At 36.9% G+C, this 116,911-nt stretch overlaps 7 protein-coding genes and 1 pseudogene across 7 annotated transcripts; 1 reads left to right on the plus strand and 7 right to left on the minus strand.

Annotated features, from left to right (window-relative positions):
* Positions 1-7,722: 7,722 nt before the first annotated feature.
* Positions 7,723-8,658, minus strand: LOC114685057 (olfactory receptor 8K3-like). The gene has a single exon (XM_028859655.1). The coding sequence runs from the start codon at positions 8,656-8,658 to the stop codon at positions 7,723-7,725; it is 936 nt and encodes a 311-aa protein (XP_028715488.1).
* A 12,850-nt stretch (positions 8,659-21,508) lies between these two features.
* LOC114685063 (olfactory receptor 1086) lies at positions 21,509-22,443 on the minus strand. Its single transcript, XM_028859660.1, has one exon. It carries the CDS (start codon positions 22,439-22,441, stop codon positions 21,509-21,511), a length of 933 nt encoding a protein of 310 aa, XP_028715493.1. The 5' UTR covers positions 22,442-22,443.
* Positions 22,444-37,799: 15,356 nt separating this feature from the next.
* On the minus strand, positions 37,800-38,118 carry LOC114685062 (non-histone chromosomal protein HMG-17-like). Its single transcript, XM_037204387.1, has one exon. The coding sequence runs from the start codon at positions 38,070-38,072 to the stop codon at positions 37,800-37,802; it is 273 nt and encodes a 90-aa protein (XP_037060282.1). The 5' UTR covers positions 38,073-38,118.
* A 10,868-nt stretch (positions 38,119-48,986) lies between these two features.
* LOC114685058 (olfactory receptor 8K3-like) lies at positions 48,987-49,928 on the minus strand. The gene has a single exon (XM_028859657.1). The coding sequence runs from the start codon at positions 49,926-49,928 to the stop codon at positions 48,987-48,989; it is 942 nt and encodes a 313-aa protein (XP_028715490.1).
* Positions 49,929-58,315: 8,387 nt separating this feature from the next.
* On the minus strand, positions 58,316-59,257 carry LOC114685055 (olfactory receptor 8K3-like). The gene has a single exon (XM_028859653.1). The coding sequence runs from the start codon at positions 59,255-59,257 to the stop codon at positions 58,316-58,318; it is 942 nt and encodes a 313-aa protein (XP_028715486.1).
* Positions 59,258-71,936: 12,679 nt separating this feature from the next.
* On the minus strand, positions 71,937-74,976 carry LOC114685052 (annotated as a pseudogene).
* An 8,780-nt stretch (positions 74,977-83,756) lies between these two features.
* On the plus strand, positions 83,757-88,303 carry LOC114685059 (olfactory receptor 5T3-like). The gene is made up of 2 exons (XM_028859658.1): positions 83,757-83,790; positions 87,104-88,303. Exon 2 carries the CDS (start codon positions 87,227-87,229, stop codon positions 88,220-88,222), a length of 996 nt encoding a protein of 331 aa, XP_028715491.1. The 5' UTR covers positions 83,757-83,790; positions 87,104-87,226; the 3' UTR covers positions 88,223-88,303.
* Positions 88,304-113,889: 25,586 nt separating this feature from the next.
* Positions 113,890-114,825, minus strand: LOC114685060 (olfactory receptor 141). The gene has a single exon (XM_028859659.1). It carries the CDS (start codon positions 114,823-114,825, stop codon positions 113,890-113,892), a length of 936 nt encoding a protein of 311 aa, XP_028715492.1.
* Positions 114,826-116,911: the final 2,086 nt, after the last annotated feature.

The raw sequence follows: 116,911 nt of genomic DNA on the forward strand, positions 1-116,911 counted from the left end.
TTATAAATATTTCTAGGTTTTGTTTTTAAAATGTTGGAATTGGATGGGCACGATCAATCATGATATAAATCCACTTGCCAGAGAAGCTTGAAGACATGAGTTCAATAGCAAGAAGCCATGATGGAAAGAGAAAATGTACTTTTTTTTCCCCCAGTGATAAATGCTATATTTATTGTGGTGATGGTATCACAGTTGTATACATGTATCCAAGCTCATCAAATTCCAGCCTTACATATATGTAATCATTTGCATATAGATTATATACATCTAAATAAAGCTACAAAAATCTTTTTTTTATTTTATTATATTTTATTTTTTATTTTTTTCTTTTATTTTACAATACTATTCAGTTCTACATAACAGCCATAGATTCCCTTGTTCTCCCCCTTCCTGCTCCCCTCCCCTTCCCCCCAGCCCACCCTCCATTCCCACCACCTCCAGATCAAGGCCACCCCCGAGGACTGAGATCGACCTGATAGACTCAGTCCAGGCAGGTCCAGTCCCCTCCTCCCAGACTGAGCCAAGCGTCCCTGCATAAGTTCCAGGTTTCATGCAGCGAGCCCAGGACCTGGTACCACTGCCTAGATGCCTCCCAAACAGATCAGGCCAATCAACTGTCTCACCTATTCAGAGGGCCTGATCCAGTTGGGGGCCCCTCAGCCTTTGGTTCATAGTTCATGTGTTTCCATTCGTTTGGCTATTTGTCCCTGTGCTTATCCAACCTTGGCTTCAACAATTCTCGCTCATTATAAACCCTCCTCTTTCTCGCTAATTAGACTCCCAGCGCTCCACCCGGGGCCTAGCTGTGGATGTCTGCATCCAGATTCCTCAGTCCTTGGATGGGGTTTCTGGCCCAATGATTAGAGTGTTTGGCCATCCCATCACCAGAGTAGGTCAGTCCCGGGTGTCTCTCGGCCATTGCCAGGAGTCTTTTGTGGGGGTGTCTTTGTGGATTTCTGTGGGCCTCTTTAGCACTTTGTTTCTTCCTTTTCTCATGTGGTCTTCATTTACCATGGTCTCCTATTCCTTGTTCTCCCTCTCTGTTCTTGATCCAGGTGGGAGCTCCAGCTCTCTTTCCCTCGACCCTCGCTGTTCATTGCTCCCAATCATGTCCAGGCTGTTCATGTAGATCTCATCCATTTCTCCGTCATTGGGTGATCCCCGTGTCTTTCTTGGGGTCCTGTTTTCCAGGTAGCCTCACTTGTGATGTGAGTAGCAGTCCAGTCATCCTTATTCCACATCTAGTATCCTCCTATGAGTGAGTACATACCATATTTGTCTTTCTGAGTCTGGGTTACCTCACTCAGGATGATTTTTTCTAGATCCATCCATTTGCCTGCAAACCTCAAGATGTCCTTGTTTTTCTCTGCTGAGTAGTATTCCATTGTGTATATGTGCCACAATTTATTTATCCATTCTTCAGTTGAAGGGCATCTAGTTTGTTTCCAGGTTTTGGCTATTACAAACAATGCTGATATAAACATAGCTGAGCAAGTGCTCTTGTGGTATGAATGAGCATTTCTTGGGTATATGCCCAAGAGTGGTATAGCTGGCTCTTGGGGGGAGATTGATTGCCAATTTTCTAAGAAAGCGCCATATTGATTTCCAAAGTGGTTGTACAAGCTTGCATTCCCACCAGCAGTGGAGGAGAGTTCCCCGAGTTCCACATCCTCTCCAGCATAAAGTGTCCTCAGTGTTTTTGATCTTAGCCATTCTGACAGGCATAAGGTGGTATCTCAGAGTTGTTTTGATTTGCATTTCCCTGATGATTAGGGATGTTGAACAATTCCTTAAATGTCTTTCAGCCATTTGAGTTTCCTCTGTTGAGAATTCTCTGTTTAGTTCTATAGCCCATTTCTTAATTGGACTGTTGGTCTTTTTGATGTCTAATTTCTTGAGTTCCTTATATATTCTGGATATCAGTCCTCTGTCAGATGTGGGGTTGGTGAAAATGTACTTTTGTAAATTCTCCTTTGATCTACACACACATACACACACACACACATTAATGATAAATAACACTTTAAAACTTCAAGCAATGCTATTATTATCTAAAGGATCTGTTAGGAGAAGCGACATTCACTTTGTATTTGGAAACTGAAATGAGACTATGAAGGATTATAAGGAAAACTGAAGTTTGACAAAAGCATTTTTAATTATAATATGGACAGAAGCCTCTGGGAGCCTAATAGACAGAGGGGTGTACAAAAAAAAGCAACTTCTCCCACTTATGCTGGTAACAGTTTCTGTGTAGAGTTTTCCTTTTCCTATGTCTTATTGCTCTGTACCTCAAATGATCTTTAATTTTCACAGCTTCAAACAGCCTCTAGAATCTTCTTGACCTCTCAATTCCTTAATACAGAGTTTTTCCTGGAACAAATTACCTGACCTGAGTGGCTCTCCCTAACTTCAGAGGGATATTCATAACTGTAAATCCAGAACCTGACTGATGATGCTACCAAGTTTAGTTTCCCATTTGGGATGCTGCCGTGAATCACATTTTTTTTTCACAGCTTTCTTTTATTGTTTCTTTCTTTGAAAAGAAAATTCCTTGAGCCTTTTCCTTTCAGAATTTGGAAGCTTTTCTGCATGAGACCTTGTCCTGAGAATACCTGACTCCCTCTACTGCAATGCTGACCAGGTCTTACCTTGATCTGTTTACCTCTTTCAGCACAAACCTTGGCTATGGTACTCTTATTCTCTTCAAATTGTACATTTTGTGTTTCTTTCTGCCCCACTTGCTCTTTTTTATTGTAGACTCACAAAGAGTGATTACTAATAACCACAAGACAGAGTCAACATAGGCTGTCTAGGAATCACCTTCAGAATACATTAGTCCATTACTTTTCAATTTTGCCTCATGCACATTCTTAGAACAAGGGCAGAGAAGGCAGCCACATTATCTGCCAAACTATTGCAACCATGATCTCTAACATACTTGTTCATATTTTTCTTTCTGAATCTTCTTGAGCTAGGGTTTCATAGTCTACATAGCTTTCAACACTACATTTCTCCAAACTCCTATTAGGATGCCCATTGAACTCTGCTTACACTGTTCAATTTATTTTCCAGTCCAAATTCCCAAAGTCTTTCAAATTTTTCCAAAAAAAAAAAAAAACACAATAACAACAACAGAAAAACAAGATAGTCAAAAGTTATTTGCAGCAATCATCCACTCCTTGACACCAGCTTCTGACCCAGTTAGTTTCTATTGCTATAATAATATTTTATGATTAGGGCAACTTATAATGGAAAGAAGGATTTATTTGGGGCTTACAGTTGCATAGGGATAGGAGTTCAACCTCATGATGAGGACCATGGTAGCAGGCAGGCAGGTATGGTATGGTGCTGGAGCAGCAGCCTAAAGCTTATATTCTTATCCACAAGCAGTAATTATAGACAGAGCACTTGAAATGATTCACATTTTTTGAAATTTCAAAACTCACTCCTAGTGACACACCTCCTCCAAGAAATCCACACTTGCTAATTCTTTCCAAAAAGCCATGAACTAAGGGCCATGTTCAAATATATGAGCCAATATGGGCTCTTTTTATTCAAAACATCACACATTCTCGATTATCTTTTTATTTACTTTGGTGTGTTTGTGGTTTTCGGAAGCAATTTTAATATTTTTTGTGTGTAAAATTACAAGTATAGTGGATTAGAATTCAGATAATTAATCAAAATTTTCTTTTATAAAAATTATTGAAGTCTCTGAGCCCACATGCATACAGGTAACATTATACAGAAAGGACAGGTTATATTTATACTTAGGAATGTGTGTGTGTGTGTGTGTGTGTGTGTGTGTGGGTGGGTGGGTATAACAACAATTAAAGAAAAAGACATCATGAATTTGAAGAGAGAGAGAGCTTGGGAAGGGTTGGAAGAGGAAATAATGCAATTATATCATGATAAAAATATAATCATTTAAAAATGAAATAATATATATGCAATAGTACTCAGAAGTATATTATATCAAAACCTGTTCAATAATGGGAAACATGTCTGAGGAAGCATAGGTACTCTTGAATTCTCATATTTTATTGAGCATCTAAAACCAGTAATATTTTGTCTTTTTATTTTTAATTATTCTTTATCCATGTTCTCTGTATCTGATTCATCCCTGGATTTTATTCCATTTTCTCTGTGCTGTTTTCCATATATAAAATGTTGTTCTGGGTGTCCATTGTTAGTATCTATGCAGCCTGGAAACACTTCCCTCCTTGTCATAGGCAGAAACTTCTCATTCTCAGATATGAGACTATAGCCAGCTCTATTTTTCCCTCAATGCTGTGGTTAGTATTATGCATTTCCAATGCAAATAAAACACAAAATCCTGTCATAATACTAATTTGTGTAATATAGCTTTTAAATATTCCTAGATTTATGAACTAATAGTTTTCCATGAAAGTTCACATATATAATACCTTCATTAACTTGTAATATCAAATAAATATTCTTCAAAGTGTTGAAACATAGGGGCTGAGGAGATGGATCAGAAATGGTTTGGAGCACTGATTGCTCTTGCAGAGGACCCACATGGCAGCTCACAAACAACCTGTAACTCTAGCTCCATAGGATCTGGTGCCCTTGTGTGGTCTCTGTGGACTCTTCCATTCATGTAGTACACACAAATTTATGCAAGGAAGCATACATACACATAAAACAATAAATTATAAATCTTCAGTGAAATTTTTGATAATAACTGTTTTGTACTGGGATTTTTTTTTGTAGAGCAAAAAGTGTCTAGAGGTTGTTAACTCTATGTCATTGGTCATTGGTGATTTATTTCAGTTGTAAAAGCAGGGCATTATTTTAGTAGAATTTCCACTTGGGAATTCACCTCATCCATAATTATTTTAGTTTGTCAGTTTCCTTTAAAAAGCACTTTATTAATGTGTTTCTCACTAATATAGATAATATGATTTGCCAGTAATGGGAAAATCCCTATTTTAGAGAAGAAAAGGTGCCAAAAATCAGGTGAGACTCTAAATTCTGAGAGCCAGAGCCACTGTATTTCATGTCCTCTAAGCTACAAATTATATGGAATACAAAGCTGTCACAAACACAACATCCAGTAGCTCCTGATGTATCGAACATGGCCACTCCTCCTGTCAAGGTTGTGTTCACACATACACACTCCCTTAGCTCCTCTGCATGAGCCTTCCATTGGAGCTAAATTGATTAAGGTTAAACACATAATTCTACCATTCCTGGGGCAAGATTATGAATTATTAAGCAGAGCAAAATAAGAACATATTAACTGAATCAATCATTTTGGTTGTTGTTGTTGTTGTTCAGAAGACTTCTGGTTTTCCATATTCTAAGACCAGTTTTCATTTATGAGAGAAATGTTTGAATAGTTTCCTTGATTGTACCTTTGCAGCTGGACCATTTCCTTAAAGAAGGGGTACATTCCTGGCCAACTACCAGATGACCACAAGGAATGAATACAATAGAAACCTCATTGTCTGTATACATGATACACACTTATTTTTCTTGCAGTCTCAACTCTTCTTTCAACAACAAATCCAAAATGCATTCTGTTGTAATATACTTTATATTCTTTTCCACAACAGCTTTTCATATAATTTGTTCAATTTTCTTCTGACCGTCCGAAGATACTGGCTGCAGCATTTCTTTAAAACGATGTCAGTAAGTTCTCTTACTGGAGTCTGTGTTTTCTGTTTGGTAATGTCATTCCTGGTTAGCAATACACTGGCCTTTAGAAGATTATTCAGGATTAGGACGAACATCGGATGCTGAAAGAAGGCCATTTGTTCTCCTGATCACCATTTCTTCAGTTTGCCCTTTCTTCTTCTCTTTCACCTTCAGCATTCAGCTAATGACACCATATCATTAATTGTTCTGTACTTGTCTATAGTGGTCAGGATACCTTTCTTTTGTTATCAAAATTACTTAACAATTCTGTTTTTGAATTTCTATTACATGAACACACCATATTTTCTTGCCCTTCTTTTTGAAAAAAAATCTTTATTTTTAAATTGAAATGACTCATTCCCCAAAATGCACTCTTCAGAATTCAAACTGCATCTTTTTTTTTTTTTTTTTTTTTTGGTTTTTTTGAGACAGAGTTTTTCTGTGTAGTTTTGCACCTTTCCTGGAACTCACTTTGTAGACCAGGCTGGCCTCACACTTATAGAGATCCGACTGGCTCTGCCTCCTGAGTGCTGGGATTAAAGGCATGTGCCACCACCACCCGGATAAACTATATCTTTTTTTTTTCTTTCTGATTATAGGGATGATTTTTATCAGCACACTTGTGGGAAACCATATAAAGCTTTATGTTCAAATATATTTGGTATATCATAAATTGATAAATCTGCTTTTTTAATTTAATTTAATTTTACAATACCATTCAGTTACATAACAGCCACAGATTCCCTTGTTCTCCCCCTTCCTGCCCCCCTCCCCTTCCCCCTAAACTGCATCTTTTATAAAGCTTTAGTATTTCCTTGGTGGGATGAAGACTCCTGGGTGCTGTAAGTCAGAGAGGCTGGAGCTACATGCATGCTTCTTACATTCAGAATGTTTTAATTGCAGATTTCTTTGTCTCTGTCAAAAGGAAAAACTAAAATGTCCCTTTGTTTTCTATACTTTTCCTGTTTCTTGACAAAGTATCTTGACAAATGCAAATTGAGAGAGAAATAGTTTATTTCAGCTTATAGTTCCAGTTGCAGAGGATACAGTACATTATCGTGTGAGAGAATTGTGCCAGCAGGAGTTGAGAGTCCTGGTAATGGACTACCCACAATAAAGTATCAGACAGTGAATAATGTCAGTGCTTAGCTCTCATTCTCAATTTTCTTGAGTCCATGACCCCTTCCATGAATACTGCTTCCATATTTAAGATCGTTCTTTCTTCTTAAATTAACTTAATAAAAAACAAAACAAAACAAGCCCCCCCCCCAAAAAAAAACAGCTCACAGAAAAGCAAGGATGGTTTTTCTTTTTCTAGTTGACTCTAGACTAAGTCAAGTTAGCCATCAATATAATGCATCAACATACTCTGATCAGAATATCAACAGACTGTCTTTTATAAACATACTAGTATCCCAGAAATTTTCAACTTTCTCATTCTAAAGTTTATTAAAATTCATAGCATTTTGAAGTTTGGCCAGCACCAAGAAAGTGAACCCTGAAACTATTAGAAGGCAGACTAATCCCAGGCTTTCTCAGATGCCCTGATGAATAGAGAAAGAAAATGGTAGTTCTGTGTCCTTGACCAAGGGCAGAATTGGCAAAATCTGCTCTGGGTGTAGGGGTTTGAAGGACAGGATTTAGTTACTGGGAACATGACTTTCTCTGCTCTATAGCTGTGGTTATAAGTCTTAGATAGCTCTGTCTGAGGTATTCTGTGTTCTCTTTGCTAGCATTATTTGAATTAGCTTAGTGATAACCTGGGCCCATTTTCTACTTATAAACAGCGGACAAACTTCTTACGTTACTTCTTAATAAGCTTACTTAGCATAAGAAGTAGATTCATGGGCTCCTGACCATAACTTTTCTATCTTTTTTATCTTCCTATTTGCTCCCCACTTCTGTCTTGAGACCCTGTTACTGGAGAATGATCTGCTGGTGCAGGTCATAAAATGTATATTCAGCCTCTGTGTGTTTGTTAAACAATCTGAAAAAAAAACCCACAATAGATCTAATTCTAACCCTGATTCATATGGCTCATGTCATATGCAACCTTGAAGGTCAAACCTTGCATATCTTCTTCCATATCCTCTGTCCAGCATCTTTTACATCTTTGTTCCTCAAGCTGTAGATCAAGGGATTCAACATGGGGATGATCAGGGTATAAAAGATGGATGCCAACTTGTCAGTGTCAAAGGAGTGACTATAATTAGGCTGCAAATACATAGATATCAAAGTTCCATAGAAAATAATGACCACTGTCAGGTGTGATCCACATGTTGCAATAGCCTTGTGTCTGCCCTCAGCAGAGTTCATTCTGAGAATGGCTATGAGGATTAGCAGGTAAGTCACAAGAACAACCAGAAGAGAAGAAATCAAATCAAAAACAGCAAAGATTAGAACTATCAGCTCAATGTCATGAGTGTTTGAACAGAGTAAAGGTATCAAAGCGATACAGTCACAGAAAAAATGATTGATTACATTGTTGTCACAGAATGATAAAGTGAACATTTTTAAAGTTATTAGAAGAGACAGAAATAAACCATACAAATATGGGATTATCACTAGTATCCAGCAAGCCCTCTGTGACATGATGGCAGTATAGAGTAATGGGTTACAAATGGCCACATAGCGGTCATAGGACATGACAGAAAGAATGAAAAGTTCACAAGTAATGAACAGAAGAAAGCAAGCAAGCTGTGTAGCACAAAGATAATAGGATATTGTATTTTGGTTCACAACAAAATTTTCTAACATTTTAGGTCCCACAGCTGTAGAATAACCAAGATCTGTGATAGCCAAGTGTTTGAGAAAGAAGTACATGGGAGTTTGCAGCTGGGAATCCACCATGGTGAGGATGATCATGCCCAAGTTGCCCATCAGTGAGATCAGATAGATGATGAGGAACAGTCCAAACAATGGAGCCTGAAGCTCAGAGCGGTGAGTGATGCCCAGCAGGATGAATTCATTCATGACTGTGAGGTTCTGTTTCTCCATGCAGTCATATTACTGAATCTATTCAGGATAGTAATAATTGCATACTCAATATATTTTTAATGTCATCATAAGGTGATCATTTATTATGCAACATTGTTATACATGAGATATCTTGAAATTTCTGATAGTTATTTCAAAATAAAGACATTTTACATAATAAAGATATACACTTGTACATGGAAATAGTAGGCTATGATTCTTATGGAAGGTGATTTCACCAACACAAAGCATAATTCAGACATAATTTATCTCAGCTTGGAAATGAACTGCTATAGACAATAATTTACTAAGACACTTAAGCTTGTGTATGACCTGCTCTATTAAACTTCCAGCTCCAAATGATGATTATATCAATAATTTTCCCTTACCTGGTAAATACTGTGATATAGAAACATAATAGAGGTAAATTACTGATAGCCATATGATAGAAAAACTAAAGAGAGTTCTAAAGATCTAGATGTACTCCTATCTTCTATAAGGACAATAAATGCTCTTAACTGCTGAGTCATCTCTACAGCCTTATAAGTCATCACTTTAAGAAGATGTTTAGGATGAGATGCAGCTCAGTAATATTCACCAATATCTGGGTTAGTGTCATACCTTTTCCTAAAATGTATAGTACATTCCTGTAATTCTACTATTCTGGAAGTAGCAGCAGGGAGAATCCCAAGCTCAATGGCATCTTCAGCTATTAAACAAATCCTAGGCCAGTCTGGGATATAGGAGACCTTGTGTCAAAACTAAGAAAAATAGAACAAAATAAATAAAGTTATCTAAAATCATTATATCTATTGGTGGTGCAGCTTAAAATGTCAATATTTTTGATAAGTATTGTCATATGTATGGACAAAACAATTACAACTGATCACTCAGGAAGTTGTCTATCCCTAAATAAATCAACATCCATACATGTTGTACAACATGTTCGGATGTTGATTTATTTAGGCCGAACATGTTGTACAACATGTATGATATCTAATATGTTACTTAATGTATGCAAAGGATGTATTTGACAAATAGTAATCTAAAACCCTGTACTCTAATTTAAAACAATGATATCTTTAGAAGTATTGTTTGGAAAGATGAAAGATTCTTGAATGATTTGTTGTTTCCTAGGTATGTAAAAGAGTTCCTAAGGGGAGAAAGAGAGAGAATGAGAGCTGCTGTGAACAGCACTTAGGGTTTTGTCCATGATGTCAAGAGTTCTACTACTGCATTGCAGCACTAGACCTTGGAAAATTTTTGTATAGAATCTTCCTGTACAGGTCAAAATGATCCAGAAGTAATAGATTTTCTTTCTTTCATTTGTAGACTTTTAAATTTTTTATTGTTTAATCATCACAGTACTTACATAAAATAAGTTTGTTTTGCCAGATTATATGCAGATGAATTTCTAAATGGTCTTATTAAAAAAAAAAGTGGAGCCAAATATAGGGATGAAAGCCTTAGAGATCAGGAAAATAGGAATAGCCATCAGCTAACCTTATCTCACCAGCTCTGCAGTTTCCAAATGTGAGCTACCTCCTATCTTACCCATAAATTTATTGCCTTGCTGTTCTGCCCTCTCATGGGCTATCTTAGTTACCTCAATTTCTTGTCACTGCCTATCTGTACAGACCTCCAGGTCTCTATGGTTGGTACTGGGATTAAGGGCATGTGTCACCACGTTTGGCTCTATTCCCTAGTATGGCCTTGAAGACACAGAGACCCTGTCTTCTAAGTGATCAGATTAAGGGTGTGGTCTTCCATTGCCTGACTTCTATGTTTATTTAAAATGGCTTGCTATTTCCTCTGATCTCCAGGCAAACTTTATCAAAGCACAAATAAAATATCACCACATTTCAGCACAAATGAAATATCACTGCAAATATATGTTCTTTGAAAGTAATACAGTGATAGTTAAATGAAGAATGGATTCAATAGGTCATATCACATACAAATTCTTTCCATCTGTAGCTCATTCTACTGACATGCCTTGACTAAAACTAAACAAGACAATTTATTGTCTAAATGAATCACATAATTTTAAGCATACACACATATATAAGTATATATATTATATATACACATATATACACATGCACACTTCATATAGATACAAAGCTTGTCATGTGCAAATTACACTTACTTCAGGTCAATGTTGCATGATTATAGTGATTACCCAGGTGCTGTCCCAATGAGACATACTTCTAGTAGTGAATGAAAAATGCATGAGGTTAATACATTAGATTACATATTTAGTAATTGCAATCACAAATAGTTGTTTTCCCATATTTTTCAGTTCAATGTGACAAAGCATATTGCTTTGTCATCCTGAAGTACCATCAACGAAGATTTGTTATGTTTAATACTTGCTATAGACTATTTCCCTCAGTTTTCACTATGAAATAGCAATTTTAATATAACCAAAAATGTGGTCATTAATGTCATTTCATACAACACACACACACACACACACACACACACACACACAAATGCAGTAAATCAATAAGATGTAAAAACTCACATTTGCCTTAATAAAAGGTTAAGAAAAAAGAATCTCACTCACATTATAACATACTAAGTTAGAGCATCACAAAAGAGGTGAGAAACTCCAAACACCTAAATATTTGGGAGCACATGAAATGATTCATTTATACTTTCATTTATGAATTAAAAATTGTGGACTCCCTTTACTTATGTTTCATTTCGCTTCTTATTTTAGAATGTCTTAACTATACAACTTAATGTCCATAAAATATATTTTCTAGGCAAATTTTTCTAATTGATTTAGTGTTGCAAATATACATATGAACATATAATCTTTAACCTAGGTAGAAAATATTCCAGGGGAAATATGAGGGAAGGAGAGAGCCTATTGCTTTTGTCATTCAGACATGATGGTATAGAAGTCATAGAAAATAGACCAGAAATGGTCTCTTCTATTAGATGACAAAATCAGAGAGGAGTGTGCCGGTTCCTGTGGATTCTGATGACAGGGAACAACTTGCATAGCCTTCTACCTTCCTTACCTGTAATAAAGCATTGCCTTTCATTCTCGTGTGTGCTTCTTAGCATTTTATTTCCTACGATGATTTATGAGTTATGTTTTAATTTCAGAAATTGTCCCTGTGGAGTTGTAAGTTATTTGTTCACTCTCCCTAAAGCACTGGGATGCATACTGATTTGCTTTGAGGCTGTTCACTAATTATCAGGGAGAATATGCATATATCTTTAAATTATGTATTAAGTATAGGGATTAGTGAAATTACTTCTAGGTTGGAATTTAAAATATTATTGTAATCCTGTCAAAGACATATTAGACCACTCTGATCTTCCCTGTAGCAGGACTCTAAATAGCTGAAAGTGGAAACAAAAAATTTTTGGCATATGAGTGGACACATAGCATGCATTATGTGCAGTGTATGCAATGGCACCATGAAACTGAAAAGCATGGTGCTAAGTTACATGAATCAGCCACAGGACAAATACTACACAAGTACAAATATGTTTGAAATACTTAGACTTATACCATCAATTATTGGAATGGCCTTTGCCAAAAGTGGGGGCAAGAAAATAAGAAGTGGCTAATTAAAAGACAATACCTCATTCAGGTAAAAGAAAAATAATGACAAAGTTCTGCTGAAAATCTGTGTACTTGCACTCATGTTTTTAATAGTGAATATGAAGTGATAATATTAAATATAATAAAATAAATTTACTAAAATATTAATCGTATTTTATTCCAGGAGGGAGGGGAGATAATGTTCAAGAGAGAAATGAAGGTAGATCTGTCCTTTGGGTATATGGTCTAGTACAATTCTAAAGTAGAGTTTTAGGGTCCCAGAAAGAAAAGGGATCTAACTTTAATGCTTAACTAAAACTCTAACTTAAACGTTTGTGAGTTAGGGGCAGTTCCCACACCTGCCTTCCTTAATAAGTGACCAGTGCTACATGACAAGTTAGGGAAGTAGTACTGTAGGCTGTGAAACAAGAATCACATATACTCTGGATAGGGAATGGACACTTGGTAATGTGTTAGTGCAGTCAAACTCCGTGGGTGTCTGTTGATTCAGGGCTGGGTGCTGTTCTCACTCAGACTTAGGGCTGGGTACTGTTCCTGTCTTGTTTGCAGTACCCTCTGCTTAGCATTTGAAGGGGAAAGGGTATTCTAAGATTTCCATCCTAAATCCAGTGTATGAAGCTTATTGTGCCCAAAGAATATATTCATTACTCTCTCTGTTTATTTTGATTTTTAAAACCAGGAATATGGATTTGTAAAACAAACAAATAAACAAGAATGGCTATCTGTGTACATATATTTTCAGAGAAAATCATTTTTTCAGTGACCCTTAGTTGGGAACCATTTTTTTTTTAAATTAAGGATTAATGGAGAAATCACAGATGATCTTATAAACGTTTAACAGATTATTTTTGGAAATAAACGATGAATAAGAGAATAATTACATTGAAAATGAAATGAGGAAGTAGCCTATGAAATCAGCAGTTACTAAGCTCAATCTGGCTTCTTTTTGCCTAATCAGGGAATCGCTGGTTGGGACCTTCTGCCTCAACACAATCTCAATGTAAGTAGTCAAGCAGTGTCCTCAGGGGCTGCTATCTGTCTTTATACAGCTGAAGAAGATTATTTCCCCAAGTCTGGATAAATCATTATCAACAGAGAGTTTAGAGAGTGTCAATTAATATAGATTTGAAGTAGTTTTAGGAGGCTGACAGCAGGCTTGAACTAGAGGGCCAGGATGAACTTTAAAATCATTTGTCTCATTATTCTGATAGTCAATTTCTGATATATATATATATATATATATATATATATATATATATATATATATAATTACTTTAAAATTATAATTATATATTATCTGTCCTTCCATCTCCTCCCTCTCATGTACCCTACCTTGTTCTCTCATTAAAGTCAGGACCTGTTTTCTTTCAATTTATATAAAGAAATATAAAGAATTCAGTCAGCTCAGTTCATAAATTATTATTTGTATACATATGATTTCAGGACCAGCCATTTGGTATTATATACCCAGCTGAGGGTCTATTCCTTGGGGAAGACTATTCTATTTTTTCCCATTTCTTAGTTTATTTTGCTTTGTTTTCTTTGGTTGAGCCCTTTTTCTTTCTTTCTTCCTTTCTTTCTTTAGTTCTTTCTTTTTTCTTTTGTTTGGCTTAAGATTTTATGAGCTTCCTTCCTTCCATATTCACATGTTAATATGTCTATTGGTAGCCAGTGAATTTTCAAGCATGATAGGCTAGTTTTATTTCTTCTTTCTCTGACAAGGCTACACTGAGTTGCATAAAAGCTGTATTCCTCCTCTAAGAAGCAACCAAGATTTCCACATTTTGTTGTCATGAGATCTTGACCACTCCTATATTGGAGTAAGACAGCAGTCAAACCCGATCCTTAAAATGTCTTGAGAAATTTCACCTAAACTTTTTGTATGTCTAGGGGTAAATAATGGTAGCATGTTACTAAAAGATTAAACCCTCATTCCTTTGCCACAAACTGATCTTATCCCCATGATCACAAGAGAGTCAAGAGTTGATAAGGGAATTAATAATTCCCCCTTTGGGGCAGGGAAATGGCTCTGCAGTTAAGAGCTGGCTGTTCTTCTAGAGGACCCAGGTTCACATCCCCAGCATCTACATGGCAGCTCACAGCTGACTGTAACTCTAAGATCTAACAGCCTCACACAGACATACATGCAGGCAAAACACCCTTGCACATAAAATAAAAATAAAAAAAATTCCCCTTTTGCCCATGTGGCCAGTAAAAGCACCTAGAAAGTTCTGCCTATTAGTCAATGTATCTACATTTGGAGATAAGTATGCTAGAGTAAAACTATTGGTACAGTTAGTGGAAGATAAAGGTAGGTCAAAGTGCAATAGAAAAAGAACATCCTCTTCAAATAGGCAAGTGGTGAGTTGAAGACTGAAAGACATGAATTAATTAAAAAGAATTTAACTTTTGGTGCTGGATTCATTTTTTATGACTTAAGGGAGCCAGCTAAGGATGCCCCCATCAAAGGTTTTTATTATGTTAAAAGGTTTAGTGTTGGAAGCATTTTAAACAAATAGGCAATATTTGTTTGTGTCCAGAAAATAGGATGAGAAAATTTTAAAGAGGGGGTAGATTTCATTTATTTTTATTTTTATTTTTATTTTACAGATTTACTGGTATCCACAAAAAACAAGTATGTGCATGAATTGGGGTGTTCCAGATATTCTGAAGAATTGGTGGGATCTATGCTACTGAATAACAAAGAGAATAAAGAGCCTTATAAATAAACTGATTGAAGGAACTTCTCATTGGCAGTGTTTAGGACTGGATAAGTGACCCCATAAAACACTTGATCAGACAGAGGTTTGACAGTAATGGTAACATTACAGAGAGAGAAATCCAGTTGATGTAATGTAATTTATTTAAGGAAATGTGACCTTGAAAAGTACAGGAATGCTGTGGCTGCTAAAGAAGTATTTGTGATGAGATGCCCTTTGCTTAGGACCCTGTTGGTTAAAAGACCAGAAAGTTTATAAATAGTTTGGAAATATTTGCCATATATTCACTGTCTGTAAGAGTATCATTAGGCCCTTTTGCTTTTGAGTCCAAAGTGATGCCTATGAATTAATCCAAGTGGACAAATAGGAGATAGGTGTGTGTATATTAGGAAAGACAGACTTAGCCTGCAGTTGTTGGTCTTTGCAGCATTCGAATCATTGAGCAAGTGATGGGTGAAACAGAGAGTGTGATTTAGATAGATAGAGAAATGTACTGGAACTGAAAACATAAGTGAAATAAAAAGAAGTAATAAATCATAAGATACATGCTAGAATTTAAAGGTCACAAGTAAATTGATTTTGGATAGGGTGAAGTCTGTTCAGAGACCTGTAACTAACAATCAGCTATGAAGTCTAATAATTCAAGAGTTTAAATATCTGGAGTTTGTTGCCATAAAGAGAATTCAGTTTTTCTTGAAGGAAGGCCTCTGCCTGTTCAAATAGAGCCATCAATGCCAGATGATAGGGTTCCAAAGGAAATAAACTCATACAGCTATTCTTTTAATAAAAGTTTGAGTATCAAACCTCTGTACCCAGCCACTCCTCCAACCTCCTTTGCAAAGTCTAGCCCAAATAATCTCCCTGATTGTCCTCACCCAGGCTGTCTTTCCAATCGACAAGATCTGTTATGGGTCCTTCATCCAGTGTCCTTGCCTAGTCTGACAAACAACTGCCCTTGCTGCACCCTACTTCTAGGCTTCCAACAGGACTTGCCCCATGTGTCATACACACAGGTCTCTTCTGTGCTACACATAACTTCTCCATCCAGCCATATGTACAACATCCATCCAGGGTCTATCCAGTGAGTATCCTTGATTCTACACATACAGTCACCTTCCCCAATCTATCAGGTCTAGTCCAGGTCACATGTAGTTGAAGATTTTCCTCTATCCTACCGGGCCCTACAGTCAGGACAAATCTCTCCTACCCACCGTCCCATAGCCACTTACAAAATAATCACTCAGAAGCTTATATTAATTATAACTGCTTGGCCATTAGCTCAGGCTTATTACTGACTGGCTCTTACACTTAAATTAACCTATAATTCTTGTCTATGTTTAGCCATGTGGCTTGGTACCTTTTCTCAGTTCTGCCTTGTCATCTTGCTTCCTCTGTGTCTGACTAGTGACTCCTGACTCAGCCTTCCTCTTCCAGAATTATCATTGACTGCTTATCCCACCTAAACTTCCTGCCTGGCTACTGGCCAATCAACATTTTATTTTATTTATCAACCTATCAGAGCAACACACATTCACAGCATATAGAACAACATTCCACAGCACTTCCCCTTTTCTGTTTAATCAAAAAGGAAGGTTTTAACTTTAACATAGTAAAATTACATATAATGGAACAATTATCAAGCAAGAGTTACAGTTAGAATATCTAGTTCATTTGTATTTGGCAATACAATGTCTACTTTATTTGTATTTGGTGCCCACATTGGGTACCAACTGTAGGTGAATTTCTAAATGGTCTTATTAAATAAAAAACATGGAGCCAGATATAGGATTGAAAGCCTGGGAGAGATCAGGGAAAGACGGAAAGCCACAGCTAACCTTACCTCACCAACTCAGCAGCTTCTACCCATGCCTATATATATGCTGTTCTGCCATCTGATTTGCTCTCTCTGTCTAGTTACATCATTTCCTCTTTCTGCCAAGCTCTGTCACTTCCTGTTAGTCTGTACAGACCTCCAGACCTCCATGGCTAACTAATGTTGGAATTTAAGGCATGTGTCACCACATCTGGCTCTGTTTCCTTTGTGACCTTGAACTCACATAGATCCAGACAGATCCCTGTTTGCCAAGTGATAGAATTAAATGTGTGTGCTAACATTGCATGACTTTTGTATTTACTTACAATGGCTTGGTTTTTCCTCTGATCTCCAGGCAAACTTTATTTATTAAAACACAAATAAAATATCACCACATTTCAGCACATAAAAATATCACCACAGTCAAACATACAATAAAAATAAGATGGAGAAAAGAAAGCATTTCTGCAAATGGTTCTGGGAAAACTAGATGTTCAAATTCATAAGAATGAAAGAAAGATCTATTACTTTATAAAAAAATCTAATGTCAAGTGGATAAAATATTTGAAACTTTAAACACTGAAATTATTAGAACAAAACATGGACAATATTTTATAGGTTAGAGGTATAGGAACTCATTTTCTGAATAGGAAGCCATTTGCCCCAGAATTAAAACCAATAAATAATATGTACCAATACATAAAACTAATAAGCTTCTGTACAGCTAAATAAATAACCAACTACCTGCAAAGGAATTCCACAAATGGGAAAGATTTTATACTAGCTGGACATCTGACAGAAGATTAATATCCAAAGTATATAAATAACTTTACAAAGATTACAAAAATAACAAAGAATGATCATGGTATCTTAATCAATAGGGACTTCCCTTCCAAATCGCAGGGGCAACCAAGCTGAAACTCATCTGAATGTTCCCTCCTTGAGTAGATTTCATGGTACCAGAAGTCACCAAGTAAGTTTCCAAAGGAGGGAAACAACCAAATGTCCTACACAGTTATTATTTCTATGAGCCAGAAAAATGATTAGCATAGCATGATAACCTTATGGGTATAGCAGTGGCACATATATAACTTGGAAGTTACCAACAGCTTTGTAATTGGACACAAGACCTGCTTACCAAGATAGAAGTCATACCTGGTACTAGAAAACTAGCCAACTATCCAAGGCCAGTGAATTCATTCATATTAAATGAAAACCCACAAGCAACAGTTTACTGAGCCATCATAATCCCTAAGTATACTCTAAATATGCATCTTTATACACACAGGTAGTTGTAGTCCTCACTTCTCAAGGAAAATTCTCTTGGTAACAGATAGAGACCATTAGAGAAATCCACAAGCAGTCAAGGTACAGAGTTGTGGACCCTTGTCCCAGTGAATAAGTCTACCAAACAAATCTTACATCTAAAGCTCCATCAGGGAATATTGCAGAAGGAGGGGAGAAAGACTGTAAGAGCCAAAGCATCTAGAGTTTTCTGTGAGTCTCCTAGTAATGTCCCAAGTTTAATTCATAAAGACTCACCAATGTTGTTGTCTACATGCAGTTCAAACCACTCAGCTCTGAAGGAGAAAGGGTGTGGTAGTATTGTGTTCCCCAAAATATTGTGCACCCTAATAAACATATCTGGGGTCACAGAACAGAACAGCCACAATATCAAACATAGAAGATAGACAGTGGTAGTACACACCTTTAATCCTAGCATTCCAGAGGTAGATATCCATCTGGATCTCTGTGTGTTCAAGGCCACATTGGAAACACCCAGGCATGGTGACATATGCCTTTAATGCCAAGAAGTGAGCCTTTAATCCCAGGGAGTGATGGCAGTAAGCAGAAAGGCATATAAGGCGTGAAGACCAGAAACTAGAAGCTTTTGGCTGGTTAAGCTTTTAGGCTTTTGAGCTACAGTTCAGCTGAGATTTATTCTGGATGGGGACTGAGAGGCTTCCAGTCTGAGGAAACAGGATCAGCTGAGGAATTGGCAAGATTCATGCTACAAAAGGGAACACATACTACCACCAAATATAAAAAAGTTCTGATATTTATAGATAAACTCATATCCTGTGTATGTAACTCAGCCCCATGAGGGGAGGATTAGGAGATGAAGTGAGTATGTAAGTACCATCTTCCTGAGTGAAAATTAGGATTTAGGTTGATATGTTTAAGGCAAGTCTTTGTAAGTTGGCTCATAAATGTTGCCCAGTTTTCAGGTGATTTATTGGATTTTATTATAATTCAGTGCCTCATGGCAAGCCTTTTCATCACTTTGATAAGGTAGATTAATAGATAGAATATATGTTAATGATAAGGGGACTTAAGCAGTCAGTTCTATTTAGGTCAAAAGAGATCTGATATGTGTTTCTGACAGAGTAATGGTGGGAATCTTGAATTTGAAGGGCATCTACAAAAGAAATATATTGTTATTTCCTCTGTCATGGTAGGTAGAGGATATAATGACATAAATATTGTGGAAAGTCAGATTTGGGGAGCATATTTTTGGAATTTCATTGTACATTGGTGGAATCCACAGAAAACAAATTGAGACACTTTAAAACGTGAATAAAGTTATAAAAATGAAAAGCAATGTGTGCAGGGAGAATAGCCTTGGCTCTGGCATCTTCTCATATGGGCAGCTATGAAGCAATGTGTGTGTGGGGGTGTGGAAAATCAGATTTTTTTGAGTGAGTAACCAGAGGAAAGATGGTAGAAGTGAGTCTTGAAACAGGACTAAAGAAAGAGGGAGGCTTTGCTTTGGGACAGCTGTGAGGATGAGAGACTACTGAAGTTGGATGTAGTGAGTAGTCTATAATGAAGCAGGATGTGGGAACACAGTTTGAAATATGGAGCAATGTTTACAAAGAGTGGGATAATTATGGAGACAGAAGAAAACCCAATGTTAGGGAGTCCAGATTACTTACCATGTACCAAACAAAAGCTTCTGTTTCTAAGAATTTTTAAATCACAAGTATAGTTTTAAGATCATATGTTGCTATTCAATTTGCATTTTCCTCAATGGTATTAAAAATTAAAATTATTACTATTATTATTATTATTGCATCTAATATCACTTATGATGATTAATAATTTTAAGATTGTAAAGAAAGCAGCAAAGTTGTTATTCTTCAAATTTGTAAGACTGGGTCACATACTGTACAGATTCTAGTGAATCAAGGAAAAGGGAACAAGGCCTTTTGGAAATGTGGGCAAAGCCATAGTGGAGACCAAAGATGAGTTCCTAGCATTTCTGGAATCACCTAATCTGAGGAAACCCAGAATCTCTGATAAAGTACTAGGACTTGTGGTCAGTGTGGTGGGTACTGGATCTGGGTGGGACTCAGCAATATCAATCAGTCAAAGACAAAGTTTAGGGAAGGACAAAATGCCTGGTAAGGGAAGAGCAGAAGGATTGGTGAGGTCAGGAAATCTGTTAAAGGTAGGGTGGAGACTCTGGTATGGATAGTATTCCTGGTTAAAATAAAGCCCAAGTAGAGTAAGAGCAGAAGCATTAGTAATGGATGTGGGAGGAACCAGCACACTGTAGAGTGATCCATCTTGGCTTGCCTTTCAGACACTCTGGATTCAATACCACAGAGTGGTAATTTGCCAGGAGGGAGAGTAGAGGAGACTTGGAAAAATGAAAAGATTGACTACACATTTATGGTACAGTGGAAATCTTTCTTCAACTTATATTTAGTTGGAAAGTAGAACACTTTCATACACATATAAAAAAGAGATGGAAATTTGCATATAATTTTGTATTAAGAGGAATAAAACTTATTGGAGATTGAGTGATCACTCAGAGTTTAGGTGGGCTTGCTGCTCTTGCAAAGGACTGTAGTTTGGTTGCCATCATTTATTGTCAGTCAGCTTGAACTTTTCTGTAACTCCAGCACCCAGTGATCTAACATTTCCTCCTTCCTCACTGACCTCCCCACTCCCTGGCCCCAGTGCCCCACCCACACTTTCCCATATACTACTCCTTGCTCTCTTTCAATTCTTTTTTTCATTATTTCTGTTATGAGCATATATGCATACATACATACATTCTAACACAACCTGCTCAATATGTATAAAGTTTCTTTAATCTGTTTCCAATGTAGTCCTTACCGTTCATCAAGAAAATGACTCTTTGCTACAGGAGACCATTACAGACAAAACAACCAATCAAGTTACATAATTCTAGTGCCCAGTTCCAGTGACTCTATGTGCCCAACAGCACTTGCACATTGTAATGTCAGAAGCTATATTCATAAGGTCTAGCCAACTTCACTACCTAAACATGAACTGAATAAAGACAACAACAATGTTTTATTTAGTCATTGTGATATAGCACTAAAAATATTTAAACTTAAAATTATGAGAGAATTTAAAATATGATTTATAAAGAAATGAAACAATCTAAAATTGTTTTAATTATTTAAATATGCATATAAAAATAAATCTAAGCATATATATTTATTTATTTGTACATTATGCATTTCATGTAGTGTCATCACTATGTAAAATATATATAAATATATGTGATTATGAACATTAAAAAAGAAATTGGATAATATAGCCTTTCTGTTTTGAAAAGCAGACCAGAGAGGTATTAACTAATACCTTTAATTTCATGTTTACTGAGAATTGAAATATTTAAATTAATGAAAAGAAACATTTTGAACATAAATTTTCATATTTATGTACAGAATAGAACTTTTACTTTTTCATATAAGGTTTATAGAAAATATAGTTTTATCCATAAATTTGTCTTTTACCAAATACCTTTTTCATAGCCTCTTTTACATCTTTGTTCCTCAAACTGTAAATGAGAGGATTCAGCATGGGAATTACAATGCTGTAAAATATCGACACTACCATGTCATGCTCCAAGGCATAGCTGGAACTTGGTCTTACATACATGAAAAGAACAGTACCATGAAAAATGGACACTCCAGTTAGATGAGAGCCACATGTAGAGAAGACTTTTCTTTTACCTTCAGCAGAACGAGTCCTCAGAATAGCAAACAGAATGAAGCCATAGGAGATCAGGACGATGAGGATGGTGACTATCTCAATAGACCCAGCACAGTAGAAGAGGAGAAGCTGGTTGATGTGGGTGTCAGAACAAGAAATTGCCAGGAGAAGAGGGATGTCACAGAAAATATGACTGATTTCATTGGATCTACAAAAGGACAGTCTGAAAGTGGCAACAGTGTGAATAACAGCATGTAAAATTCCACCAACGTAGGATGCAATGATGAGTGGCACATAGACTCTGGATGACATGATTACTACATATAGAAGTGGGTTGTGAATGGCCACATAGCGGTCATAAGCCATTGCTGCCAAAAGAAAGCATTCTGTTGTACCAAAAGTAACAGCCAGAAACATCTGTGTAGCACAGCCAGTGAATGAAATGACTTTCTTCTCTGACATAAAGTCAACTACCATTTGTGGAGTGATAACAGAGGAATAGCAGGCATCTACAGAGGACAACACACTCAGAAAATAGTACATGGGGTTGTGTAGGCGGGAATCCCCAATGACTAGAGCAATCAATCCTAAATTCCCCACGAGTGTAAAGAGGTAAATTGCTAGAAAGAGGAAGAAGGAAAGGATCTCCAGGTCAGCATTGTCTGTGAAGCCCTTCAGTACAAATTCAGTGACTTCAGTGATGTTTTCCATGTTGAAATCTCATAGAAAGAATTGAAAGCAATCAACAAATCATAGTTCATATTACCGTAAAGAGTCTAGAGTAGTTTTGCTATAAACAAGGTGAGCTGTGTCTTTATGTGTATTTATGCAGAAGCATACTTTCAGGCTGAAAGAGGTATAGATACATACACATAGGTACACATATCACATGATTTTATGAGCTACAGCACAAGATAAGGACATGGTGATGATTTAAATTTCAATACAGCACTCATTGAAATATACATGGAATGTATGTATATTTATCAAGTGTCTTACTTTTAATTTCATTTTTTAACTTTAAAAAGAATCTTCTAAGCTGGGTGGTGGTGGCGCACGCCTTTAATCCCAGCACTCGGGAGGCAGAGCCAGGTGGATCTCTGTGAGTTCGAGGCCAGCCTGGGCTACCAAGTGAGCTCCAGGAAAGGCGCAAAGCTACGCAGAGAAACCCTGTCTCAAAAAAACAAAAAAAAAAAAAAAAAAAAAAGAATCTTCTATCATATATTAAATCCTGACCTCAGTTTTTCCCACTCCTCGAACCTCCCAGTGTCTCTCCCTACCTCATTTCTCCCTCAGATCCACTTCTCCTCTGTTTCTCTCAAGAAAAAAGCAGGCCTCCCAGGGTTACCAGCTGAAGATGGCATAAGAAGTTAACACAAGACTAGGCACAAACTCTCACATCAATGCCAAATGAGACAACCCAGTAGGAGGAAAAGAGTTCCAAGATCAAGCAAGAGTCAGAGACAACCTTCACCTACAGTTAGGAGTCCCATGAGAATACCAAGCCTCACAACCATAACATATATGCAGAGTTCCTAGCTTTGACCCATATAGGCTCCCTGTTTTACCCTGTGTCTGAACTCATGGTATTCCTCTTTAAAATTTTCTATTTTTTGATACTGTAATATAATTACATCGTTTTCTGTTTCTTCTTCCAAGATGTTCTTTGTACCTACACCTTCCTCCTGCACCCTCTTCCAAATTCATGCCCTTTTAAATTTTAATTGTATCTCTCTCTGAATATATATATATATATATATATATATATGTGTGTGTGTGTGTGTGTGTGTGTGTGTATGTGTATATATATATATATATTCCTTCTTAAACTGTATGCCTACTACACAACCTACAGCTTTTCTATTAGAAATTTTGTCTTAAACTATAATAAAACAAAAACTTGTGTAGGTACAAAACCCACCTATGACATAGAACCTATTGAGTTGTTATATATGACAGTGCACTGTACTAGAATCGGAATTGTAAATGTGTCAGAAATCCTATAGAATAATTTGCTATATTCTGTATAGTAGTGGCCAATGAACACTAATATGCAATAATAAGATGGGAGAAAGCTTTATGAGGAAAATATGCCAAAATCAAATCTTTAAAAAGCAAATTATAGAATATGTTGTTATATATATATATTGATTCTCCAATGCAATATACACAGATTATATTCTATGAAACATTTTAGAACACATGATTTCTTAATTGTTAACAATTTATATATAAGAATTCAGTTTTTTGCAGGGGTAGAGGTAAGATTCCATTTCACTGTATAGCCCATGTTGACCTTGACCTCATAGCAATCATCCTTTTTCAGCTTTCCAGTAGCTTTGGATACTGGTATCCACTACCCTGTCCACTTCTCCTTATTCTTTAAAGAATATAAAGGTGAATAATGATTTAAAAATATACATGTTTATTCTTTTGGTAATTGAGGAATTGGAATCAAATTCTCTTGAGTCAGGCTTTTGTACTAGATACATAATGAAAAACTACAAGTTTGAGAAAGCCAGCAAGAAAACACATTCCAAGTTAATAGCCCAATTAATTAAGAGCCCTCATAATAGTTTACTGGACAGTATATGCCCAGCTCCTCAATTAATGTAAATATACTTGTACATATTGTTACAAAATACAGAATTTCATATATTCTAAGCATAGTACTTAAATAATACATTTGTAGGAGTGCAATAATTTAAATTTGCCTTTATTGAATAGCTGTTGGAAGATCAACCTTCTGTGGACATTTCATTACTTATCTTATGGAAGTTTTGTATTTTATCATTGCCATAGCCACAACTCACTATAGATTCATCACAGTGTATGTATTCTCAAGTTTGTTAGGAAAACATTACCTCCTGTCATACTACTTCATTGTCAAATTGTATTCCCAAAACCCTTGCCCCATGAAATTTAAGCAAAACCTATGTCTTACTACATTTGAAAATAGTCAAATAATTAAGCCAAGAAATTTTAAATAAGTAGTTATTTCAGTTGTTTGCTGGATTGTATAGTAAGATCCAATTTTTAAATTTCATTGTTCTAGAATCATATAAAAATAAAAGACCCTCAATATTAAATATGTCAATATTTGTACACTCTCTATTAGCCGATTAATGATTCCTTTTCCTTTGGGGTAACTTATTTATCAAAAGATTGATAGTGCACAACCTACAACAAACACTCATTTTTTGTATACAAAATTAAATTTTGGTATTTTCTGTTTTTTCTCATTTGTCCAGGTAGCTTGGTTTATAATTCATATGCAGACCTTTTACTAGATTATTTTTATGAGAATATGAAATGAGAAAAAAACTATAGTATCTTACTTTTAATTTTTCATAGTATAATTACTTAGTATAAAATAACATTGTTGTATTTGAAATGTTGGGTTCTAGACTCAACAATTCCTCAAGTAGTTTGAAATTTCTTCTTACCCCAAGACCAGCAAATGAAGGTTTGAGTTTGCTATGGACACTGATAATTTAAACTGTTTATATCTGCTTATTCAACTGTGATGAAGCCCAGAGGAGGCAACCCTAGGGGAACAGGCTCCAGTTGTATCCTGGTTGAAAATAGCAAGTTAATGAATTACTTCATTTAAAAAATGATAAAAGAATAAATGCTTCTTTAATTAGCAGATACCTCCTGACATTTCCTTTTCTTTCCTCAGGGTGTAATTTATATAATTCGTATTGTACAAGATAGGAGACTACATTCTGATATTTTCATACACATACATCATGTACTTTGATCATTTTTCACTCCCAACAATCTCCATGGTTTCTACCCCTCCTGCTAATCATATTCCCTTCCTCATATATTCTCTTTTCTATTGCCATACCCTATGTCTCTAATCCAGGGTATTAATATGCATATTTGTAAAGTAATTGAACTTTATGTTAATTTAGCTAGACAACAGGATTATTCACACATGCCCCTGGGCCTATGATTCTCTTAGTCATGGGAATTGAGTTAATTTACAGTACCAGGTATAATCTTCCTGTGAAAAGGGCCTCAAATCCAATCAGATAGTACTGTGGTACCTCCATAATAGTGCTATCACATATTTCCTGGCATGTTGTTATAATAAATCATAGGCAACATGATTTGATGCCTTTACCAAATGGCAATCTGCTTAGCCCATTATGTGTGGGAGCCCGTTCTCGGGTTCCTCGTGGCTTTACCCAGCAGGTCCGCATAGAGGATGATCAGGACCATGGGCCTGAGTGCAGGTGTCTGAGATGGTCTGCACTTGGCTGTGCTGGGGGAGGAGGTCCAATGCTGCAGCGAAATTCTCTTCTGTCAAAATTTTCTATCGTCTATCCCTTTCTCAATTTCTATCTGTGAAAAATAAGTATAAGATATAGGGTAGTAATATAGTTTAGGAAAAACTTAGAAGTGTAAGATTGTGTAGGAAAAAATAAGTAAGGCAACTAGACAGAAAAACTCTTCAATTTTCTCACTTTGGGAGCTATGAAAGCAAACTGGGGGAAAAAATCTTTCTTTGGGCTTTATGGGTAGTAAAAAAGCTGTTCTTTGAGCTTATGGGGAAGAAAAAGTTTCCTATGGAAGCTTTTGACCTGGGGACAGCTGAAATGCTAAGTCCAAGCGGCAGGAGAAAGTGTTTTTTCCCTGAGGCAAAAATGGGGGTGTAAAAAGCCAAAAAGTTTAAAGTTCAGAAGTTTTGGGAAAAGTTGGTCTTTCTTTCTCTTGGGGAAAAAAAATCTTTCTCTTAAACTATAAAGCTTTTCTTGGAAAACTTGGGGGGGGGAATCTCTCTAAAAAGCCTTAATCTTTCTCAAAAGCTCTCAAACTTAAAAACTAAATTTGTCCTGAGAGAGGACAAAAATTAGTATCACCTGAAGATATTAGTATGGGGACCGCCTGTGATTACTTCTAAGGGAAAACAATAAACTTAAGACAGCAAAACCTCTAAGTTCTTTCAAGCTTTAAAAATCATCCCTGCAATGCAGGAGGCAGGAACAAGTTTCTAAAAACCCCTTCTAAGCTCTCTCTCTTCAAGCTAGTAAAAGACAGTGGGTCAGAGTACCCTTAGGGAACCGATTGGGGAGAGTAAGGGTAAACAGCTACAGAGAGCCCAAAAGGGCAGCAAACTTTACCTGAGAAAAGCAAAAAAGCCAAGCTTCACAGTTACAGCCCAGCTGAGGCAACAAGGGTTTTGTTTGAGTATTTCAGAATGAAAAGGTGTTCCTAATTGTCCTAATGCAAAGATCCCCTGAAGCAATGCAACTGTTAGCATTGTACCCTAGCTTCTGACCAAAAACCCAGAGGCAACTGGCCAGTGTCTGAGTGGGAGTGCATTTCAGGGGATACTAGTATTCCTGCAGTTGTAAACTTCCTGGGGCACAGAGCTGAGGCACGAAGGTGCAGGACCCAGGGGAAAATTGCTAATAAACAAAGCTAAAGCAGGTGGGAACGGCACAGTTGTCCACTTTCCTGCAAGTCCCGGGTTGATAGGTCCACAGCTGCAAAAAGCCTATCAGAGAAAGGACCTTTCTGGGAAAACAGTAAAGCTGAACTGTTTCTGAAGCAGTCTTGCTGCCAAGTCAGAATACTGTCTGCGGAAAGAGCCCAGCCAAGGCAGAACAGAACTATCCAGGAGAAAAGCTTTCTTTTCTATCAGAGAAAGCATCTCTTTGAGAAAAGCTTTGTTTCAACTGACTCCCGGTGAGATGAGAGAGTGTAGCCTTGAGGGGTGATTGCCTCTGGCATAAGCTGTCCTTGAGCACCCAGACAAGCAAACACAACCCACTAGAGGACTGGGTCAGGTGAAGGCCTGATGAGGCAAAACACCTGTCGTAATGGAGTTTAGAAATGGCAAAAACCTCCCTTGTTAGATTTTCAGTCTGTACGCAAACAACACAGACCCCGAAAACAAACGGACAAAAAGGCCTACCTTCAGTAGCAGGGAAAGCCGCCACTGTAGTGTCGGAAACTGTTTCTGGGGTAGATGGGATAATCTGAGACTAATGGGAACTGTCTGGGAGAAAGACTCTGAAGAAACAGAGGGGACAGATTCCTCCCCAGAAAATGCATAACCTGACAAAGCTGCTAGAATTGGAGGCAGATTCAGGGGGAGAGAAAAAGCCCCTGCCTCCAAAAGCAGCTAGCAGAGGTACAGAGGGGCAGATACCTGAAGCTTTGCATCTGGGGAGGAACGAACAAGCAAAATGAGAATAAAATCAGTGGGAGAAAATCTCTCTGAAAGAGCTATGAAAAAGCTGTTGTACATGATCTTGTTTTTCACTGACTGGCTAAAACAAGCCCCGAGGAAAGTTGCTATCAGAAATGCCAGCCTCAATGCGCACTAACGAGGCAGGTGTGGTTCTGATCTGGGGCCAGTGTCAAATGAAGGAGAGACACCTGTTGAAGCCAGCTGAGGAGAGAATAGGAATCTCCCAATGTGCCATAGCTGAAAATGTAAAATGCTTGTTCAAATCTTCCGTTGCAAAAGCAAAAAACTTTGTTCAAACTTCCCAGGCAAGTCTAGTAAAAGAGAACCAGTTGACTCTCAGACCCAAAAAGAACTATGGGAAATCAATGATATAAGGAAAATGATATAAGGGGCTGATATGGGACTGATATTATTATGGACTGATATAAAGGAAATGCATTCTGGGAAAGGTAGTTTTTCTGCTAAAGATGGTGACATTGTCCTGAAACACTTTTGTCAGCTCGAAAATACGTTCATGGTAAACTTAAAATACAGCTTTTAAAAGAATGAGTAGGAAAATCATCTAAGGGTTTAAGTGTCAGTTCCAGTGAAAAATTGAAAGGATATGGAACTAGAAGCTTCGGGGTTTGGGGCTCCGTTGGTAAAATGCCTTATTTACCCTAATAGCTGTGCAAAGATTTTACGGTAGTTGGATGGCAAAAAAGCTACTTTTAAGAGCAAATAAGCCACTTTAAAATCCTTAAAACAAGGGAAAGCAGTTTATACACTGAACGTTGTCTTAGATATGAAGAAACTTATGTTGAAATTAAAAAAGTTCTTTGCCTTTTCAACAAACTGCCTGTAATGAGTAATTCCTTTGCAAATCTAATAAGGAGACAAAGAAACAGGCATTCAAAAAAGAAATGACTGCTTTATAGATGGGGAACGAACTTCAGAAAATCTAGCTGTCTTACAAAAGAGTTGCTTTACCTGAAAGTTCCCTATAAGAAATCAATGCTAAATATCACAGCTGCTACAATCCCCTAGCAACAAGTATCACAATTCTATAATGACAACACTTACTAAATCCCAGTGTTGTATAGAAAAGCTGACTATAAACTCTAAACTTTAGAAATGATGTACGTACTTCCTGTCTAGTTAAGAGAATCTTTAATAGAGATGGTGATAATAATTAAGAGTAAGAAATAGAAAAATGAAAATAAGATGTGAGTTTGTGGAAATTATTCTGTCTTGTTAGATCTGTGTTAAGAAATCTTTAGGTGTTTGCTAAGTTAGATATATGCTAATGGTAGCCTATTTAAGTTTGTAAAATAGATCTATAGAGTTCCCTTAAGAATATAAGCTTGTAGGGGGAGTAATCAGCAGAGCAGAAATCTGTGAAGACCTGTACAATAGTCAAAAAAAAAAAAAAAAAAAAAAAAAAAAAAAAAAAAGATATAAGCTTGTAAGAAGTATCTAAGGTAGTCTTAAGACATGTAGTAATAAGCTTGTAAGATGCTAGTTATAAATGTAAGTTTAAATAAGAATTAAGATGGAATGAATATAAGTATATAAGAATTAATAAGAAATATATTTGCTAAAGTAGTTCTATAGTTTCCTTAAAGTATAAATAAGTAGATGTTAATATGTTATGTGAGTTTGTAAAAATGTGTAAATGTTCAGTGAGTTTATGCTTAAGCACATGTTATGTGAGTTTGTAAAAAAGTATAAATGTTAAGTGTGAATCTATTCTTAATGTATATGGTGAAAGAACCCGAACACATAAGGTTAGTGTCCCAGTAGACTGCAAAGTAGGCAGTCTGAATGGTTTCAAAAGCTCCAGAAGCTGCTAAGAAGCTAAGAATGGCAGACACCAGAACCAGCACAAGGTATTCGCAGCTGAGATCCGTGGAAAATCGACGCAACACAGAAAAACCTGAGCTAACAGCAAAAACGGTGCGGCTTAGAATATTACTATAACTAAAAAGGTCTCTGGCTTGAGAATAAAAGTTCAGAGATGCTTGTTTAAACAAAAATTATTAACTGCAAAAAGTTTTGGTTGAAAAACGTCTCTTCATATTTGGAAGTGAAAGCCTGATACCAGAATTTTTCTTGTTTGAACTTTTTGAACTTTAAAATGAGATAAAATTACAAAAAGATTTTGGTTATGGATTTCTCATATTTGGAAGGCTAGTACCAGAATTTATCATTTGAATCTTAAGACTTAAATGAAATAAATAATAGAGATTTCATTGCAATGGGACAGTTTTGAGTAATGACCTAGGAACAGTTTTCTGGAATTGGGTTAAAAATGGAACTGTTTAAATGAAGAAATATATTTCTACTTAGAATCAAGATGCAATTTTGTGTATGCATATATGCTTTATTAACTGGTGATTTATGAATTGTTTTGTGGAACTGTTTATGTAAAAATGGAATTACTTATGGAACTGGTTTTGTGTTACAAATGGAACTGTTTAAACAGAAAAGTTTGGGTTTTCTAACTAGGCTTGAGATTTTGCTTAAAATTATAAAGAAAAGGGAGAATTAATATTACTTAGTCTATTTAATTTAAATTGTTGTTTGAGTGGATTAATGTCATGTTTTGTTAGTAAGAAATGCAAATGGGGTATACTGAGACTACTTTTAAAGTGTGTAAAGAGTTTTATTAAGAAACTGCTTTTGGATGTTTTGCTAAAAGTTTTCAAAGTGTTAATAGTTAGATTGAAAATATTGCTTTTCAATATGGGTTTGTAGGAATTGTATAAGTTTGGGTTCCTCTAACTAGGTTTGAGTTTTTGTTTAAAAAATTATAAAGAAAAGGAGGAGTTATGAGATTGAATTATGTTCGCAGAAACCTATTGATATTAATGCACCCTGGTTTTGTGGAGTTAAGGAAATGTTTAAGTTTGATGTGAATACATCAAAGTTTTTCCTATGTTCTGTTAACAAGAAAATTCAAATGACTGAGTTAAAGTTGTAAGATGGAGAAAATTGTTAACTATATATAGCACTATATATGCTAATTCAAATGGTTCTGTTAAGAGTTTGCTTTGAGTTGTAAGATTGAGAGAATTGTGACTATGTATAGCAATATTTATGTTAACCTGTTAATGGTAATGATGAAGCTAAGGGATTCTTTAAGTTTGTAGTCACCTTAAGAGTTTTTGGTTTAGAAAGGGCTTGAGGCAGCTAAGACTGCTGTAGTCACCTTGGACCTAATTCAAAAGAGAAATGCCATCTATATCATCCTCTACTCCCATACTTGGAGGTATAACAGCTATGGAGATTGCTGTAAGCCATTAATAGTTATTTTTTTATATATTAAGAAGTGGGGACCTATGGGAGCCCGTTCTCAGGTTCCTGGTGACTTTACCCAGCAGGTCCGCATAGAGGATGATCAGGACCACGGGCCTGAGTGCAGGTGTCTGAGATGGTCTGCACTTGGCTGTGCTGGGGGAGGAGGTCTTTTGCTCCACCCCTTGGCATCTCTATAAAAACCCTGGGCCAGAGACAGTCGGGGCCCATTGGAATAGGTTCCAGGCCCTCTCAAGGCTATCCTTTATTTTTTATCTGTTTATCTCCGCGACATTCTCCACAATAAATCCTTCTAATATTTCCTACTGATTGCACTCAAGAAAACTCTGGGGAACTGTGGGGGTGGTGGGTAAATGCCCCACAATTATGGCACTATAAAAGCTGGCTATCAGGAGGAAACTTCCAACTGTTTAAGATTTACTTATCTATGTCATGCAACCTAGGTGTGTGATGACTTCAAAAATAGAGTCTAGTTGTATTGGGCAACATGCAGGAATGGCAAGAGCCTGTATTGCTTTGGGGGCCTGTGGAGTCTTCCTGATGATAATTTGTAAGGAGGTATGACACACCTGGCACTGGGTTTGTAATATCCATGGCTTCTCAGAGTTTTTAAGCCATTGTCTTAGTTTGGTTTTACTGTTGCTGTGGAGAGATACCGTGGTCATGGCAACTCTTATAAAGGAAATGTTTTAATTGTGGTGGCTCGCTTGCAGTTTAGAGGTTCAGTCCATCATGACGGGGAGCATGGCGGCATGCAGGCAGAGGTGGTGCTGGAGCTGAGGCTGCTACATCTTACAGGCAACAGAAAATCAACTGACACACTGGGCAGCATTCTGAGCATAGGAAACCTCAAAGCCTGTCCCCACAGGACATGCTTCCTCAAACAAGGCCATACCCATTTCAACAAAGCCACACTTCCTAAGAGTATCACTTCCTATGAGATTTTGGCATTATGGGATATGGGGGCCAATTATATTCAAACTATCACATTCTACTCCCTGGCCCTAATAAGATCGTAACTATATCATAATGCAAATACATTTAGTCTAACTTCAAAAGTCTCCATAGTCTATCACATTCTCCACACAATGTTTAAAAGTCCAAAGTCTCTTCTGAGACACATGACAATCTCTCAACTGCAATCACCTGTAAAAAATCAAAATAACAAAGCAGATCATATACTTCAACATATAATGGCACAGGATATACATTACTATTCCAAAATGCAGAGAAGGGGACATAGAAAGGAAATGCAGAACCAAAGCAAGAACAACCAAAAACCAGCTGGGCAACCTCCAAACTGCCTCTCCATGTCTGATGTCAAAACACTTTCCACATCTCCAATTCTTTTCAGCTTTGTTCACTGCAGCACACTTCTTTCTCTTGGGTTGTTTCTACTCCCTGTTAGCAGCTCGCCTCGGCAGTTATTCCTTGACTCTGGCATCTCTGACATCATAGGTAATCACAAAATTCCAATCATCCAGTATCTGGGATCTATCACAATCTTCTGACTCCTGCAAAGGGCTTGTGTCACTTCTCTGTCTCTGCCCCTTTAGGACACACAGCTTGTCTTCTAGGCTCCCACTGGCTCCATTCCACTACCACTACTGTTCTTGGTGGTCATCCCATGGTACTGAAATCTCCAAAACAATGGGGTCTTCTGCAACAGGAGTGCATTTTCACCAATAGCCTATCATAGGTTCTTCTCATGATGCCAAGCCTCAGCTTCTTTGTATGACCTGCAGTCCTAGCCTTTAACTGCCACTGAGGCTGCACTGTCAACAATGGTCTTTCCTGGCCTCTCACAATTCCAAACCTCAACTGCTCTCCATGACCCCTTCATGCCTTCAAAACCAGTATCACCTGAGTGCCAGCATGAGGTACAACATTGCTCACCTCTGGAACACAGCTTCTCTGTGCTCCCAGGAAACACTTCCCAGAAAATTGTACCTCAGTGATACTGGTGTCTTCTTAATCACCACTAATGTCTTAGTTCCAGCCAACTACTGTCAACTATCCCAGCAAAGCAAATTTTGCTTTTATAGTTCTGGTATCTTGTTAATCACAGCTGATTCTTTAGCCCCAGCTAATCAGAACCACAGAATCTTAACTCCTTTCATCTATCCTTAATTCTGAAGCCAGAACCACGTGGCCAAAGCTGTCAAGTTCTGCTGCTTGCTGGGACTGGAACATGACCCCCTTGTTTAATTACATCTTCACCAGCATTTGGTCTTTCACTGCCTAAGTTTGGTTTTCCTGAAATTTGGTCTGTAGAATAGACTGACCTGAACTTACAGAGATCTGTCTGCCTCTGCTGGCCTCTTCCTCTGGAGTGCTAGGATTAAAGGCATGTGTCACCATCACCTGAGGTCGCCACCCCCTTTATTTCACTTCTCAATCCATTTATCTCCTTGAACAGAGGATTTAGATCCATTCCATTTTCTGACACCCTTTCTTTCCTCAAATATTTTTCCTTGCTCCACTTGCTCCTTTCATTATAAATTTTCATTAGATTTACCATTAATACACAAATGACAGAGACTATACTAGGCTGTTTTGAGATTTCTTCTACAAAAGGTATTTGTGGTGATATTTTATTTTTGCACTAACAAATAAAGCTTGCCTGGGGATCTGAGGACAAAGCCAGCCACTATATTAAACATAGAGGTCAGGCAGTGGTAGCACATAGCTTTAATCCTCGAATTCAGGAGGCAGAGATTCATCTGGACCTCTGTGAGTTCAAATCCACACTGGGAACAGAGCCAGGTGTGGTGGCACATGCCTTTAATCCCAGCACTAGTTACCCATAGGTGTCTGGAGGTCTGTACAGACAGACAGGAAGTGATAGAGCTGGGCAGAAAGAGGAAGTAAGATGGCAAGGCACAGAAAGGTATATAAGGCATGAGTATACAGGAAGTATCTTCCTCTTCCTTTCATTTCAAATCCTTATTAGCAGCATTGTCTTCCATGCTTCTATTAGGATGCCCCATTAAGCGGTTCTTAAAGCATTCCACTGCTTTCCAAACCCAAAGTAACAAAGTCCATATTACTCCAAACAAAAGCATGGTCAGGCCTATCACAGCAATACTCCAGTCCCTGCTATCAACTTCTGTCTTAGTTTTTCATTTCTATGAAGAGACATCATGACCGTTGCAATTCTTTTTTTTTTTTTTTCCAAGACAGGGTTTCTCTGTGTAGTTTTGCGCCTTTCCTGGGACTCACTTGGTAGCCCAGGCTGGCCTCGAACTCACAGAGATCCGCCTGGCTCTGCTCTCCGAGTGCTGGGATTAAAGGCGTGCGCCACCACTGCCGGGCCAACCATTGCAATTCTTATAAAGGAAACATTTAATTGAGAGGGCTCACTTACAGTTTCAGAGGTTCAGTCCATTATCATCACCATGGTGTGCAGGCAGATACGGTGCTGGAGTTGAGACTGTTACATCTTGTAGGCAACAGGAAATCAACTGACACACTGGATGGTATCCTGAGTATATGGAACCTCAAAGCCTGCCCCTGCAGTGACACACTTCCTCCAACAAGACTATACCGACTTCGAAAAAGCCATACTTCCTAATATTGCCACTCCATATGAGATTATCAGATTATGGGATTATAGGATTATGGGGGCCAATTACATTCAGTCTACCACAGTCATGTAGAATATATTCCTTCCACCAATTTTTAAATATGAATTATATGTTTTACTTTAGTGACAAGTAAGTGAATTTCCAAATGCCTTTTAAATATTTTTCCTTTATGATAATTTTCTTTGCCTTTTAGTTTTTATTGTCAACTTCACAGACAGATATAGAGTTTCCTCAGAAAAAGAAATCCCAATGAAGAATGATCTACACAATTTTGGTTTGGGCACATGTCTATGGAAGATCATATTGATTGTTAATTGAGTCAGTTTATTGTGAATAGCACCATTCCCTAGGCAGGAAGCCCTGAACTGTATAAGAAAGAAGATTGCATATATGGTAGATTATATTTAGGTTTTAGAGAATTCTCCATACCTATTTCCAGGGTGGCTGCAGCAATTTACAATTCCACCAATAGTGAATGAAGTTTCTCTTTTTCTATATATCTACCTTATGACACAGCTATACCACTCCTTAGTACATCCCCAAAGGACTTAACATGCTCCCCAACAGATACTTGTTCATCCATCTTCATTGCAGGTCTATTCACAATAGCTAGAAAATTGAAACAATCTATAAATGTCCTTCAACTGGTGAGTAAATAATGATAGAGAGGTCCATATACACTATGGAGTACTATTCAGATGTTAGTAAAAATGAAATCTGTGGGTAAATGGATGAAAATAAAAAAAAATTATATTGCATGAGGCAACCCAGATCCCAAAAGACAAATGCTTCATGTTCTCCCATATCCATGGTTCCCAGCTCCAGGTCTTCATATGTGAGTATATATTCTATAGTAATCACAGAAACACGGAAAGTATAGGAGGACAAATGGGAGGTGCATAGGGGAATACAAGTGTTAGGAAGGAGGAAATGGGGAAGGGCATAAATCTGGTCAGGGAGAGAGAGAGAGAGAGAGAGAGAGAAGAGCAACGGGGGAGGGGCATGCAGAGAGGGAAAGTGGACAGATAAATAGCACTAAGAATGTCTGAAAAAGACTTTAAAACATTATTTTATTTTTATGTAAAATTATATAACACATGCACGTAGACACAAAGATATCTACGCATATGTACATATATATTAAATAAATATATACCAATTTTATTAAATACATAACTTAAATAAAGCAATACTACTTGAGGACCATCTAACTTAATCCTAGCACCAGGCATGAGAAACATCTATTTGAGCTGTTGATCAGGAAATTCTAAGAGACTTCCCAAATAATATAAGCTATTGCTGTACTGTCCTTGGTTTCCAGAGTCTGAACATTAAGTCCCTATTGCTGAAGAAAGACACTATGTACTTGGGATATAGGACTATAAATATTTGAGCTGAATCTGACTGGAAAGGTTTTTCCTGATATCTAGCTTTCATAATATCTGGAGATGCAATGTAAGCTCCCAAAGTGGAGAAGCAGTCAATATTTTTACCCAGCTAGGATGCCTATGAAACCACAGGGACCAGCACAACAAACTGTCTCTATAGGTGCAATAGTAGCTCTCGTATCTTTGCAGACTGAAGCCCACTCAACAGAAAGGAAATCATGCCTAGTACTGTAAATCTAGTTAACTGCCTGGGGCTACAGATTTCATGGATCTTAAATGAGAACCTATTCCCACCAGGTCAAAAACCTAACATAATATAACTGCATTCTATATACTTATTCATATACCTACAAATGAACTTAACTCTCACCTATCATCAAAGAAGCTTCTTTATCCATCAGTAAGAGACCATCGCAGGAAACCTAAATTGGTCAAAGTACAGAGAACAACATGTCATGGGCTGCCAACCACAGTGGATACGTTTACAACAAAACTCTTATGCCTAAGTCTCAGGGAGCAGAGTGGAAGAAGGAGTGGAGATATTGTAAAAGCCAAGATAATGGGAAGCTTGCTCTAAGACTTTTGTCTCCTAGAAATTACAGGGAAACCATTCCAGCAATAGAACATGCTGCAGTCCACATTAATCTTAGGCTTCAATTTCACAGCTGTACACAATGGCTTCTAAGGGCCACTGTGTTGCAAATTCAAACCGTACATAGATTGCCTGAATTAAAAGGATCTCTGGAATCTTAATACACGCCTTCCTTTTATTTTTCTGCATTTATTTTATTGTATTTTACATTTTTTTCCAAGCCAAACTGTATTCAGCTTTATTAAAGATACTTTCCATAAACAATCATGGTTTTTCAGGCAGGACATGGGCAGACAGTCATTAACAGTATACAAGAACTTCCAAACTCCCCTCTTGTATAGACTACCAAAATCAGAAAGCCACTATAAAACCCGATGAGTCTTCATTTGATGCTTTGAAAAGGGGGAGAACTTAGAGTGAGGGCTGACAGTTCACATTGAGGATGTTGTTTAACAACTTTTCACAAGCCGACCCTGACTTTCAGGAAACCAAACGAACACGGCAGAATTATCAATCTGAAGATCCACAATCTTTTATAAAAGGAACTGCTGCTCGTTTGAGGACACAATGATACCACTGCAAAGTCCAGATTGCCTGATATACCAGCAAAACCAATTTTGGGGGTCAGGTTCCAACAGGTCTCTGGTTTAGAGGGAGCTAAGTCTATGTTGATGGTACAGGGGAGGAAGACACAGAAATGAATTTAGAGTTTCCCACACTAGGCCATGGTAGTCACATATGTCAACACCAGGAGGGTTCTCCTGAGAGTCAAGAGGAGTCTTTCAATATTAGCAAGGAAAGATGTTTTCCAACATCAACCATCACCAATCCAGCTTGGGAGACATTTTATTAGTGACACATGTTCCTTCCCCCCAAAAACAATGACGTTAACAACATAGCTTTAAAAAAAAATTCTGCATTTTTATAAAACTTGATAAACAATAGTATACCAAACTGTACAGTCACCAGAAGTACAGTTATCAAAAATGCACACATTTCACTTGGCATCTCTAGCACCTTCAGCTTTTTGTGCCTGGTCTGCTTTGGCATCTCGGTTCTCTGCAGGATTATTCACATCCTTCCAGGCATCGGCTTTCCCCTTCTTCCCTTTGAGGATCTTCTCTCCCTTCTTTGCAGGGGCCTCTTTAGGCTTGGGCTCTGGCTTTGGAGGAGCAGATTTAGCAGAGAACCTTGCAGATCTTCTCTGTGGCTCGTCCTTCACCTTGGCTTTATCTCCTTTAGTATCCCCTTCAGCCTTTCTTTTGGGCATGGCGGCGGCAGGGGACGTCGGCACTGAACGCGGGGATGCGGCAGTGCGTGGGTTTGGTCCGTCGGGGGTCGTTCTCGCTGCTTCTTCACACTGCTCTGTATTTTAAATTTTTTAATTATGTAATTTTTCTCTTTGTCTTCTTTCTTTCCATACTTCTCAATAACTTTTTCATTTTGAATATTAAGTTGTCTTCTCTAATAAATGATGAAAGAGAATTTCTTAGGGACACAGTAAATTCACATTATAATTACTTAAAAGGAGTAATTGTGAAAATTAATAAATGAAGATGGAGAAATAGAATGAACTACTTCTTGACCTTATTGGCTCAAGCAGTCCTTGCAGTGTACATGAATGATGCTAGAAGCAGCCTTAAATAATTCTGGAGAGAAGCATAACTGGATAACTATTGTAAAAAACCTGAGATTTAGTTTTTATTTTTATATGCATGCAGTGCTCTTGGAGGCCAGAAGAGGATGTCAGATACTCTGGAACTTCAGTTAAAAAAAAAGGTTGTGATCCACATTGTGGGTGCTAGGAACTGAACCCAGGTTCTCTAGAAGAACAGCTAGTGTTCAGAACCACTAAGCCAACTTTCCTGCCCCACATTTTTCTTTTCTTATACTTGGATTTCAATGCAATCTTGAAAACTTGAATGCACAGTTGTTACATACTGTGAACATTTAAAGAATGAGTTAGACTGTTGTAATATAGATGATATAATAAAAAAAAGTTCACTTGTGTGAGCTCGGGAAAACATCCAGGAATCTAAGCACCCCCATTAGTGAACACTGAACCAGCATATGATCAAGTTGCTTCACAGACCTAAAAAAAGAACTGATTGATTTGAACAACAATAAGGCACCAACAAATGTAAGCCAGATTGTATGAATTTCTGAAAAAAGGGATTTATTATTTTCATTTTCCTTTGGATTATGCAGCATTTTATTATGCCATTGTGATACAACTATTATGCTATTTATAACTGAAAATATTTAAATCTATAAATTGAGATTTAAATATGTCAAACACACATGTAATTGTGTATGTGTGTGTGTGTGTGTGTGTGTGTGTGTGTGTTGTTTTAGTTGAGATAAAACACAATGACCAAAAGCATGTTGGAGAAGAAAGAGTTGATTTGGTTTATATTTTCACATCATAGTCCATCATTGAAAATCTAACACTGAAGAGAGTCAGGGCAGGAATTCAATCATGTCATGAGCCTGGAGGCACAAGACTGGATGCAGGGGCCATAGAGGGGTGCTGCTTACTGGCTTACTCCTCATAGCTTGTGCAAATATATAAGCTTTCTTATATCACTCAGGGCCACCAGCCTAGGGGTGGCAACCTCCACAATGGTCTGGGTCCTTCTCCATCAATCATGAACTATGAAAGTTCTCCACAGGCTTGCCTACAGCCCAATCTTATGTAGACATTTTGCTAATTGAGGTTCCCTCTTCTCAGATGACTGTATGTTGTGTTAGGACATAAACTTAGTCAGCACATATGTAAACTTTCGTTTCATGTAGCATCAACATACATGAGTAAACATATAAACTTCTGTGGATTAAAGTGATACTTAAAAAATAAATGCCTGATAGTAATAAGAGTGATATTTTCTACATTATTATAGACTTGTTCATAGCAGGAATCTTAACAGGTCTTATTAATAAAATTAAACCTGATGCCAGTTATTGGGGTGAATACTGGAAGATCACAGAAGCAGAAAAAGCCACAGCTACCTCACCTCACCAGTTCCTTAGCTGATTCTGTTTCCTCAGACTGGAAGCTTCTGAGTCCTCATCCAAATAGATCTCAGGTGAACTGTGCTGCTCAAAGCCTAAAAGCTTAACCAGCCAAATGTTTCTAGTTCCTGGTCTTTACACCTTATATACCTTTGTGCTTTCTGCCTTCACTCCCTGGGATTAAAGGCTCACTTTCTGGGATTAAAGGTGTGTGTCTGTGTCACCATGCCTGCCTGTTTCCAATGTGGCCTTGAATTACAGAGATCCAAAGGGATTTCTGTCTCTGGAATGCTAGGATTAAAGGTGTGAGTGCCACCATTTTCTAGCCTCTGTATCTAATGGCTGTTCTGTTCTTTGACCCCAGATAAGTTTATTAGGGTGCACAATATTTTGGAGAACATAATACCATCACACTTGTTGATGCTTTCAGTAAATGTGGACTTTCAGCTATATGTCCTGTGAGATAGCCATCTCCTCTAGTTGGAGAAGAGAAAGTTACACTGGTGTAAGTCTCATGATTAAAAGTTAAGTTTGCCAGAGAACAGGAAATGCTAACATACTTTTATTTATCAGGCACAACATTTCAGGCACAAAGTTTATGTACATTATTTACTGTACAGCAAATTTCAGTTAATATTTGCAATAGCCACAACTTAGTTTAGAGTCTAGATTATAGTATATATATTTCTCAAGTTTATTGTTAAAACTGTCTACTATTATAAAATGTTTAATTGGGAAAAAACCCTCATTCTCTGCCCCATGGAATTCAATCAAAATCCGAGTCTTGATGTATTTTGATAATTTCAAATAATTAAAATAGAAAAAAAAAGAGTAATTTCAATTGACTACTAGATTTCATAGTTAGGACATAAATTTTACAGTAGTAGTATTTTCTTGATGTCACAATACCTTATTCTGGCTGTTTGGATATGAATTGTTTTCTGACAATCCATTGATAAATTAATTATTGTCCTTCCTTCCAGATAACTTCACACAACAGAGAAATAAAATCATACAAATTATAAGGGACACTTTTAATTTGTGTAACAAAATAAGTTTAACATTTTCTAGTTATTTTCTTCCTTTCAGTGGAGATTTTTTTAAATTATAGGCACATTTGTCAATACATGATATTTTAATAAAAACATGAAGTAAACAAATCTAAAGTATCTACTATTTGATGATATAATAGACAAAATGGCTTTGGTTCTTGAAATGCTAGGACCTAGATTCCAACAATATCTAATAGTGTCTGAACTTACACTACTCAAACAACAAGTGAATGATTTTATTGTGAATAAAAATAATTTAAATTGAATATATTCACTTATTCAACTGTGGTGGAGCCCAGGGAGATATCCCAAATCAGGATGCAATCCAATTAACTGTTAGTTCAAAGCACCATAATAATGATTAACTTCATAATAAAAGAGTAAATTGTTCTTTAATAATGTTGATGTTTTTTCTTTCTCTATGCTTTCATGCATATGTACTTAATGAAATGGCAGGTTTCATTATATACATGTAAATTATTTTCATCTCCCCTTGACCTCTTTTGTCGCTGTTCCTGCTGACTTTCCATGTTCCTCTTAGTTTCTTTTTCAACTTTCCTGTGAGAAATCTGTAATCTTGTCTACAGAAGTTGTTTTGCCTAGCATAAGGATCTCTAATGATGTTCATTCTCCTACAAAGCACATGGTTCATTGTTTATGGCTGAATAATACTCCAGATTGTCATTATCTAATCACCTATTAACAGGCTATTTCCATGTCCTATCTCTGGTGAGTAGTGTAGCACTGAGCATGGGTGTGAATGTATCTATCATTGATCCACATTTCTTCAGGAACATACCCAAGAGAAGTAGAGCTAGATCTTATGGCAGCTCTATGTTTAGTTTTGAAATACATATATATGAATCTTCCACTAGCTCCATCCCTACCAGCCATGGATAGATTGCCTCCCACTACTTCTTTGTCTCAGTGATCATCACCAGCATGTGTTGATATTTGTTTACTTGATCATGAATCCAAATGTACTTAAAATATGCCTTTATTTCATGAATGGTAAAGATGTTCAATTTTTTTCTTCTTACATTTTTTGGCCATATGTGTGTTTCTTTTTTTTAAACAGAACTATCTGTTGGAATCATTTACTTATTTATTAGCTTGGATATTCTTTTTTTTGAGGTAAAGGCAATTTTACTAAAATAATGTGTGGATGAATTGAGTTGTATTATATTATTATAAATTCATTTTATAATGTCTTTGTATAATAAATATAAATCTATTTGCATACGTAACCTGGAAAACAGGATTCAAGAAATTCTTTTTAAGAAATATCAGTCTTGTCTTTTCTACCCATACAGCAGCTTTCTTTCTTTAATTAAATCAACATTACTCTATATTGAGATTAAAATTCAGTTTTTTGACTATTGTTTTCTTTGAACCACTATGTCCCAAACAAAATCAAGCCTTTTGTGTATTTAGTCTCATTACTACACCAACAACCTTCATGCCAACTCTACCTCATAGCTGACTCTGTGTATGTTTTCATTTTTTATTCACCCATAGGTAGTTTCCCTAGTCAACTTTCTTCAACAGTGTCTATCATATGGAAATCTTAAAAATGAATCAAATTTTTAAAATCAGTCAAGATTTGGGGTATGGAAATGATAAATGCAGAATATTTTGGATTACAAATAAATACAAAGAACATTTTTTCCTATTTGCTCTTTGCCAAGTTCTTTATATAGTCAACATACTAACATTGCATCAGATGTATGTGCTGCTACTATTTATTGAGTAGATATACTTCATTGACCTTTGTTTAGGATTCTTTAAATTTTCGTATCTATCTTCTTACACAACTGGTATCTACTTTCTTCTTTGCAAAAATATTTTGAAGTAATTTTACAAGCTGCTCATTTTGTGTTTTAGGAGTTTCTTATTCTTTTTGATTGTCAATCCTGTAATAGCCAAATGATTAGAAAATAGTCTTCTGCTTTTAAGTTTTCATTTCTTCATTGATTGTGTTCATTGAAAATTTTCCTTGATTTCATGAAATTCCCCATATCTAACTATTTTATTTGGTTTTGGAGACATGTTGAAGGATTCCTTCTCAACCTAAGGTCCCGGGAATTTCTCCTTTTGATTCCTTAGGATATTTTACCCAATTTTCTTTTTTTTAATTTAATTTACCCATAAAGTCTCATCAACATAACTGCCTAAACATGAACTGAAGAAGGATGACACAAATAGACATGCCAAAGTGAAAGAGGGAAAGTCCACAAGGCCTCAACTTGCACAAAGAACTACATGAAACTAAGGAGTAGTGGGTGTGGGAGAAATAGTCTAACAGGGAGAAGCACACCAATTGGTTTCCCAGTACCAAGTGGTCAGCCTTGAAAGCATATATACAAGTAACATCATTCAGATTAAGAAGGTTTTGTTTGAAAATATGAAATGATAAAAAAGAAGTCATGCATTTCAAAGAGAGCAGTGTGTTATAGGGGAGGGTTTCAGAGTAAGGAAGGGAAGGGAATTGTTATTATATAATAACCTCAAAAACAAAAACATAATATTGTTTTTAAGTTTAATGTATGTGTATATTCTATCTTATCTATAAGTACATTACATGCTGACATGTGCCTGTAGAGTTCAGAAGAGGGTATTGAATCCCCCAGGAACTGGAATTATAGGTAGTAGTTGTAAGTCATCTAGTGTCAGTGCTGATAACAAAATCTGAGTTTTCTATTAGAGCATCTAGTGCTGTTTGTCTCTGAGCAATCTCTTCAGGCTCTATATTTCAACCATATTTATAAGATTTTAATCCAATTTGAGATAATTTATGAATATAGCATAAATGGAATGTCTCATTTCTTTATCTGTCTGTGAATATGGATATCCAAGTTTATGAACACAGTTGAAGATTTTCTCTTTCTTTTAATTAAATAATTTCTTTGACAATTTTATATGTGTCTATCATCCGTTCTTAGTCTTGATACCCATGACATGGTTTTATCTCCCACCTAACCCTGTAATCTTCTCCTTTTCTCCCTAGGTTCCTTTCCATTGTCCATGTATTTCTATTATTTGTATGACACACTATTTTATCCAGAGCCCATTTGCTATTGGGCCTGGTGAGCTCAGCACTGGGTACACATTAAAGATAATGACTTCCCCTCCCCCAGAATCTGATTTCTCTACTTCTCCAAGAATCCACCATTAGCCAATATTTCAGCCACGTGATTGTCCCTTTTCATGTGTGACTTGTGGATGACTTTAGTCTTGTGCAAGTCCAGTGGAGACAAATACAGCTCTGGAGAGACCATGTTTGAAATGGCTCTGTTATTTATACTCAGAGGACAATATTGCACAACCCTTCTCCCTATGTTCTGGCTCTTAATTTTTCTCTTTCCTTTCAACCACAATATTCCCTGAGATTTAGAGACATTTGAATACATATCACATTTACACCTGAACACTCAACAGTTCCTTATTTACATCTCATTAGAGACTGCATTTGAAATTATTTAGCTTCTCTGATCAAGGCTAACTGTAGTGTTTATTAATACATATAAAAATAAGTCTTTAGAAGACAGTTTGACTTAGTATCAATTCAATTAAACAAGAGTGATAAGCCTTTCCTAGGGTCTGTGGTATGCGTGTGTGTGTGTGTGTGTGTGTGTGTGTGTGTGTGTGTGTGTGTGTACTTTAACCAGTTTTTACAGTAGCTGCTATGGATTCCTTCCCATAAAGCCAGTCTTGAATCAAATCATCAAATCAGAGTGGATGGTAACCCCATTGGTAGTCAGCACTGGGTAAATTTTGCTCAAAAGTTTCATATTATACTTCATAGGAGTCATTTGATGCAGCTTCTCCCCTAGAAGCTTAAAACAGTTCTTTCTCTCTTTGTGAAATCTACCCTGCAGATAAGAATCTTCCAGCTCTGTTCAAGTTTGATTTCTCTATATGTTAAAACCAAGATGTGTCTACCACATGTAATGAACATAGGAGTTGGAGGAACTGAGCTGGAACTGAACTGGAAGCCTCCTCAGTGAGGACTGACTTTCCTAATATCTGAACTGCCAAGGGATAAAATGATGAATATTTTCATTAGTGGCAAAGCCTATGGTGCACAAACTTGACCTGCATGGCAATACAACCCAATGCTATAAATGTAGTACTTCTAATTTTAGGGTAAACAATAGCTACGAAGTTGCACTTAAGGTACCATCAATAGGGGGAAACTCAGTCAAAGGTCCATGGCTTGTGAGGTTATGAGCCTCAGAGGAAAACCTATTCCTACTTCTTTCCTAAATTAGCATGATTTCTAACTGCCTTCTAAACACTTATTCTTATACTTGCAAATAAGCATAGCTCTTACCTTTCATCAAAGAAGATTCTCTCAGTAAGAGCTGGAAACCAATATAGAAACCCACAACTGGTTAAACTACAGATAATAATTGAATGTGGGGTGCCACCCCACCCCACAATTGGTACATCTACACTATAACCAGTACCTAGGGAAAATTACAGAAGAGACAGAAAGACTATAAGAATCAAAAGACAAAGAGGTCTCCTGTGAGATAATTTTTTCTATAAATGAAAAAGAAGTTGTACTCATAAATTCTCAACAATTTGACCTCATTAACAAGATCTGCATGATGACAACTGTAGCAGGAAACTTAAAAGTACTTATTAATAAAATCGAACCCGAGGCGAGTTATTGGGGTCCATGCTGGTAGATCATAGAGACAGAACAAGCCTCAGCTAACCTCACCTTGTCAACTTCTCAGCTGGTCTTGTTTCCTCAGACTGGAAGCTTCTGTGTCCTCATCCCAATGGCTCTCAGCTGACTGCTGCTGGAAAGACTGAAGCTTAACCAGCCACGTGCTTAACCAGGACAAATGCCTCTAGTTTCTGGTCCTCACGCCTTATATATCTTTCTGCTTTCTACCACCACTCTCTGGGATTAAAGGCTGGCTTTCTGGGATTAAAGGCGTGTGTCACCATGCTTGGCTTTTTCCAATGTGGCCTTGAACTCACAGAGATCCAGAGGGATTTCTATCTCTGGAATGCTAGGATTAAAGGTGTGTGCTATCACTGCCTAACTAGTGGCTTTTCTGTTCTCTGACCCCAGATAAGTTTATTAAGGTACACAACATTTTGGGGAACACAATACCACCACATTTCCTCTCTTTTTGTCTAAAATTAAAGAAAGCTTATAACTAATACAAGAAAAACTATCCAATAAGTATATACAATATATACAGCCAAAAATTACATTAATGATGTCTAGTCCATTAACATTTGACAGATTCAGATAAAAACTCCATTATATATTAACAATGTCCAGTCCAGTAACATGTGAAAAACTCAGACCAAAAAATTTTCATTACTTATCTTATTTAAAACAAGTAGTTCCTTTTTAAAAGTAGATTCCATAATCTCCCTTTTATCTTATCATATCCATATTCTCTTTTTTCTTTTCATAATACAATAAGTAGTCTACCTTTTGTCATTTTTACATCTTCCCCTTTTTCTTCAGTGTAGATTCAATGATCTACCTATTTATCCTATTATTTCTTTACCTTTTTTCTCAGAGTAGATTCAATGATCTATCTCATATCTTATTCTCTTTTTCTTTTTGCTTTCTAGGGGTGAAGATATCTTTAGGGAATCTTGAAAAGAAAATTTTTGGGTTAATTGTCAAGTCCTGTATCATTTGTCCAGTCTCTACATAATAGGAAAGTTCAGGGCTTGCTTCAAGTCTTTGTTCAAGTAGTCTGTCAGGCTGGATCATCTCAGCTAGCCATCTCAAAATTGTCCTAAGCAGTTTGTAGTCCAAAGCAGATCTTTCCGTGGTGTTAATCTGCTTAATAGCTTTACCATACATAGTCCTTTTGAAGATTTCAAAGTTGCTGTTACGTGTGGTCATGGTTCCATGCAGACTTTTTTTTTTTTTTTTTTTTTTTTGTGCCTCCTCTGTGGTCTGGAGCAATCACAGTTTGATAAATGTCTGTCTCTCGGAACCATGAACATTCTTCCCAAGAACAGAAAATCTTCACAACAATTTCTCCCCACAATTTGTCATGCCAAACTTTTCCAAACTGACCTTTGCCGATGCTTTCTTGTAACACGATGGTCCTGTCAATTCTTCTCTGAACCAGCAGCAGTAAACCCTTTGTCTCTGGTAGCAGCAGCATCGCAGTCACCAACATGATGAGAAGGAGCTGGCAACATGGAGCAGTAGCCACTGCTTCCATGGTCCCACCACTGTTTGTGGTTCAGTCTGGACCAAAGCTTCTTCCAAGCCTCCTAGGCCAGCCTCAAACTCGGGATCCTACAGCCTCTGTCTCCTTCAGCAAATCCTACCGGCGTGCGCCACCACAACCGACTGAGTGTAGCTTGGGCCTGAGCTGGGGCTCACAAGGCCACAGGCAAACAGCTTTTTCATAAATTAGTAACACGAACGTTGGGCGCCAGATGTAGCAGGAATCTTAAAAGTACTTATTAATAAAATCAAACCCGAGGTGAGTTATTGGGGTCCATGCTGGTAGATCAGAGAGACAGAACAAGCCTCAGCTTACCTCACCTGGTCAACTTCTCAGCTGGTCTTGTTTCCTCAGACTGGAAGCTTCTGTGTCCTCATCCCAATGGCTCTCAGCTGACTGCTGCTGGAAAGACTGAAGCTTAACCAGCCACGTGCTTAACCAGGACAAATGCCTCTAGTTTCTGGTCCTCATGCCTTATATATCTTTCTGCTTTCTACCACCACTCTCTGGGATTAAAGGCTGGCTTTCTGGGATTAAAGGCGTGTGTCACCATGCTTGGCTTTTTCCAATGTGGCCTTGAACTCACAGAGATCCAGAGGGATTTCTATCTCTGGAATGCTAGGATTAAAGGTGTGTGCTATCACTGCCTAACTAGTGGCTTTTCTGTTCTCTGACCCCAGATAAGTTTATTAAGGTACACAATATTTTGGGGAACACAATACCACCACAGACAACACTACTTAACATGTCAACCTATGTGGATGAAGTCTCACATATACCAATCTAGACACAAATACATAAGAGCAACAGTAAAAGGACTCAGAACATTGTATTTATATATTTATTTATGTATATGACAATAATAATTAGAGGTCAAGAACATGCTTTCCTCTTAATTTCTTAATGTGATTAAATAGAAGGAAATTTTAATATTAAACCAAACATAAGTTTCATATTCAAATAGAACTTCATATAGAACTACCCACAAATAATTCTGGAAGTTAAACTGGAAGAATTTCTGGAGAATAGAAACTCCTTTGTTCCCTACATTTTTAGTAGAATTTGGGAGTCTAACTGGATTAGTCTGGTTTGAGGAAGTTAGGGAAGAATTACTTCCCAAAATAAGTTTTCACTTTAAGATCTTATTCATAAGAATTTTTCAATGATCTTGATGACTGTTTAAATGAAAAACAAAAGTGCCCCCATTAGTTATGTTATAAAGCTAAGATCACAAAATGTGTTTCAACAAACATTCTCATAATCCTTAAATAATTTATATTTTCATTCAAGATTTCTTAATTTTTCTGAATCACTATTGTATAAAAAATGAAAAGAAATGACTCAAATTCTTCCTTCAGTGGACCACAAAAACCTAGTGTTAGTTTTAAAAGTGTGATATTGGCAAATGTGAACAAACATATAATGACCAATAGACTGTATGTTAAGTAATAATTTGTATATTTTGGGAGTTCAAAATGAGTGACCATTATACAAAACAGTTATTCAACACACAAATGTAGATAAAGCCAAAACTGTAAAGAAGGGAAATAGCATTTACAAACAACATATAATATGTTATTCCTCTGTCATACCTATAGTTTTTCCTCAGTGAAAACACATTATACAACTGTGGTTTCTACTTCTATGATATTGAGACCCTAAACCTATTTTGTACTGTAGATACTTAATTATTATACCATAAAACAACACTTCTTCTCAAGGAATACAAAGACTTTTCATGAATATTTAGTGAAATATCTATGGCACATATAAACTTAAATCTCAACTGACAGTCCCAATATTTAAGTATAGACTGAGCAATATGTGTTTTCTGTACCCTCTTAGAAATGGTTCACATTTGTCCTAGAGACATAGGATTAATGTTGCATGAAACCTCTAAGAAAAGATATTGCAAATATTTCTCCAAGTCCTATGAAGGGCAGAGTTTACATCCTTATTCCTCAAACTATAGATCAAGGGATTTAACATGGGGATAACCAGGGTATAAAAGATTGAAGACACCTTATCAATGTCAATGGAATGACTTGACTGAGGCTTCACATACATAAATATCAAAGTACCATAGAACACTGTCACCACTGTTAGGTGGGACCCACATGTTGAGAAAGCCCTGCGCCTGCCCTCTGCTGAGTTCATCCTGAGAACTACTGTGAGGATAAGCATGTAGGACACTAAGATGACAAGGAGAGAGATGATTAAATCAAAAGTTGCAAAGATCATAACAATAAATGCTATTTCCTCTGTGTGTGAACAGAGTAGAGACAGCAAGGGGATGCAGTCACAGTAGAAATGATTAATGACATTGTAGCCACAGAAGGATGAAGTGAAAATATTAACTGTGATGAGAAGAGACACAATTGTGCAATAGAGATAGGGCATTGCCATAAGAACCCAACATACCCTTTGTGACATGAGGACAGTATAAAGCAGAGGCTTACAGATGGCTACATAGCGGTCATAGGACATTGCTGATAGAATAAATAGCTCACTACCAATGAATACAAGAAAGCAAGCTAGCTGTGTGGCACAAAGTTTAAATGATATTGTATTTTGATCTACAACAAAATTTTCCAACATTTTGGGTCCCACAGCAGTAGAATATCCAAGATCTGTAATAGCCAGGTGTCTGAGAAAGAAGTACATGGGTGTTTGCAGATGGTAGTCCACTGTGGTAAGAACAATGATTCCCAAATTGCCAACCATTGTGGTCATGTATATGACAAGGAACAGCCCAAATAATGGGGCCTGCAACTCAGAGTTGTCAGTGATGCCCATTAAGATGAATTCAGTCATTACTGTGAGATTGTGTTCCTTCATTCTCCTGTATCAGAAAAACATTTGTTAAAGAAAATATTATAGTAAATAATTTAAAAATACTTAGCATGCAAAACATTCATTATGCAATACCACTGAAATATGATACTTCTGTGTGTGTGTCTCTGTGTGTGTGCTTGTGTGCATTTTTGAAGATATACACTTTACAATTTTGTTAAGAAGACAACCACAACTACATATTTATGAACATACAGATGAATGCTTCTCAACAACATAGAACATTTTAACAGATAATACCATTATATTTATATTGATATTTATACGACTCACTAGGAAGAAGGCTTCCACTAACATGTAATACCTAAAGGGTATATAAGACAGTGAATATCATATTGCATTCAAAAAATTTAATCTGAATTATCAATAATTATGTGTTTGAAAAATTGACATAGGTACATATAATAGATATATGGTCTATGATGTCTAGATGGGATAGATAAATAAAATAGACAAAAATTTATGACAATATAAATAAGTTTACATAAAATAATACTTGAACATTAAAAATTTTGTGTATAAAAATGGGCTTCAAGCCAATTTAAAAGGGAAAATATTACAGTGTCCTATCTCTACACAAAATTACAGGCAACTAATAACCACTGAGGGAAATGTGTCCCTGCATTGGTTGTCCAAACTAATGTAGTTATCTATGAAGCTACACACACACATACAACAGCAACAAAGATTCAACTGGTTTTATTTATGTATTTGGGAGTGTTTGTGTATATGTGTGTTTGTGTAACAATATTAATAACAGAAAACAGGTTATCTATTTGAGAGCAAGGGATCATGGGAGGTGTTATAGGAAGAGGTCATGGGAGTGGTTAGAAAATAAAAGTGGGGAAAATATTATTATAATTTGATTAAAAATATAAAAAGAATAAAAATAATGTTGGATTTGTAAATTGTTATTTTATATTTCACATTTTCTAGCTATTGCTTTTATATAAATACAATTTTTAGTGATATTAATAACATATTTAATAATGTGGAATATTAAACACTTACTTGAATTAGCATTTCTATGGATGAATTTATAAAGTACATAGTAGTCCATAAATTAAAACATTGTCATTATTTTAGAAGAGACAGAGGAATAACAAGTAGTGGAGAGAGACAAAATAGGGTAATGTGGAGTAGAGTGTAATCAGGATTTAACATATGTGCATTTAAAATGTCATCATCAGACCTAGTTTTTCTACAATTAATACATAGTAATATATTTTTAAGTATCTAATGGTCAAGGATGATGATGTGTGTGTTACAATCACAGCACTTGGGAGCTGAAAGAATGAAGATGAGGAGTTAAAAATCATACTTGCCTCCATAGTAAATTTGAGTCCAGCCTGGGGCTATAAGAAAGCTGGTCATTAAAAATGTTATATTAGTAAAGAAAATAATAATTCTATATAGTTCTTATAAGTACAGTTAGTCATCCCAAAAGTCTTTTTAAAAATGACAGATATTAGAATAATACTTTTAAAATTCGAGATCATATGACACATTACATTGTTATTATGTGAAAAAATAACCCAGCTATGTATTATATAGATATGATCTTGAATCCATATTCATTTTGCTTACACAGAGTTTACTTTGTGTATACAATTTGTCTAAAAATATATAATCTCATATGAAAGGAATCTTTCTGTGTTGTTGGGAAGGAAAGTGTATCATAAAATTACTCAAATTTTCCATACTACATAGAAGTCATTATCAACATTGCACATTTATGTAGGTATTTTTATTTTTAAATGGTAAGAGTAATTTAATTGAAAAAGTTTTATGTGTGCACATGTGTGTATGTGTGTGTTTCCATTCTTTGTCAAGTTTTTAATGGTGAGTGAATGGAGAACAGGTGGTTAGTGGTGACCATCAGGATGAATTCAGTCATCACCATGTAAGCATGAGTTATCTTTATATGAATTATCCTAAAAAATATTCATGTCCAAGTACATTCTCATTTTTATTGAAATATGTGTATTTGTTTGCAGCATATGAATTTTTTTTTTTTTTTTTTTTTTTTTTTTTTTTTTCGAGACAGTTTCTGTGTAGCTTTGCTTTCTGAGCTATTGTAGCCAGCTGGCTGAATCACAGAATCTGCTCTGCTCAGTGCTGGGTGGCGTGGCATAATCTTATACAGATCTTGTAATACATCTAGTAAAAGAAAGACCACCGGTTTTGGTGTTTATGCAATTAAGGCTAATAAAATTTCCTTTTATTCTCAAGAATGGTATTCTAAAAACAGAAAAAAATTGACCTTTAGTAACTGATCTTATAATTCTACATTGCATATGTTTAATGTGTTTATATATGTATATATATAAAATGTGACATATACCATATATTCATATTAATATAACACACTCACATATATAAATATATATGAATGTTTAAGTGAATTTTTGGAATCCTCTGTGTAATATAGCATGAGAAATTATTTATATGTTTGTAGCAATGTTATTCTAAAAATCAGAATAAAGCTATAGTATAGAAGTTACTAAGTATATCATATCAGGAAAATGAATCAAAGTAAAACAGCTATTAATTCATGTCAAAAATTGCAGCCATCAATATTCTTAAGGGTTTTTTTTTAATTACACACTTCACAGCAGAAATTAGGAAGACAGTCATCCCTGCAAATACAACCACACAATTTTACACCATTATATATGGAACTGATTGTATATAATGTATACCATCTGCATGAATGTTACTACCTTATACCCTGCTCTGACTTTATGCCTCTTCCTTATACATGAAAGCATATTAGATCATTACACTGGGGAAGTACCTTAAATAAATGCAGAATTAAATAGCGTTTAAGTCTTGCTTCTGGTTCTTGGTGCTGTTTGGTTTATAATCGTGAAATACAACACTCTTAGATGCAACTAATAAGCATGTATGGCCTTCTAAGTAAAAGGGGATGATGGTGTATCATCTTAGCTGTAATGAAGTCCAGTGAAAAGAAATACATAGCTCTTTCACATTTTATTGTTCATATTGAGTACTTATGTTAGTGTTGTGCCACCTTGATCATGAAAAATTTGTTCAGTTCCCACCGTGAAACAAATGACATGGTGCCATTACCACAGAACTGGATATTTAAAAATCTTTTGATACTAATAGCATGTTCAGTATTTCAAGGAGACTAGAAATGAGTCTCACACAAAGTTTTATTTATAGATGATTGAGAGACAAAAATATCTACAGCCTCTAAAAACCTAACTGTTTGGAAGGAGAGTGAATTATTTATTTTCCCTAATTTGTCTCTCAAAACACGAACAAAACAAGCAAACATCACACCATCCAGTCTACGCTTTTAAATCAATGGTTCCTCTTCCTCATTTCTACCATTTTTGTATGTAAAATTATATTCAGACACAAATATTTTCCAAACTGAAACAAGTGTCGTTTTCCCACGCTGTTAACTTACTAGAAGATACAAAATATAAAAAATAAAACTAAAGAATAGAGCAGATGGGTCTGCCCACGGCTCCATATCATGGAAAAGCAAGAATCACAGACTGGATGAGAGATGGTCACTCCTACTAGCGAGAAGGCCCCAGCAGCAGGTGGCCATTGCCACTGACACTGTCCACACACAGAACCTCAGGAAACTTTCTGTCTTTGTGTTACCTGGAATAAGGCTCCTCTCCTAATTCTTTAATGTGTTCCTTAACATGGAATTTTTAGAATAATTTATACTTTTGATTTAATCTTTAGAGACTCTCCCTAAGGAATTGCTGAGTACTTTGTTGATTACCCTAGAGTATTTCATATGGTCTAATAATTGTCAGGGACAATTGTTAACCAACTTATTTCTCTCTTTCCCTCTTTCTTATAACTTGTTTCTGAGTTTTATCCAAAAATATTGGCAGTTTCAAATAGATAATCACTCAACTTAAAGCATGATGTCCTGCCACTTGTAGCAACAAAGATAATCTTATGGATGGGACCCTGAACAAAATATATCAGTTACAGGACAAATATTCCTGGATGCCATCTTCATGAGGAGTCTAGAGTAATGCAATCTTATAGAATCAAATATTGGGATCAAAGGAAGAGAGGTATGAGAAATGAGTATTCATTAACATAAACATGGATTCTCAGTTATACAAAAAAAAAATGTATTGCTATTACCTTTTAAGAAGCATTTTCCATAGTACTCTAGTGCACCAATTTGATGTTAGCACAATAAAATGCAAAGAAAAAAGATGAATGAAGGCCTATCATGATAAAATATATGAGTATGTTTCCTGTGAAAATTGCATCAGTATCTACTGCCATGCCTCTGAGAAAAATCCGTTTCCATTGACAAAGTTCTTACTGATTTCAGCGTAAGGGGGCCTAGAGGCAATGTCTAGATAATGTCAGCTGCTTTCAGGCTCATTAGGAACAAGGTAAGCTGCCATTATCTGCAGAGGAAACTTGTCACTGGAGGGAATGCTGATGATATAAGGGAAACAGGGTTTCCATAAGGTTTTTAGTGTTATCAATAAAATAATTTAAGAACAAACTCAAAAGGAATGGACTTTTAATAGAGTTTAGATAAAAACTTCAAGGAAGGTATTCTGTAGACCTTTGCGCCTGACAGTAGGAGGAAGATGAGGAAGTGGGAGTAAGAACCCTTGCTCTCTAAGCTAAGACAACTTGGAAGTCAGCTTCATAGTAGACAAGGAGCCCCATGGAGGGGAGGGAATCTTTAGAGATAGTGTAGGAAACTCAGTGCATCATTAAGAAAGAGAAAAAGGAAGAATCCCCACCCCTTAAAAAATATTTAGGGTTTGAACAACTTCTAAAAGAAAAGGACAGAAGAGAAAAAAATTAAACAAGAATAGTTACAGGGACCTTGCTTAACCAACCTCCAAGCATCTCCCAGCAACAGTGCTGGGGGTAAAACTTCAAGGAAGGGAAAATACAGTATATCTTTAAAGGGATAATTATTACATCCATCTGTTTACCACAGCTTAAAGTGAACTCTACTTCCTATGTTTGGTCTCTTATCTAAGTGACCTACCTACCTATAATGCTAGGTCTCTACCAAGACCATCGGTTACATTCTCCTAATCAGGAGAATAGAATACAAGAGAATAGTATTCCATTAATGATACTTTACATCTGCAGTGACCCAAGATCAAAGATCAAAGCTTCTATCCATGTTTCTGCTCTCTGCAGCTATCCACAGAAAACTCCTCTTCTGTGGTGAGCAAAGTGGTCACAATGGGGCACTGTGGAATAGCCAACTCTCCCTTTGCAACACTACAGGTTGACCCTCTGATGAGTCTTGCCTGGCTGCAGGTACTGGGATGTAGCAGCACTGTACAGAGGGTGGGAGTATTTGAATTTTGTTGCAGAAGGACTCTGGATAGGTGTAACTAAGCTATCAAACTGTCCCTGGACCTTGCAGAACCAACATGCACTTGGTTCCCTATGCAAAATTTCTTTCCTCTGTTGGCTTTCCCTGTTAGTAAGTTTCAAAACACCCTTGTATCTTATCCATTGTCTTGGGGTGTTCTCTTTGGTAGGCTCACATGACTATCCCAAGAAGCTTGTTGTGGCAGTTGCAAGGTTTTGAAGCCTAAAACAGTTAAATACATCCAAGACAGCAAGCTCATCTTTACTGAGCATCATTTACAAGAATTTGTATAATAAGAAAGTAAATAGATGAAAAACTAAGCCACAGGAGCTGAGGATGGTGGGGAATAGGGAAACATGGTTAAATAGGCTTTGGTGAGGATATGAGGATATTTTTGCAATATTAATTTGTATAATGCTAAGGATTAAAACATTTACATAAAATCTATATCCTAATTCTATTAATTATATCATACTTTATAATTTCTGTTTCAAAAATTCTAAAAGTATATAACAATGAAAGAGAAACTGCTAAAACTAATAATATATCATCATCACTTAGTAAATTGATTAGTAAAATACCATTAGTAAAAAATTTTAAACTTCTTGCCCGTTTCATGTTAATCATCTTTGAAAAAACAAAAGTAAAATCAACATTCATTTTAGAGGTTCCACATTTACGTATGCATATTAACAGTGTATTTTTCAAATAGAGATATTCAAATTTTTCCCATAGTTATGCAAGTTATTGGCTAGATATGACCTATGGAAATATAAACATTTTTAAATTCTATTCATTTAAACAGTTACAGGCTGTGTGTGGAGACATCATTTCATTGACTAAGGCTTGAAGATTACAGATAAAGGTGAGCTTTGATATTTTTTTAAAAGAAAGAAAAAAAGTCATACAGAAAGAAAGGATGGAAGGAAGGAAGGAAAGAAGGTAGATAGACCTTAATATATCATATCCATTGAGAGTAAATTTTAATATTTCTACATTTTTCCAACCATATATTTTTTTTTGTGGTCTAGGGAGATGTTTCAGTGGGTACTCTATACTCTACAATCATGAGGACCTTAGTTCACAGTTCCAGATACACATAAGAATCTAGGCATGGTAAATAATGTTTATAATCCTTGAATTTCTAGATGTTTATAAGCAGACACAAAGAGAACACTGGCTAGTCAGCTATGATGAAGTGAGAAGCTTTCTGTCACTGAGTGACCCCGCCCCCAGGCAGTAAGTGTGAATTTAGAGAGGAAGAAAACCAGAGTCTGCTCTGGCCTCTGCATGGGTGTGCTTATAAGCATACCCGTACTGTGGAATACATGCACCACACATATATCACACACAGAAATGCACTTGTGAACACACACACACACACCATATATATTTTTTCTATGAAATTAAAATATTTCCTTTTTTACATGAAAATGTGTTATGCAATTCTAAATAAAAATAATTGATAATAAATAGAATAATTACATGATGATTTAGTAATATTTTTGCACAAGACAATATATGTTTTACTTTAGTAATATAATAAAGTATATGTATTAGTACTTGATTTGATATTCTGATGATTTTATTGCATGATATTAATAATAAACACTATTCTCTTTATAGTGTAAATTAAAGAGCAAGGATGTTAAATAATGATGAACCCTGGAAGACAGGACAGAGCTTAGATAGGTTGCCGAATATCAAATGTTCCAAAAACACAGAAAGCATGACCATCAATGCATCTAACACTGCAAGATCACTAGAAGAAATGCATGGAGCAACTGATAGTATTGCCTATGTTTTCTCATGTATTGTTACTAAATGATATACTCAGAAAAAGTCCTCTGTGCATTGGTATACAGAGAAAACATTAGGAAAGTAGACAAAATGTGTTCCCACTCTACACATTCAACACAGAGTAACTATATTCTGCTAGTGAGTGTAACAAATAGACCATCACAAAAATGAGGTGTTATTTTCCCTTTGATAGCAAAGGTAGTGATTACCCACTAGAAAAAAAAATTGGCACTAAGGACATAAAAACAAGTCAGTACATAAGAAAAAATAGCATAATTTTGGAAGTTTCTATGGCAGAACTCAAGAAGCATATTATGAGTTTATTCACTAATATGCACAAGTACACTGCATTAGAAAAAGTTAGATACTAAATTGATGCTATATGTCACCAAAAGTCAGTTGTGTTGTGTTAGTAGAATCTCTTGAGCTGTATATGAAAGCAATTATGCTTCCAAACACAAAACAAACAAACAAAAAAAGAATCAAACCAAAACTAAACAAAACAAAAACCTTAAGACTTCCAGATAGTGTAGGGACATTTGAGCCTATGTATATACTGTAGTTTTCTAGTTATCGTGTGACCATGAGTCTGCTGACAACATACCTGAATGTGATTTTAAAACAATCTACACAGGAACATAAGAAGTATAAACAGAAGTATTATACTGACTGGAAAGAAGAAATATATAAATAAATACACATAGATGATAGAAATCCCTTGCTAAAGCAATGTCACAAAGAGCAAATCAATTTCTCATATGCACCCACAACTGTTTTTCACATGCATATAGCATACACACACAATGTTCTTCATGTTATAATGTATAGAGCTATTACACGAGATACATTTCTCTATTATTATGCTACAGTTCATCCCTCTTGTGAAGGGGATCCAAGGACATGGCTCAGCAGTTTGAAGGCCTTGTTGTGGAGTTCTACCCTGAGGGTCCACATGGTAGAAGTAGAGAAATAAATCTTGCAAGTTGTCCTCTTGTTCTTCACTCATGCTGAAATATGTACATATATATAAATAATTTTTAAAAAGACAAATATTTTACTGATGTATTTATAACATTATGATATGTGTTAGTACAAAGGAAGGCAAATTTTAAATATATAATAGGTTCTTTTGTGCATGGTAAACATTCTGACAAAAGACAGCAGATGTTTGTCCAATTGTAGTTGGTAGAACTCCTCAAGTATGTAGTATTTAAGAAAATATGCTATATATCTTTCTCAATGTCCTCTGTAGGGCATATTTTACATCCTTGTTCCTCAAGCTGTAGATCAAGGGATTCAACATGGGGATGATCAGGGTGTAAAAGATGGAAGCCACTTTGTCAGTGTCAAAGGAGTGACTGGATTGGGGCTGCACATACATGAATATCAAAGTTCCATAGAAGACAGTCACCACTGTCAGGTGGGACCCACAGGTGGAGAAGGCCTTGCGTCTGCTCTCAGCAGAGTTCATCCTGAGAATGGCTATGAGGATGAGCAGGTAGGACACAAGAACAACTAGGAGAGAGGAAATCAAATTAAAAGCTGCCAAGACCAGAATAATCATTTCAATTTCATGAGTGTTTGAGCAAATCAAAGATATCAAGGGGAGACTGTCACAGTAGAAATGGCTGATGACATTGTAGCCACAAAAAGACAAAGTGAAAATCTTTATGGTAACTAGAAGTGAAACAAATGTGCAATAGCAGTAAGGGATTGCCACCAGTACGTTACATACCCTTTGTGACATGATGACAGTGTAGAGCAGAGGCTTACATATGGCCACATAGCGGTCATAGGACATTGCTGACAGAATAAAAAGTTCACTAATTATAAACACAAGAAAGAAAGCTAGCTGTGTAGCACAAAGATTATAGGAAATTATGTTTAGATCTACAAGAAAATTTATCAACATCTTGGGTCCCACAGCTGTAGAATAACCCAGATCTGTGATAGCCAGGTGTCTGATAAAAAAGTACATGGGTGTTTGTAGCCTGGAGTCCACTGTAGTGAGAATGATCATGCCCAAGTTTCCCACCATTGAACTCATGTAGATGACCAAGAACAGTCCAAACAATGGGGCCTGTAGTTCAGGGCGCTCACTGATACCCATCAAGATGAATTCAGTCACCACTGTGAAGTTTTGTTTTTCCATCAACTTTTATTAGAAAATCTATCCTGGACAAAGACACAATAACAAAATCATTACATTCCAGTAGTATCACCTTTCAAGTTATGCAAGATAATGTTTTCAAAACAGTGCCAAACTTTCAAATTTTAAATATTTGAAATTAAGCATACCTTTGTAGATGAAAATATTTAGAAATAGTGAAAAATACAAAATTTTTATGCAACTAATGTGACTTTACTCTCAGAAGCAAATCTTTCAATGTCTATACATGTTTTGATTATAATAGGTGAGAATCTAATTCTACTGTTTCCTAATGGATAGAGAATAGGTGAAGGAAAGGTACACACACACACACACACACACACACACACACACACACACACGCATACAAAAGAATGCTGATAACAAGTCAACAGGTTGTGACAACCTTTTTAGGTGAGTGAGTGCCCTAATGTGGATCATGGGATCAGTTATTAAATCTATTCATATGCAAATGAAGAGATGACTGCAATTTTCCAGTTTAGCATCCTAAACATTATACTACAGTAACTCAAAATAAATTACTGTGTATTGAAGTTCCCTGTGTGTGCATGTGTGTGTGTATGTGTATGTCTGTGAACATATGTATGTGGATACATTGCAGGTGTGTGGGCTTGGAAGATGAGTGCTTGGAAGGGAAAAGTTGGTGTCAACCTTTCTTAGTCACTTACACCTTATTTTTTGAGACTATGTTCTCACTGAACCTGGACTCCCTGATTGGATAAAGTGGCTGGCCTTGAGCCCCGTGGACCTACCTACCTTTGTCTCTTCGAAGCTGGATTATGGAGCATCTAGCATGTACAGTCTGAGCTCATGCATGAGTTAGTTGTTGAAACTGGACTTATGCAGGACGTTGATCATCTGGAGGGGGATGGACTGCTGGATGAGTCTACAAGTCTATCTCATCTGGGGAGCTTGCCTGGGGAGGGGGAGGGGGGTGCTGGGGGGGGGGGGGCAGAAGGGGAGAACAAGGAATATGTGCTGTTATTTAGAACTGAATAGTATTGTAACATAAAATAAAATATAAATATAAATAAATAAATAAATAAATTTAAAAAAGCTGGTAATATGAGACACTGCACTTAGCTTTTATGGGCCCTGGGATTGAACTCTTGTCCTCATGCTTGCACGGCAGGCTCTTTATCAGCTGCACCATGTTCCCAGCACCTTAAAATTCATGATTCAAAGAATACACCGAGACTCTGAAATGCTACAGCTCAGTTGCTTATTCCTTTCGAAACCTTTGCCTATTCCCAGCCCATCATTTCTATCAAGCCAACACTTGGCCTCATTTAGCTCCATTCTGTGGCTAATTTTACCTATAAAATAGCTACACAAGAATATTCATAAGGCTCCAAAAGTTCTACAATTAATTTCTGGTGGATCAGTAATGTACATGAGAAATGATTTACTTTTTATTAAAAAAAAAAAAGCAGTCTACAGTTACAAAAACATGGAAAGAATTATATATATAAAATATATATATATATATAAAAAAAAATATAAATATATATAAATATAAAATATATATATATATATAATATATATAAAAAAAAAAAAAAAAAAAAAAAAAAAAAAAAAACATACTGGTATGTCTAGGACACAGGCTGTAGAGCAGAATACTTCCAAGAAACTAAAAGCTCCAAAGTCTCAAGGACATTCACATTCTTCTTTTTTTTCTTATTTTTTTTTTTTACAATACTACTCAGTTCTAAATAACAGCACAGTTCCTGTTTCCCTTCTCCCTTCCTTCCTCCCCAGCCCACCCTCCCATTCCCACCTCCTCCCGAGCAAGGCCTCCCCTGAGGACTGAGATCGACCTGATAGACTCAGTCCAGGCAGGTACAGTCACCTCCTCCCAGATTGAGCCAAGCGTCCCTGCATAAGCCCCAGGTTTCAAACAGCCAACACATGCAATGAGCCCAGGACTTGGTCCACTGCCTAGATGCCTCCCAAGCAGATCAAGCCAATCAACTGTCTCACCTATTCAGAGGGCCTGATCCAGTTGGGGGCCCCTCAGCCTTTGGTTCATAGTTCATGTGTTTCCATTCGTTTGGCTATTTGTCCCTGTGCTTTATCCAACCTTGGTTTCATCAATTCTTGCTCATATAAACCCTCCTCTTTCTCGTTAATTAGACTCCCAGCACTCCACCTGGGGCCTAGCTGTGGATCTCTGCATCCAGATTCCTCAGTCCTTGGATGGGGTTTCTGGCACAACTATTAGGGTGTTTGGCCATCCCATTAGCAGAGTAGGTCATCTCAGCTGTCTCTCGGCCATTGCCAGCAGTCTTTTGTGGGGGTATCTTTGTGGACCCAGACTCAGAAAGACAAATATGTACTCATCATAGAGATACTAGTTGTGAACAAGGATGACTGACTGCTACTCACATCACCATGAGCTACCTGAAAAAAGACCCAAAAACACGGGATGCCAATGATGAAAATGCTGAGATCTACATGAACAACCTGACATGAGGGAGAATGAAGGCGAGGTGAGGAAGAGAGAGGAATCCAGCTGGATCAAGAACAGAGAGGAGAAAAGGAATAGAGACATGGTAAATGAAGACACATGAGAAAAGAAGAAACAAATGTGCTAAAGAGGCCCACAGAAATCCACATTCTTCTCTTATTAGAGCAACCAGCAACCATCATGGCTTGTCACCTGACACAGCTCCCCAGCTTCCTACATGGTACAGCATATATTCTTAATATCTGTAACGCTGTTTCAAGCGAACATCTTAATATTTAGCATAATGGTATCAATCTCTAGGACTTTATTCCTTTCTCTACTTTATATTTATGACCATCATCCACAGTGACACCTACAAGTCGACTTACTTTATGTTCAACATCCATAACATTATATGAATGTTATAACTGCTCAGGAGTGCCTACTGCTTCAAATGGCTTCTAGGTAGAACTTACTATGTATCAGCCACTTTCTATAACATTTCCTAGAACACCATAGCCACTTCATGCAGAAAATAAGTCTCATACTAGACCAGTGGCTTGCAATCTTCTTAATGCTAAGGCCCTTTAATACAGTTCCTCATGATGCCCACTATGAAATTATTTTTGTCATAGCTTCATAACTATAATTTTGCAACTGTTATAAGTCATTATGTTAATATCCTATATGCAGACCCCTTTGAAGGGATCATTTGACCCCCTAAAGGGGTTTCAACCCATAGATCGAGAAGCAGTGCACTAGACCACTTAGGTACTTTCAGCCATTACATATTTTTAAAAGACAAGAGCGGGTAGAAAGAGGGCTTACAGGTTATCTGAGAAGATATGTGACAGAAATCTGTTTCATTTTTTTCTTAAACAAATTCATTGGAAATTCATCAGTGTCCAGGTATGTATTTAACAGTGTCCAGGTGTGTATTAAAGACAAGTGTCTGACTTAGACAAAAGTGCTTGTGAACTCTTTTGGGTCATTCTCAGATTTTTACAGATGACAAGTTACCCTAAGATAAACTGTGGGCCTGCTTAGCTTCCTCTGGAGAAACACTTCATGCACATAATCAAAGAGTAGGGAGAAGGCAAGTGATGATGGGAATCTGATGCTGTGACATTGGGTAAAGGCTGAGTCTACAAAGATTCAAAAATAGCTTCTGAGAGAAGCTCCAGCTTCTGCTCATTCTCAGAGTCATGGGTACGGTTCCATTTTCACAAGGCCGGGGTCAAGCATGCTCTGCTCTCCGTTTGGCCAGCTTCAAGAATTACAGCTTTAAGCCCAGCCCTGTTTTTCTGGAGAAAGCCCAGCTTGCAGTGTGACAGAGTCATCAGGAAGAAGAGAAGGTGGAGACTGACAGGACCAAGAAGACTCAGAGGGACCCAGAGAGACTCAACCAGGTCTAGGCTCTTGCCAAAACTCTTATGCTCTAAGCAGAACAATTTCTAGGAGATGTATGAGTTGAGCCATCTGGGACTCCAAGCAAAAGAAAAGCCTTCATAGCACCAGGACTAATGACTGCCACCATGTTTCTATTACTTAGTCTCTCTGGGGAAGACTAAGGATATATCCTATAAGTGAGGCATTCATAGCTAAAGAGTATCTCCCACATCTTCCACTCAAAATAAACAGAAAGATATGAGCTCTGATGTTTACTGGCTGTGAGCAGAGAAGGAGCCCTGCCAACTCTAAAGGGACTGTGATGGCTTATCTCCAGGAACCCTTTTAAAGTATTGGCTACAGCATTAATTACAATTTCTATATATAGTAGTTTAGAATATAAATCACTTAATCACAGCATCCCATAAGGTATCTATTACTTTCACCCACAGTTTACAGAGTAGGCAGCTGAAGCATAAAGAAATTACATTCAAAGGATGAACCCAACCTCATACACAGGGCTTGACTTTGGAGGCAGGAACAGAAGCTCGAACACTACAATTGATGGATGTATGCACAAAATATCCATATGATGCTGTGATTGTGTGTGTGTGTGTGTGTGTGTGTGTGTGTGAGAGAGAGAGAGAGAGAGAGAGAGAGAGAGAGAGAGAGAGAGAGAGAGAGAGAGAGAGAGAGAGAGAGAACTGAGAGAAGGTTCAGAGGGAGATAATGTGTCAAAGTGTCTGAGGAGGGGAGATTGACAGGTTAACTCCTTTTCTTACTAGCCCAGGGTAAGAGACGAGAATGAGGAATCAGAGGGAGAAGTGGAGAAGGTCTAGAGCAGGACAAGAAAAGCGGAGGAGGAAGTCCTAAGCATTAGAAGGTGCATGAAGCACTGGCTGACCACAGGATGTAATCATCCACCATGAACACCATGAGTGTTTCTCACTCTGTACCTGGGAGTGCGCAGGTGGCTCCTAGCTCTGGAGCCACTTTTGTGGTCAGATAGCTGAAGTACAGGTTAGCAAAGCCCAGGTGGCCCAAAGGCAATGCATCTTAAGGGACAGTTTTGTGATAGGGGTAGAATATGAGAAAGCCACTGCCTTAGGCATGTGGTGGGTTCTTGCTGGAGTGCTTGTGGAGGTAACTACACAGTCATGATGGCCCAGGCATCCTACTTCCTAATATGGTCCTTAAATTTCCTTACACTGACAGGTGTAGATCTGAACATTTTAGCACTCATAATAAAATCAAATCTCCGAGTTTCACCGCTAGCTTTGTGCCAGACCACATACTGTGGCCTTTCCCTTTCCTGTGCCCATTCTACTCTCCACTGGGTCATGCATATCTTCCTTTAGAGCCTTCTTACCACCTTATCCTTTTATCTCAGCTGCCAGTTCCCACAGGTGTTCTCTGTGAACCTGTCATATGGAAACAGGTAGATGATGTCCACTTTCCCTATTCTTCTCCAAATGTAATCTCCCAGTATTCCCACTCTGTGTCTACCACCTGCTGTGGCCTCTCTTCTCTCTCTGTCCCAAGGGGACTAAGTAGATCCTGGTGGCACATCCTGTTTCCTTTCTCCTGTAGAACCCCCAGCCCTTCCCACTTCTTTCCCATCTCCATCCCTAAGTGTCAGCTCCAATACCAAGAAACACATTCCAACAGGAATCCCCAGTGGCCACACCTGGCAGGATCTCAGAAGAATTCTCTACCAGACAACTCACAGCCACAGCACTCTTCTAAGAATCAGAGAGGGAATTGGAATTTCTAAGAACAGAAACCAAGGAATGGAACACATACCTAACAAAGACAAGAGAAGATATCACCATCCAGAACTAGAAGTAACAGAGGGAGGGGAACCATAATCAGAATATATTGTGTGAGAAAAATATCTTTCAATAAAAGAGAAAAATGTGTATCAATAAAAATATGTAAGACATTATGATGGAAAGTGTCTTTATTATGTAAAGTGACAAATGAGGGTATGTACTTAGAGTCTATGCTGTACCTTAACTAGGTGTACACACTGGCCTTTCTTTGTCCAAAGGATTGACAGAACCCTTATTCAATTCTAAAATGACAACATTTCCTTGTTGAGTTGTAGAGAAACAAGGAAGAAGATGAAGTGATTCAGATACCTGTGACCCTTTAGCATATTTCTCAACCATCAAGCATATAATGGTTCTTGGTTTCATATCTTTTCTAATTAATAGTAACCTGAAGAAACTTTCTTTGACAAACGTATGCATACATGTTTTTGCAGAGGGATGCTACATCCTTTTCAGGGTTACAACAAAGCAAATGTGAGAAACAGGTAAAGCCAGACCATTACATGCATGCAGCTTAAGTCCACAGCAAACACCAACCCATGCTCCATACTGGATGAGCAGAATTGGGTGGTTTCTTAGAAAAAAAAAACAAAAAAAACAAAAAAACACTTACCTTTCCTCAAATATTTGGGTATTATATAATGCAAGTTACATTAATATAAAATTACTTAAAAATATTAACTTTTCCTCTGAAGGCATTTTAACTATATATGAACTATCCTTCTCTGTAGATAACAGACACATGTTATAGATATGAACCTTGAGGAGTATGGAGGAATCAGAGGAAGCTGGGGGAAAATACAGATCACTATCAATAGAGACTGTTGAAATTCCCTTGGATGAATTGGTGCAACATTTCAAAGACAAAAAAAAAAAAAAAACAAGCTGAAAATTATTTCTATTTTTATCTTTTCCTTTTTTTGAAAATAGATTTTTACTCACACATATGTCCAGATTACCATTTCCCTTCTACTTCTTCCAGTTCCTCCCTACCTCACCTATCATCTAGATCTACTCCATTTCTGTCTCTCATTAGAAAACAAACAGGTTCCTAAGGGAAAATAATAAAATAAAATATAATATCATAAGATAAAAATAGAGATCATAACTGGACAAAACAAACAAACAGAAAGATAAGAAGCACAAGATAAACCATAAGAAACAAAGATTCATTCGGTAGCATAATTAGGAACCCCATAAAAACACTAAACTTTTAAAATTATTTTGAAAAAATCACTAAAGAAGAAAAGTCAGTAGCTTAATATTTGGAGAAATATAAAATGGAAGACTGAAATTTACAGCTTTAAATTTTGCCACATATACACGTACGTGTGTGTGTGTGTGTGTGTGTGTGTGTGTGTACAAGCACAGTGGTTTCATATGTATATGTATGTTGTGTATGTATACATAAAACATATGACATTTTTGCATCATCTCTTTCTATCATTTTTTTCCTTTCATGATAAATAAAATAATTTAAATTTATAAGCACACATATGTACGTCTATGCAAGCTTAAATATTTTCTAAGACAACACAAATTACATGTTAACGTGTTGCTCACTGTCTCATCCTATTACAATACGTTCAAATATAATCTGAAAGGGGAGGCATAAAAGAAAAGAAGAGAAGTCCAGTTGTTCCTCAGATATCATGGGGAAACAGAAACCACAAAACCTTCATCAGAAACAGTCACTTACATATGATGGCGAAGCCAGTGTGAACTCAGGATTGCTTTAGATTCTGGACATATAAACTGTCTGTCATTGTGACTTGTAATGAAACTTCTCTTGAGTCATCCATGTATTCTTTAACAGGGCACTGTTGAGCGCAATTTAAAGATTTTTTTTTTTCACCTTTTGTGACTCCCCCTAAGGAAATGCCACACAATTTGCAGATTATCCCTAAAGCATTTGAAATCCTAATGAAATGCCAGGAAGTTAGTCACTAATTGTCAGAAACAAGGTATCTTCATCTGTGACTTTGTGCATTTAGTAATTGTGTATGCCAGCAATCCAAACTCTTTTGTCCAAAAGAAATTATATTGATGTCATAAGATGTTAATATGTTATATTCATTGTAGAACATTTGTGAAAGTCTGAAATATGTAAAGTGTATTATCTATCGATATATGACTGGATAAATTAAATGTAAACACAAACAAAGAAATATCACTTATCTTTTAAAAAGTACAATATGTGAAAACAAGGATGTTGAACCTGGACACTAGGTTGCAGAGCAAAATAGATCAGTGCAAAAGGTCAGGTACTGGGTGACCCTATGCAATAGAGAATTAAAAAAAAAAAAAAGGCCCAAACTTGCATCATCTGAAGTTGAAGTTTATAACACGACAATGAAATTTCGATTTAAAATAAATTATATAGTGAAAGGCCAGGCAGTGGTGGCACACACCTTTAATCCCAGCACTCGGGAGGCAGAGGCAGGTGGATCTCTGTGAGTTTAAGGCTAGCCTGGTCTCCAAAGCGAGTTCCAGGAAAGGCACAAATCTACACAGAGAAACCCTGTCTCGAAAAACCAATAAATAAATAAATAAATAAATAAATAAATAAATAAATAAATAAATAAATAAATAAATTATATGGTGAAGCAAATCTCTGTTTTATAATAAAAGTAACATGAAATGAGTAAAAAATATTTAATAAGTTATCATAATTTTGTATTTAAACAAATTTATATGCAATGAGAATTTATATTTATGTTACCCAAGTTTTTCAAAAATACATTAAACTTAAGAAATTATGAATACTAAAAGCTCTGATAAATTTTTGAAATATAAAAATGTGTGCATGTGTGTGTATTTTTGTATGTGTTCATATGTTTATTTATATATGTGTGAGACTACAGGTTTGCACATGTCATGGCACACATATGGAGCTCTTCATATTTCTACTTTATTGAAACATTCTTCATATTTGTTCCCCATTGTGCTTGCCAAACTAGTTTGTCCCTAAGTTCCTGTGTCTTCTCCTCTCTCTCCTGCTCATATCACTGTCAGAGGAATGAAATAATATGTTGTCTAACAATCTACCCCGAGTCATCTTCTCAAGTTAATTTTAACAACACATTTGTATTGTCTCCTAGAGTAGAATATACTTATTTTCCACAATGAATAAGAATAATTTGCTCTCTATTTGTATTAGTCAGTCCATGTTTTTTAAATTTAATTTAGTTTTGTTCTGTATAGGTATGTGGATATGTGGATGTGAGTACAGGAACCTTCAGAGGCCAGAGGCATCAAGTCTCTTAGAGATAAGGTTTTATAGGTCATGTTCATCTGCCTTACAGAGATTCTGGGAACCAAACACAAATCCTCTGCAGAAAAGCAAGAGCTCTTAACCCCTAGTCCATCTCTCAGTCCTTTTGGTCTTTATTTTTAAATGACTATTTAAATCACAATAATAGCCATAAAAAAACATATTTTAAAATATAGAACGGATCATAAACACTTTATTCTTTGTCTGAATTCTGATTGTCATTCTAATTATTTCTTCTGCACGTGTAAGAACTGTCTACTGTTGTCCTTCACTAATTACATACTAAGCAAAAAATACTCTAATTAGCAGAAATTTAGATAATGTTTGTAATGTACTCCCTAATGCCCTTCTCTATACATGTCTTTTTCTTCTCTGGGTACCATTTCCTGACTTTCATTTGTTTGTTTGCTTTGTTTTTGTTTGTTTTGACTCTGTTATAATTCATTTATCTAGACAGAATTTTCTAGCTCTGCTAAATACATATATTTATTAAAATTTTCTTACTGTATTTCAAAATATTTGTTGTGGCTCTGTTCCTACAAGAAAAGCTGAACTATTTTCTTTTTGCCATTTTATCCTTATCAGTAAATAGTCATCAACTTTTAATTCTTTCTTTCTTTTTTATTTTCTTTCTGTCTGTCTTTATATTTTTGGACAGAGTTGAGATTTATTGAAAGACATCAATAGCTATTTTAAGCATAGGTATTAAGAGCAAGCAAGAACGTGAAGCATAACTAAGAACTTTCCTACAGGCTCCTCAAAAGAGAGTCATTCAGTCTTAAATCTGTATCAATTCATGTCTAAATAAGAATGCTTATATGATGTTATATTTGTGGATGGTAAATCATACTGAAAGTTCGTATTGTGTAATTGTGATTCCATGTTCCATAGATTAGCAACTTCTCATTTATTGATTCAATGTGAACATACCAATAAGTATTCTCTCAAATCATTGATTGTCATTCATCATATTTCTAATTCATTTTCATGATGCAGGTTCTTGAATTATATATGTATAAACTTTATTAGTCTTTATAATTTTGAATTGTCAGTGGATATCTTACATTTTAAAAGTTTTTCTTTATTTGCATGAACTTCAGACGTTCATGAAATGAAATATGATCACACTCCCATCTCATTTCCTTTCCCCAACTACTGTCATATCACCCCAACATGCTCTCTCCCAATGCTGTGACTTTATTCTCTTTTTCTTTAACCTACTAAATCCAATTACTGTTGTCCATATATGTATGGATGTAGGGTCACCAATTAGAGCATGGAAACCTTGCAGAGATCACTTCAAAAAAAAAGAATGATTCTCTTTATTATCTATTAACTGCTAAAAATTCTCATGAAAGCGTGGCTCAAGATCATTCACACCATCTTGCCAGCACTTTGTCTGGCTTGATCTTGCGTAGGTAATTATAACTACTGTGACTTCAAGAGTCTCATTTCAGAAGACAGCATTTGTCAGCATTCTACTTCATCCTTCTGTTCTTATGTTCCTTATTGCCTCTTTTTCCTCAATGTTTCCTGAGTCTGGGTGGTTGGGGCTTAATATATATGTTCCATTATTGTTGATTTCTCAGTATCATATTCTCAACATTTTGACAAGTTAAGTATCTCTGCATTTACTGCTGTTTACCACAAAAATATCTTCTCTGACTAAGGTTACAGCATCCAAGGTGTACAGGTAAATATATAAAATTTTATAAGACAAATTGGAAGCATAATGACTTAGTGAGTGTATGACAACAGGTTCTACCCTAAGGTCTATGAATCCATCAACCATGGGTTTTGGACAGGATCAGGCATAAAATTTCTTCCATGGACCAGGAGTCATATCCAATCAGAAAAGAGTTTTTTTTGTTCTGATAGTCATTTTTCTATTGCACCACTGGGCAGATCTTGCCTGGCAGGTCATTCTTGATACATAGAGTGTCCAGCTCTGTTTGACCACTGATTTCATTTTCTTCTTATCACCCCATACAATATCTTCTGATAGTGTAGAATTAGCCATCTTGAAGGCAGTTTCTCAGTCCATTTGAGATTGATTTATGTATAGCATAGAGCTTATAATTTGATACATTTTAGCAATAGGATTACCATGTAATCACAGTGGGCAACCAAGGGCAATGACAATAGCCTTTGTTGTTTTAGAGTACTGATAACCTCCCTGATCAATTATTCATAAGGAGTGTTCTATGACTTGTACTGTGATTTCCATTTCCTATATCTTCTGGGCATGATAATTCCTGGCTAAATAATGTTCAAACTTCAAACTTAGACAATCTTTTCTTCTGCTGATAATTCTGGAGACAATCTCAGAACAAACTCTTTGATCTTCTCACTCATATAATCATCCCATGACTTCTTCACCAATGTTTCCTGAGTCTGAGGTGAGTGAATTGTATTGTAGATATGTACATTGGAACTGGGCTCCACAACTCTACATTTTGATTAATTGTGGTTTTCCGTAATGGTCCCTTCTGTTTCAAAGAGGAATTTCCTTTATGAGGGATTAACACTACATTCATCTGTTGGTATAAGGACAAATGTTTATAGATTGTTACTAGTGATTATTCAGGATTAATAAATAAGCAACATGACTGCCCAAATGTGAACTGAACAAGGATGAAACCAGTGAATCTGCCAAACTGAACAGAGAAAAGCTCAGGAGGCATTAACCATTCACTAAGAACTATAGGCAACTGAGGAAACCTGGGGTTAGGAGAAATAATCTTGTTCAGAAAAGAGCATACTAATTTGTTATCCAGTGCCAAATTGTCATCCCTGAACACATACATATAAGGAACATTATATGGACCGAACAACATATATTTGAGAATATATATGTATGCATATATGTATATATATATTCTAATAACGACATTTAATGGAAAAAGAGGCCATGGCTTTGAAAGAAGGAGGCATATATTGAAGTTTTGGAAGGAAGAGAACATTAGGGAGATAAAATGTAATCAAATTATAATCTCAATTTAAAAAATTTAAATAATATAAACACATATACATAAGTATAAAACCATATACACAGTCAATTATAACTTTCATTTTTTAGATATACACAAATAGTAGATATCTGTGAACATGGTTTACTTTTGTCGCTATAGGGAATGAAATAATGCTCATTAGTCAACCCAGGGAAAACACACATAGATTTGTCCTTATTACATCTAATCATAAACAGCCAGATATGGTAAGGTTGATGCATAGAACTATGCACATGACAGATTTCATAAGACAGAAGCAGGTAATTATAACTTGCTGGAAAATGGCCTGGGACACTGGAGCACTGAGCTTACTTAGGATTACACTTATGATCAGATTCAGTTAGTTAGAACATTAAACTTATTTATAATTTCAGTTAAAGAAACCAATTATATTAAAGATTACAGAAAATCATTTCTAGGATTTTGAAGTAAAGAATGCCTGAAAAATCCACATGCAATTTTGTGTTATTTCCTATCAGCATATATATGTGTAGAATTTGTATATAAACATATTAGTATGGACATTATAGAAATCTAATGGCTGAAATGGACTCTACTTCAATTAAAGAAGCAGAAATGATAATTACCTATTATATTTACTGAAAATGTTCTACAATATTGTTATATTGATACACTTAAGCAAATATTTTCATTATTACCCCATTATTGACAAACTTTTCCGCTATTAGGTTTGAAGTGGAAACATAAATTATAAATAAGTCATTTTTTTCAAACAGTTTTTCAATGCCTCCTTTACAACTTTATTCCTCAAACTGTAAATGAGAGGATTCAGCATGGGAATAAAAATGCTATAAAATATCTACACTACCATGTCATCCTCAGAGACATAGTTGGAATCTGGTCTCATAAACATGAACACATGAGTGCTGAGACGAATGGACACTGCAGTTATATGAGAACCATGCATAGAGAAGACTTTTCTTTTATCTTCAGCAGAGCATGTCCTCAGAATAGTGAACAGAATGAAGCTATAGGAAATCAGGACAATCAGGATGGTGACTATCTCAATAAACAAAGCACAGAAGAAGAGGAGAAGCTGATTGAATTGAATGTCAGAACAATAAATTTTCAGTAGAGGAGGGATGTCACGGAAAATATGATTGATTTCACTGGACACAATGAAAGTGGCCCCAGTGTGAATAAGAGCATGCAGAACTCCATAAGCATAACAAGTGATGATAAGTGGCACATAAACTTTTGATGGCATGCTTAGTACATACAACAGTGGGATGTAGATGGACACATAGCAGTCATACACAATGGTGGCCAACAGGAAGCATTCTGTGGTTCCAAAAGTAACAGCCAGAAACATCTGTGCAGCACAGAAAATGAATGAAATTACCTTCTTCTCTGACATTTATGACAATTATGGAATAGTAACAGAGGAATAGCAGGTGTCTCCTGAAGACAATGCCCTGAGAAAATAATACATGGGCTTGTGCAGCAGGGAATCCCCAATGACCAGAGCAATCAGTCCTAATTCCCCATGAGAGTGAAAATGTAAATTGTTAGAAACAGGAAGAAGAAGATAACCTGCACTTGAGCATTGCACATGAAGTCTTTCAATACCAGTTCAGTGATTTTGGTGATATTCTGCAAAATTAATTCTAGCAGTAGTTGACTATATCTCTAAACTATAGCTCTACAATAATGTAAATAAAGGAAGAGGAATGTGGTGAGTCTAAAGGATATGATCTATATCCACACTTGTGTTTATATTGTTTGACAGTGACTAGATTTCTCTGGGGTGATTATAAGAAGGTGATATGATTATACTGTGAATGTTTATAGCACTCAAACAAGCAAAATATATAGATGTCTACACAGTGTGGATTCATGCCCTTTCTCAAAGCATCAGGATGCCTTTAGATACACATAATAAATATGTTAGCTTTTCCAAATTAATCACAAAAATACAAGTATTAGTGACTTCTGACATCAGGAAAAATATCAGCATCAGTACAGTAAAAATAATATGAATGTCATATAACAATTTCATGGAATCTATTCATCTATGGAACAAGAACAAAATTATTTTCTTTATGAACTTGTAACAAATGTCAAAGTCAAATTATGTTAAAAAGAATCTTTAAAATAACTCAAATTATAGAATTGATGAACCAACTGATTCTAATGAACCTATATATACTAAATTCAGTGAAATATATTTAAATTATGATTGTTACTGAAATATTTTTATATCCCTGAATTATTCTTTAAAGGCTTTTAAAACTATATTTATCTTACATGAATAAATGTCTTTTTGTGTGTGTGTGTGTACCATATACCTTTTTGGTGCATGCAGAGGCCACAATGGGGCATCAGATACCCTAAAACTGCATTAGAGATGGTTATGAGCCCTTTAGTAGGTGCCCTTAATATACAAACCCACATGCATACCCACACCTCCATACTCACACATACATGCATGTGCTTAGGTGTGCATGTATACACAAAATACACACACATACACACAAGCTCAGCTCTCTTTTAAATATTGCAGCTGTCTTTAAATACTACAGTGTGATGATGGTGGGTTATGAATCATAAGAGTTAAGATTTTCATGAGAACTATATTTATCTCAGTTGCTAATTTAAGAACTATACTGAGTGTAGTTGGGAAGATATTAGTAAACTTTCAAAAGATTTAAAATTATCTATAGAAAATCATGAATCTTGAAAACTGAATAACATGGTTTAGTCCTAAAATTAGCACAAATATATTTTAATAAACCCAATTTGAACAGAAGAAATAAAACTCCAAGTACATTGGCATTCATTGACATAAAATAAGCTTGCAAGTATAAGAAGAATTCTAGAAGCCATTATAGAACAATTACTTTAGGCATGAAATTTTATACAATTTTTAGTAATTTATATTATAGCTACTTCCATAGTTGATAATTGTCAAAGATAAAATGTTGATAGCTGTCAATTTGCCCCAGAGTTCATTGAATTTTTCATTTGCCTATTCCTCAGAAAATAAATAAAAGCATGAGTCTCAGATGTATCTGAGTATTTATAGCCCATTGAAATATACAAACATAATGAAATAGGAATTAAGATGAAATAATTGCTATGTTCACTCAGTTATAGTTTATTTTGTTCTGTAGTTATTACATCAAAATCTAAGAACATGGATTGGTGACTATGACAAATACTTCCTTACTCTCTATTTACTCTCTATTGATAGATGCATGATCATACTTCTTTTGAACTAACTATAAATATTAGTAGGATAAAGACACACATACACACAGGAACTATTTTGCTTATTTATAAGAACTGAGTACTCAGAGGCTGAATATATTATTTGATTAGAATCATTGCCTGTATACTGTCATTGCCTTTCATACATAGAATCAAGCCCTGTGTTTGAGATCCAATATTTCAAAACAAATCAATACATATTCTCTATTTTTACTGCTTCCCAAGATCTCTTAGTATAACATATAGGCAGTATTCTAAAAATACCTGATTTTAGTGTACTCATAGAGCTAGCAAGAATTCAAGTGGGCAGTAACCAAAATAGCTAGTTGAATAAATAGTTTTATTTGAAAATTTAAGAACTTTGAAAACTATCCATTTAAAACTTTTCAATTAACAATCTGGACAGATACAAGCAGCTCTGATTGGATCAAGAGGTGAGTCTTGTTCTCTTTACCTATCACCCCAGCCTCTAGGCTTTATGCCCAGGGAGTAACAAACACCCCCATACCCCCACCCATTGCAGCCCCAGTTGCAGGCCAGCAGGCAGGACTCCTGCAGGCAGGCTGGACTATCACCATCCCCTCTGGACCCTGTAAACTACACATCCCACCTCATCCTCCAAAATCCACTTATCCTCCAAGACTGCAGCTGCTCCCTGAGACACAGACACCAGCAGCTCCAATCCGACAAAATTTTCCGATTGGACCAAGAGATCAGATTGAACCAAGAGCTCTGATTGGACCAAGAGTTTTGATCAGACCAAGAGTAGCTCCCTCAGACATAGACAGTACTTGCACTGAGTGGAAGAAGAGATGGATAGATGCCAGTAGAAATATATAGTTAACATAAAGTTCAATATAGAACCACCAGAACCTAGTGGTTCAACATCAGCAAGACCCAAACATCCTAATGCAGAAGAAGCAGAAGTAATTGACCTTAAAAATGACTTTAAAAAGATGATAGAGTTCTTTTTTTTTTTTTTTTTTTTTTTTTTTTTTTTTTTTTTTTTTTTTTTTTTTTGGTTTTTCAAGACAGGGGTTCTTTGTGTAGCTTTGTGCCTTTCCTGGAACTCACTTGGTAGCCCAGGCTGACCTCAAACTCACAAAGATCCACCTGCCTCTGCCTCCCAGAGTGCTGGGATTAAAGGCGTGCACCACCACCGCCCAGCTGATAGAGTTCTTTAATAGAGGAATTAAAAGTTCCCTTAAAGAAACAGAGGAAAAGACAAACAAAACATTGGAAGAAATCAATAAATTCTTTAAAGAAAGGCAAGATAACCAAGAAAAAGCAACTAAACAGGAGAAGGAAACACTTCAAGATTTGAAAACTGAAATAGAGACAAATAAAGAAGACACAAATTGAGGGAATAATGGAAATGGAAACTGAGAAAATGAACAGAAAGTAGAGATGCAAGCATAACCAACAGAATGCAAGAGATAGAAGAGAGAATCACTGGAGTTGAAGATATGATAGTGGGAATAGATTTGCCAGTCAAAGAAAACATTAAAGCCAACAAAGTCATAACAAAAAACATCCAGGAAATCTGGTACACCACGAAAAGACCAAACCAAAGAATAATAGGGATAGAAGGAGAAGAATACCAGATCAAAGGCATAGAAAATATACTCAACAAATTCATAGAAGAAAACTTTCCCAACCTAAAAAAGGAAATGTTGATGAAGATACAACAACTTACATAACACCAAATAGACTGGATGCAAAAAAAATAAGTCCTCTCATTACATAATAATCACTAAATATACAGAATAAAGAAAAAATATTAAATGCTGCAAAGGAAAAAGGGCAAGTAATATATAAAGGCAGATCCATCTGAATAACACCTGAATTCTCAGTGGAGACTCTGAAAGCCAGAAGGTCCTGGACAGACGTTATATAGACAATAAGAGACCATGGATGCCATCCTAGACTATTATACCAGCAAAACTCTCAATTGCCATAGATAGTAAACAAAATATTCCATAATAAAACCAGATCTAAAAATTACCTATCCACAAATCGAGCCCTTATAGAAAGCACTAGAAGGTAAAAGTCCAACCTAAGTAAGTTAGATACACCCATGAAAACACAGGTAATAGATAATCCAACACCAACAAATACCAAAGAAGGGAAACACACAATACTATCACCAAAAAATAACAGGAATTAACAATCACTGGTCATTAATATCCCTTAATATCAATGGACACAATTTGCCTATAAAAAGACACAGGCTCACGGAATGGATATAAAAACAGGATCCATCCTTCTGCTGCATACAACAAACACACCTCAACTTCAAAGACAGACACTACTTCAGAGTGAAAGTCTGAGAAAAGACTTTCCAATCAAATGAACCTAAGAATCAAGCTGGTAGAGCTATCCTAATATCTAATAAAATAGACTTCAAAACAAAAATCAACTGAAAGAGATCAGGAAGGACATTACATATTTATAACAGGAAAAATCCACCAAGATGAAGTCTCTGTCCTGAAAATTTATGCCTCAAATACAAGGGTACCAAAATTTGTAAAAGAAACATTACTAAAGCTTAAATTGCACATCAAACCCCACACACAGGTAGTAGGAGACTTCAACACCTCATTTTCACCAATGGACAGGTCTACCAGACAGAAACTTAAAGGAGAAATAAAGGAACTAACAGATATTATGACTCAAATGGACTTAATAGATATCTACAAAACATTTCACCCTAACACAAAAGAATATACTTCTTCTCAGCACCCCATGGAACTGTCTCTAAAATCGACCACATACTCAGTCATAACGTAAATCTCAACAGATACAAAACAAATTGGAACAACCTCCTGTATTTTATTGGATCACCATGGTTTAAAGTTAGATTTCAACAACAACAAAAAATTACAGAAAGCTTACAATCTCATGGAAACTGAATAATGCTCAACTGAATCACCAATGGGTTAAGGAAGAAATAAAGAAAATAAAGATTTCCTAGAATTCAATGAAAATTAATTAACAACATACCCAAACTTATAGAATACTTTGAAAGCAGTGCTAAGAGGAAAATTCATAGCACTAAATGCCCATATAACAAAGATGGAGAAATCTCACACTAATGACTTAACAGCACAACTGAAAGCTCTATAACTAAAAGAAGCAAAATCACCCAGGAAGAATAGATGCCAGGAAATAATGAAATTGAGAACTGAAATCAATAAAACAGAAACAAGGAGAACAAAACAAAGAATCAATGAAATGAAGAGTTGGTTCTGAGAAAATCAACAAGACAGACAAGCCCTTATCCAAACTAACCAAATGGCAGAAAGAGAACACCCAAATTTACCAAATTAGAAATGAAAAGAGAGACATAAACACACACAATGAAGAAATCCAGAGAATCATCAGGTCATACTTCAAAAACGTGTACTCAACAAAATTAGAAAATATAAAAGAAATGGATAATTTTCTGGATAGCTACCACATACCAAAGTTAAATCAAAACTAGATAAACAATTTAAATAGACCAATAACCCCTAAGGAAATAGAAACAGTCATTAAAAGTCTCCCAACTGAAAAAGCTCAGGACCAGATGGTTTCAGCACAAATTTCTACCAGATTTTCAAAGAAGAACTAAAATCAATAGTAAGTAACTGTTGCAACTCTGTGAGTTTGTTCCTGGGTTTTGGCACGAAAATGTGAGTTTTGCAACTCTGGGAAAAGGTACCCTGACTCCTTGGGGAGTCAGGAGACATCTTGATCTGCTAGGATAGTTCTAACAGCTCAGCTGTGGAGGGGAAGGTATTCTGACTGCTAGGGAGAGTCAGGCTGGAGCTCCTAGGGCAGCTCAGCAGGGAAGGGAATCCTGACTATTCATGAGTCAGGCTATACCTGGTGTAGAGGGGGATGGTCTTCCTGCAGGATATAACAATCCTGCTCCTCTCCAAGAGAGCTACTACATTTGAGCTTTGCTAAACCCCCTTAAGTGGATTCCTTTCCCAAATAAATATCTTTCTCAAAAGAGTTTTTGTGGTGTGAATATCTTCATTCACTGGCACAGAGAACCTTGCTGAGATGTCCCATAGTGGACTCAGCAAGGGGAACTTGAACAGAACAACCTGGTAGAGATATTCCTTAGCAGACTGAGCAAGAGGAGCTGAAAAAGTAACACTTTTCTCTAGAGCAGGAGGAGATTGTTACATTTCTGCAGGGGTTTCCCCTTTTGTGGAGTGAAGCAAAAAGCACCAGGCCAACCTCCTGGGGTCCAGTTGATAAAGAGAGAAGAGGAATCCTATGAGCATGGGGAAATGTACAGAGACAACTAAACCAAACTAGTGGGAACTCATGAAGCTGTGGAGCCTCCATGGGACTTGATCTAGGCCCTCTGCATAGGCAAGACTGTAGCAGAAATCTTAAAAGTTCTTATTAATAAAATCAAGCATTATTAATAAAATCAATACCTTTCAGTTTTCTACCACCACTCCCTGGGATTAAAGGCTCGCTTTCTGGGATTAAAGGCATGTGTCACCATGCCTGGCCTTTTCCAATGTGACCTTGAACTCACAGAGATCCAGAGGGATTTCTACCTCTGGAGGGCTAGGATTAAAGGTGTGAGTGCCACCATTTTCTAGCCTTTGTATCTAGTGACTGTTCTGTCTCTGACCCCAGATAAGTTTATTAGGGTGTACAATATTTTGGGGAACACAATCACACAGCACAGTTTTTAGGTGTGAAAAAAATCTTTTCAGGAGAAAAAAAAAACACTGAAAACAAAGATCAAAAGCAAAGGTTTATTAGATAACAGGTACCGGGCGAAGTCTCTCGGAGGACTGCGCCCTTCTAGGGCAAAGGGACTTTTATAGGATCCAGGGAGAGGCGCGGTTACAGAAGCAAGAAGCATAGTTACAGGCTCTTATTGGTTTTTCAAGAAGGCCAGGGTTTAGGGTCGTATGTGTGTGCTGACTTGCTTGCCAGGTATAGTTGTTTTTGCAGCCACTCTTATTCTCAGCAGGCAGTCATAAAATATCCTGATTTGACTCACTGTTTCTCCCAGGCCGCGACCACAGTTATCTCTCCCAGGCCAGATCTGGCATAGTTATCTCTTTCAAGCCGATGCTGTCCACAGCTGTGAACTCTGTTTTTCTGATTCCTTCAGATGGCGTTCTTAGGCTAAGTATTGGACGGGGGGGGGGGGGGGGGGGGAAGGGAGGGGCATTCATGGAAGCCATGTCTCATATGGAGCGGGGGTCTTTCAGTGAACTTTTAAGGAGCCCCCAGGCAGTGGGACCAGGATTTGTCCCTGGTGCATAAGCTGGCTTTTTCAAGCCCAGTGCCTGTGATGGGACACCTTACACAATCTTGGTAGAGGGGAAAGTGCTTGGACCTGCCTCAACTAAATGTACCAGACTCTACTGGCTCCCCATGGGAGGCCTTGCTTTGAGGAAGTATGAATGGGGCATGGATTTGGGGGGAAACCTTTGGGCAGGAGGAGGTAAAGGAGGGGGGTCTGTAGTTGGTAAGTAAAATAAATAAAAAAGTTTTTTGGATTTTTTGTTGTTGTTGTTGTTGTTTTTTGGTTTGTTCGAGATAGGGTTTCTCTGTGTAGCTTTGCGCCTGTTTCTGGATCTCACTCTGTAGACCAGGCTGGCCTCAAACTCACAAAGATCCACCTGGCTTTGCCTCCCAAGTACTGGAATTAAAGGTGTGTGCCACCACCGCCCAGTGAAAGTTTCTTAATAATAAAAAAGAAGAAAAAAACAGTGATAGCTCATGCTAGAGAGGATGTGAAGCAAGGGGAATACTCCTCCAGTGCTGCTGGGAGTACAAACTTGTAAAACTTGTACAGCCACTTTGGAAATCAATATGGTGGATTTCTTAGAAAAGTAGGAATCAATCTATACCTTAAGACCCAGCCATACTACTCTTGGGCATATACCCAAAGGATGCCCAGTCACACCACAAGGACACTTGCTCAACTATGTTCTTAGCAGCATTATACATAATAGCCAGAACATAGAAATAGCCTAGATGTCCCTCAACCAAAGAACAGATAAAGAAATTGTGGTACATTTACACAAGGGAGTATTACTCAGCTATTAAAAACAGTGACATCATGAAATTTGCTGGCAAATGGATGGAAATAGAAAAAAAAAATCATCCTGAGTGAAGTAACCTAGACCCTAAAAGACAACCATGGCATATACTCACTCATAAGTGGGTATTATCTGTAAAATAAAGGATAACTATGCTACAATCCACAGAACCAGATAGAATAGGTAACAAGGAGTGTTCAAGAGGTGATGCTCAGATCTCTCTGAGAAAGGGAAAAGGAAAGATTTCATGAGTGAACTTTGGGCAGGCACAGTTGGGAAAAAGAGAAATTGGGCTGTGGGGGCACGGAGGGTGAGGGTACTGAAACACATTACTGGAAATTTGGGGGTCAGGTTCAAACCTGGTGCAAGGAAATCTTCCAAGAATCTTGGAGGATGACCCCAGCTAGAACTCCTAGCAAAGCAGATATGTAGCCTCAATTCGCCATCTCCTGTGACCAGGTAAGACTTCAAGTGGAGGGATTGGGAAACCAACCCACCTGCGGAATCTTTGAACTACAGTCTGCCCTGCCTATGGGTTGTTCTGCAGTTAGGGTGGACTAGAGATTGAGGGAGTGGGCAACCAATGACTGGTCTAGCCTGAAACCCATGCCATCCCTGACACTACCTGGAGTACGAAAACCCAGAGGCTGGATGACCCCAAGAGCTAGGAAGAACCAAACATAACTGGAGAAAAAAATGTCAAGTTAATGATGCCTAAAGATGCTCTGCTACACTCATAGATTGGTGCCTAGTCCAATTGTCATCAGAGAGGCTTCACCCAGCAACTGATGGAAACAGATGCAGAGACCCACAGATAAACATCAGGCTGAGCTCAGGGAATCCTGTAGAAGAGAGAGAGAGCGGGTTGTAGAAGTCAAGAGGGTCTAGGACACCAGAAGAATATCCACAGACTCAATTAACCTGGATTCACAGGGGCTCACAGAGACTGAGCCAATAACCAGGGAGCCTGCAAGGAACTGAAAAAGGCACTCTGCAAGTATGTTACAATTCTGTAGCTTGGTCCTTTTGTGGGAGCAGGGGCTGTCTCTCTCTTTCGATCCCTTTCAGGACCCTATTCCTCACACTGGGTTGCCTTGTCAAAGCATGGGTAGGTGCTTAGACTTACTGCATTTTGATATGTAACATTTTGTTTATATCCATGGGAGGTCTGCCCTTTCCTGAACAGATGAAATAGATGAAGAGTGGATTGGGAGGCAGAAGAGGGGAGTGATCAGAAGGACAGGAGGCAGGAGAAACTGATGTCTGGATGTAAAATAAAAAAATAAATAAATAAATAAATAAATAAATAAATAAATAAATAAATAAAAATTAAAAATAGATAAAAGAATTTGCATTAAAAATTAATTTCAATAAAAAGGAATGAATAACAAAATTAGTTTTTCATATACAAGTGTCATTATGCATTTTTCCTGATTTTTAAAAATATTTTTCTTTTAGTTTGAGATTATAATATAATTAGATCATTTGTCCCTTTTCTTTTTTCCCTACTAACACTACAATATACTCATCATTGCTTTCTTTCAAATTCATTCCTTTTGTATTAGTTGTTGTTATATGCATATATATACATATATATATACATTTATTTAGTTTCTAAATATAACATGATCAGTCTGTAAAGTTACTCATATGTATATTTTCAGTGCTGATCACTTGGTATTAGATAATCAATAGCTGTGTTCGTCTCTGGGTAAGACTATTCTCCAACTCTCAACAAATGGACAATTAAAGGATTCAAATTTCTAATATGACAGATGAACAATGTACATGGATATGTGAGGTTTTTTTTCAGAAGTGAAGTTAAAAGAAAATGTCTAACAAAGTACCAGCAATAAAATATGTTTTACACTTATTGTGTTCATGATAAAGAATTGCTTTCAAGGCTCAACATTAGCATACATGAAGAAAAGGAATCTATATACTTGAATGTAAGTGGATGTGGTTAGAGAAGGGAAAGGAAAAATATTAACAATCTAAAAATAATCAAATTGTAGAATAAACAAAGCCAGAGCCATGAAGAAATTGAATTCGCCAAGGCTCTCCAAAGAAATAGAAATATTAGAAAACCTTTGTGTGAGCACATATGTGTATGCATTGTGTGTGTGTGTGTGTGTGTGTGTGTATGCATGTGTGTATGCAATATTTTAAAGAATAAGCCTATTAAATTTTGGAGACCGACAAATACAGCATTTTTGAAAATTTATATTCATATATGTTTTTCTATCAATCAAAATCTGTATCAACTGGGAAAAGTTGTGTTTAAGTAGTAAGATGAGTTTTTCTTTCAAATTATTCTACCCTGCATGATTTGATTATGAGTTTGATGAAGCAAAAACTAGATATTAATTTGAGTTTTTTGAGTTCATTAATTTTTACTTGCATCTGAGTGATGAAACTGGTATTACTTGGGGGAACTATATTAAATACACTATGTTAGTGACTAATACCCGGCAATGTTAGGTGGAAAATCTTGAGATCAATTGGAAAAGACATGGATTTCTATGCTTTACACCAGATACTTCGTTAACAGATAGATATGTTGGGGAATAAAATGTGAATTTAAAAAGAAACAAACAAAGAAGCTAATACTAGTATAGGACCCAGATGTGAACTATAACTATTTTAACTGTTTGAAACACTAAAATGACTAGCTCTATGAACAGAAAATTTGAAATTCAAATTTCCAGCAGAGCGAATAACCATGTATTGCACTGGACAGTGTTATCTGTATATTGCGTCTGTTTTATCTCTTCTGCCATCATTTCCTATCACTCGCATCATGTCTTTTCTCTTGTCTTATTCTTCTTATCTAATTTACATACCATTTAGAAGCATGAAACTTTAAAGCGAAGCAAATCAACTATATTAGAAGATGCTAAATTCCAGCAGTGTCACTAATATCATTTTCCAGATGATTGCAAACTTGATGTTCTATAGGTCATTAGAACTAGAGTTCAAAATGTGGCTTTTATGAGTGACTTAATTTTCCTGTTTGAGAGGATATTTAGTTTAAACAGACAAAATTGCCTCCATGTAATCATTTTCAGGGTTTGCTCTGTTTTTCTAGAATCATTCACCTGTTTACAGTTGAAAAGAAAAAACCTGGTAAGTTTCTGTCCAGAGTGAAGAACATGGATTCATCCCAGGGGCATCACGATAGCCTTTAAGTGCAGACAAGACGGCTTAAACATTTATATGCATTGCAACAAGAGCATGTCCTAACTCACAAAGCAGCTCATTTTTGTAGGTAAGCAAATTTTATTTTCATGCATAAATGTTTTAAACGTTCTAATGGATTTCAAGTTCTAGGACAAGTCTGAAAACTTAAATATGATATGGAAGACCCTTTTAAAGAGAGTTGTATTGCAACTGAATCAATGTCTTCTGAGAAAAGAAAGGGAAAGGATGAAGTATTACTTACATATTTTGCTATACCATAGAAGTTCATTTTAATGTTTTTCATGAAAGAAAACAATTAGAATATAAAATTAACTTCCAATGGTTTTTTTTGTATAGAATATTTTCTGAATCACTTATTTTCTTTAATTTTGATTTCTGACATAGTAATTTGAATCTTAAATTTTTTTTACTGGCAATGTATTTAGATATAATTTTAGCTGTTTATTTCTGAACTGTGCATATCTTTCATTTCATAAGTCAAAGGAAAGTGTTATCTTCTTTTATTTTTATGGAGTGATATTTCCAGTTATAACAGTAGGCAATGAAGACATAGTATGATCATGGTGAAGGTATGCAGTGTGCAGACAAGGAATTGAAATATTGAATGCTGCTTCATCTATTAGATAATAATTGACAAGGATACATTGTATGTCTAGATGATCCTTAGTTTCTTTTTGTATAAGATTATATCACACTATATATTTTTATAAGTTATTATGTAAATCAAATAAGAGAAATGAATACATTATTTATAACCTGTTACAGTAGCTCCACATTATGTAGATACTTTTTGGCATAATTTTCATCTTGATTTTAGTATTTCCAATATTATTGCCATAGATTTGATCATGAAAACTGAGAAATTTATTTTTAACTTGTATTTATTGATTGAGAGTATTGTAGTTAAAGTTCCTTATTCAATTTTTTTAATTTTGCATCTGTATTAAATAAAATTATTTAATTTAAATAAGACTATTTAAAACAGTATGACACAAAAATTTCTACTATCTTTGAGTGTAGCTTAAGAGAAATACATTTTTTTCAACTTTAATCTTGTAAAAAAAAAAGCATGCTTTGGTATTTTCCCTGGCATGTCTAAAGTTCTTACAGTTTTCCACTTAATGTTCTAATAAAAGTGATGGACAATAAAATTTACATCAAATCAGAAAACATATTCTTGTTTTCCAATCATTATCAAACCAATATTTACTAAAAATTTTTGGTCAAAATATTGCAATAATTTAAGGAAATACATAGTGTTGTGCTGATATATTCCTAGCCCCCAAAAATGTGACAGCAATAGACTAATCTTCTTATATGGTAATTTAAAGAGTGATTATATTTAATTTCAAAATAAGATATTATGATACATATGTTTTTAATGTTTGTGTTTTACTAATTGTTCAATGCTTTATTTGAGCAGTAACTTCATATGCCTTAGCATTGTGTTATACGAATAAGATGTAGGATTTATAGTTCATATATATGTATACTGCAAAGTATTAAATCTTTTATTCTAGAAAATATTATGGAGCCATAAAAACTTTCTCTGCAATTTTCCATGTTCATATGTCAAAAAAAGTCAAGTGTTACTATTAATTAGCATTTTCTAAGTACACATTGTCTATCATTGTAGCCTGTCTGTGAGACTCTCCCATCAGGATTTAGACTCTGAATGCAATTCTTAATCCTCTACAAGTACTTTATCTTAGACCTTTGATGAGACAACAAAGTCATAGAATTACAATATAGGTGACAGTCCTCTAGTGTATAGCAACTAGCATGTATTTTATTATGTTTAAGAAAGTATTAATAAATTTTGAAACCTCATTTGCATATTGATTATTTTAATTATGTTTCTTTTAATTTGATTACTTAGTTTCTCCTTCCCTATTCAGTAAACATTTTTTAATAAATTCCTTTACCAATCTTGAGACATAAAGAAAAGGGAGAAAAGAAAGATAATAGGAATAGTATAAGTGTATTTTTCTAAGTCCATGAATGCATACCTTGCATATTTGTGTAATTAATTGATCAGGTGACTTTATAGACTAATTTATTAAAATAACCACCAAAAACAATGTTTTGTATTAAAATACCTCCATGCATTCTGGTTTTAATATTTAAATTATTTGTGTTTACAAAAACTAAATTTAGTTACATTTTTATATTTTACTCTATGATCTTCTAAAGAGTGAAAAAAACATTTTTTGTTGTTTAGTCAGACATTTACAGAAGTAATCTATATACTAGAAGAAAACACTCACATAGACTTTGAAGATCCATCTGGGACAGTGTACCTACATGATTTTCTTCTCATTCTAAAATTACATAAATTACATTTCTTTCTCATACTGATATGAATGTTCAGTTTAATTTGGCAAGCTTTAGCACACTTCATATTGTTAATGTATATATTTACATGTCTGTATCTATGTGTACATGCTTTTAATATTTTATAAACTCTTAACTTATGACAGGCAGGAAGAAAAAAGTCACTGTGCAGAAATCACCCCATGAATGTTTAGTAGGTTCAAGTTTAATTGTGTTTTCTTGATATTTTCAGTAGAGATACAAGGGATTTTTTAAAATTATTTTCTTTAAAATTTTGGTATGAATTTCACTTTAAAATTTACCTGTGATAGGAGTTTGCCTTCTCATGTTTAAAAACCCAAAATATGAACAAATAATATTTGATGTATTTACAGCTCATAGAAGACTACTACACAGGTGTGTACTTCCCATTATAATAGTTTGAATTTTCTCCTTCATTCACGAATCTTTGAAAATCAAAAGACCCGCACAAATAGAACCCGGTCAGTGATAACATCAATGGACATGTTGAGTGGAAGAGGAGAAACTTTCATGGGATCCCACACCTAGACAGCTCTACAAGTAACTAGTTCATGCTGGGAGAAGAATTAGCCTCTCCCAGGTATGAGCCTCTCATAGCTTGTCCGATGTGGAATGGCCATGCCTGAAAGCATATGCACACAAAGAACAAAAATGGCGCCAGATGTTGTGTTTATATATTTACATTTGTAAGAACAACAATAAAACAAAAATAGGCTATTACGTTGAGAGTGTGGGTAGGAGGACATGGGAGAATTTTGGAGGTAGGATACCTAAAAGAGGCAAAGAAAGAAAGAAAGGGTATGTGTGTGTGATGCAATTCTAGTTCAATTCAAGATATCGAAATACATACATACATATAATATTTTAAAAGAAAAATGTATAATAAAAATGAAAATTTAAAAACAATATAATTTGAAGGGAATGGTGGAAACCTATTTGTATAAAAACTTTAAGTGCTGGATTTTTAATTTTACAAATTAAACATGTAAGTGTAATTATCTTTTTCTTTTACCTCATATAGTGAAATTTGTCTGCTTTCATAAAAATTACCTTTCATTGCCTACCTCATTATTACCAAGGAGGTCACTATGCCCTAAGAGGCAAACGTAGACAAAATGAGACAGCTTTTATATGGGGCTTTTTCATGTGCAATATATACATCAAAACCAAAATTGAAAGATTAGCATCAGCTATGGATGTCCACAAGATTCCCATACAAAATGTGACAGAAGCTACTGTTTTCATACTCTTGGGCTTCACAGATGACTTTGAACTGCAGGTCTTCCTATTTTTACTGTTTCTTGCTGTCTATCTTTTCACTCTGATAGGAAACTTTGGACTGGTTGTTTTGGTCATTGGGGACTCTCGGCTACACAACCCCATGTACTATTTCCTCAGTGTTTTGTCTTTCTTGGATGCCTGCTATTCTACAGTTGTTACCCCCAAAATGTTGGTCAACTTCCTGGAAGAAAATAAATCAATTTCATTCCTTGGATGTGCAACACAGATGCTTCTCTTTGTTACTTTAGGGACCACAGAATGCTTTCTGTTGGCAGCAATGGCATATGACCGCTACGTAGCCATCTACAACCCACTTCTGTATGCAGTGACCATGTCACCCAGAGTCTATGTGACACTCATTATTGCTTCCTATGCTGGTGGAGTTCTGCATGGTGCAATACACACAGTGGCCACTTTCAGTCTGTCCTTCTGTGGATCTAATGAAATTAGGCATGTCTTCTGTGACATACCTCCGTTGCTTGCTCTTTCTTGTTCTGATACACACACAAATGAGCTTCTCCTATTATACTTGGTGGGTTTGATTGAGATCATCACCATCCTGATTGTTCTGATCTCCTACGGATTCATTCTCTTTGCCATTCTGAACATGCATTCTGCTGAGAGTAGAAGAAAAGTGTTCTCTACATGTGGCTCCCACCTCACTGGAGTGTCTATTTACCATGGTACAATCCTCTTTAGTTACATGAGGCCAAGTTCCAGTTATGCTTCAAATCATGACATGGTAGTGTCAATATTTTACACCATTGTGATACCCATGTTGAATCCTATAATCTACAGTCTAAGGAACAAAGATGTAAAAGATGCAATGAAGAAATTATGGAGAAATTTTGGTTCATAAATAATATGCACTTTAAAAAAATGACAGAACAAAATTAAGTTGTTAATACAAATCTACATGAAATGTACATAGTTGCAAATTTTAATTATTAGTGTCTTACATATTAGAAATTATTAGTGTCTTATGTATTAGAAATTATTTTAAGAACATTAATCATCTTTCTCATGTAGCATTTTTCACAAATGAATTCTTTCTTCTGTATAGCAAACTACATTGATGAAATGTATAATGAATATTTTCATGTCAATACTGTTCTTGAACACAATTATGTGGTTAATTTTTTCTTCTCGTAGGTAGAGGCTGGGTATTCAGAATCCTGTGATTAAATGATTCCCATTTATCTTACAGCAAACTGTTAGCATGCATTATGTCACATAGTCCCAATTCTAGAGTCCTTATGGAGGAATTCTTTTTTCTTAAATAAATATTTTTATTTTATAATTAATTTAATTTTACATATCTGCCATGGATTCCCCTGTCTTCCCTCCTCTCACCTCCCAGTCTTCCCCCTCAGTCCATCCCCCATTCCCACCTACTCCAAGGCAAGGTCTCCCCTGGGGATTCAGCCCACCCTGGTATATTCAGTTGAGGCAGGTCCAGTCCCCTCCTCCCTGCACCAAGGCTGAGCAAAGTATCTCAGCACTGGCCCTAGGTTCCAAAAAGGCAGTTCATGCACCAAGGACAGGTCCCAGTCACACTGCCTGGGGACCTCCTAAACAGTTCAAGCTAATTGACTGTCTCACTTAACCAGAGGTCCTGGTCCAGTTCCATGGGGGCTCCTCAGCTATTGATTCACAGTTCATGAGTTTCCAATAGTTTGGCTATTTGTCCCAGTGCTTTTTCCATCATAGTGTCAATATCTCTTGCTCATATAATCCCTCCTCTCTCTTGCCAGTTGGACTCCTGGAGCTCCACCTGGGGTTCGGCCATGGATCTCTGTATCTGCTTCCACTAGTCACTGATGAGAGTTCTATCATGACAGTTAGGGTGTTCGGCCATCTAATCATCAGAGTAGGTCAGCTCAGGCACTCTCTCGACCATTGCCAGTAGTCTATAGTGGAGGCATCTTTGTGGATTTCTGGGGACCCTTATGGAGGAATTCTTAAAGCATATTTTTACCAGAAAACTTTCTCACAGGATGACTACTTGAGAAGTGATTTTGTGGGGAAAATCAGATTTCTTCCAGTGAAACACTGCTTTGCCTCCCGCTTTATTTTATTCTTTGAAATAATCAATAAAAAACCCTAATTATAACATTGTAATTGAACAATGATATTTTAACATCATTTGATATATTCATTCAGTGTGTGTGTGTGTGTGTGTGTGTGTGTGTGTGTGTGTGTGTGTGTGTTTGCATAGCATGGTACATGGAGGGAAGTCAGAAGACAGCTTGGGGACAAAGGTTTATTCTTTCCTTCCACCACTGGTATTACAGAGACAAAACTCAGATCATCAGGGGCAAGATTTTATCTGTATCAAGCACCTTTATGCACTTAACCATTTCATAAGCCCACACTGATTTTTTGTTTGTTTGGTTTTTCTTGGTCTATGTTTATCCTCATTTTTTAAAAATTATTTCTTCTATATTTTGAGATTGTAGTATAATTATATCATTGCCCCTTCCCTTCCATCCGGAGAAATCCTCCCACATATCCCCCTTCTCATTCTCATTCAGATTCATGACCTCTTGCTACAAAACCACACTTGCACAAACACACACACACACACACACACACACACACACACACACACACACACACGTATAACAGGATATTTATTTTGAAAGTTAAATTGTGATTTTGAGATTCATGAAAACGATTATGTGATATTGGTTCCTCATTTCACTTGAACAGTCATGTGTGAACAGCCCATTTATTTCCACTGACAAGTGGAAAGTGTACTGAATGAGTTGATCCATTCCTGGAAAGTTAAATGCTTAATGTTCTCTCTAACCTGTGGGTCCTAGTTATGTGTGTAAACATGGATGAGCATGAGAGGAAATTAGAAAAGGGCCAGTGTGGAGGAATGCCTTAAGCAAAAGAGATATGAAAGAAAAAAATGTAAAATGTAATGCAAGAGAAAATGCTACAGAAGAGGGAAATCAGTAGGCATGGAGGGAGGGTGCTGTACCCAATAAAGTGTGTATGAAAGCCAATATAGAAACCTAACAGCTAACATCCAACTAAAATATACTAAAAAAGAATTAGAAGGAAGAGATCCTGGCTGGCTGAATAATGATGGAATACACCCATGAGTGTCATTGATTATAGAGGCCCCAGAGGCTCCAAAAATAATATATGCTCTTGCTATTTTTCTTGATAGCCCACCAGAAATAGGTAAGACCCTATTACTGAAGACATCTAGGCCCTACAATATGTAATGCAGAAAAAACAAGATGTAATTATTCTGAATAGTTTCTCTCTACTTGCTAGCTTAATCAGTGCTAGAAATTTCTATGTAGGCTAATAAGGAAGAATAGGCATCAACTTTTTTGTTGTTGTTTTTGGTTTTGTTTGTTTCTCTGTGTAACAGCCCTGGATGCCCTGGATCTTGATTTGTAAAGCAGGCTGGCCTCAAACTCACTGAGATCTGTAGTGGTATTGTGTTCCCCAAAATATTGTGCACCCTAATAAACTTATCTGGGGTCAGAGAACAGAACAGCCACTAGATACAGAGGCTAGAAAATGGTGGCACTCACACCTTTAATCCTAGCATTCCAGAAGCAGAGATCTACCTGGATCTCTGTGTGTTCAAGGATACAGCCAAGCATGGTGACTCACAACTTTAATCCCAGAAAGTGAGCCTTTAACCCAAGGGAGTGATGGCAGAAAGCAGAAAGGTATGTAAAGTGTGAAAACCAGAAACTTAAAGATTTTAGCTGGTTAAGCTTTCAGGCTTTGGAGCAGCAGTTCAGCTGAGATTCATTCTGGATGAGGACTCAGAGGTTTCCAGTCTGAGGAAACAGGATCAGCTGAGGAACTGGTGAGGTGAGGTAGCTGTGGCTTGTTCTGCCTCTCTGATCTTCCAGCATTTACCCAATAACTGGCCTTAGGTTTGATTTAATTAATGAGACCTTTTAAGATTCCTGCTACAGAGATCCACCTGCTTCTGCCTCCCAAGTACTGGGATTAAAGGCATGTGCCATCACTGCCTGACTGGCATCAACATTCTTAAACTGTTGTTAACTCTACAAACTACAATGCCAACCTAACAAGAAAAATGTACCCACTGATGCAATAGTGTTATGACTGTTATAGACTTAACTGACTGCTCTCTGGTCAGAATTAATCAGGGAACAAGTCATTAGTCTACTCTTAAATACCGAATTATTTATTGGTTAGTGGAAGATTCTGGGAGAAAGGGAGCCATTATCTTGGCTTGTGTTCCATAGGTGGGTCCATCAGTCTCCACAATCACAGAGTGCTTTGTTTAATCTCATTATGTTCTGAAACAAAACAGTAAGTCATGAATTTGTCAAATTGTAAAAGGCAGAAAATCCTGACAGTGAACTTACCAACATGTCAGAAATTCTTATCTAAGACCCTTATATAATTAAAAATCCCTTAAAAACAACCTCACAATTACATCCTATAGTAAACCACATGTAGTAGTAGACAATATGCTCAAACTAAGATATTCCCACTTTTCCTGAAACCCATACACTTCTCACAAGAAAATTAAATGTAATTCATCCAAATAGCCTCAAATAATCTTTTTTTTCCAACATCAATTCAAAAGTATATTTAAATCTTATATAAATAAGACACAGGACACATTTCTCTGAAAATGTTGTTTTCTCCACCAGTATCTCAGTGAAATAAAATATACTATATATATCCAAAATAAAATGGTAAGGAAGGCTAGGGACATGGGGAAAAATAAGAATGAAGAAATGTGTAAGAAGCACAAGTAAGTCTAATACCCAGTTCTCAAGCAACAATAAAGTTAGGCTGGAAAACAATTTTTGGCTGTGTCCACCAGGTCCTAATAGGGCTGTCTATTGTGCCATTCCACCCTCTGGCAATCTAAAAGTCATGCTTAACATAGAAGAACATATATTTTATCATATTAACTCATGTTATAGAACAAATGTGCCATAGAGTCATTTATTCAGAGTGGGAGGCAGAAGGCCGTGTGTCATGAATGTGAACCATTGGCTTTTTAGAGCATTAAATATAATTGGAACTTTAAATCCAGATCAGGAGCTATATTGTACATACAGATTTCATTTGACAATGATGGAGTGCTTCTGAGCACACTAAAATTTATAGTTTGCTGGATTAGCAAATGCCATTTTCATCATGGGAATTTCAAATAATATGGGGTCAGCTCACTTGCACCCAAACTTAGATTTTTAAAACCCCTGCTCCTGACTTTGAATAGTGCCTGCAACAGATTGGCCTGGAGCATCCCTGTTCCTGCCTCCTGCCTCGGCCCAGCACATACTGCCAGGTGGGCCAGGTGCATCCCGCAGGCTTTCAAGCTACATGTGGTAGTGCTCCCCAGTGTCCCCCCAACCCTGTTTTAACAGTGGTCCAGCCTTTTGAGCACCAGCTATTATTCACATGTACCAGGTTGGGGGCTGGCCTGGGTGGGTCTTTAACTCATAGGATAGTCGACTCCTGGAGCCTGAGTCAGACCTGAGTTAGCTTGAGCCAACCTACTTTGGTGCCACAATTACCACACCTACTGACGAAACCTCATTATTTATTTATACCAACCACAGATTCCTCTGTGCTCCCTCCTCCCAACCCCCAATCTCCACCCCCCAACCCACCCCCATTCCTACCTCCTCCAAGGCAAGGTCTCCCATGCGGAGTCAGCAGAGCCTCGTATATTCAGCTCAGACAGGTCCAAGCCCCTTCGCCTCGCAACAAGGCTGCGCAAAGTGTCTCAGCATAGGCACTAGGTTTCAAAAAGCCGACTCATGAACTAGGGACAGGTCCCGATCCCACTGCCTGGTGGCCCACATCCTAAAATCTTTGCATGAACCAGCCATCCGAATATCAAGTCTATCTGCAGGTCAACCAAGATTATTACATTTATGACAATCTTCCGAGGATTTTAACTGAGGTAAATTATTTGATAACTTTAAACTTTAGATTGATAAATAAATGAATATAAAGTTTACAATTTGTATAGTGTTTCCACACCAATGGCAGGAAACATGATGTAGGCAATTAGAAACCTGCTCATTTCTGCTGTGGATGGGATGCTAAGAGAAATAAGGAACCTAACTAGGATGGGAACAGTTTTAGCTATAAATGTTATTAGTCTGGCAATTTATAACTTATCCTTTAAAAGGTGGTTTGATCACAACGTCAAAGACGAGAAACTGACGAAAGCAGTGTATTATTAACTCTTAATGGTCAGAGTGCCCAAGAAAAATCCTCAGGCCAAAGCTGCTGCAGTAATTATTTGAATAGACTTCAGATTCAAACTGGGAAACTGAGTCAGTTATGGGTTCCCACAATTCCTCCTTTTTATTTATTTAAGACTCCACTAAGTCTTTCTTAGGTCTTATCCTGTCTTAGGTCATTCCTTACCACACTCCAATCTTACCTGTCATGGGATCATGAATTCCATCATTCATGTTCTGTCTTTTTTTTTTTTTAAAGATTTATTTATTATGTATACAGGATGTATGACCAGAAGAGGGCACCAGACCTTATTACAGGTGGTTGTGAGCCACCATGTGGTTGCTGGGAATTGAACTCAGGACCTCTGGAAGAGCAGTCGGTGCTCTTAACCTCTAAGCCATTTCTCCAGCCCTGTTCTGTCGTAGGGTGAAAGGAAGCAAAGAAAACATACCTGTCTTTGTCTACCAGACTCTGGTATCAAGTCAGAGGAATGTGTGGAGTTTTACTCTGTGGAGACCCAAGCCCAATCTCCATAACTAGTTCACAATCAGCTTGAAAATCATAGGCAAACAGATTATGTGTGCTTAGACACATGCTCCAATAAGTACAACACTACTTAAGAGTTTTAGCTGCATCAAATCCAATTTAGCCTTTTTTTAACTTTTGTAATCTCTTGATGTAATTTGGCCAAATCTAAGGATTCATTAGAATCATCCCAAATTCCTTTAAGATGTGACTTAACTCTTTCCCATTCAGTAGCACTTTTATAATACACAGAAGATGTAACACAAATCCATTCATAATTAGCATGACATTTCAAATGTACTCAAGTTTTTAGGACTTGGAATTCATCTTCCAAAAATTGTACCACATCATATAAAGCATTCAAGTTATGTTCCATTCTCACATCTATATCTTCTTGAGTCTCTAATGTCATAGAAACCATCATTGATAAGTGATTAACAAACCCTGCTGTTTAATGGATTGGGACAAATCCACTGAAGCAACAGTAGTAGTAGCAAGCATAGTAAAAAGAGCTGCAATTTCTGCTATAATAAATCCAGCAACATGATTTTGTCTACTTAAAACTTTCTTGATTTTTTCAATCACTTATAACCCTTTATTATCAAACAATGGATCACTCATATATACTGGTAATATTACAAAAGAAGGTTCTTTTAACACTATTATATGAGTATGGTTATCCATTTGAGAAATATAATTAGTCAAAATGCAATTAAGACATGATACATTAAACATAGAAACATTCATAAAAATATTTGCTTCGCCAACTAAAAGAACACAGGACATTTTAACACACATTAAAACAGTTCCTTTCAAAGAGCAAACAGGTTTCAAGCAATTAGAATGTCCTGCCACTGTTTCCATGGTGGCAGCAAGTCTCCAAACATAAGTTTGTAGAGATCCAGTACTGGAATATCAAATTCCAGCTGACATTCTTTGGCCCCAAGATTCTGCTGTAAACACAGGATAGAAGTCTTTATTATTGTCCTGATTTTTGAACCAATCAAGAAAATACTCTTGTATACCTGTGATGTTATACTTTAAAGGAACAATGCCAATACATCATCTCAATAACAAAGTTGTGTTAGACTCTTGCAGTTCTTTTGTGCATGGAGGAAGTCATTGAAGGAGTGAAATATTGCTTATCCACTTACCTTAAGGAAGCAATATATATTGTATAATGTGTACATTGTTTATGATGTCCCAATACTCATTTTGGAAACACTCTGAGACATGCCTCCAAAGTAATATTTTTTGCAAAACACACAGGAATGCCTCTACCATATCCAATACAAGAAAAATTGTGAGCAGTCTGGAACTCTTGGGTGGCAGGTCTATCTAAAAGCCTGGTATCATTAACTGCAACCACAATTTATTTTCCTTCCTAAGTTGCAGGATGTAAAATTAGTGGATCAGGAACATAGACCCAAAAGGTCTGTGGCATCTCTAGATGGTCATTAGCAACAAAAGGATCAGCATATCTCTGCTCCATATACTGCACTAATCTTTCAATCAACCAACAACCTTCATTTTCATCCTGTGAAAAAACACAAACATGCCTTGTACTCATATTAAACAGAGTCAGAGCCCTTCCATATTTCCATACACTGCACCAATCTTTAAATCAACTAACGAGCTTCATTTTTGTCCTGTGAAAAAGCACAAACATTCCCTCATCCCCATATTAAACTGGATCAGAGCCCTTCCATAAACCAGTACAAGGGTCTTTCCATTTAACTTGAGCAAATTTTGTGGTGGTGTCTTCATGCCAGAATTGATCAGCTGCAGATTTTCCAGCAGCATCCACATTTAAACTATTTAAAACAAATAAGGCCTGAATCCGTACATCATGTGAAGATTGAGGGTATAATTCATCTTTTAAAAAAATTTTTAAAGATGTATTTTGAGGCTGCCATGAGCTCTTTCAATGATAGCTTGTCCTTGCGTATTATAAGGAATACCTGTTTTATGATCAATTTGCCATTGAGAACAAAATTGATAAAACGTTTTACTAACATATCTGAATCCATTATCAGTTTTAATAACTTTTGGTATCCCCATATAGGAGAAACATTTCAGGCAATGAGCAATTACACACTTGATGGCCTCACCAGTTTGAGGAGTGGCCTTTAAAAATCCTGAATAAGTATCAACTGTCACATGCAGATATTTCAATTTTCCAAATTCTATAGTATGAGTGACATCCATTTGGCATAAATGATTAGGAAGAAGACCATGAGAATTTACTCCAAAGTGAGGTACAGTCAAATGTTGAGGACACATAGCACATTCCTTAAGAATTTGATGAGCAGTTTCTTTTGTTAAACCAAATTATTTTCTTAAGCTTTTACTATTTTGATGATGCAAAGCATGTGATCACTGAGCAAGCTCAACTTGAGATAAAATGATCAACTGAGTAAATTTATCAGCTAAAGCATTACCTTCAGCCAAAGGACCAGGAAGATCTGAATGTTCTCTAATATGTCTCGTAAAGTATGGCAATTTTCTTAGATGAATGACATCCTGAATTTGTTGAAATAACATGTTTATTTGTTCATTAGTAGTTTTAATATAAGAAGGGTTTCTATAAATTGAAGAGCTATATAAATATATTGGATATCTGTATATAAATTAAAGAAATTATCTTTCAAAACTTGAAAAACCATTGCAACAGCTCTCAATTTGACCACTTGAGTTGAGGCAGGAGTAGTTTGAACTACATAAACTTTACAATTAATCACATAAGCTGCTTTCCCATTAGAAGAACCATAAGTAAAATCCAAAGCAGCATCTTTCACAGGAGTATGCACTACTACTTTAGGAAAAATAAAATAATGGATCTGAGCAAACTGTAATAATTGGTCAGCAGGATAATGATTATCAATTTGACTCAAGAATTGAGCAAAAGCAATTGCCCAAGAATCATTAATTTGAAATAACCAATTAATACATTGTCAAGTGAATGGCACACTAATAGTTTCAGGCTCTTTGCCAAAATATCTTCTGGATTCAACTTGACTCTTGTGCACTAGACATGCTACAGCTTCATAATATGGATATAATACTTTAACTGGAAAAGCAGGAAAATGTAACCATAAAAGGGGACCATTTTGCCATAATACTGCTGCTGTAGGAGCAAGTCTGGTGAGCAGGATATATGCTTGCTAAGGCTGGTCATAATCAATATAATTCACCTGTTGATACTAAATAGCATTCTCAACCTGTGAAAGAACCTGTCTTCCTTCTTCAGTTAACTGTCTAGGGGAATTAAGATTACTATCTCCTTTTAAAATATCATTCAAAGGTTCTAAATCACAAGTAGATAACTTTAAATAAGATCGTAATCATTGAATGTCTCCTAATAACTTTTGAAAATCACTCAACATTTCTAACTCTTCTTTTCTTATTTCAATTTCTGGGGGTTTAATTCCTTGGAATATAATATATATCCCCAATACTGGAAAGGTGGCTCTCTTTGAACCTTTTCAGGGGCTACAATTAATCCTACTTGAGCCAAATCTTGTTGTATTTGGCCATAGGTAGCTAATGAAATTCCCTCATCCTAATAAGCATCCTTATATCCATACAATGAATAATATAAACTTGTGAAAACTGAGTCCTAACTTGTTGTGTAGCTTGAGCTACAAACTTTTGACATAATGTCAAGCTATTAGCCATTTCTTGAGGTAAAATTTTCCAATGAAATCTTTTCATTGGTTCCATAAAGTTTACAGAGGGAAATTGAAAGAAATCTTTGACAATCCTGAGGAGCCAAAAGAATTGTATAAAGACAATCTTTTAAATCCAATATAATCTTCTATGTATTACTAGGTATTGTCATAGGGGAGGGAAATTCAGGTTGCAAAGCACCCATCAATTGCATAGTTTCATTCACTCATTCACTTTTCTAAGATCTTGTAATAATCTCCCTTTACCTTATTTTTTTTTATAACAAAAAATAGGAGAATTCCAAGGAGAATTAGAAGGCTTTTTATGACCATTATCAAGATATTCATGTAATAACTGCTGGGCTGCTAATATCTTTTCTTCTGTTAGGGTCCATTGATCCACCCATACAGGATCATCAGATTTCCAAATTAAAGGGTCTGCGTGGGGTACAGCCTGTTCAATGACCCCTTTAAAAAAATACCCTAATCCAGCTCTATCAGGCCTTTGCTATGAAGCAAAGGAGATACACATCCATCATTCCTTTTTCACAAGACTTGATCTGACAATAACCCCTTGATGAAACATTTGATTGGTGACTACTTCATTAGTACTACACAAATAAATTCCTTTCCCACTCATAACATCTCTTCCCCACAAATTTAAAAGCAGTTGAGGAACAATGTAAGGTCGGAAGTTTCCTTCATTTCCCTCTTCATCTTTCCATATTAATTCATTACTACTTCGTTCAGGATTCTGAGACTGACAGTTCCTTGCAATTGTGTCATGGTTTGTTGTTTAGGCCAGGCAGATGGCCATTGATTAGCAGTAATTATAGACACATCTACAGATGTGTCCAGAAAACCTTTTTCCATTTATTTATTTTTATTTTTATTTTTTTATTTTTGGATTTCATTTTACACACTAATCAGAGATCCCCCTCTTCCCTCCTCCCACTCTCCCCCAGTCTTTCCCCCCTACTAACTTCCCATTCCCCCTCCACAAGAAGGCAAGGCCTCCCAGGGAGAGGCATATCCAGTAGAAGCAAGACCAAGCCCTTCCTACTGCCTCAAGGCTGCATGAGGTGTCCCATCATAGGTAGTGGGCTCCAAAAAGCCCCCTCATGAACCAGGGATGGATTCTGATTCTACCACCAGCCCCACCCCAGCAAATCAAGCTACACAATTGTCTTGCCGTGCAGAGGGCCTTGTCCAGTCCCATGAAGGCTACACAGCCATTGATCCAATGTTTCATGAGTTCCACAAATTTGGTTTGGTCATCTCTGCAGGTTTCCCCATCATGATCATGATGCACTTGTTCATAGAATTCCTCTTTCTCTTCAACTGGACTCCTGGAGCTCTGCTTGGTGTTTGGCTGTGGGATGGTCAAGCTGGAAAAGGGATGGAGTAGTAAAGGAATGAGAAAGATACAATGATGGAGGGAGATTTCATGGGGATAGAGAGATACCCAGTGCTAGGGAAGTTGCCAGGAATCCCCAAGGATTACCTCAGTTTAGACTACTAGAAATAGTGGACAGGGTGCTTGAACTGAACTGGCTTGCCCCAGTGATCAGATTGGTGAATACCCTGTTATCACAGAGCTTTTCTCCAGTGACTGATGGAGGTAGAGACAGAGATCCACAGCCAAACTTTTTCCATTTATAAATAAAATTGGTTCTGGACATAGTGGGTCTATAGCTTGTAACCAATAAGCATCAGAAGAACCAAATCCTGCTTCTGATTTTTTCTCATAGAGCTTGAATTTTTGTTTACAATTGTGGAAGAAAAATCAATTGAGCAAGTCCCTGTCCTGTCTTTATAACAGAAATTCCACTGGGTGAATGAGTCATTACTTTAATTTCCCCTTCAAAATCAGCATCTATGACATCTGGAGGAACAAAAATTTCTTGCATAGTTGTACTACTTCTTCCAAGCAAAAGACCACCAGTGCCTTTTGGCAGAGGCCCATAAACACCTATAGGCAGGGCTTGAACTCCCATTTCTGGAGTCAATACTGTGTAGGAGGAGGAATTGAAGTACAATCTTCTGCTGCCTGGGGTTGCTCTGTAGAGGTCCTGGGTGGATTTTCTTGTTGAGGAATGAACTGTTGGAGTGCCCCATAACATTGTCTCAGGGCCTGAGGCTGTCTCTTTTGCCCATTTCCCGACAGAGAATTCCATGCACATCTTTTATTGACTTACATTCATTTGCCCAATGTTTCCCTTTCTTGCATCTAGGGCATAATCCAGGTTCCATTGGTTTTCCCTTATTGGGGCATTGCCTAATCTGATGTCCCATCTGACCACACCTGAAACAACTTCCAGGTAGTCTAGCAATCCTCCTTTTATCAAGAGCCTGTTGTCTTTGCTGAAAAAGCACATCTTTGACTGTCTTTCCCTGCATTGCATCAGCCATAGCCAACCATTGAGTATAAGAAGGACCAATATCAGAGCATGGCCAAATATAAGCAGAAATATCTCCTTTCTTTGTAAATGGTCTTACGACAGCTTGACAAACTGCATTAGCATTCTCATAAGCCGGCTGTTTTACAAGCAAAAGTCCAGCTTCATTATCCTCTAATATCCTTTCTGTTGCTGTCATTAGTCTGGAAATGAAATCTTGAAATAATTCATCAGGTCCCTGTCTTATTTTTTATAAATCTCCCATTTGCTTTCCAGTGCTAGGCAATTTATTTTAAGCTTTCTTTGCTGCAGAACTGACAAGCATACACTGCCACGTTAAAATTTAACTGACTATACACATCTCTATAATCATCTTTACCTGCTAACTCTCAAAAATAATAAGAATCAGTTGAGCTCTGTTAATGTTAGCCATACTTTCATACTGCTCATGGAATTCTGTTTTCCATGATAAGTAATCTCCTACAGATAGTCAAGCTTTAACTAACTGTTTCCAATCTCCAGGAGGCAAGGATTCAGTTGGCATAACCTCTAAGATGGCTTTATTGAAGGGTGCTGATGGGCCATATTGAGAACAAGCACACTTTAACTCCTTCAGTTGCTTAAAAGGAATAAGCATATGCCCTCTGACTACATTTCCTTGAACATCCTGCTGTTCCATAACTGGAAACATCTTAAATCCATTAATATTCTCTCCTTTATTAGCTGCTTCCTTTTGCTAGCTTATAATGGACTAATAGCTAAAGTTTGCCAAGAGCCTTGAGGCTTCTGGACCAGTGCAATCATAGGAAGTTTATTTACCTTAATAGTTGGATCTTTAGAAGGGTCTAAACCTGCTATCACTCTAGGAAGAAGAATGCTTCTTTTCAAAGAGAAAACTTGAAGTGTTTCTAACTTTTTACTCAAAGGATCTTCTAATTCTATCAATCCTGCCTTCTCCTCCTTAAATGCTTTACTTGTCTACTGTTCAACATTCATAGTTAAAAGTGGAGAAGAAATTTTTGCAGCTTTTACTTTTAATTCTGTTTCATCATCAGCATCTGACTGATTATCCTCATCAGATAACTTTTTAGAGGCATCTATATTAAACAGCTCCTCTGGTGGAGCAGAAGATTTATTTTTTATTGATTTAGGTAACATCTGTCTGTTAGGAAAAAAGATCTAGACTGTACCATATGAGTGTCCAGAGACTAAAAATATCTGTTGGAAGTTTTTCTGGACCATGCTTATCTTAATACTACTGTATTGTAACTCCAATATGTCTCCAAATATCTGTGTCCAAAGTACCCTGATCAGGAAACCAGGGACAAATCTTCTTTACAAATTCTAAAAATTTACACAGTTGCTTACATCCTACTTTAGTACCTCTAGCCTTTAATGTATCTTTAAGTAAATATACAAACCTTTGTTTTCTATTTGTTTGGCCTGTACTTATTTTTTACACTTATTCACATTTTTTTCTTACCCTGAGTTTGCTTTTTTATTTACACTTATCACTTTTACTCTAGAGTTGTACTTATCATAGCTTTCACTTTTCTGGAGTGAACTCCTTTTTTCTTCTATGGTGTTCCATCACAGAAATCTCCTGTGCTCAGGCCTCACAGTCAGGGGCCATCTGTAGGATGGGTATCTGGGTGGAGGTGTGAGGATTGAAGAGACAATGAAGAAGACAGAAGAGTTGAGAGAACTGCCAGTCAATGCCCCACAGCCTTGAGTTTATTTCACAACCAGCTTATATACAGTCCTGAAGGACAGAGGTAGAACAATACACAGCACAGGCATTCAACCATTATCTATCCTGCTGACATCAGCAGCCTGCATCTAACTAGATAGTATGTTCCTTCCTATGAGCTAGTCAGGACTTTTTCACAGCCCTGAAGCAAGTAAGTTTGAATGCTATTGATTCAGAATAGACTTCAGATTCAAACTGAGAAAATGAGCCAGTTGTGGGCTCCTGCACAGAGGCAGAAACCATACTGTGTTTCTCTCCAATATATCTCTTAAGTTGTTTGTTTTTCATGGTGTGACTTTGTGGGGTTACTTTGCACCCAAATGCCAACATGCTCTTGTGCAAGAAAAACCCTTACATTAGTCCACTGGCTTAAATAAGCTCTCCTGGTGACTGTGCTCCCCCTGGGCATCTGAGCCTCACTGGTATCCTATCCCTTGTAGATGAAATTCTAAGTGGTCTTATTAAAAAACACAGAGTCAGATATAGGGGTGAAAGCCTGGGAGAGATCAGGGAAACAGAGAAAGCCACAGCTAACCTTACTTCACCAACTCAGCAGCTTCTAAATGCTGTGACTTCCTGTCTACCCATGTCTATATGTCTTGCACTTCTGCCATGTGATTTGCTCTCTCCGCCCAACTACATCACTTCCTCTTTCTGCCCAGCTTTGACACTTCCTGTCTGTCAGTACAGACTTCCAGACCGCCATGGTTAACTAGTGTTGGAATTTAAGGCATGTGCCACCACACCTGGCTCTGTTTCCAGTGTGGCCTTGAACACACAGAGATCCTGCGTGCCAAGTGATAGGATTAAAAGTGTGTGCTAACATTGCATAACTTCTGTGTTGTGGCTGGCTTTTTCCTCTGATCTCCAGGCAAGTTTCATTTATTAAAGCACAAATAAGATATCACCACAATCCCTCATTTCCAGTCTGCGAGCAACATATTCACCTTTTAGTGCACAGATTGCCTGGCATATCAGACACCAGCAGAAATTAGGTCAAGTTTCCCCTTTGATCCATGGAAAGACTTCTCTGAGTACTAAGAAGTGACTGAGTGTCTAGCACCCCTCTGGTACTCTTGGAGGTATAGGGTACTCTTATCCATGTTCTTTAAGGCTATGACTGGACCTCTTCACTGACCCCATTCCCTCACCCTCAGAGCTGCAGTCTTGCAGCTTTCTTAGACCTGACTGGGCTATTATGACCCTTTCCTCTCCCTTTCCTTTTCATCCTCCCCCTTGAAGCTGCCTGTAATCCCACAGCTTCTCTGTGCTCTTATGATACTATGTGACCCATTCCTATCCCCTTCTTACAAATGAGATATCATTCCTGAGTTTCAGTTTTATTGTCTTTGGTAGGCTTTTGGACCTCATACAAAAGCCCTGGTACCAGGCTCTGAGTCTCCTCAGGCTGTTAGCCCTGGTCCTCATAAAGTGTGGTGACAACCCACTAAAGAGCTGGGTCTTGTTCAAGTCATCCCTGAGTCCTGGGGCTGCCCTTAACTGCAGGATGTTGTGTTCTTTCTCTACCTCATTTGTCATCCATGGGAACAGTGACATACACTGAAGTGGGTAAGGTTGAAAGCACTAGGCCACGCCTTAAGCCAACAAAGAGTTCTGATATGCACAGTAGTGTCCTCACCCAAAGGAGCTTGAAACCGGCCCCCCAAGATGACAATTGCTGATGTAAGACCCAGAGCTAAACCAAGAAATGCCTCGGCAGCTGGAAGCAAAGCCTACTGAACAGCACACACATAAATACCTCAGACCTTTGTTTAATAAGTGAGATTGCTTGCATTTCTCCCAGAATCTGTGCCATTGATTCTGTGTCTGCCCACCCACTGCCTCCAGGATCAGAGACAGCAACAATATATATCTTCTCATTTCCCATTAGCCTCTCTTCACCAGACTTGATGGACCACAACCATATTCACTTTTATAATAAAACCTGGCTTCAGTATTCCTTAGATAACTAATCCAATTTCCCCCCTCCACTGATACCTTAGATCCTAAAATTACTGGACTTTTACAACTACTGGGAGTAATCAGGGGAATGGAAAGATACTCTGTACAACAAAGATTTCTCTTATCTCCTCTCCAATCCCTGTTTCTTTTTCTTTTTCTTTTTTTTTGTGTGTGTGTGTGTTCCATCCTCCTCCCCCAAGACTTTGTGAATGTTTTGCCCTTTTATGTTACTGTTGATGACTCTGATGGGAGCCAGAATCTGACAGGGCAGATGAGGGAGAGAGCAGAGGGATAGGCACCAACAAACACCTTGGCTGGTATATCTCTCAGCTTGCTCCCGAGTATTCTCTGTAGCTAGAGCTTAAACATGTTCTTATCTCTAAGCTTCCTTTGTTCTTAGCTTAGTGGATTCAACTCTACAGGGATTCAGAGATCTTTTTGGCATGGGTAATATTAAATGGTTGTTTTATGCTGCTCCACTTCACTGGAAAGCAGGCTCTGGAGTTGGTTTAGAGCTCCCGCTCCTCTATACCAAAATGTGTTTCTTTAAAGGTTTCCTCCACAATCTGTCAGGTGGCAGATGGGCCACCTGAACGTTGTTGGTTGTTCGGTAGTTTTTGCTCTCTTACTCTTTTGGGGAGCCCACCACCCAGCTCACAAATAAATGCCTGTCCTTCACTTGCTTATTACTAGCCAGCTTTTCTTAAATTATCCCCATCTACCTTTTCCCTCTGGGCTTACACCTTTCTCTTACTTCAATATATCTTTTTTTTTATTAAGATTTTTTTTTTTCATTTACCATGGTCTCCTATTCCTTTTTCTCCCCCTCTTTTCTTGATCCAGCTAGGATCTCCCGCTCTCTTTCCCTCACCGTTGCCCTTCATTGCTCCCACTCATGACCAGGCTGTTCATGTAGATCTCATCCATTTCTCCGTGTCTTTCTTGGGGTCCCGTTTTGAGAAGGGGAGGAAGCAGAGAGCTAGGGAGGCCCATGGAGATCCACAAAGATACCCCCGCAAAAGACTGCTGACAATGGTTGAGAGACAGCCGGGACTGACGGACTGACCTACTCTGGTGATGGGATGGTCAAACACCCTGATAGTTGTGCCATAAACCCCATCCAAGGACTGAGGAATCTGGATGCAGACATCCACGGCTGGGCCCCTGGTGGAGCACTGGGAGTCTAATTAGTGAGAAAGAGGAGGGTTTATAAGAGCGAGAATTGTTGAAGCCAAGGTTGAATAAAGCACAGGGTCAAATAACCAAATGAATGGAAGCACATGAACTATGAACCAAAGGCTGAGGGGCCCCCAACTGGATCAGGCCCTCTGAATGGGTGAGACAGTCATTTGGCTTGATCTGTTTGGGAGGCAGCTGTGCGGTGGTGCCGGGTCCTGGGCTCGTTGCATGAGTTGGCTGTTTGAATCCTGGGACTTATGCAGGGATGCTTGGCTCGGTCTGGGAGTGGGGGGGGCTGGACCTGCCTGGACTGAGTCTATCAGGTCAATCCCGGGCCTCCGGGAGACCTTGATCTGGAGGAGGTGGGAATGGGGGTGGGCTGTGGGGAGGGGGAGGGGGATGGGAGGGGGAGAGCAGGGGAATCTGTGGCTATTATGTGGAACTGAATGGTGTTGTAAAATAAAAGAAAGAAAGAAAGAAAGATTTTTTTAATTCATTTTACATGCCAACCACAGATCCCTCTCTCTTCCCCTCCCACCCCCCAGCCTTCCTCCCCAATCCACTCCCCCATTCCTTCCTCTGTGAAGGTAAGGCCTCCCATGAGGAGTCAGCAGAGCCTGGCACAACATTCAGCCGGCAGGTCCAAGCCCCTCCATCTGAATCAAGGTTGTGCAAAGTATCCCGTCATAGGTAGTAGGCTCCAAAAAGCCAGCTCATATACCAGGGATAGATCACGTTCCTACTGCCAGGGGGCCCATTAAGCAGAACAAGCTATAAAATACTTTAGTATATCTTACATTCACTCTTACTCAATGTCTGACTAGGTGGATATGTGACTGGCCCCTAGCATCCTCCTCTCCTTGTTCTCTTGCTCTTTCTCTTTTTCCTCCCTGATTTCCCCTATTTATTTTCTCTGCCTGCCAGCCCCACCTATCCTTTCTCCTTCCTTGATATTAGCCAGTCAGCTCTTTATTAGACCATCAGGTGTTTTAGATAGGCAGAATAACACAGCTTCACAGTGTTAAACAAAAGCAACATAAAAAAAATGCAACACATCTTTGCATTGTTAACAAAACCAATAGGGAAAAAAATGTAACACATTTTAAAATAATATTCTACAACACCTTAATGTATGACAGAGAAAGGAGAGCAAAATAGGACAAATGGATAGACTATTATCAATGGGGATTATTGCTACTCATTTCATACTCTTTTTGATTTTAATTCTCTAAAACTTTGGTAAGGGAGGAATTTTAAGATTAGTAAGACTATTATGCAAATGTTCTGTACATTAAGATTTTAAAGTAATATTGAGAATGGTTAAAATCTGTAAAATGTATAACAAAGTGTTGGTTTGAAACTGGTAACAGGGAGTTGATAGTTAAAAATCAATATACAGGTAATCTTAATGGAACCATGTGATGTGACACCGTTTGGAATATAAGGAACCTGTGTCTGGCAGCCACCTTAGCTGCTCTCCCCATCCACCACAATCCAAACGGAGGCAGCCTTGTGGCTGGTAGCCATCTTTGCTAGGGTTGGAAAGCATGGATACTGTGTGACTTTACTACCATCCAGATTAAAGGTGACACACGGTATAAGCTAACCCAGGAGGCAACAATAGGTCTCCAAGGTAATTTGGATTGGGATAAGTTTTTGTGTGATGCTCCTTGTCCTTTGAATAAGGAAAATAGATGTTGAAAAATCATAAGAAACACATCTTACTAAAAATTATGATTTAAAAACAGCATCTTATACCACAAATGCCTACACCTTCTGTAAAGAGTTCCAATATATTACCCCATCTTACAACCTGACCTTCCATGGCATTTACATGTTTCTCACCAACAACTTTCTTCCTGAGGAGAACACGGGATTCTGAGACCACGCTAGGGAACTTGAAGATGAAATCTACCAAACTAAAGCAGTCCACCCACTTGAGGCTCAGGTGGTCCCCAACCAGGATCCCCAGTGGACCTACAATACCACAGGAGGCATTGTAGTTTGAGAATAATGTATGACTTACATCCTGGCTGGTCTCCATGAGGCTCTCTAAAAGCAGTATATTATGAAAAAAATCCCACTCTCCAATGTCTCAGGAGACTCAGGCCTTTTATTTCTGACTTCTTAAGAAAAGGCCTTTCACAACATTTTAGCACTCCCATACTCAAAGTTAAAAAGAAAAAGAAAAAGAAACCTACTGCTTAGTTCAGTATCCCTTGTTTATTAACTCTGCAATTGCCCTATACTACCTTTACCTCAGGAATTTCTCATTTCTCTGCACTAGACCTCAAAGATGTCTTTTTTCCTTTCCTCTTGATCCTCAGGCTCAAAATATTTTTGCGTTTACTTAGACTGACCTATACACTCACCTTTGTACCAAATTCATCTGGATTGGCCTACTCCAAGGGGTCTGAGACAGTTCACATCTATTTGGCCAGGGTTTGGCCTCTGAGTTACTTTCTTTTTCTCTTCCAGAATCTAAGCTCATGCAATAAATGATCCTTTTCTTTGTAGTCCATCTCTACAAATTAGCTAGGTTGAACCCTCTACTATACTAAACTTCTTTTCTGTCCAGGAATATAAGGAATATAGTCTCACCCTCTATGGTCCAGCTATTCACCCATCAAGTTACTTATCTATGACTAGCTATTACTGCAACTCAAAGTCCATTACCATAGATAGAAAACACTCAGTTGAGTCACTCATAGTCCCCACTACCAAGGACTAAGTTCCTAGGGATGACTAGGTTACTATGCTCTTGCATTTCCTTTTATTCCCTGTGGTAGTTTGAAAAAAAAAAAATAATGGCCCTTAAAGGGAGTAGCACCATTAAGAGGTGTGGCTTTGTTAGAGTAGGTTGTGTCTTATGGAGGACATGTGTCACTGTGGGAGTGGATTTTGAAGTCTTCTTTGCTCAAGCTGTGCCCAGTGTAGACAGACTTCTTCTGCTGTATGTGGATCAAGATGTAGAGATCTCAGCTCCTTCTCCTGCACCATGACTTTTTGCACAATCCCATGTGCTACCATAATGCTAATGGAATAAACCTCTGAAATGCTAAGCCACCAAAATTAAATGTTTTCCTCTATATGCCTTGCCCTCTTCATGCAGTCTCTTCATAGCATTAGCACTCTAACTAAGACACTTCCTTTTTGCTTCCCCAACATGAAATGGTCCTTGGCCCCTCACATGAGCCCCTCCTTGCACCCATTGTCAAGCCTTTTCATAAGCTTCAATGGGCCCTCCCAATCAAACTACTAATCACCAGGAAAAACTAATAGCTCCTGTACCCGTGCCTTTCAACTAGCCAAGTGACCTGGCCACTCAGAACTAAGCTCTAAGCTTTTGATTGAACTTAAGTTGCTGATTTGTCTTTCATATTATGTATGGGTCATTTATTTCTGCAGGCTTCTACCACCCACAATATTTGATTCCAAATTCTAGAGTCCACAACTTCAGCTGCTTCTTTGCTTCACCTACTTTAACCATTTACTTCTCCTGGCCTGCTTGGTAAATTTCATCTCTCTGGCTCCTGGAGTCTGCAATGCCCTCTGGATCATCTACCATGTGGCATCTCCCTGCTATGCCTTCTGAGGCCCGACCATATTGGCAACTCTCTAGTTTCTAAGATACTTACTCCACTCCTTCTGTTGGAACCATCTGCTTCCTTGACTTCTCCACTAGGAGCTGCCTGCTAAGTCCTGATGCTTCCTTAAGCCCCTTGAGCCTCTGTGACTTTGCCACCATGCCCCCCCCCCCCACGCGCCAGTTTCCTTCTGGGAGTTTAACTGCTTCTGTATGTCTTCGTATGCTTCTTTCTTATCTCCCAGCTCTCACTTTTATCTTATAAAACTCCTTTTGGGGCAGGTCATTGTTTGACTTTTTCTCTCTAATTCTACAGTGTCAGATTTATTAAAACCTCATTCTGTTACTATAGTATGACTTCACTACAGCCCAATGACCAAACTTTGCATGTTCAATTTTTAAATTCTCTCATATCATGACACCTTCTGCCACTGCAGAAACAACTGTTCTGAAACTCTTTTATATCTAAACTTGGTCTCTCCTCATCTAATTCTTCCTGTCTACACCTGTACATTGTAGCTCTTCCATATGGATGTTTAATGTCCAAAGAACCCCAATCTCCAGCTAACAATCCATTCTAATATGCTCAGGAAATTGCTGTATATCTTGTTGTTAAAGGCTGATCCAGTTCCTTATAACTCCCTTATCCATCTCTCCATCAACAGGACTTGCTCCCATTCCTGTTTTCTTTATAACCAAAGGGAAGATTACTATAAAAAGTGGCTAAAAACTTATAGAAGTTGCCCATATTGATACCATGAGACAAATCTGGGCTGTCCTAATTCCCCTTGTCACTTTTACATACAGGAGAGACTTTTCAACCTCTACATTGAAGACCCATGGGACACCAGATGGAAGAGAGTGTCACTGGCAAACTGTATTATCATATGTTCAGCAGGCACCCCAATGCATGATCAAACACCTAGGTGTAGAATAAAATAGAAGATGTGATTCAGCAACCATCAATGGTTCATACCTCCCTAATGTCTTACCTCTTGGAAACACTGATCTCATCTCTCTGTCCTCTTGGTCACTCCATCTGTTTTTCTCAGACCTAAACCTGTGTATATATCCACTACTAAATTATACTCTGCATGGCCACTAGAGAGAATGCTAGTTGTGAGTTCCTTCCAAGTCAAACTCACATCACTATTCATGGCCTCACCCATCATACTATTATATTCAATTACCTTGCCATTCACTAACTGCTCTGAGTCAAATATCACTACTACCCATTATCTATCTCACATCTTTCTCTATGGTATTAGAGACTGCTTTAATTCCCCAGAGACATACTTTATGGGCACACTGGATTCCTCAGACTATAATAATACCCTGATGCAGAGCTCTACCACCCAGTCCCTATGTCCAAATATTCACAATCCCTGGATCCTCTGTAGCACTCAAGTTTATCCCTGCCTACTTGCTGTGTTGTCATGGACTGTGTTGTCAACCCCCATCCCAAAGAGACTCACTAGATGTCATGGTGCTACAAAATTGGCAAGAGTACGATCTACGAACATCAGAGAAATGTAATCTTTGCCTCTTCCTCAGGGAGGAATGTTACTTCAATGTCAATCAATATGTTATAGTAAAAGATAAGATGCAATAACTCCAGACAGATTTCCAAAATCACAAGGAAGTGCTCAATGCCCCTGGCTGGTGAACTGTTCATGGTCCAATATAGAATGGGATACTGCCTTTCTTAATTCCCTTTCTCCTTCTTTACCTAATCCTACTAATTGAACCCTATCTTCTAAACTTCTTCTCTACATTTCTTAAACAAAAAAAAATTCAAAAGATTTTTAAGCAGACTTTTAATCAGTTGCTATTACAGGGTTATCAACCCCTAACTATGGGACCAGAGGTGTACACGCCCCCAATTATGCCCTGCTGGTGAAGATCAAGCTTGCCTCATGGCCTTTAATGCCCCCATAAAGCAGGAAATGGATTAATGATGATTTTGCCCTCCTCTCCCTCCTCATTACTTATTAATAGTAATCAAAAATAGCAGAATGTAGGGACCCTGAACAAGGGAAAAAGACCTTGTCCCTGACTTGACCCAGATCTCCTGATGCTTGGCCATCTCACCCCAATAACTCAGCATTATTGGCCAACAAGCAACAGACCTTGCTATGCTTTTCCAATAACTCAATGCACATGCTTGAAAAAAAACCAGAAAAGCCATCTCCTTCATTTAGCAATCTATTGTCTCTCTTTCCATACACAGGCAGCCATGCCCTGTGTTTCTCCCCAGGAAAACTCTTGTGTGAATTTTCTTGATTGGTGTGACTTTGTGGTGTTCCTTGGCTCCCAAAGGTCAAGATACCCCAGCATTAGAAAATCTTTACATTAACTGCCTATCATCACCCTTCTATTCATTCCTCCAGTACAACCCCACAGTATCACTAGTTCTGTAGTAGAATACCTAGACGATTGGCTTAGTGGAATAAAGGACTATCTTCTAAACAGATGTAAACAAGCATGAGAAACAACATCTGGATTACTATCCTGAATATAAAAACTAGGTAGGATAATAAGAACCTGTAACTACAGTGCTGGGAAACAGAGACAGGCCAATTCCAGAGTTGTTGCACAGTGAATCTAGACAATGATTGAGTATCAAATTTGAAGAGAGATTTTGTCTCAAAAAACAAACAAAATAATGAAGAAAGAAACTTTTAATTGGCCTGTAGACTCCATAGAGGCATGCAAAAATCTGATTATAGATATATACCATACTATTACACACATTTCAAGAATAAAAAGTAAATTTAAAAAAGGCAATAATGATAATAACAATAATAAAACAATAAACAAGTAAGAAACGAAGTAGTGATGGAGAGGAGAAGACCATGCATAATTGGCAGAGTTGCTTCAAATTCAGTGTAAGAAGATATCTTTGCCAAGAAAATTACATCTATTTAAAAAAGACTAAGAGTTAAATGAATTTTTCTGTACCTCATCCTTGAATGTGGACAATAAAGGATGATACTTTTTCTAACAGCCTCACCAGAGTAGTACTTGTTAAAAGATAACCCAACCATAACCTGAGTAGGGTAAAGACAATGGGCATTGCAGAGAAGTGTGAAGATGCTTATGAAGGGAAAGACAAAAACCTACCATGTGTTGAATTTTATACAACCATGTTTTAATTTTGGTGTTCTTGACCTTTAATATAATCCTGACAAATATTAAGATCTGGTTTTCTTGTTTCTGAGGAACTAAAGAATGAAATTTTTGTACTGCATAATACAATAAAGAAAATGTTCATATCTTCAAAGATTAAAGACAACAGAAATGTTATCTGTGTTGGCTGAACCTTACATTATGATTAAATTGCTATTGACATCTAAAAAATATTTAACTGGAGGTTTTGGGTGCAATTTTATGGTAAAGTCCTTGGTTAATGTGCATAAAGTCCTGAGTTTATCCTCCTATGTGCTGGAAGGGATGGGGAAGTAGAGAATGAAATGGAATAAGGTACCAAGGCTTCATGAAATTGACCAAGCTAGTCAGATAAAGCCATGGTATTATATACAGCTACAACCCTGAGAACCTAAAAAGTTTTCCAGTGGAGAGACAAGTTAATTTGTTTTTAAAGCAATGATAACATGGTATGTATCATATATTTACAAATGTTTGAACACATATACACAGGATTCAATGTTAAAAGTAAATACTTAGTGCTTCAGAATATCTCTTAATTTAAAGAAACAGTCTTTTAAAATGTAGTTAGTTCTAATGAAGTGTTTTGATGAGTGTTACTTCAGTATACTTAATATCCTCATAAAGACAGATTAGGAAAAAGCCATATATAGAGGAAAACAACAAGGAAGACAATGAGAAAACAATCTACAGAGAAATCTACAGTGTACAGAGAAACACCTAAGTAAAATTTAATTGTGCAAAATTTTAGGTTTTAGATATTCAACATTCAGACTTGGAAAAAATAAGATTGTTTCGTGTGTTTGTTTATATGGTTGTTTTTTTTTTTTTATTTTGCTGTTTTGATTTTCGTTTTTGTTTTTTGTTTCATTTTTCTGAATAAGCCAGATGCTGTATGGTGTGTTATTAAGATAGTCCTATCAAACTACAACAAACATTTTAGCAGATTTGTATGTGATTGTGTCTGGAATATCTGTGTGCACACATACAGGTTTTAAGAAACAAAGGGATGCCACATCTTTAGACTTGTAAATATCATGTAGAAAGTTGAATGTGATCATTATTTTAATTTTAAAAATGAATATGTAATGAAAATGAATAATTAAAAATAATGATTATTAAACTAAAAATAGATGAAACTTTATGTTCTTCAAAAATTAAACATGGAAATGATGGCAGATAGCTCAGTTTATAAAGTGTTTCCTATGGGAGGTTAGGGATGTTGAGTTTGAATTTCTAGAAAACACATAAAGCCAAGGGTAACAACATGAATCTGTAATCACAGTGCTTCTGGGCTAAGACAGATAATGGAGATGGGGGAATTACCTTGAATCTTAGAGGTCCGCTAACATGGTATAACAGTGACAAGCAACAATGTTTTTTTTTCTTATTTATTTATTTATTTATTTATTTATTTATTTTTTTTTTTTTTTTTTTTTCTTTTCCGAGACAGGGTTTCACTGTGTAGCTTTGTGCCTTTCCTGGAACTCACTCTGTAGCCAAGGCTGGCCTCTAACTCACAGAGATCCACCTGTCTCTGCCTCCCGAGTGCTGAGATTAAAGGTGTGTGCCACCACTGCCTGTCTGGGAGGAGGTCTTAAATACAGGCTTACAGCACAATGGGAGAACCCCAGAGGGCAGAAGTTTGCTATCGATGTTTTATATCTTGCATCTAAGTTGTTAACACCCATTATGCAGGATACACAGACAAGGAACTTCCCTTAAGCATTCAGGAGGTTGAAACCTGGGAGGGAATTAGAATAGGGAGGATAATCAAGGTCACGGTCAGCAAGCAAGGCAACAGTTACCCCAAACAGGGGCCAGGGACCTACAGGTCCCCCTTTTACTAATAAATGAGATTCTGACTTAGGTTGCATGGGATGTCAGCAGGTCACTTACCCCTCATAGAGACGCCTGCCTAGGCCACACAGGCAACAATGATTTTATGTTTGAATGTAGTATTAAAAATTGGTGAAAAAGTACAATGGAAAATATGTTAGAAAATGTAACAAAACTGCTTATTAAGAACTTATAAAGAGACAACAAAAAATTAGTTTAATTTTTTTTAATTTAATGTTTAATATGAATTTTTTTTCTCAAAAATCTTCTCATTGCCTCTTTTACATCTTTGTTCCTCAGACTGTAGATGATGGGGTTGAGCATGGGAATCCCAATGGTGTAAAATATTGACACTATCATATCATACTCCAAGGAATAGTTCGAACTAGGTCTCACATACATGAAGAGGCTTGTACCATAACAAATGGACACACCAGTGAGGTGAGCTCCACATGTAGAGAACACTTTCCTTTTTCCTTCAGCTGAATTCATCTTAAGGATTGACAACAAGATAAAAGCATAGGAGACCAAAATGATCAAAATGGTGACTAGTTCTATGGAACTCACAAAAAAGAAGAGCAGTAACTCATTTACATATGTTTCAGAGCAGGAAATAGCAAGCAGGGGAGGTATATCACAAAATATATGTCTGACTTCATTGGAACGACAGAAAGACAGGCTGAAAGTGGCTACTGTGTGGATAACAGCATGCATAATTCCACCAGCATAGGAAGCAATGATGAGTGACACATAGATTCTAGGAGACATGCTCACTGCATACATAAGTGGGTTGTGAATGGCTACATATCGATCATATGCCATTGCTGCTAAAAGAAAGCATTCTGTGGTTCCAAATGTAACAGCAAGGAACATCTGTGTTGCACAGGCATGAAGTGAAATGATTTTGTTTTTTGACATAAATCCTACTAACATATTAGGCGTGATATCTGAGGAATAGCAGGCATCCACAGAAGACAATGCACTGAGGAAGCAGTACATGGGGTTGTGGAGTTGGGAATCTCCAATGACTAAAATAATTAGTCCTACGTTCCCCATTAGAGTAAAAAGGTAAATTGCTAGAAAGAGGAAAAAGAGAATGATCTGAAGTTCAGTTTTGTCGGTGAGTCCCTTGAGAACAAATGTAGTAGCTTCTGTGATGTTCTTCATATCAGAATATCATGAAAACATATTGAAGATACTCAGTTTATTACTCATAGCACTATGAAAACAAAAAATAGTGTGAGTCAATGAACATAGACTATGTCTTTATGTACTCAGTGGTCTAGGAGATAATGGCTACAATGGTGGTATAATCATAATGCAACTTACACACAATGAAGTAGAAGGTAATGCTGTATAATATTGTGGAGATTGACACATTACTTACAATGTTCTATTGGCACAATGCAATCACCATCAAAATTTCAATGACAATCTTCACAGACAATAATAAAACAATCCTAAATTGAAATGGGAGAACAAAATCTCCCTCTGAACAATACAAAGCTGTTCTCCCAGAAAGCAATTGTGAAGTTATCACAATACATGATCTTAAACTACATTCCAAAACCATAGTATCAAAGACAGTGTATACCACTATAACAAACATATGTAAACCAATGGGATGGAAAGACACACACACACACACACACACACACACACACACACAGACACACACACAGTTATGTATATTATAATGTAACTTTTGACAAACTCATTAAAACAAAAATAAAATCTTTAATGGGTGGTGATGGGGAAATAGGACATTCACATGTAAAAAATGAAATTAGTCATGAATCTCTCATTTGGCTCAAAAATCATTCTGAACGTATCAACAATTATAATATAGTAAATAGATTACCTAAAATGCTAGAAGAAAATACAGGAGAAACACTTCAAGACATAGGCATGAGCATTCTGTAAAGAACTATCATAGTATAGAATATTATCTCTGCAGCTTACAAATAGCTTTGTAAAAAATTATGAGAGCTTAAATAGCTTTGTTAATCAATGGAAATGATCCTCAGAATTAATGATATTTATGTCCTGAAAAACCCTAATATGTGCTCATTATTTTTAACTCAAGAGATTATTCCATAATGAAATGTCAATGAATCATGCCTTCCACACAAAAAGTGGGAGTTAAGAAATGAATAGATAGTTCTCAAGAAAGAAAAATGACCAAAAAGTAGTTAAAATACTGCTCAACATTCTTAGGCAGGAAAGAAAATTCAAATTGAAATTGATTTATGATTCACTCTCAACACAGCCAGACAGCTATCAACAAGAAAGCAAATGGCAGCAGGTATTGGAGAAAGAAAAATACTTAAAATATCTACTGGGTGTACAAACATATGCAACCACTATGGAGATTTGTTTGATGTTTCAGGAAAAGCTGAATGTTGACTGCCATATGATCAAAATGTGCCACCTTGCTCATATATCTCAAAGGTCTCCAGGTCCTACCATAGAGATAAATGAACATCCATGTTTCTTGATTCACTATTTATAAAAAGTAAGAAATGGAACTAGCCTAGATGTCTATCAGCATATTAATGGATAAAAGAAATATGGTACATATACATAATAAAATTGTACTCTTCCATAATTGTACTTTTCCATAATTAAAAGTGAAATTGTATGTGAAAAATGGATAGAGATAGAGATTATTATATTAATCAAAATGAACAATATTTATTCCCAATTACATAATCAATACTTGTATATTTCCTAAAAGGTCTTGATTTTCACCCCTTAGATGAAATTTGATGTAAATGAGATATAGATGAACACATTTGATTAATCCATGAAATAATCAGTACTTTTAGGGTTTTACACTATGTACAATAGCCAAAATAATGGCACAATATTTTTTCATCCTACACTCTAATTCTCAAAAATGTTCTGCAAGTGACCAAAAATTTCTCTTACCTGTGGAGCCAGAAAATTCATGTTTATTTGTGCAAACAATATGCTTAATTTAAAATGCTTATATCTACTAAGACAAATTTTGATGAAGCCCCAGGAGATAAGCTTTGGGGAATATATGCCAATTAGCTTTTGGTTCAATATAGTTGCATGATGAAGTATTTCACAATAAAATGTTAATATCTTAGGAAAACGCCACAGTTGTCATTATAATAAATATTTTAAAATATAAAAAACCTATCTAGTGTCTGATTTTGAATGATATATAGAAACTCTCCTAAAATTTTTGGATTATTACCAAGGATATCTTCAGAGATGGGAAAAA

The sequence above is a fragment of the Peromyscus leucopus genome, chromosome 4 (assembly GCF_004664715.2).
Source record: "Peromyscus leucopus breed LL Stock chromosome 4, UCI_PerLeu_2.1, whole genome shotgun sequence".
Taxonomy (NCBI): Eukaryota; Metazoa; Chordata; class Mammalia; order Rodentia; family Cricetidae; genus Peromyscus; species Peromyscus leucopus.

Bases quoted from the DNA above. Each gene is read 5' to 3' on its own strand.
- LOC114685057 (XM_028859655.1), bottom strand. From the start codon at position 8,658: ATGGAGAAACAGAACCTCACAGTCATGAATGAATTCATCCTGCTGGGC.
- LOC114685063 (XM_028859660.1), bottom strand. From the start codon at position 22,441: ATGGAAAACATCACTGAAGTCACTGAATTTGTACTGAAGGGCTTCACA.
- LOC114685062 (XM_037204387.1), bottom strand. From the start codon at position 38,072: ATGCCCAAAAGAAAGGCTGAAGGGGATACTAAAGGAGATAAAGCCAAG.
- LOC114685058 (XM_028859657.1), bottom strand. From the start codon at position 49,928: ATGAAGGAACACAATCTCACAGTAATGACTGAATTCATCTTAATGGGC.
- LOC114685055 (XM_028859653.1), bottom strand. From the start codon at position 59,257: ATGGAAAAACAAAACTTCACAGTGGTGACTGAATTCATCTTGATGGGT.
- LOC114685059 (XM_028859658.1), top strand. From the start codon at position 87,227: ATGTGCAATATATACATCAAAACCAAAATTGAAAGATTAGCATCAGCT.
- LOC114685060 (XM_028859659.1), bottom strand. From the start codon at position 114,825: ATGAAGAACATCACAGAAGCTACTACATTTGTTCTCAAGGGACTCACC.